This window comes from Rhinopithecus roxellana, chromosome 10, assembly GCF_007565055.1.
Source record: "Rhinopithecus roxellana isolate Shanxi Qingling chromosome 10, ASM756505v1, whole genome shotgun sequence".
Taxonomy (NCBI): Eukaryota; Metazoa; Chordata; class Mammalia; order Primates; family Cercopithecidae; genus Rhinopithecus; species Rhinopithecus roxellana.
Genome location: NC_044558.1, coordinates 60827786 through 60948871, shown reverse-complemented (window position 1 = coordinate 60948871; position 121086 = coordinate 60827786). Strand labels below are relative to the sequence as shown.

The 121086-nt window shown below is 42.5% G+C and overlaps 1 protein-coding gene, 1 non-coding gene and 1 pseudogene across 5 annotated transcripts; 1 reads left to right on the top strand and 2 right to left on the bottom strand.

Moving 5' to 3' along the window:
* Window positions 1–3240: 3240 nt before the first annotated feature.
* On the bottom strand, window positions 3241–106451 carry LIMA1 (LIM domain and actin binding 1). 3 transcript variants are annotated; one of them, XM_030939414.1, is made up of 11 exons: window positions 106302–106451; window positions 72176–72317; window positions 53675–53720; window positions 44743–45207; window positions 33253–33337; window positions 31604–31752; window positions 27811–27918; window positions 22371–22428; window positions 19526–19638; window positions 9170–9303; window positions 3241–5523 (listed from the first exon to the last, which is right to left on the bottom strand). In XM_030939414.1, the coding sequence occupies exons 2-11, from the start codon at window positions 72292–72294 to the stop codon at window positions 4518–4520; spliced, it is 2283 nt and encodes a 760-aa protein (XP_030795274.1). In that variant the 5' UTR covers window positions 72295–72317; window positions 106302–106451; the 3' UTR covers window positions 3241–4517. The 3 variants fall into 3 exon arrangements, with proteins under 3 accessions (XP_030795274.1, XP_010383651.2, XP_030795275.1); XM_010385349.2 differs by having other exon boundaries at window positions 19526–19635; XM_030939415.1 differs by lacking the exon at window positions 53675–53720 and having other exon boundaries at window positions 106302–106416.
* On the bottom strand, window positions 80685–80792 carry LOC115900125. The gene has a single exon (XR_004059805.1). It is a non-coding gene; the product is annotated as a U6 spliceosomal RNA (small nuclear RNA).
* A 10837-nt stretch (window positions 106452–117288) lies between the features above and the next one.
* Window positions 117289–117617, top strand: LOC104679689 (annotated as a pseudogene). Its single transcript, XR_750357.2, has one exon. The product of XR_750357.2 is annotated as a small EDRK-rich factor 2 pseudogene (transcript).
* The last annotated feature ends 3469 nt before the right edge of the window (window positions 117618–121086 follow it).

Below are 121086 nucleotides of genomic sequence, written 5' to 3'. Positions count from 1 at the left end.
AGCTCAGATATTAGCTTGTCCTATCTCGCACAAGGAGAGTTTCTTTAAGTTCCTGGACCCCATCCAGAGAGATTCTGCTTTCAGGAGTTTGGGGGTAGGATCTATGAATTTGCATTTCCCATTTCTAACAAACTCGTAGGTGATGCCACTGCTGCTGTTCTGTGAACCACTGCCTGAAGCTACTTCCATCCAAACCCAGCAATAGCTTCATGGTAACTACACTATATTAAGATGCAGTTTTAAAGGGCTGGGCACCGTGGCTCATGCCTGTAATCCCAGCATTTTGGGAGGCTGAGGCAGGCAGATCACCTGAGGTCAGGAGTTCAAGACCAGCCTGGCCAACATGGCAAAAACTCACCTGTACAAAAATACAAAAATTAGCTGGGTATGGTGGCAGGTGCCTGTAGTCTCAGCTACTCGGGAGGCTAAGGCAGGAAAATCACCTGAACCCAAGAGACGGAGGTTGCAGTGACCCGAGATTGTGGCACTGCTCTCCAGCCTGGACAACAAATGGAGACTCCATCTCAAAAAATAAATAAATAAATAAATAAATAAATAAATAATAATAAATTAATATATATTAAAAGGAAGTAATAAAATAAACCCAGCCCCATGGAATTTTCAATCCGCATCTCAAGGAATAGAGGACATACTAACTTAGCATGCAGGAACCACCCGTACACAATGATCTTGGTCTGACACCCTATTCATGATTTTTTTTTTTTTTTTTTTTTGAGCTGGAGTCTTGCTCTGTCACCCAGGCTGGAGTGCAGTGGCGCAATCTCGGCTCACTGTAACCTCCGCCTCCTGGGTTCAAGCAATTCTCCTGCCTCAACCTCCCAAGTAGCTGGGATTACAGGTGCACGCCACTACATCCAGCTAATTTTGTATTTTTAGTAGAGATGGGGTTTCGCCATGTTGGCCAGGCTGGTCTCCAACTCCTGACCTCAGGTGATCCGCCCGCCTCGGCCTTGCAAAGTGCTGGGATTACAGGCATGAGCCACTGTGCCTGGCCCCTATTCATGATTCTATCCCCAGAAAAATGAGCATGTACCAATTCCCAGTCTCTTGGCTGTTGGGAAACATTGCTAATGATATATTTAATGCAAAGCAAATTTGCTTTCACCTTGGCCAAGAGTAATCCAGCAAGTCACTGGAACCAAGCTGGCCTTGTAGCCGTCATGAGCAGAGCCTCCTTAACCATCTCAAGTCCCAAGCTAGCCCCTTCTTCTGCCTTACCAACAGAAAAGCTCTCATCACCCTATAGTCACTAGTGATATACCAGGTCCAAACAAGGTAGCCTTCATTTAGAGAGCTAAAAGAACAAATGATTAATGCTTTTTCTGTTTGGCTGCTTTTTTCTAAGAATGTTTGGTGTTATCTGGTCATTCTTTTGACTAAGACATCCTTTCTTTATATTGACTCTGGAGCTATTCCTTGTTCCTACTCTGTGTACTCATGATATGTCTGTATCTTAGCCCTTGAAAGGCATAGAAAAGTTTTTTTTAGATGGAGTCTCACTCTGTTGCCCAGGCTGGAATGCAGTGGTGCAATCTCGGCTCACTGCAGCCTCCATGTCCTGGGTTCAAGCGATTCTCCTGCCTCAGCCTCCTGAGTACCTGGGACCACAGGCACGTACCATCATGCCCAGCTAATTTTTGTATTTTTAGTAGAGATGGGATTTCACCATGCTGGCCAGGCTGGTCTTGAACTCCTGACCTTGTGATCCACCTGCCTTGGCCTCCCAAAGTGCTGGGAGCCACCACACCCGGCCAAAAAGAGTTCTTCTGAGGGTAATGTCAGTCCCCAAGTGGTGGCACACTCAACTGATATCCACAGGTACTTAGACTTTTTTGTATAAAGTCAGTGCATAATGTGAGTATCATGTGGATGGATTAGAGTAAAATGCAAGTCACAGAAGTTCAAGCCAGGATTGGATATTTTATATCAGCAGGAGCTTTTGGATTAATTGTTCAATGATCATGGATTTTTTTTTTTTGAGATGGAATTTAGCTCTTGTTGCCCAGGCTGGAGTGCAATGCTGTGATCTCGGCTCACCGCAACCTCCCCCTCCTGGGTTCAAGCGATTCTCCTGCCTCAGCCTCCAGAGTAGCTTGGATTACAGGCATGTGCCACCACACCTGGCTAATTTTGCGTTTTTAGTAGAGATGGGTTTTCTCCATGTTGGCCAGGCTGGTCTCCAACTCCTGACCTCAGGTGATCCTCACGCCTCGGCCTGGCAAAGTGCTGGGATTACAGGCATGAGGCACTGCGCCTGGTCTGAACATGGATCTTTAAATGACTTGGTGGGGGCAAGAGCAGAAAGCAGTATTCTACCAACCACTCAGAAAACCAGGCAAGACTCTAGAAAACACAGGGATCCTGGAAAATGTAACAGATGACTCAAAAAGCATGCCTTACTCTCCAAGGAAATCCACATTTCAACCCTACCAATTAAAGAAAAAAGCCTTAACAATTGGGGCAGTTGCCTCTACAGGCAAGGATATCAATCAGTCAAAAATGCATCTGCCCACTTGGTGTGAACATCGATTTTAAACAAAGCGGGGGAAAGAAAAGCAACAGACACAATGGCTTACTCCTGTAATCCCAGCACTTTGGAAAGCAGAGGTGGGTGGTTCACAAGGTCAGGAATTTGAGACCAGTCTGGCCAACATGGTGAAACCCCGAGTCTACTGAAAATACAAGCATTAGCCAGGTGTGGTGGCAGGCGTCTGTAATCCCAGCTACTCGGGAGGTCTGAGGCAGGAGAATCACTTGAACTGGGGAGGTGGAGGTTGCAGTGAGCCAAGATCACGCCACTGCACTCCAGCCTGGGCGACAGAGCAAGACTATGTCTCAAAAAAAAAAAAACAAGTCCATTTTCAGCAGAGACATTTGGAAATCCATTCAGCATGCTAGGCATAATTGTAAGGTGAATTATTCAATGTTGAATGCTATAAACAATAAAAACCACCACTGGATTTCAAATTGGTAAAATAGCTCATTTTGAATGCACACATTAATTCTCTTGCCAAGTTGTCTGCAATTTTCCAGAAAAATTTGTCTTCCTTTAGGGAGGACTGAAATCCAAAATCAGCCCAACACTACCATCTAGTGGTGAGATGTATTGATGACGCTTCTCTTCAACTAAAAAAAGTAGTACCATTTTTTTCTTCCCAAACTGAGATCCTGAGAGACAGTAATAATGTAAAAAAAAAATGGAAGAGAAACATTGAAAAGTTCAAATTTTCATTAAAATCTTTATTGAATAAAAATGTTTCAGACTAAGCATGACTAAGAAAGCACAATGTTTTACATCTCTAAAAAATATTAAAGCTAAATCTCTAATAAATGCAGTACAAAGAAAAGCCTACAGCTTAAAACACCTCTCCCTCCCATCCATACATTTGGAATATCAATTGTGTACAACAAATGTACTCAAGTTTATAACTTCCCCAAACCTTAAGACTAGAAAATCATCCCAAGAAAAAGGCCTATAGTTGGTTTAATTTCACCCTGGGAATACTGTCTGTGATAAAAATCAATATATTTCAGAGCTAATAAGTATTTAAAAATTAGTATGTCAAAAAAAAGGACATCATAAGGGAAATACAGGGCTTAGAGGTCTGAGCTCAAATGGTGTAAGGCAGTTCTTTCTTATTCCTCCTTTAAACTCTTCACTTTGCTCTAACATGGAACATGGGGGACAGTGATCCCAAAGGTATTACTAAAATATTGCAGCTTTCAGTAAATTATGAGAAGCACAGATACAATCAGAAAAGAAAGCAATCATTTGGAGTACAGTAAATTCATTGGCAGATACAAAAGCTTATTTGGGAGATAGATCTCTCCAAGCACCAAAGAAAGTAGGTTGGTTTTTCAATTGCCTCAAAAAGTGCTCGGTTGTATTATACCTCAGGACGTCGAGTTCACGATATAGTTTAGAGAGTAGGACATAAAGTAGTAAATTCCTTATATATATCACAGCAAGAAAATTAATCTAAAAAAATTTAAAGACTAAATAAACTCTTAACAGGTAAATCCTAAAAAATTAAATTGTTATTCATTTAAAAATATACAAACTGTGCCCTTTATACTAAAGTGCATTCAGTCGTAATGTTTAGGCCCTTAAATTCCTTCTGTATATTCTCTAATTCTAAAATAGTGTGTAACAATATACTACTGATCATCTATCTACTTTAATATTGCCTTTTGGGAATATAGTAGAATCTGGGCTATTATGAGGTGGAATATTTCCCCAATTCTAAGCCTTACAGCACTTATGCATATCATCACTGCTAAAATGAAGAATTTAAGTAAAGCTATCTCTAGCATTTAGAATGTGTTTTTTTTTTTTTTTTTTTCTTTTGGTTTTAAGAAGGAATTCTTTTCCAAAGTTACTTCCAAGTAAATTACATTTCATGCTGGGATACCTGCTTATGTGCATCACACTTTGACAAAGGGCAGTGGCTCACTAACACTAACGTGAATTTAAGGCCCAGCATCATTGCAATTTGTCACTCTTCATCCTCATCCTCATCATAATACCGATTTCTCTTTATCTGTTCCTCCACAGAGAGCTCTTTGACCACTTCTCCCTCCCAGAGTTCCACATCCTGGGATTTCTGACTCTGAGTAGTGAATTCTTCAGCAAAGGTGTCATCTACAAAACTGGACCAATTTGGAGACTTGGGTTCTTGTGGAGATTGTTGTTTGAGGAAGCTGTTATCATCTTCATCAAAGTTTGCACCATTTTCTACAAGATTCTCATTCTCCAACTCCAGACTATGACCTTCCTTACTTCTCTTCCCTGTCTCTCCTTTAGATTCCTTGTTTTGCCAGGTTGTTTTTCCCACACTCCCATTCTTCTTAGAAGCCTTGGCATTTTCCACTTGTTTCCTTTCTGCAACTATTCCGCCCACAAACTCTTCACTCTGCTCTGACATGCTCCAGCCTTTCCTGATAGGTGGGGACAAAGTTTTTGGGCTCTTGACAGAGGTGCTTTGAAATGAAGCTGCTACAGTGAATGGGCGGCTTCTTTCCTTCAGTGAAGAAGATCGTCTTAGCTTCTTCAGATCCAGATCGACATCCTCAGGAACTTCAGGCTTGCTGATTTCATCTTCAGGAGGCCATTTGGGCTTTGACACTTTGATCCCTTCCTCCAAGGCACTTCCTGAACTTCCAAGTTCAGTGGGGGGTGGCCAGGCGATCCTCAGCTTCTTGGTTTCAGCTGGCTTGTCTTCCTTCTCCTGCTGAGAGGCCGCCTTGGCTTCCATACTTGCAGCGAGGACACCCACCCTAGCAATAGGGGCATCTTCTACCCCTGGGCTGTGAGAGGTCTCCCTTGCATTTGCAAGCTGGGCTGGTCTCTCCAAAATCTCTTCGTTTTCATTTTTGCTTGCCCATAGATCCTTGTGTGGTCTGTGCCCAAAGCCTTCATCATAGTTGCCCTTAGATTTAAAGAGTTGATTGAAGTGAGGCTTACAATAGATTCTTCCGTGTAAAGATGCATATGTTCCTAGACTGTCATTAAAAGAAAAAAAGCATAAAGTTAGCAAATCTTCATACTCTCACTTATACCAGGAGGCTAAAATCTGGCAATTCCAGTATTTTCAGAAGATGCTAAGTAAGAAAAAGATCTTTAAAAGCACTTTAGTGACCAGGAATTCCTTACCCCATTTTAGCACATTTGTTTTCTTATCATAACACAAAGCATGGATTGGGCACGGTGTCTCATGCCTGTAATCCCAGCACTTTGACAAGCAAAGGGTGAGAGGATCGCTTGAACCCAGGAGTTTGAGACCAGCCTGGCCAACACAGTGAGAACTCACCTCTACAAAAAAATTAAAAAATAAGCTGGGCGTGGTGGCATGTGCCTGTAGTCCCAGCTACTTGGGAAGCTGAAGTGGGAGAATCACTTGAACCCGGGAGGCAGAGGTTGCAGTGAGCTGAGACTGTACCACTGTGACAGAGTGAGACTGTGTTAAAAAAAAAAAAAAAAAAAAAGAAGAAGAAGAAAAAGAAACAACAATAATAGAAACTTTAATTCTGAGCCTTGAGAGGAATGTGGCTATGCAAGCTGGGTCACACAGCATGTAGCTGCGACTCTGTCTTTTCACTATAAATAATAAAGACCAAAGGGTACCAGAGATAAGACCCCCTCCGATCACTATCCCTCCTTTACAGAGTGATAATCTTCCTTAGAATGTAGCACTCTGTAACCAATCAAATCACTGTGGTATATGCACTGGTCTTATATGAAAAATGTCACAATCTTTGCTAAAATTTCTACGTAAGTGAAACTTCAACTTTCTCCACTTTGGAATGCTGACCCCATTCATTTGGAGTCAGTGTTTCTGGGTAGCCATCATCAAGCTTTTGTGTTTGAATTAACTCTATTCTTAATGGTGTATATACACATAAGTTTATCTTTTTTTTTTTTTTTTTTGAGAGAATCTTGATTTGTCGCCCAGGCTGGAGTGCAGTGTCACAATCTCGGCTCACTGTAACCTCTGCCTCCCAAGTTCAAGCAATTCTCCTGCCTCAGCCTCCCAAGTAGCTGGGATTACAGGAGTGCGCCACCACGCCTAGCTAATTTTTGTATTGTTTTGTTTTGTTTTATTTTGTTTGAGTCTTGCTCTGTCGCCAGGCTGGAGTGCAGTGGCATGATCTCAGCTCACTGCAACCTCCACCTCCTGGGTTCAAGTGATTCTCCTGCCTCAGCCTCCCGAGTAGCTGGGACTACAGGCGTGGGCCACCATGCACAGCTAATTTTTGTATTTTTAGTAGAGATAGGGTTTCACCATGTTGGCCAGGATGGTCTCGATCTCTTGACCCTTGATCTGCCCTCCTTGGCTTCCCAAAGTGCGGGGATTACAGGCATGAGCCACCACGCCTGGTCATTTTTGTATTTTTTAATAGAGATGGGGTTTCACCATGTTGGCCAGGCTGGTCTTGAACTCCTGGGCTCAAGTGATCTTCTGGCCTTGACCTCCAAGCGTGCTGGGATTACAGGCGTGAACCACTGCACCCAGCCTTTTTTTTTTTTTTTTTGAGTTTAGGTCTTGCTCTGTCACCCAGGCTGGAGTGCAATGGTATGATCATAGCTCACTGCAGCCTTGACCTCCAGGGCTGAAGTGATCCTCCAGCCTCAGTCTCAGCCTCCCGAAATTTTTCATAGAGATGGGGTCTCCGGCCACGTGTGGTCCCAGCACTTTGGGAGGCTGAGGTGGGTGGGTCACTGGAGGTCAGCAGTTCGAGACCAGCCTGACCAACATGGTGGTCTCTACTAAGAAATACAAAAATTGGCCAGGCACGGTGGCTCACGCCTGTAATCTCAGCACTTTGGGAGGCTGAGGGGGGTGGATTACCTGAGGTCAGGAGTTCAAGACCAGCGTGGCTAACATGGTGAAACCTCATCTCTATGAAAAGTACAAAAATTAGCCAGGCGAGGTGGCGCACGCCTGTAGTCCCAACCACTCAGGAGGCTGAGGCAGGAGAATCACTTTAACCTGGGAGGTGGAGGTTGCAGTGAGCTGAGATCATGCCACTGCACTCCAGCCTGGGCGACAGAGCAAGACTCCATCTCTGGGAAAAAAAAAAAAATTAGCTGGGTGTGGTGGTGTATACCTGTAATGCCAGATACTCAGGAGACTGAGGCATGATAATCACCTGAACCTGGGAGACAGAGGTTGCAGTGAGCCAGGATCACGCCACTGCACTCCAGCCTGGGCAACAGAGTGAGACTCTATCTCAAAAAGAAAAACCAGATGGGGTCTCTCTATGTTACCCAGGCTAGTCCTGAACTCCTGGCCTCAAGTGATTCTCCTACCTGGGCACTCCCAAAGTGCTAGGATTATAGGTGTGAGCCACCACATCTAGATATAAGCTGTGATTAATAGAAGAACAGTGAGGAGTTGACAGGAGGTAGTTTTTCCCTAATGTCAGCCCTAGACAAGCCTTTAGGAGATTTGGTGTCTCTTGCAGGATGATAAATTTTATCCTTTTAAAGTTTTTTCCCTTAAATTAAGAACCGTTCTGAAGAGTGACAAATTTTAAAGGGGGTATAAAATGGCAGCATTTCCACAAAAGAAATAAGGTGCTTTAGGCCAGATGCCGTGGCTCACACCTATAATCCCAGCACTTTGGGAGGTCGAGGCAGGTGGATCTGCAGGTCAGGAGATTGAGACCGTCCTGGCTAACATGGTGAAACCTCGTCTCTACTAAAAATACAAAAAATTAGCTGGGCATGGTGGCACGTGCCTGTAGTCCCATACTCAGGAGACTGAGGCAGGAGAATCGCTTGAACCCAGGAGGCGGAGATTGCAATGAGCTGAGATGGCTCCACGGCACTCCAGCCTGGGCAACAGGGCGAGACTCCACCTCAACAACAACAAAAAAAGGTGCTTTGGAGAAAAAATTAAGAGTGGGCAGAAAAAGAACTAGTGAGTGGAAGTTACTGAGGTACACTTTGGCTCCATGTTTGGAGAAGCTGTCTAGCTAGAGCTATCTAATAGCTAGAAATGTCATGCAGATGCCAAAACATCTTTCAAGAGCATTTTAGGAGGGATTGCTTGGGAAGGAAAGCTGGAAAAAGTGACATCTTGGTTAATTCCTTCTGTAAGACTCTGTGATTAAAATGAGTTAATTTGGAATGTTTCCCCAATTTGTCACATTTATATTTGCACTTTGAGTTACTTGGAAGAAATGATATGTAGCAACTATTTTCTCGGAAATAAAGTGAGGCAACATAGAGAAAAAGACATGCTCTCCAGGGGTCATTATTATTGCCATTATTATCATTTATACAGTGGTTAAGACAAGTAAGGGCTTAAGCAAGTAACCTCTTGAGATTTCTTAACTTTGTGATTCTATGATACCAAGGGAAAACATTCTATTAAATTAGGTCACTGGGGGTTTTACCTGCAACTCATATTATTTAAACTTCGGTTCTAACATGTAAATTAACATATCAATATACCAAGAAGTTCCAAATACCATCATTATTTGGTATGAAAGACTTGTCACTAAATGATGCTTTTTACTTTATTCAAGAGCCTTCAACAGAACATCATTAGCACAGTAGCTTTTTAGCACCAGTGCTCTAAAAGCCAAAGACTCCCTTAAGAGTTCCAGTTACAGAGAAACAACTTGTTTTGGGCTGGCTTACCTGAGTTTGTTGTTGCAATAGGAGCAACGGAAGCAGCTGATGTGAAACACCTGCTGGTTGGCCAAGAGACGCTCCATTGGATAGACTGTCTTCTGACATTCCACGCAGGTCTCTCTTGCAGGTGCCTGAAACTTCTAGGAAAAGGAAAAAGACAACTTTAGCATGGGCAGCGATGAGTTAGCACTATCTTGAGATGGGCCCTAGAATTTACTTTGTCTAAGGGCTCTCTTAGCTGGTCAGTCAATTCTTATGGAGCACTAAACCTGCTACCATTCTATCAGCTGACTCTTTAAAGCCAAGAGGCTCTCTTGATATTCCCTTCCCAAACTGTCTGGCTGCTCTAAATGCAGCAGCCACCAAAGATAGATGGAGCTAGGTCTGGATTGCAAAGAAAGGCTTAGACAAGTCATGACCCACATAAAAAAATGTTAGGAGCAGGGGATTGGGGAAGGGACAGGGAAGGGATGGGGGAGGGGCAGGGATTAGGAGAAAATGTTATCACACACAGAAGAAAGAAGTTTGATTCAAGTGCCAAGTAAACACAAGACAGATTCTAAAGGGGATAAATTTCAAGGAGAGGAAGAACATTTGACTTTGGGAATAAGGAAAGACATTTCAGTAAAGTCCCTTTTATTCTCCTCTGCTTATAATCTTGATTTGTTCAATCAACTAGACATAATATTTTTAAACAAGTCAAAACTGACACACAAGTGGAACAATTTATAAGAGACACAAACTATTTTATTAGGACACCAGAAGGAAGCATAACCCATTAAAGCTATAGGTTTTATAATACTTCTAAAAACCAATGGAGAGAAAAATGGAAGCAATGGGAAATGCACTGGTTAATGTATTAATGACAGGGAGTTCATGGACTGTTTGTAAAGTTGGAACAAACATGGGCACAGTGGTTCTACCTGACAAACTCAGTCCTAAAGAATATAAAACAGTTGGTATTCTAGCACTGGTAAAAGCCAGAACTCCAAAAATATTATAAGCTTTTACACGATAAGAAATACTTACATTGGCTGGGCACGGTGGCTCATGCCTGTAATCCCAGCACTTTAGGAAGCTGAGGCGGGCAGATCACAAGGTCAGGAGTTCGAGACCAGCCTGGCCAACATGGTGAAACCCCGTCTCCAGTAAAAATACAAAAATTAGCCAGGCATGGTGGTGCGCTCCTGTAATCCCAGCTACTCGGGAGGCTGAGGCAAGAGAATGGCATGAACCCGGGAGGTGGAGCTTGCAGAGAGCCGAGATTGCACCACTGCATTCCAGCCTGGGTGACAGAGCAACTCCGTCTCAAAAAAAAAAAGGAATAGTTACATGGCTACTTAGGGGTGGGGAGGAGGTGAGAATACAAAGTCCCTAGGTGTATGGGAGTTAACCCTTGACTTGTCCAACACAAACACCTCAACCAGTAGATGCAGGAGGCAGCTTAGGTGGCCAGGAAGCTTTCATAGGCAATTAGGAGGTGCTTTTGCTGCCGCGATCAGCCTGGATTCACCAGAAAATACATGATGGTAAGTAATGCAAATTAATCCCAAGGCCCAGGACCTGGATAGTTAAGCCTAAAATGAACCAGGTTATGGGCAAGATAGAATTTTGAGTAAAAAAAACCCAAAACAGGCTGGGTGCAGTGTCTCACACCCATAATCCCACACTTTGGGAGGCTGAGATGGGCAGATCACGAGGTCAGGATTTCAAGACCAGCCTGGCCAACATATTGAAACCCCGTCTCTACTAAAAATACAAAAATTAGCCGGGCATGGTGGCATGTGCCTGTAGTCCCAGCTACTCGGGAGGCTGAGGCAGGAGAATCGCTTGAACCTGGGAGGTGGAAGTTGCAGTGAGCTGAGATTGAGCTACTGCACTCCAGCTTGGGCAACAGAGTGAGACTTCGTCTCAAAACAAAAAAAAACCCCAAAAGAGGCCCATAAAAATTCAGACTGCTGGTTCACTTGCCACATGATTCACTAGGAGGTAAAGCAAAAAATAAAAATGGTTTTCCAAGTAGATATGGGCAGGAAATGAGAGCAGAAAATGTGCATAAAATGAAAATAAATCTATAAAAGGAAGTTTAATAAAATTAGTGGTAGACTCCCAAGTAGTGCCCAAGGGATTTCAGAAGGAAGGAACAAAGCTGAGCGGAAATGGCTAGTTACCAGGACTCTGCTTCATTCTAGGGGCAGTGTCCTAAAAAGAAACATCTAAAGAATCAAAAGACCACAGGTTACAAACTAGTTTATCAAGCATAAGGGAGGTGTTGAAATATGACTAAATGTTATTGTAATGAATGTTGTTGCAAGTAATTAACACATTTTAGTATCTGGAGCTCTGAATTCTTTTTTTCTTATATGGACATTGCTAAATGGAGATATCTTTGCAGGGTTTTAATGAAGTTTTCTCTAAAAGGACTAGGTCTTTGTCTAGGTAGGAGATAAACTGGCCAGGTGCGGTGGCCCACGCCTGTAATCCCAGCACTTTGGGAGGCCAAGGCAGGTGGATCACTTGAGGTCAGGAGTTCCAGACTAGCCTGGCCAACATGGTGAAACCCTGTCTCTACAGAAAATGCAAACATTAGCTGGGTGTGGTGGCAGGCGCCTGTAATCCCAGCTACTCGAGAGGCTGAGGCACAAGAATTACTTGAACCCAGGAAGCGGAGGTTGCAAAGAGCTGAGATCTCACCACTGCCCTCCAGCCTTGGAGACAGGGCAAGACTTTGTCTCAAAAACAACAACAAAAGGAGAGATGTTAAAAAGCAGAATAGGCCGGGCGCGGTGGCTCAGGCCTGTAATCCCAGCACTTTGGGAGGCCAAGGTGGGTGGATCACAAAGTCAAGAGATCGAGACCATCCTGGACAACATAGTGAAACCCCATCTCTACTAAAAAATACAAAAATTAGCTGGGCATGGTGGCATGGGCCTATAGTCCCAGCTACTCGGGAGGCTGAGGCTGGAGAATCACTTGAACCTGGGAGGCACAGGTTGCAGTGAGCCGAGATTGTGCCACTACACTCCAGCCTGGCGACACAGTGAGACTCCATCTCAAAAAAAAAAAAAAAAAAAAAAAAGCAGAATAAATTTTTGGTGTAATAGTATAATGGAAGCTATTGGAGAGAGCCTGTGCAAATCATAACTCACATAATGTAAAAGTAGGACAAATGTATTTATCAGATTAAAAGTCATTTTCAGTTGCAGAAAGGGAATTCTGCTTTTTTTTTTTTTTTTTTTTTTTTGAGACAGACTCTCGCTCTGTCACCCAGACTGGAGTGCAGTGGTGCAATCTCGGCTCACTGCAAGCTCTGCCTCCTGGGTTCAAGCGATTCTCCTGCCTCAGCCTCCTGAGTAGCTGGGATTACAGGCGTGCGCCACCACACCCGGCTATTTTTTGTATTTTTAGTAGAGATGGGGTTTCACCATGTTGGCCAGGCTGGTCTTGAACGCCTGACCTCAGGTGGTCCTCCCACCTCGGCCTCCCAAAGTGCTGGGATTACAGGCATGAGCCACTGTGCCCAGCCTGGAATTCTGTATTTTTAACACTTGAAATAGATGTAGGAGAGTAAGTGCTCATTCTGGTCAGTAGACACAGCAGGAGACAGACACTTTACATGGGATAAGAGTAGATGGATACTGTTCCGCTAAAGGGGAATGGAAGGACGCAGAGCATGCCTCCACCACAAATACACGAAGGGGAGGCACACACTGTGGGACGGGGAAGCAGCCCAGGGAACAGAAGGAAAGGAGAACCTGTGAGAAAGCTGAAAGTTGAGCTCACATTAGGAGGAAAGTGGAAGGCAGGAGCAGAAATTAGGTACCGGGAGCAGGAGGCAGAAGCTGGAAGAGACAAACAGGAACCTTTAATGAATACACAGCATTTGGCGTGCCCTGGAGAGCTTTACTGCAGCTGAGCTGAAACTCAGAGACTCAGATCCAAGAATAAGACCACATTTTTCTTTTTTTCCTTTTTAAGTAACTCTGCTAATCATGGCAAAATCAGCCTCACTCGTATCTACCTGAGGCTGGAACATATCCCAGCTCAGGAGAGCGAGCTTTTATGAGTCTTCACCCACACAAGGAATGTCTCATTAACAATTCTTTAGTGTCTTACTACCTCCCACACCTGACCCACATCGGCTGTCTCTTTAATAGAGCCTTCACCCACATGGAGCGAAAAGTCTGTCTTCCTCCTTAACATCAAGTTAATAGATTGCTAGCTCACATAATTGACTAACCTCAAGCTTCTAACTAGCCAGACCTATCAGAGTCCCATTATTCCTATTCATTTCTCACGTCAACCCTTTTCAATATTATTTAAGGTTTACGCAGCAGCTGCTGCCTAAGGGCCCCTTCTAGTTTCATAAAGACAAGAGGGTCCCGACATGGTAAAATGCCAACTCACAGCAGCTCCGGCTGTGCCTCCCCTTTATTTTCTCTGTCCTGGGCTCTCAGCCACTTTTCTGTAATTGCCCCCATGTCTATTCAGACAACAGGAAGCATAGTCAGTGCCCAAAAATCTCTACCATTATCACAGGCCTGGCATACATCCTGCCCATGCCTTCATGGCATGCTCAGACTTGGCACAGCCATGTTTAAAACACTGCCAATATGACAATGTTAGACATTTTTTATCTTCACAATATATTTTTTCAGTTAGTAAGAGATTTTTTTTCATTCCCCTTCTCCCACCTTTTGCCCCTACCAACTAGAAAGTTAAACACCAGGTGTCTTATCAAAGTTCACATAGTCAGTATCAGAATTAGAATTAAAACTGTAAGAGAATAGCCTGTTGCATGGCAAGAGTGATGCCATCTTGGAGTGAAACCACCATGCTAACTGGTGGTTTGACTCCTGCATACCAAGGTGTTCTGCAGCAAAGTTTTTAAACAATGCCTGTAGCATAGATTATCCCTCATAAAAGAAATAGTGCCCAGAGCATAGACAACCCCTCATAAAGATGCTTATCCAATCGCTCCAGTGATAAGTTTTGTGAGAAAGTCAAGCGTGACCAGCTGCACATGTTTTATCCTAAAACCTTGCTATATAAAGGATATTTTCTGGAGAGCTGGTTCAGGGATCCACTGTCTCATGGCCTCCTAAACATCACTTCTGTTCATAAGCTCCTATTAAATGTTCCTTTCTGAGAAACTGGATTTGTCAGCCTCTTCCTTTGGCTTCTCAGCTCCCTCAGCCTTTGTGGGTAGGTCTGCATAGAGCTGCTCACTGCACAAACTCAGAACTCCTGACTCACAAACCAAGAGAGCATTTTCTAAATTGTCCTGGAATGTTAAATTTCCACAACCAAGGGAAACTCTTTGGGGAGGAGAGCAGATGCTAACCCAAATGAAATTAATCCTGCTACAGCAATTTGAACAAACTATGGTCTTCCCTTTGTTTCAAATAAAAAATATGCAGATAATATCTTCAGGATATTCTAGAATGAATGAGGTAATCTATAAATAATTGATGTTCATAAATACTGTCTTTCCCATTTGAGGGATATTATAGACTCTCTGTTGATTACCATCCACTTAAAGATATTTTTCTAACAAATTTGCATGGCTTCATTTACATTCTTTTACCCTCTTGTCTCATATATTTTTTAGTCTAATAAAGGCCCCAGTTGTGGTGTGTGTGGGAGGGAGGGGGGAGCAGCTGACAACAGACATTGATGTTAACTAGCCTTTACACATAGTGAAAGAAGATGAAAATTCTGTATTGATGTCAAGCCTCTATTCCTCAGAATACCACAAAATGCCTTTCATTCCTTCCAATTTGTGTAAAATATCTGGGTAATGAAACTGAAATTCTTCACCACACAGCAATGGTTGGACCAGCTGTGCAGCCTTAACCCTTCCTCTGGTTTTCCGTAAAACTCTTTGTGAAAGCATTTTGGGGAATGTTCATATCTTAAATAGAGTGCTCTCCACAGAGAAGAAAGGACAGTCCTCTGAAAAGGCAGTAATAGTGAGTAAGTGAGAAAAGATTCTAGATGCTCTTCTAGCATAATTTTGACAGCTTTGCAAACCAGCATAAAACCTCCCACTGTGTCTCCAGGGGGAGGAACAGCTGGCACGACACTGAGAGGGGCAGTGCAGTGTGTGCCGCCCTCTCACACAGACTGCCATGTTCTCTCTCAACACCCATCAGCAGAATGCTGTGAGGAGGCCTGGGACTTGGTTGTCCCGGGCATACTGAGGGCAGACGGTTGTTCCCTAGGGCCAGTCACATCTTGCCTCTTCCTCCTCTATCCTCTCCTCTGGGAACATTTAGGGGATGATTTCTTTCAAATGGGAGGACATAAAGCCTAAGAGATCTCTGAGTCTCTTGAAGTAGAAAGGGCCTGATGCTTCTCACAGGGTCCACTAAGCTCTGCTCTCAGAATAACACCCTTTTTGAGAATGAACCTGTAACTTCATTGGTACCAAGTCTTACCAACTAAGCTCTGTGGCCAGTGTTCAAAGTGTACAGAATCCTTAAAGACCTCCATCATTTTTTACTTTATTGAGCTAAAATATGAAATGAATTGAGTCTGTACCTTAGATGTCCTCTTTTCAATAACAGGCACTAAGAAACAGTTTTTTCCAGGATGTGTGGGATCCAAAAATCTATTCTGAGTGAACAAGTTTATTCTTAGCTGTATGTAATTTCCCAAAGTGGAGAAACAACTTCTGTTCATAGTCTGCAGCCATGAGACCAGTTCTGCCAGCAGGTCTTCCTATAAACATTTACTAAAGTATCTATATATTTGCCTGCAGACTGTAAAGGGGAACTCTGAGGAAGAGCAAATAAATTGCCCTTAAATAACAGTGGAGATGTAACTGGGTTCTACCAGGCTCTGTACACTATGATCATCTGAGCTCTGGACCACAGGCAAACAGCCAGGCCCGTTTACTCTGGTCCTTACACAATGCTCAAAACCCGAGGTATGTGTCTATGCAGGCAGGGCCGTCTGCATTCTACTGCTGAGTGACCAGTGCCAAAGGAGTAGGCATGGGTCTGAGGCAGACACAGAGACAGTTTTACCTCCGTTTCCTCTCCCTGGTGCCAAAGGAGACCTAAGTGAGGTGTGCCCCTTCACACACCACTCGTCCGCTCAGACCATGAAACTTGAGTGGGGTGGGATCCCTATCCTGGACAAGGAAGTCTGGCCAAGCAGTCAAAGGAGGGATGCGAGACTGCATTGAGAATTCACATAGTCACAAGAACAGATTCTGGTTCTTAAATTTCCCCAGGTCCTGAGTTATACAGAATCCATCACCAAGTTAGATTTGCTAGCCGTTCTTGATCCCCAGCCATGACCTGAGCACTCACATCTAGGCAGCATTGCTGTCAGAGAGGAAAGTAACCCTGTGGGGTCTGCTACTTTGTGAGACTCCAGATTCTGACAGAGAAAGTGCTGATGGCAGCATCAGCCAACCTTCAAGGCCAGAACACAGCCATGTGGAGCACATGTGCAGATTCAGTCACCATGATCCTGCCCATTCTTCTTGGACTTGCTTTCTCTTTCTGCTTTCTTTACCTTTTGTTCCTTTTCAATAAACCTTATTCTTCTCATAAATCTCTGCCTCCTTTAAAATTTTCATGTTTATCTTTTTCACCTTGCTCACCTTTTAAATCCACCCTTTAAATCCTGGGTTCTCCCCTTTCCTCCTTTTGTTCCAAACCCTCCCTGATGTCCCCTCCTCTTTATGGTTTGTGTGCAGTAAGACTTTCAGCTGTGGACCAATCATGCTCACAGTCAGAGGTAGAAGCACGGCAGATATGAGCATGAGTTGGGAGCAGCACATACCACCTTACAACTCATTCTATTTATTGAGTTTCAAATGTTAAAACTTCTGAAACACAACCCTGCTACTTAAGAGAGCACTAGAGGAGAAAGACACTAAAGAAGAGTGGGTAATTCAAGTGAGTGAAGTAGCCCATCATTAGCAAGCTAGTCAATTAAAACAAGTCAGCTAACAAACCTAAAATAAGTTTTGACATTTTTAATAAACATTTTTGGCTTATTTTTATGGGAATATGTTTGCCCATAGAAGAGGAAAAGACAATTTTCAAAACTTGGGTAGTAAAAGCAGATCATAGATTGAGGAGCGTAGCTCTGTCACCCAGGCTGGAGTGCAGTGGCGTGATCTCGGCTCACTGCAATCTCAACCTCCTGGGTTCAAGCGATTCTCCTGCCTCAGCCTCCTGAGTAGCTAGGATTACAGGTGCCTGCCACCAGGCTCAGCTAATTTTTGTATTCTTAGTAGAGACGGGCTTTGGCTTTCACCATGTTGGCCAGGCTGGTCCCAAACTCTTGACCTCATGATCCACCCACGTGGGCCTCCCAAGGTGCTGAGGTTATAGGCATGAGCCACCGCGCCCGGCCCATTCAATTCTTTTTTTTTTTGGAGATGGAATCGCACTCTGTCACCCAGGCTGGAGAGCAGTGGTGCAATCTTGGCTCACTGCAACCTCTGCTTCCCGGGTTCAAGCGATTATCCTGCCTCAGCCTCCTGAGTAGCTGGGACTACAGGCACGCACTACTGTGCCCAGTTAATTTTTTTATTTTTAGAGACAGGGTTTCACCATGTTGGCCAGGGTGGTCTCGGACTCCTGACCTCCTGATCTGCCCGCCTCAGCCTCCCAAAGTGCTGGGATTATAGCTGTGAGTCACTGCACCCGGCCTCAATTCTTAATATCTAATATTATACCCTTAGTATAAGTGTTGCTTGAATGTCTTTTTTTGTTTTTTTGTATTTTTAGTAGAGACGGGGTTTTTCCATGTTGTTCAGGCTGGTCTTGAACTCCTGACCTCAGGTGATCCGCCCGCCTCAGCCTCCCAAAGTGCTGGGATTACAGGCGTGAGCCACCACACGTGGCCTCATTTTTTTTTTTTTTTTTTTTTACAGAAAATTGGCTGGCCAGCCCCCATTCCAGTGGACACATTCTTTTGTTAAAAATGTTAATGACATTGTTTAAACACCAGGTCCTTAAAAAAAAAAGTAGGAACAACAGGGCCAGGTGGGTTTGGTGGCTCATGCCTGTAATCCCAGCATTTTGGGAGGCCAAGGTGGGGGATTACTTGAGGCCAAAAGTTCAAAACCAGCTTGGGCAACATAGTGAGACCCCCATCCCCATACAAATGTAAAAAATATATTAGCTGGGTGTAGTGGCATGCGCCTATAGTCCCAGCTACTCGGGAGGATGGCTTGAGCTCAGGAGATGGAGGCTGCAGTAAGCTGTGATCACACCACTAGACTCCAGCCTGGGTGACAAAGTGACACCCTGTCTCAAAAAAAAAAAAAAAAAAAAAGCTAACCACTAATCAGGTTAAGGTCAAGCTCTGCAGATCAGGAAGCCACTATCTTTAAGGTGAAATTGCACATCTCGTCAAATGTGCTGATTTTAGTTGAACAGATTTTTCCTGGCTGGGCAGTGGCTCATGCCTATAATCCCATCCCAGCACTTTGGGAGGCCAAGGCAGGCAGATCACCCAAGCTCTGGAGTTTGAGACCAGCCTGGGAAACATGGAAAAACCACATCTCTTAAAAAAAAAAAAAACGGCAAGGCAAGGTGGCATGTGTCTATAGTTCTAGCTACTCAGGAGGCTGAGACAGGAGGATTGCATGAGCCTGGGAAGTCAAGGCTGCAGTGAGCCATGATCACACCACCATACTCCAGCCTGAGCAACAGAGCAAGACCCTGTCTCAACAAAACAAAACAAAAACAAAAACAAACAAATGGCCAGGTGTGGTGGTTCACACCTGTAATCCCAGCACTTTGGGAGGCTAAGACAGGCGGATCACAAGGTCAGGAGTTCGAGACCAGCCTGGCCAACATGGTGAAATCCTGTCTCTACCAAAAAAATGCAAAAAAATTAGCCGGGCATGGTGGCGCATGCCTGTAATCCCAGCTACTTGGGAGGCTGAGACAGGAGAACTGCTTGAACCTGGTGGGCGGAGGTTGCAGTGAGCCGAGATCATGCCACTGCACTACAGTCTGGGTGACAGAGCAAGACTCTGTCTCAAAAAAAAAAAAAAAAAAAAAAAAAAAGGTAGTAATAACAAACAAAAACAAAAATATTAAAAAATCACATTATTTTGTTTAACTTCAGGTTTTCTTAAAACTTTCATGAGTTTTCCAGATTTCAAACTGAGAGTTATTAGTGAGCCTTCTCGCTTCTGGGCCAAAGACCTGAGCAGAGGCAGCAAGATTTCCAGGGAAAGTGACTGGCTTCAGTGTGCTCTTCTGTGGCATTATCATCCCCAGGAAAGCAAAACCAGGTTATAATCAACATCATCATCATAAAAGGTACAATTAGCTCTACCAGTAGACCAATGTCCAAAGGCTCAGAGAGAAATTGCCATCATACCTTTATTGCTTTGGGAGGAGAACTTTCAGAAAGACTGGAGGCTCTGGCATCTGGACTTAGTGGCTTGGGATGGACAGGCTGTTCAATCTCACTCTTAACCTGGGAGTCACCTGCTTGAGTTACAAAAGGAAGACATTTTACAGTATCTCATGGGATGTCTTAGAAAGCGTTCTGAAAAGCAAAGTTTGGGCACTTCCATTAATGACAGATCCTTCCAACACCAGGAAAAACACTGCTTTTCTGTTGAAGAATATTCGAACACTAACAACTATGGCTCAGGTTTTCTCTGGTCCTGTCAGAAATCAGGTTCTCAGTGAGGAGGCTTTCTTACCCTCTGCCACATGTAGCAGAAATCCAAACCACTCTGTATAAAGAACTTTCTTCCTTGTACCACTTGTCATTTTTAAAGGTCATTTATAGACTTGGATGTCTTTTTGGTCATTAACATTCCTAATAACTTCTTCTGAAGTGTTTCAACTGAAGTTGGAAAAAAGGGGAAATGTGAGGGCAGAAATTTTGCACCGTGTGAGTGAGTGTGTGTGTGTGCATTTGTATATGCATGTAACCTGACACTGTTTTTGGTCAGTTCTATAGCAGATATCCATGGATGAAGATTATGGAAAAGGGCTCCATGAAGTTTTTTTCATAATCATTGAAGTTCCAACTGCATGAGTTACTTTCCTGCCAAAGTGAAGAGGTGAGTCAACAAAGTACTAAAATATTAAGGTTTATTTTTCAAACAAATGTTTCATAAACCTAGTCAAAACTCAGAAACATTTCTAGTCCAAGAAAAATGATTGCAAAAAAAGAATGTTTCTGGATTCAAGCAGAAGGAGTTTTTCTCCGAAATTTTAAGATAGGATTTACTAGAGATCTGTTTAATTCATAATTCTATTTTAGTTGTGGGGTTTTCAGTGTCCACTAAACTAATTAGCCTGGGGAGACGCTAGAAATCCACATATATATATTTTTCTTTTTTGTCTTGTGACCTACAAGAAATTCATATATATATGATACATATATATATATATATATATATATATTTTTTTTTTTTTTTTTTTTTTTTTTCCAGACAGAGTCTCCCTCTGTCACCCAGGCTGGAGTGCAGTGGCATGATCTTGGCTCACTGCAACCTCTGCCTCCTGGGCTCAAGTGATGCTCCTGCCTCAGCCTCCCTAATAGCTGGGACCACAGATGCACGCCACTACGCCCAGCTAAGTTTTGGTACTTTTGGTAGAGACAGGGCTTCACCATGTTGCCATGGTGTCCAACTCCTGAGCTCAAGCAAACCGCCTGCCTCAGCCTCCCAAAGATTACAGGCATGAGCCATGGCGCCAGGAAACATATATATATAATAATTATTATTATTTTTAGATGGATTTTCACTCTGTTGCCCAGGCTGGAGTGCAGTGGCATGATCTTGGCTCACTGCAGCCTCTGCCTCCTGGGTTCAAGCAATTCTCTTGCCTCAGCCTCCTGAGTAGCTGGGACTACAGGCACCCACTACCACACCCAGCTAACTTTTTGTGTTTTTAATAGAGATGGGGTTTTACCATGTTGACCAGGCTGGACTTGAACTCCTGACCTCAGGTGATCTGCCCGCCTCGGCCTCCCAAAGTGCTGGGATTACAGGTGTGAGCCACCGTGCTGGGCCAGCAACATATATATATATATATATATATATATTTTTTTTTTTTTGTTTGTTTGTTTGTTTTGAGGCGGAGTCTTGCTCTGCAGCCCAGGCTGGAGTGCAATGGTGTGATCTCGGCTCACTGCAACCTCCACCTCCTGGATTTAAGCAATTCTCCTGCCTCAGTCTTCTGAGTAGCCGGGATTACAGGCGCCTACCACCATGCCTGGCTAATTTTTGTATGTTTAGTAGAGCCAGGGTTTCACCATATTGGCCAGGCTTGTCTTGAATTCCTGACCTCAAGTGATCCACCCACCTAGGCCTCCCAAAGTGCTGGAATTATAGGTGTAAGCCACTGCACCTGGCCCAGCAACATATATTTTTAAATTGGCTGGGCACAGTGGCTCACGCCCGTAATCTCAACACTTTGAGAGGCTGCAGTGGGAGGGTTGCTTGAGGCCAGGAGTTGGAGACCAGAATGGGCAACACAGTGGGAGGGTTGCTTGAGCCCAGGAGTTTGAGGCAGCAGGGAGCTATGATCACACCACTGCACTCCAGCCTGGGCAACAGAACGAGACCCTGTCTCTAAAAAACGAAAATAAAAAGTTATACTGAAAATCAGAATCAAAAATGGACATAGTCAAGTAAAAAAACAAAACAAAACAAAAAACATTTTTGTCTTTGGGAAAAGGGAGGCTTAAAATGACTCCAAAATAGGATGAAAGGTGACAAAATTCACTGTCAGCAGGAAAATCCCTAGAACCTGGCTAGGAGGTTGACTATAATATACCTTTAGATAAACAGGGAAAAAAATATATCTTTAACAGATTATTCAAATACTTATTCACTAAAGAATAGGTATTTATGGATAACATTATAAATGAATAAAATCTGTACTGGCCAAACTTCTGTTAAAATGAAACTTCAAAATCAGTTTATACAGCTTTAACTCTGAAAGGGTTTGGTACAAAAAGTAGGATAAATTCAATGAGAGAAGCATTACAAGTATTCAGTTTGTCCCCAGTTAACTATATTTAATTGAATTTAACTTCTCTCTAAGCCATGAAGTGTGTAAAGGATATTCAAGCATCAGCCCTCAAATGCAAGTAGAGGATTTAGTATGTTCTCAGCAGTGACAGTAATGGGAACACTCCTGAACCAAATACAGATGGAAAACAAGGACCTCATCTTCCAGATCTAAGAAAGAATGCTTACGGAAGTCATCTTCAGCGGGGGTGGAACGGACTGCCAGGCTATTCTCAGTTGCAGAAATCTACAAAAAAAAAAAAAAGGTGTGGGGTGGATTAAGAGTCATATTAAAAATAAAAGAGCAAACTGCTGTTAATACCATAAAAACCTGCTGACTCCAGTCAGTCACTGGCTGCCTGGGGGAAATAGCGGGCACCAGAACAGCTGAGCATTTAAACAAGAGGCAGCAAAATGTCTTTTATGAGGATATTAACATGCCTCTCAATTACAGAGTAACCCGAGAAACAGACTGCACTCAACTGCCAAAAGTGTGCATCATCTTCCTTTATAAAACAACTTCTAAACCATATTTTTCCGCTCTCAAAAAACAAAGCAAAACAAAGCCCTCTATCAAGGAAAGCAAAGCTCCTCACCATATAACCATAACTCACTCCAAGGAAAGGTAGAATATTTACATTTAGGAACTATTCTTATTTTTTAATTTTCCTAATTTTTATTTCCCAACCAACTACATCCTGCTGAAACGAATTTGCCCATATAGAAGACCTTTTGATAGTTATAAAACAATTTACCTAAAACTAACCTCAGTATTATCTTCGAGGACAGTTTCCCTTTTAATCCCAGTCTCAAAATGGCAATGTTTAACAGGATGGCAGATCTTACGTATAGGTGTATATATCATTTTCCCAAAAGCCATCAAATTTAAATAAAAGAATTCTCTACTAGAGCTCTCTCTCCTTTCTACTGGCCCCCACGACTTCCTGGTATCTTACTTCACATCCAAAATCATGAAGAGTCAACAGGTGACCCAATGTGCACTCTTCACATAATTTCCTTTTATTCAGATGCCATGGATTTTATGGGCAAGGCTGAGTGTTTTTATCAGGATGTCTGACAAACTGAATAGATTTACAATGAAGATTAAGTTGCTGGCTGACTGCACCTGAATTTCAGCATGGTCATTTTTTCTGCTACTCTCTTCATTACAGGAATTCTGACATGGTATAAAATAAACCGGTATAATTACAGCCAGCACTGATCGGGTGTTTACTATGTGCCAGGTATTCAACTGACCGCCTTACAAATGTGCTATTTTATCTAATGATATGAAATAAATTTTCTGAAAGTTGGGCATGCCTACAAAAAGCTCTTCAGTTCTTGAGAATTAGTAGGTACCTCCATCCCAGGATGTTCTTCTCTCACTTCTAATTTGGTCACCTTGAACCCGTGAGGTAAACTCTGCTTTTTTTTTTTTTTTTTTTTTTTTTTTTTTTTTTTTTTTAATGGAGTCTTGCTCTGTTGCAAGGCTGGAATCCAATGGTGCAATCTCAGCTCACTGCAACCTCTGCCTCCTGGGTTCAAGTGATTCTCCTGCCTCAGTCTCCCGAGTAGCTGGGATTACAGGTGCCCATCACCACATCTGGCTAATTTTTGTATTTTTAGTAGAGTAGGGTTTCACTATGTTGGCCAGGATGGTCTTAGACTCCTGACCTCAGGTGATCTGCCCACCTTGAGTTCCCAAAGTGCTAGGATTACAGGCGTGAGCCACCTTGCCAGGCAAATGTCCTTTTTTTTTTTAACAAGCCAAAGTTCAAATAACACTTAGGTATTGGTTAACAAAAGCTAGGCAAACAGCCAAAAGGATAGCTAAGGGTCTGAAAAATATTGCGAATTTTAAGGCAGCTGAGGGTTTGTAAACCTACAGCATGTGCTTGAAGAATATGTATTGTCTTTACCTCCTTTCTTCCCCACCCACTTCATGATTCACAATTGCACTAATGTCCTTTTAGGCTATAATTAAAATGTTCTAATCTTCCAGTTCAGTTCAGAGTTCCAGTTTCAAATCAGCATGAAGACAATGAAGAAGGAAACATGAATTTAGATACAGGGACAATTCAAGCATTATTTCCCAAATGACTGTTTCCAAAACTACTGCTCCTGGGATAAAGATGGGGATATTTCAACACTGGGAATATTTTTCTCTAAAAATTTCTGTTTTTTTTTATGTATATAAGAAAAACTTCAAAAATATTTAGTCAGTTATTCTTAAGAAATAATCTCCCATTTAAAACATGAGAAAACAGACAGTTTAACAAGATAATTAACTTAATACATGGCATGTGCCTCATGGCCTAATGCCTGAGTCCACTGTTGCAAGGATATATGCAATTTATGGGAGACTATAGGATCAGGTAACACATGGCTGCCAAGTATTTTGTCTTGTTATTCCAACATACATTTGTGATGTTTTTATAAAATACACTAATTTATTCTAATATATATATTTTTTCTGTTCTGGTCTTTGAATCAAATGTTGTAGCCATCAGTCTGAGACCATTTTTCTGTGGGTCTGCTTTGATTCAAGTGTGTAGTATATCTCATGAGTTCCTGTTAGTATTCTGACAATATACCATCCTACTTTGTAAAGTCTGTTGTAGTCAAATAAGTTTGAGACAGGGCGCAGTGGTTCACGTCTGTACTTCCAGCACTTTGGGAGGCTGAGGCTGGGGGGATCGCTTGAAGCCGGAAGTTTGAGACCATTCTGAGAATTATAGTGAAACCCTGTCTCTACAAAAAATAAAGATAAAAATATAGGCGTGGTGGCGCACATCTATAGTCCCAGCCACTTGGGAGGCTGAGGCAGGAAGATTACTTGAGCCCAGGAGTTGGAGGCTACAGTGAGCTATGATCACACTACTGCACTCCAGCCTGGGTGACAGAGCAAGACCTCGTCTCTAAAAAAATTTTAAAAATACAAATTCCAACTAAGCTTGAGAACTGTTGGTCTTAACCCATTTTAATGATCTCCCTATCTTTTGGAAGAATGGAGTCAAGAGTGTCAATATGTGTAACAGAAGCAATGGCTTTTCTCCTAAGATTAAATCACTGTAATAGATTTGAAAACCCTTTCTCCTCATCTAACATTTGATTATCATATTGACTGAAAGATTAAAAGGACTGGGCAATGGGCAATGGTAGAGAACATGATAATTCCCCTGACATAAATATTGTTACTTATTTCAATTAAGCCATTCATCTAATGATAAATACGTAACACACAAATGTGATTTGCTTAAAATCTTTTAGTGACTTTCCCCTGCTGCACTACATCCAAACCCTTAAGGGTGGCATATAAAGATTTTCCAGGCCTTACCCTAGCCCTCTCCTTCCGCCTATCTCTCACCGCAGCCTATGAGTACCTCACGCTCCAGCCAAGCCATCAAACCTGTAATTCTGGCCAGGCACGGTGGATCACAGCTATAATCCCAGCACGTTGGGAAGCTGAGGCGGGCGGATCACGTGACGTCAGGAGTTCAAGACCAGCCTGGCCAACATGACTCTACCATCTCTACTAAAAATACAAAAATTAGTCAGACGTGGTGGTGCGCACACGTAATCCCAGTTACTCGGGAGGCTGAGGCAGGAGAATCGCTTGAACCTGGGAGGCAGAGGTTGTAGTGAGCCGAGATCACGCCACTGCACTCCAGCCTGGGTGACAGAGCGAGACTCCATCTCCAAACAAACAAACAAACAATCCCTGTAATTCCTCAGTAAGCCGTCATCTCTGGTTTTCAAATCTCTGTTGTATCTGTCCGGAATATCCTTCTATTTCTAACTCAACCTTCCCCTCACTCACTTGGCCTACTTCCACACATTCTTCAAGACTCAGCTCAGACATCACCTTCTTGAGGAAGTCAGGTTAAATGTCTTCACTCTGAGCTTCTGTGGTCCTGTATAACCCTCTCACAGCCTCACAGCACCTATCATACATTTTTATGATAGCTGACCTCTTATTAATCTCTCCTCTACAGGCTGGTCTTGAACTCCTGACCGCACGTGATCCACCCACCTCAGCTTCCCAAAGTGCTGGGATTATAGCCATGAGCGACCGTGCCCGGCCAGAATTACAGGTTTGCTGGCTTGGCTAGAGCATGAGGTACACATAGGCTGCGGTGAGAGATAGGCAGAAGGAGAGAGTTAGCGTTGCACATAAAGACCACATGGAATGATTTGTCAATAAGTTTTTAAGCTTATTATTTCCTATGCTTACTTAGCATAGTGACTGCCTTTAATAATAATATGAGTGAAAGAGTAAGATTTTCTTGTACAAAATGTGTTAAATGTTTACTTAAATTAAGAATATATGAGTATCTGAAGATAATCTCTAATCAAACATATTTTTATTTTTGTAAATTATTTTTCCCAGGAGCATGGAATCAAGTTGCCCTGACTCTATGCTTTCCCAAATAGATTTTTTTTTTTTTGAGATGGAGTTTTGCTCTTGTTGCTTAGGCTAGAGTGCAAGGGCACGACCTCAGTCCACTGCAACCTCCGCCTCCCGGGTTCAAGCGATTCAACTGTCTCAGCCTCCGAGTAGCTGGGATTACAGGCATGCACCACCATGCCTGGCTAATTTTTTGTATTTTTAGCAGAGATGGGGTTTCTCATATTGGTCAGACTTGTCTCACACTCCCAACCTCAGGTGATCCGCCTGCCTTGGCCTCCCAAAGTGCTGGGATTACAGGCGTGAGCCACCACACTCGGCCCAAATTGATTTTTTTTTTTTTTTTTTTGAGACGGAGTCTCGCTCTGTCGCCCAGGCTGGAATGCAGTGGCCGGATCTCAGCTCACTGCAAGCTCTGCCTCCCGGGTTCACACCATTCTCCTGCCTCAGCCTCCTGAGTAGCTGGGACTACAGGCGCCCGCCACCTCGCCCGGCTAGGTTTTTGTATTTTTTTAGTAGAGACGGGGTTTCACCGTGTTAGCCAGGATGGTCTCGATCTCCTGACCTCGTGATCCACCCGTCTCGGCCTCCCAGAGTGCTGGGATTACAGGCTTGAGCCACCGCGCCCGGCCCCAAATAGATTTTTATTTTATGTATTTATTTATCTTTGAGACAGAGTCTTGCTCTGTCACCCGGGCTGGAGTGCAGTGCACTCAGCTCACTGCAACCTTCACTTCCCGGGTTCAAGCGATTCTCCTGCCACAGTCTCCTGAGTAGCTGGGATTATGGGTGTGCACCCCTACACCTGGCTAATATTTATACTTTTAGTAGAGACAGGGTTTCACCATGTGGGCCAGGCTGGTCTTGAACTCCTGACCTCAGGTGATCCACCTGCCTCGGCCCCCCGAGTGCTGGGATTACAGGCGTGAGCCACTGTGCCCAGCCTCCAAATAGATTCTTTAAAATCACTTCAGTTCTTTGCCTTCTGAGCATCTGCTGAACAAAATAATTTTCCAATGAAGGTTCATTATTCGGTCAGCTATAAGTTGCAGAGCTCCTCAACTGAAATTATGTGACCTGCAAAAATGACAATCTGTCCTGGCAGCTGTTACCAAATTCCCAGACACTCTACAGCCTAGAGTTAGAATTGTTTCTAATTTCAAGCATCTAATTTAGAACACATGCTTTCTTGGCAACTGGACATCAGACTTTTCAACCTACCTTTTCCCCTTCCTGATGGGTGATGCAGACCTCAGGACCTGGGGGCACATTCTCCTTTTGCTCCATTTTATGAATTTTGATTTCACCACCACTGGCTTTCAACTCATTCTACAAAATAAAAATAACTGTAAAAAAAATTTTAAAGTCCCATCATTCTATTCTCTTCATAGCACATCTATTAGATAAACTCGGAATGTTAAAAAATTCTTCTAAGAAGCCTCAGGTCAAATCAACCCCCTAACTCTCACAAGCAAAACCCTAGTGAAATGACAAAAGCAGCTTTGTGGACACATACCTCAGAGTTAAATATCTGTATGCTAGTGTAAAACTGGATTGCTCATTAGAATACAGACATATCAACACAGGCACACAGAACACCCCAAGCATACAACATTCTTGTGATTCACTCTTCTAGCAGCAGAGCTTGTGGTAATGCAAAGCTTGTGAGTTTTATCAGAAAAGACCATTCTGGAGCAGGGGAAAGGAGATGCCAAGTGCCAATAATAGAAAATATACTGACCATACATATATAAATGCCCGGCCTGGAAAGAGAGACAGGGATGATGTATACATATAAAAACTGAAATTATATTTAATGATACCATAAAGCAACCTTTTTGGTGGGACTTTCAAAAACATGTTTTTCACATACTATTCATATATTGTACTAAAGACATAATTTATTTTACTTCTTATAACAGAGCCTCAACATTAAAAAGCATGCATTTTATTGTCATAAGGAATAAGCAAATTGCATTTTTTTCCTTGCAAGGACACTGGGGCGAATATTATAATTAACTCCATCTATTATATCTAAAATCAACATAGAGCCTGGGCGCAGTGGCTCACGCCTGTAATTCCAGCACTTTGGGAGGCTGAGGCGGGTGGATCGCCTGAAGTCAGGAGTTCAAGATCAGCCTGGCCAACATGGTGAAACCCCACCGCTACTAAAAATACAAAAAATTAGCCGGGTGTGGTGGCACATGTCTGTAATCCCAGCTACTCAGGAGGCTGAGGCAGGAGAATCGCTTGAATCCGGGAGGCAGAGGTTGCAGTGAGCCGAGATCATGCCACTGCACTCCAGCCTGGGGAACAAGAGCCAAACTCCATCTCAAAATAAAAAAATAAAATAAAATAAAATCAACATAGAGGTCAATGACTATAGACATTTCCTACCATTGATCTGTTAATATGTAGTAATCTAGTACTTTTCTGTTCTCTGTGACTCTTTAGGCATGGGAGGAAACAATTTATGGCCACAGGGCCAATGAAAGGAATGTGAGTATGACTTAGTCACCTAGGGACGGTATTCCAGATTACTGTCCACAGCTCTGGAGGTGCAGCTGTGAGGAGAAGCTGGCAACTAGCACTGTAGAACATTATATAGCCCAACAACTCATTCCTGACCCCGTCTGGAAGCCCCACCTCCAGAACTGCTGCCAGAGAGTATATATGTGCCTTGTTACAACCATATTCTGCTAAGGGTCCTGGGAAATTCTTTGGGGATGAAACAAAATGTAGTTTTTACAAGAATTTCTGAAGACTTTTCAACTCTTAAAATCTCCAGAGCAGGAGAACTGTAATGCAGAAATGGTGAGGAATTAAAAAAAAAAAAAGAAAAGAAAAAAGTTACTCAACAGGTTTCCCCACATAGGGAGTCACCTGGTGGGAATGTTTGCAGCAGGAGGGCACTGAGAAGCAGTACAATCTGGTAACAAGAGGAAGTTCAGCTTCACAGATCCCAATTTGCTGTATCTCCCGACCTGCCTTCTAAGAGAAGTCTAAATTTGCTCACTTTTCACATTCACAGTGCTTATCAGCCTGTGATACTGCACTTTGCTAATTGACTTATACACATCATCTCTTCTTAAAACATAAAGTTGTTAAAATTACAGTTAAAAAACCAAGATGAAATTACTCATTGCCCAGAGAATTAGTCCACCAAATACTATTAGAGAATGTATACTTAATAATGTGGGGAACAGAAGACTTAACTCGCAGAACACACATTATGGTTTCCAACATGCGCCACATTTCAGTCTGCCTAGGAACAAATACAATTCAATACTGTTCTTTTGATTTTGTTAGACAATTAGGACATCAAGAGATTAATGGTTTGTAATTTGAAATCTTAGAACAAATGCTTGAAGGATACAAAAATATGTGTGTGTGTATTTGTATTGATGTGTGTGTGTGTGTATATATATATATATATATATATGAATAAATGGCATTTAAAAGGTAATGTCTGTTTTCTTTTTTTGAAATAGAGTCTCACCCTGTCACCCAGGCTGGAGTGCAGTGGTGTGATCTCAGCTCACTGTAACCTCCATCTCCTGGGTTCAAGTGATTCTCCTGCCTCTGCCTCCCTAGTAGCTGGGATTACAGGTGTGTCCCACCACACCTGGCTAATTTTTTTTCTTTTTGTATTTTTAGTAGAGACGGGTTTTCACCATGTTGGCCAGGCTGGTTCTGAACTACTGACCTCAAATGATCCACCTGCCTCACACTCCCAAAGTTTGGGATTACGGTGTGAGCTGGTGCGCCTGGCTAAAAGGTAACTTCAATTAAGCAGTTCTGTAGTGTCAGCTTACCCGTTAAGCACAGGACAACTTAAAGGGGAAGGACCCTCCATAGTATTTTGAATATCAAAAATTTTTTTTTTTTTTTGGAGATGGAGTCTTGCTCTGTCGCCCAGGCTGGAGTGTAGAGGCGCAATCTCGGCTCACTGCAACATCTGCCTCCTGGGTTCCAGTGATTCTCCTGCCTCAGCCTACCAAGTAGCTGGGATTACAGGCGCCTGCCACCACACCTGGCTAATTTTTGTATTTTCAGTAGAGACGGGGTTTCGCCATGTTAGCCAAGCTGGTCTCGAACTCCTGACCTCAGGCAATCTGCCCGCCTCAGCCTCCCAAAGTGCCGGGATTACAGGCGTGAGCCACCACACCCAGCTGAATATCAAAATTTTCATGCTTACTGAGCACGTCACCTTCTTGCGATTTCTCCCCTTTTCTTATCTACTATTCTACTTCTTCAGGAAAACAGTACATCATAAGGATTAAAGATTAAGTAAATGATCTACTATATGACCCCTTCATATGAAATTTCCAAAATAGGCAGACACATAAAGACAGGAGGTAGATCAGCGGTTGTCAGGGATGAGAGCGGGGGAGCTGGGAGTGACTACACAGGTATGAGGTTTCTTTTCAGGGTGATAGAAAACTTCTGGAATTAAACAGTGATAATGGTTGTACAACGTGAATATGCTAAAAATCACAAAACTGTATACTTTAAAATGGTGATTTTATATTACGTGAGTTATATCTCAGTAAAAAATTACAAAAAAACCCTCATTAATGAACACAGCTGATATTTCTCTCTAGTCTTCTTCTTTCTTTCCTCAAAAACCAAAATAAGCTCTCCAGTCTTCTTCCTTCTTCCCTCAACAACCAAGATAAAATAAGAGTTCTATTGAAACTAACAAACTACTACTTCTTTAACAACAACACAAACATTAAGTAGAAGAGCCAGGGAAACTCTCAATGATACTGACTGGTAACATCACAAAAAAAGTGAGTGGGGTGGGAACGAGGACTAAGAAAGCAAAGTCAAGATTAGACCACGGTAAGACCTGCAAATCCAGTGAGGGTAGGGTTCATGTGAACAGAGAACAGCTAGGGGACCAGGGCTCAGATGTAAGGGTCTGGTGACATTTCCTAATTCCAATACTCAGTGACCATCTGCTGGATGACAGAATGAATGAATGAATGAATGAATGATGCAGAACACATACTGTATAGTTGGTTGAGCTGCTTTGTTTGGAGACAGCTGCCTGGTACTTGGCCATTCGATCCTTTATAGAGGTTTCTGAGAGGCGTGGAAGTTCCAGTTTTCGCCTACTCTCATTTTTCTCCGAGTTGAATGTAGAAGATGACAATTGACCTAGAAGCATCCAAATAACATGTTTTATTTTATTTCTCAGATGGGGTCTCACTCTGTCACCGTGGCTGAAGTGCAGTGGCACGATCATAGCTCACTGCAGCCTCGAACTCCTGGGCTCAAGATATCCTCCCATCTCAGCCTCCCAAAGTGCTGGAATTACAGGTGTAAACCATTGTGACTGGCCAATGTGTTTCATTAGAAGATAAAAGTGATTCAAATAATTTCAAAATTCTAAATTTTGGGTTATTGTTATGTAATGGCCAATTTCTTCCATTAAAAGCACGAAGAAAATCAGGAATATAATTGTCATTTACAAAGTAATATTCACTCTTTCTTGGCATTAAAAGAACCTTACCATAATTGAACATTGCATATTTTATTTATTTTTTGAGACAGAGTCTCACTCTGTCACCCAGGCTAGAGAAAAGGACAGTGGCAAGATCATAGCTCACTGCAGCTTTGAAGTCTTGGGTTCAAAGGATCCAGCCATCTCAGTTTCCCAAGTAGCAGTGACTTCAAGCATGCACCACCACGCTGGGCTTTTTTTTTTTTTTCTCTGTAGAGATAGGTCTCACTATGTTGCCCAGGCTGGTCTCAAACTCCCGGGTTTAAGTGGTCCTCCTGTCTCACCCTCCCTAAGTGCTGAGATTACAGGTCTGAGCCACCACGCTGGGGCCTGTATTTTAAAATTCTGGTTAATTTAACATGAAAAAGAAGAGATCTCAATGCCTTTTAATTTGCATTTCTTTGATTACTAGGTAGCTGATGCTTTTCCTGTTTTCACTTTTTATTTTTATTTTTATTTTTTTTTTCCTGTTTTCACTAATTTTTTCTTTTGTGAAGTGCCTGTAAGTCCCCTTTAAAACGTAATTCCACTCTCAAAGTGTTATGTTATCACTGGTAATATAGGGTAACCAAACCTGATATGGGACACAGCCCTCAAATCCCAGATGACTAGAGCCAAAACTGATCGTAGCACTTTACTTATAGCTCCTCAAAGTACCTTTTGGTTACCATAGGTTATCACTAACAAGGGTGGATTAAAAATAGAAAAAAAGAGGCCGGGCACAATGGCTCAAGCCTGTAATCCCAGCACTTTGGGAGGCCGAGGCAGGTGGATCATGAGGTCAGGAGATCGAGACCATCCTGGCTAACACAGTGAAACCCTGTCTAGACTAAAAATACGGGTGCCTGTAGTCCCAGCTACTTGGGAGGCCGAGATAGGAGAATGGCGTGAACCGGGAGGCAGAGCTTGCAGTGAGCTGAGATCGTGCCACTGCACTCTAGCCTGGGAGACAGAGTGAGACTCCATCTCAAAACAACAACAAAAAAGCTATTTAACAAGAGCAATGAGATTTGAGAATGGCTTGCATCTAATAGGCAGACTTTCTTTTAATTTGTGTCACTCTTCCTTTAAAAGCATTGGCTTCGAGTCCAAAAGATGTTGCTACTAGTGAGTACTTCCTATAAGACCTCATACACAAGGAACTCTCTGCTTACCTGGGCCTATTTCCAGGTCATCTAGAGAATAGCTGTTTTCAGAGACCTTCCTTCCACTTGCACTTCGGCTTTGGGCCCGGAGAATCTGGAAAACGAAACCCAACGATAAGTTTTGCAGAAATGATGGGAAATCTTGATGCAAGGTTCAACTTGCAAACCTTCTTTATAAATAAAATCCAGATTTGACTTTTTTTTTTTTTTTGAGACGGAGTCTCGCTCTGTCGCCCAGGCTGGTACAGTGGCACGATCTCGGCTCACTGCAAGCTCCACCTCCTGGGTTCACACCATTCTCCTGCCTCAGCCTCCCAAGTAGCTGGGACCACAGGTGCCCACCACCACGCCCGGCTATTTTTTTGTATTTTTAGTAGAAATGGGGTTTCACCGTATTAGCCAGGATGGTCTCAATCTCCTGACCTCGTGATCCACCCGTCTCAGCCTCCCAAAGTGCTGGGAACAGGCATGAGCCACCGCGCCCGGCCCAGATTTGATTTTATATTTTTATATTTCATAGAATTTTAAACAAAATTACAAATATCAAGCACTACATATTCACAGGTGCCCAGGGAAAAATAAGTAACTCTATGTAGGTAATATTCTCTGCTAAAGATCACTTCCTAACCAGCAAGCTTTGTAACACTTATTGGAGGGGAATCCTCACATACCAGATGACAATGACATGCCTTCCAAATTGCCAAGTGCTGATGCAGAATCTGCTGTTTCCTTTCTCTATCTTGTGTTATTTCTGCTATTGCTGCCTTGGTTCATGTCTTCATCATCTTTCCCCTAGACTATTGCATTATACCTCTTTAATGGTTCTTCATTATCTTCCAATCCAGTCTCTATGATGCTGCCATTATCCCCAATAATACAAAGTAATTATCCAAAAATATAAATCTATTTTACTCTCCTTTTCAAAATTCTTTCAGAATTCCCACTCACTCCTGAAATCAAATCCAAAGTGCTTAGTAAGTCACAGAAGTCCTGTTCTAGATCTGGTCCCTACCAAGTCAGCCTCCTTTGTCCTTCTGTTGCCTTGCAAATGCCTGTTCCTTCAAAGACTCAGTGTAAGCACTATGAAGTCTGAGTACCTTGCCAACATAAATTTAGGTAATCTTTCCTCTGTTCCCAAGGTACCTGGTCAAACTGTTGGGTGACTGTCCCTCTACTGCACTGTAAGCTCACTGAGGGCAGAGACCATATCTTTCTCTCCATATATTTCCAAGACTTACAGAAAAGTGGATGACACAGATTTTTTTTTTTTTTTTTTTTTTGGAGACACAGTCTCACTGTCACCCAGGCTGGAGTGTAGTGATGCGATCTTGGCTCACTGCAGCCTCCGTCTCCCAGGTTCAAGAGATTCTCCTGCCTCAGCCTCCTGAGTAGCTGGGATTACAGGCACTTGCCACCACACTCGGCTAACTTTTATATATTTAGTAGAGACAGGGTTTCACTATGTTGACCAGGCTGACCTCAGGTGATCTGCCCACCTCAGCCTCCCAAAGTGCTGTGATTACGAGCTTGAGCCACTGGGCTTGGCTGACACATATTTTTTTAATAAAGTATTTTGTGATTCCATTAAATTACTACATTTATCTCTCTCATATCTAGGGTAGATCTTTCATGAAAGTTACAAATTATAATTTTTAAGACTGTAGAGTCAAAAATATTCCCAGACATAGTTCACAGGGAGAATGTCATGTTTATTCAGCTTATAATGAGTGCTTTACATCAGATCCTATTCTTCAAATCTCAATTTATTTCCAGATAACTTGAGGTTAAAAAAGATATCTGAAATCCAGTATGACAGGAGATAAGAATAAAACACTTAGCACCCTTTTGAGTTTAACATTAGTAAATAGTCACTAAATCTTTAAGTTCAATGGACTAATCAACTTTACTATAAAGTTTGAGAAAGTGAGGCTGGGCATGGTGGCTCACGCCTGTAAACTCAACATTTTGGGAGGCCAAGGGGGGGCAGATTGCTTCAGCTCAGGAATTTGAGACCAGCCTGGGCAACATGGTGAGAGCCTGTCTGTACTAAAAATGCAAAAAAATTAGCCAGGCGTGGTGACATGCACCTGTGGTCCCAGTTACTTGGGAGGCTGAAGTGGGAGGATTGCTTGAACCAGGGTGGGCAGAGGTTGCAGGGAGCAGAGATCGCTCCACTGCACTCCAGCCTGAGCAAGAGTGAGATTCTGTCTCAAAAAAAAAGTGAACTATCACTTTTACATATTTTTTATACCCCCTCCTTGGAGAGAGAAAACATGCCACATCAGAAATCAGAGCCAAGGATTTGTCTGTTTATCCACACCAATAAGAATAGTTTCTTTCAAATTCAGTATACATTTAATATCTCTCCCAAGGCCAGGCAAAGTGACTCAAGCTTGTAATCCTAGTACTTTGGGAGGCTGAGGCAGGTGGATCACTTGAGCCCAGGAGTTTGAGACCAACTTGGGCAACATGGCAAAACCTCATCTCTAGAAAAAAAATACAAAAGTTAGGCCAGGCACGGTGGCTCATACCTGTAATCCCAGCACTTTGGGAGGCTGAGGCAGAAGGACCACGAGGTCAGGAGTTTGAGACCAGCGTGACCGACATGGTGAAACCCCATCTCTACTAAAAATACAAAAAAATTAGCTGGGCGTGGTGGCCCACACCTGTAATCCCAGCTACTCAGGAGGCTGAGGCAGGAGAATCGCTTGAACCCAGGAGGCAGAGGTTGCAGTGAGCCAAGATCAGGCCACTGCACTCTAGCCTGGGTGACAGAGCAAGACTCCGTCTCAAAAAAAAAAAAAAAAAAAAACCAAAAGTTAGCTGGGCGTTATGGCAGGTGCCTGTAGTCCCAGCTACTCAGAAGGCTGCAGTGGGAAAACTGCTTGAGCCTGGGAGGCGGATGTTGCAGTGAGTCAAGATCATGCCACTGCATTCCAGCCTGGGCAACAGAGTGTGTGTGTGTATAATTTGTCTCCTTGCTGGGTGTGGTGGTTCATGCCTGTAATCCCAGCACTTCGGGAGGCTGAGCCAGGAGGGTCCTTTGGGCCTAGGAGTTCAAGACTAGCCTGGGCAACATAGGAAGACCCTATCTCTACAAAAAAGAATACAGTGAGCTGTGACCACACCACTGCATTCCAGCTTGGGTGACGAGTAAGACCCTGTCTCAAAAAGTAATAATAATAATTTATATCCAGTCAGCTTTGCAATTTACATTATTGATTTAAGTCTTTTTTTTTTTTTTTTGAGACGGAGTCTCGCGCCCAGACTGCAGTGCAGTGGCCGGATCTCAGCTCACTGCAAGCTCCGCCTCCCGGGTTCACGCCATTCTCCTGCCTCAGCCTCCCGAGTAGCTGGGACTACAGGCGCCCGCCAAATCGCCCGGCTAGTTTTTTGTATTTTTTAGTAGAGACGGGGTTTCACCGTGTTAGCCAGGATGGTCTCTATCTCCTGACCTCATGATCCGCCCGTCTCGGCCTCCCAAAGTGCTGGGATTACAGGCTTGAGCCACCGTGCCCGGCCTAAGTCTATTTTTTCTTTTCTTTTTTTTTTTTGAGACAGTGTCTCGCACTGTTGCCCAGGCTGGAGTGCAGTGGCCGGATCTCAGCTCACGCAAGCTCCACCTACCGGGTTTACGCCATTCTCTTGCCTCAGCCTCCCGAGTAGCTGGGACTACAGGCGCCTGACGCCTTGCCCGGCTAGTTTTTGGTATTTTTTAGTAGAGACGGGGTTTCACCGGGTTAGCCAGGATGGTCTCGATCTCTTGAGCTTGTGATCCGCCCGTCTCGGCCTCCCAAAGTGCTGGGATTACAGGCTTGAGCCACCGCGCCCGGCCGTAAAATGGGTTTTCATGATATTGCAGGTGAAGCACAGCATTACTTTCAATATATTTCACCTCCAAACCACTTGAACATTAAGAATAACAAGGCTGGGCTGGGCATGGTGGCTCATGCCTGTAATCCTAGCACTCTGGGAGGCCGAGGCAGGTGGATTACCTGAGGTCAGGAGTTCAAGACCAACCTGGTCAACCTGGTGAAACCCCATCTCTACTAAAAATACAAAAAATTAGCCAGGCGTGGTGATGGACGCCTGTAATCCCAGCTACTTGGGAGGCTGAGGTAGGAGAATCGCTGGGACCTGAGAGGAAGAGGTTGCGGTGAGCCGAGATTGTGTCATTGCACTCAAGCCTGGGCAACAAGAGTGCAACTCTGTCTCAAAAAAAAAAAAAAAAAAGAACAACAAGGCTGGGCGTGGTAGCTCACGCCTGTAACTCCAGCACTTTGGGAGGCAGAGGCAGGAGGGTTGCTTGAGGCCAGGAGTTTGAGACCAGCCTGGGCAACATGGTAAGACCCTGTCCCTGCTTAAAAAAAAAAAAAAAAAAAAAAAATTAGCCAGGCATAGTGGTGATGCCTGTAATCCCAGCTACTCTGGAGGCTGGGATGATTGGTTGACTCCAGGAAGTCGAGGCTGTAGTGACCTATGATTGTGCCACGGCACTCCAGCCTGGATGATATAACAAGGCCCTGTCTCAAAAACAAGCAAACAAACAAACACACAAAAAATGATCTCAAATGCATTTAAGATGAGTTTTATGATCCACATTTTCCAAGTGGTAATCTGAGGTACAGGAAGAAGGAGGGGTTTCCTCCACTATTTCTCAAGGAAGTAAAGGAACACAAAACACACACACACACACACACACACACACACACACACACACAAATTCTGATACCAAAATACTGTTCTGTAACAGACTTTTATCACATTTTAGCTCTTTTTACTCAGACACTTTAGGGAGTCTTAATCATTCTAATATCAAGGAAAGAGAATAGACAAGACACTTTTAAGACTTTCTGGAATTTCCTGAGGCCTAGCCTCACCCCACCCTGAAGTCCTCCTTCCTGTCAGCTGACAATAACTCCTGTTAGTATGAACATCCCTTAAATATTCTCTGTGAATCCATAAATCAAACGCACCAAGATGTACTACTAAGAGAATAAAAGTTTGGGGCTTTTAGACAGTAATCTGCAGAATTTTTTTCTGTATTTTTTAAAAAAGAAATAAAGTTAGGTTCTAAATAAGTAACAAAGCAGGATTTCCTGTCTTTTCTACACCTGTTTTCAGAAAAAATTATCTTTAAAAGCTGATTCTCAACACTTTAACTTACTGAGAGTCCCTACCTCAGTCACTTCCTTCAACCTTTCAACTTCAGCTTCCTTTGGATGCTGTCATCTCACCAAAGTCAAGGGCAGAGGAAGGTTGGCTTTTAGGCAAAAATGGAACTTTGCTGAACTATGCATGGGGAACAGGGCATAGAAAAAACATAGTCTTGCTTCCTTAAAGTACTGAGAGAAAAATTTCTTTCTTCAGGGACTCTCTTAGAGAGTTAATGTAAGTAAAATAATACACATGAAAAGAGCTTTTATCTCCAGATGGTAGGATTTCTCTACATTTTTTGTATTCCCAAGCATTCTACAAATACTATGTGTTAGTCTTACAATTAGGGAAAGAAAAAAAAAAAAGGAAGGATAACAAGTCATATCTATTTAAGTAGACAAAAATGGTAAAACCAAATGCTAATAACGCTTTGGGGAATGTGTCCTTATATTGTACTAGTGATGTTATAATCTTGAGAACAAGCTGAAAATATATAAGAATAAACAATAAATCATACCTTTTGATGTAAGAACAATGTTTAATGAATTATATCCAATTTTATTTATTTTTATTTTTTGAGACAAAGTCTCACTCTGTCGCCCAGGATGGAATGCAGTGGTGTGATCTCAGTTCACTGCAACCTCTGCCTCCCAGGTTCAAGCAATTCTCTTGCCTCAGCCTCCTGAGTAGCTGGGATTTCAGGTGCATGTCACCATGCCAGGCTAATTTTTGTATTTTTAGTAGAAATGGGTTTTTGCCATGTTGGCCAGGCTGGTCTCGAACTCCTGACCTCAAGTGCTGGGATTACAAGTGTGCCTTGTGCCTTGGCTCCTGAAGTGCTGGGATTACAAGTGTGAGCCGCCACCCAGGCCCCAAACTCTTCTAACTCTACAGCTTTCATTCATATCTCTTGCATTCCAATGTATTTCTTCTGTTCACTGTCCTGATGCTTTTCAATTAGTTAAGCATAAAATGTGGGAAGACAGAGTTAATTAAAGTCTTTGAGAACATAGCTGTTTTCATGTTTTCAATTTTTCCCAGTGTCCTTAGATTTCAAATATATGTAGGGCCCATTGTTTCTATCCAATAAATAGTTATTATAATATCCATGAAGATAATGTTAAATGGTAGAAGGGGTACTACCCAATTTCAATCCTGTTCTGATATTAATTAGCCACATGCCATGGGGCATATTGATTAACTTCTCTGACCTCATCTGATCGCATCTATAAAATTGGGATTGTAAAGTTCTAACTGACTGAGGGCAGTGAGCTGGATTAAATTAACTTCTTAAACTCTCTTAAGGTTCTAGGATCTATATGTCAACAATTTTGACAGTGATTTCTCACTCACTGAAACTCATTGATGAGTTAGAATGAGTTAGAAGGCTGGAGGAAATGACTCTTAAATATATTCATTCTGGTAGAGAATAAGTGAGAAATAGGCTTTAATCAATTTTCATTATTTGGAAGGCAGTTATGCTTACCACTATACCACCAATGCCACCTTCCTTTTATTAAATAAATACTATGAACTAAGTTATTGACCACTAGGGTATAAAAACATTCTTACTTTTCTTTTTGAATTTATAAAAATAAGTTATTTTTTATTTTTGCCTTATCTAGTAGCAAACATAAAACTATCCTGACTTAAAAAGCCAACATTGTTCTTTCTCCTATTTTTATCTTGGATCACAAGTTCATATACAGTCAAGCAAGTGCCCCAAAGAAAAACCCCAGAATTGAAAACAGGTGTATTCCCTTCAGAAAAATCAAAGCTAGAATGTTTAGCTATTAAAGTGTTTCCCCTGAGACTGAGATCAAGTGACTTCACTGCAGTGGCTCAAGAGTGGCTGACTCCCTCCTTCCAAATCAGCCCATCATAGAACACCTATTGCTAAACAGCAAAAGCCAGAGGCTTAGACTGGATCCCTCATAACTGGAGACTTCAAAGTGTTCAGAACTTCAAGCCTGGGCTATGACGTAAAATCTTTTTTTTTTTATGTAAGTACAATTGCGATTTTATTTTTCTCCAGAGGCTAGTTTTTCTTCAGTCCTTAAGAACTCTGCTCCTTATTTGGGCTTTGGTGGCAGTCATGGGGCAGCACCCATAGGTCTACATTGGTCCTTGCGGGGGCTTCATGACCTTGATTCCTGACTACTGTGCTGTGAATGGCACAACTCATACAGTAATGCAGCTTCATATCTAGCCCGGGAAGTATACAGGTGTCCAGGATGCTCACTTCAGAAACATCGCTGACTGTTACAGCCTCTACGTTTCAAATGATGAATTTCTTAATAGTCTTGCCATTGGGCACACAATGGGCACAGTTCATGCAGCAAATAGGCTGCAGTGAATAGCATACACCTGGTTGCAGCCCTCTTTGGCATGACCACTGTTTCTTCTTTGTCATCTTGGAGGTGCAGGCCCAAGAAAGATGAAGCAATGAAGTAAAAATCTTAATTTGAGGGTGACTAAATGAGTGCTTCAAGATCATTTACCTCAAATCCACATTCTGCAAGACAGTTCAAGAAAAAAGGCAAAGTAGCCATCTACCTCAAGGCTATGGGCTCCACAATACTTAGCACAGTTGTCTCCAAGTGTAAACACTTCCCATGGCGTGCTTCTTCCCTGTCTCCCAGGTTAGGCACAATGATGCCAAGGCGCCTGTCACTGACACTCTCATCCTTTAAGAATTTCAGGCTGGGTGTGGTGGCTCACGCCTGTAATCTCACCAGCTTAGGAGGCCAAGGCAGGAGGATCACTTGAGCCCAGGAGTTTAAAATAGTCTGGGCAACACAGTGAAACCCTGTCTCCATAAAAAATTTTTAAAATGAGCTGAGAGTGGTGGTGCACACCTGTGGCCCCAACTATTTGGGAGGCTGAGGCAGGGGAGTCAAGGCTGCAGTGAGCCATAACTGTACCACTGCAATCCTCCAACCTGGGCAAGAGTTAAGACCTATCTCCATAAAAAAAAAAAAAAAAAAAAAGCATTTCAAACAATAACAGCAGTTTAATTCTTCCTTTGGCACCTAGGTAAAACTGGTCTTTCTCTACAAAGTCTACTAGTGTTCTGGTCTCCTTTCAAAAGTATAAACACACTGAAATTAAAACATGAAATATTAAGAATAAAAGATTCAAAAAGTAGCAATTGGGGGGTGAGTATTCCAAAGTTTGAGTATAAGATTGGCTATGAGACTATACAGATAGGTTGAGCTCAGACTATAGAATACCTGACAGAACTGTTAAAAATAATCTAGACTGAGGCTGGGCATGGTGGTTCATGCCTGTAATCCCAGCACTTTGGGAGGCCGAGGCAGGCAGATCACCTGAGGTCAGGAGTTTGAGACAAGCCTGACCAATATGATGAAACTCCGTCTCTACTAAACATAGAAAAATTAGCTGGGCGTGGTGGTGGGCGCCTGTAATCCCAGCTATTTGGGAGGCTGAAGCAGGAGAATTACTTGAACTTGGGAGGTGGAGGTTGCAGTGAGCCGAGATCATGCCAGTGCACACCAGGCTGAGTAACAGAGAGAGACTCTGTCTCAGAAATAAATAAATAAATAAAATCTAGACTGCTTTCAGTATGGACAATGATGCTTATTTAGAAACAGCAATAAAACCAAGGGTGGCTGTGTTTTCCACTCCCTTAGCAGTCCATTAAGTGACAAATCAGGAACTTAAAACTGGCACAAAAAAGCAATGAAACCTAGAAGCCCAGGTGAATCTTATGTCTCTTCTATCTTCTTCTTCTGTTTTTTTTTTTTTTTTTTGTGGCGGAGTCCCGCTCTGTCGCCCGGACTGGAGTGCAGTGGCCAGATCTCAGCTCACTGCAAGCTCCGCCTCCTGGGTTTATGCCATTCTTCTGCCTCAGCCTCCCGAGTAGCTGGGACTACAGGCGCCCGCCACCTCGCCCGGCTAGTTTTTGTATTTTTAGTAGAGACGGGGTTTCTACTAGCCATCTACTAGCCAGGATGGTCTAGATCTCCTGACCTCGTGATCCGCCCGTCTCGGTCTTCTTGTTTTTAAGGGACAGGGATCTTACTGTGTTGCCCAGGCTGGAGTGCAGTGGTGATCATGGCTCACTGCAACCTCAAACTCTCATGCTCAAGCAATCTTCCGCCTCAGCCTCCTAAGCAGCTGGGACTATCGGTGCACACCACCACATCCGGCTAATTTTAAATTTTTAGTAGAGACGAGATCTGGCTATATTGCCCAGGCTGGTCTCAAATTCCTTGGCACAAGCAATCCTCCTGCCTTGGGCCTCCCTAAATTCTGGGATTACAGATGTAAGCCACTGTGCCCAGGCTCTTCCATCTTCCTATAGCTTTAGCAATCAATCTGGTTGTCCAGTGCTATCAGCCATCTAGTAGGATCTCTATTTTTATTTTCATATATTTTTTGAGACAGAGTCTCACTCTGTTGCCCAGGCTGAAGTGCAGTGGCATGATCTTGGCTCACTGCATCCTCCACCTCCCAGGTTCAAGTCATTCTCCTGCCTCAGCCTCCCAAGTAGCTGGGACTACCGGCACATGCCACCACGTCTGGCTAACTTTTGTATTTTTAGTGGAGATGGGATTTCACCATGTTGGCCAGACCGGTCTCGAACTCCTGGACACAAGTGATCCCCCAACCTCTGCCTCCCAAAATGCTGGGATTACAGGCATGAGCCACCACGCCTGGCCTAGTAGGATCTTATATGGAAAGTTTTTCTCCTCTCCAAGCAGGCTTAGAAAGAGAGGCTTGTTCTGACCCATATCTCACTAGATATTTATGAGAAAAAGTGTCTCACCATATCCTTACACATAATCAGCATTTTTGTCTGCTACAGTCCCAGTCATTTCCTACCTTTGGCCAGTTTCAACATGCAAGCAGCCTTTTGCACTGAATCTACATTGTGTGTGTACTGGCATGACATCAGCTGTCCTGTTCCTAGCAGGGTCTGGGAGGAGGAGACTTACAATGGTGCTTTGAGTCACAACAAAGCCCCTTCCTCTCTATTTAGGATTTCTGACATTTTTTCCTTCCACTTAAAATTCTTCTTCTATTTAAATAAAAAAAAATTAAATTAAAACCATAAAGGGGAAAGAAGGAGTTGGCAGGACTAAAGGTCTAAAAACTTGAGAGGGAAGAGAGTTAAGAAAAGTTATAAAACTGCTTTGTGGTTACATCTCTTGCCAACTGGTTTCACTGTTAAAGTAGAGCTAAAGCTCATGCACAGAAAAGTGTTCTAGCTTTACAAATCGTCAAAAACTCGTACAACTTCAAACATGACCCCCAAACATTCAAGAACTTTCATAATTCTAAGCAGAAAAGAACTGACATTGCAAGTTACGGGAAGGGATTGACAATATTACACCTAACATAACTGAAGACTACGGGATGAGTTATTTTTTATCTCAGAAAGAATGCTTCATATTATTATATGACTTTCCAAACATAGGGATTTGGGCCAAATATTTAGCTTAAAAAAATCCAGCTTTCCCATCTAGGTGGAATCTAGAGTAGGGATGGCTTTGCTCCCCATCAGGTCTGTTTATTTCATTATAACGACTGTTGTAACGAACCATCCCCATGTACAAAGCCAGATATATAGGAAAGTATGAGAAAACTGGAAAAATTTACCAGCTTCGTGGCCTCTGGATTGTTATAAATCACCAGCATATGTAACTCATTTTCTAGTTAAGTAATTCCCTCTGGGGACGAGCTCTGCAATCCACATGAAGGATCAAATTTCATTAGCAGTTGTAGGAAAACGCAACCCCGTGTATTTGCAAGTCAAAACTCCCGAAAGCTATAGCTAGTCTGGCTATCTTCATTGATTTTGCCTGAGAGAGGATTTCAGCTGACAGAAAACATTTGTTGGAAGGCACAGATGAGGAAGTTGAGAAGAAGAGAAGGGATTCAGCTAGCAGAGACAAGTAAGCCTCAGTCTTAATGTTAAACTCTGGCCTTAACACTCAGTCTGCAGCTGTGTCCAAGCAGAGAGCTATTCGGCAGTAATTCCACCCCCAGAGCTACAAATGATAAAGAACGCAGGACGACAATTTAAAAGGGCAAGTGTACAAAAACACATAATCCAATCGGTATTAAACGCTCTTCATTTCTAGATACCAATTTGAATCTCAGTGTGAACTTGATTTAACATGAAATTGGGTCAGAGATTCACAAATCTTAGCATCTATGTAAATAATTCATTTGAGACATATTAACTTATCTAACTGGAATCAAAAGACATACTGACCACATATTCGCCTCTACTCAAAATGGCTAGATTGGAAAAACAGCTCTGTTTAGTACTTGAATTGGCTTTCTCAAGTTTCAAACCCGCCCAATTCTTACCTTCGTTTGAGTTGGTTCACCTTTCTCAAACATCATCTTAAGCCTGTTCAGCGGAATATTATATTTCTCTATTTTGCCTGAAGCTTCTGTGTTTTCACTGATTTCTGATTTTTCTACTTCATGCCTGGATTCTCCTAGACAATTTTCCATTTTTTTACTTTCTGTTGATTGGTCTTTAAGATCCTCACTGTCCTTGATGTGGGGATATCGACCCTGAACGAGGGCTTCAGGAGGTGACCTGAATCTAGATCTGGGGTGGATTTGTTCCTCTTGGTCAGCTTCGGCTCCAGAAGCAGCGTGGCTTGTCGCTTCAGGAGGAGGATGGTCCGCTCTGTGCCTAATCTCAGTGCTGCTGTTCCGTAGAGAGTCTGTGTGAGACTCTGCTCCCAGCCCTGGGTTCTCCCACTTCTTCTTTAACACAGTCAGGGTCCCCCTTCTAAAGTGCTGGGAGAGATTTTCGGTGTTCTAGAAGAACAAGAAGTAGGTGCCAGTTATAACTTGCCTGTTGAAACATTCAAACATGTTGTTCTTTGTAAAATGAAAGTTAAAACTCCAAGCTGCTCCTGGTCCACTGCTGTTTCAGACAGCTGTGAACAGTTACAGCCCTGCCACATGGAGAAAGCATCCACCCGGGAGAGGGAGAGGGAAAGGGAGAGGGGAAGAGAGAAAAAGTCAGGAGCTGAAGCAGGAAGTGATAAAACAGGATGGCCTTATAAGGACAAAATGAGAAGAAAGGCAAGCCCAGCTCTAATGATAGTTACATGAGAGACAAGAGATTTTTACCCAAAGATTAATGGGGAAAAAAACAAGAAAGAAAAAGCAAAATACAAGTGCTTGAAACGCTGTAACTACACATTAGCAAAGTTCATCATTACCTGCCATAAAATAACATGGTAAATTCTGCTGGTTTTTTCTTTTAAATAAGACAAAAATATAGGATAGCTGAAACTATACAATACCATTAATTATGGATAGTGGCAGCAAGGATTGAAACTATTTGTAGAACCCTGGAGAAGTCCCCAGAGTTTTCCAAGTATTTGCATAAATATTTAGTTATATCTGACATAATTTACATGCATATGAACAGTCAAATTTTATTTTTACATAAGAATTTAATCTTTTTTTTTTTCCCCTGCTCTTCTCTACAAGTTTATCTGTATAAATTCTCAGTTATCGGTGCTGGGCACGGTGGCTCACGCCTGTAATTCCAGCACTTTGGGAGGCCAAGGCGGGCGGATCACGAGGTCAGGAGTTCGAGACCAGCCTGACCAACATGGTGAAATCCCCGTCTCTAAAAAAAAATACAAAAAAAACTGGCTGCAGTGGTGTGCGCCTGTAGTCCCAGTTACTCGGTAGGCTGAGGCGAGAGAATCGCTTGAATCTGGGAAGTGGAGGTTGCAGTGAGCTAAGGCTGTGCCACTATACTCCAGCCTGGGTGACAGAGTGAGACTCCATCCCCCAACCAAAAAAAAACCAAAAAAACAAAAACTCAGTTATCAAGAAATTCACTGTTTTACAGATCCTTTGGTTGTAAAATATGCAGGCTTCAAATGCAAATACCATCACCAATCACTCAGATGATCAAAGGACACATATTTACATATCTAAGAGAGTTCACTTTCACCAGGGCCAAACATGGAATTAATTTATACATATAAACAGACTGAAAACATCCTGGAAATTGTTACTGTTGTTCCACAATAGAGGAAACACGCTTGTCGAAAATTAAATGTCCCGGCTGGGCGCAGTGGCTCACGCCTGTAATCCCAGCACTTTGGGAGGCTGAGGCAGGTGGATCACCTGAGGTCAGGAGTTCGAGACCAGCCTGGCCAACATGGCGAAACCGTGTCTCTACTAAAAATACAAAAATTAGCCGGGCGTGGTGGCAGGCACCTGTAGTCCCAGCTACTTGGGAGGCTGAGGCAGGAGAATCACTTGAACCCGGGAGGCAGAGGTTGCAGTGAGCCCAAATTGCTCCACTGTACTCCAGCCTGGGTGACAGAGTGAGACTATCTCAAAAAAAAAGAAAAAAGAAAAAAAAAAAAGAAAATTAAATGTCCCGTACTTTTAAAGGACTGTACTCCTAAGTAAATTGAACAGCACCACCTTCCCAACAAACCGCAAACTCCAATACCTTCTCTCCTGTGGTCTGTTACTCACCAGTCTTTCAGCGAAGAAAGAAAGGATAAACAACCTAGGAATTAAACAGGATTAGCAGCTATTTTGGGAATGAAGTCTCTCACCCTATTACTCTTCTGAATATACCCTGAGAGCCACTTCATCAAGTAGCAACAAGGCTTGAAAAAAAATTGTAGAACAACTGCTTGATTCTAGTGTTTACATTTTAGTTTACAAAAATGATCCATTGGGGGAAGAATGTATGGATCAGACATATAAGAAGCTTAAAAAGTTTTCTTGCTGGAAAAGAAAGAATTACAAAACAGGCTCCAGAAGCTGGTTCTACCCTAACTGCCAGCAGCACTCTTGACTCTATAAGGTCTCGTGCCACACAATGGATGAGTCATCTAGGTCTCTGACTTCACCTGCCCTTACTGTAACCACACAGGAGCCCTGACAATCAAAGTGGCACTTTGCCTTGGTAACTGGACACTGTTTTTTTCTCAGATATATATCATGTGATCAAAGTATACTTATTGACATGAAAAGATGCTCATAGGATACTTTTGAATGAAGAAAGCAAATTATAAGACAGCATGATACCATTTTATTTTAATTTTTTTAGAGACAGGGTCTCGCTTTGTCACCCAGGCTGAAATGCAGCGGCATAATCATAGCTCACTGCAGCTGTTTGACTTCCTGGGCTCAACTGATCCTCCCACCTCAGCCTCCTGAGTAGTTAGGACTACAGGTGTATGTCAGCATGCCTGGCTATATATATATATATATATATATATATATGTAGCCAAAAAAAAAAATATATATATATATATATATTTTTTGAGATGGAGTTTCACTCTTGTTGCACAGGCTGGAGTGCAATGGCATGATTTTGGCTCACTGCAACCTCTGCCTACCGGGTTAAAGCAATTCTCATGCCTCAGTCTCCCAAGTAGCTGGGATTACAGGCATGTACCACCATGCCTGGCTAACGCTGTATTTTTAGTAGAGATGGGGTTTCTCCATGTTGGCCAGGCTGGTCTCAAACTCCCAACCTCGGGTGATCTGCCCACCTCAGCCTCCCGAAGTGCTGGGATTACAGGCATGAGCCACTGTGCTCAGCCCCAACTGTCTCTTTACTATGTTCATAACATTATCTTATTTTTAATTTATTATTTTTCTCAATTACAAAAGTAATAACTTGTTGGGGGGAAAACTCTCAATCAATATAGAAATATGTACATGACATGAATAGATGTTATAATACATGCCATTTTCCCTACTTGACTCCCCACCTTTCCCAAACTAGATACCCACTCCTGACAGTTTATATGGTATATATGTTCTCATTCTTTTCTATTTTGTACACTATATGTATTTTTTTGTACAAAATCATACTGCACTTACTGTTCTACACTTTGCATTTAATCACTTAATGTGCTTTTGATGTATTTTCATGCCCATACATAAAATCTTCAATCTTTTTTTTTGAGACAGAGTCTCGCTCTGTCACCCAGGCTAGAGTGTAGTGGCACGATCTCGTTTCACTGCAACCTCTGCCTCCCAGGTTGCAGCAATTCTCTTACCTCAGCCTCTCAAGTAGCTGGACTTACAGGAATGTACTACCATGCCGGCTAATTTTTGTATTATTAGTAGAGACAGGGTTTCACCATGTTGGCCAGGCTGGTCCTGACCTCCCTCAGGTGATCTACCTGCCTTGGCCTCCCAAAGTGCTGGGATTACAGGTGTAAGCCGCCATGCCTGGCCAAAATCTTAACAACCATATAGTATATATACTCTATATGCAATTACCATTCCCCTACTGATTAATATCTGTATCGTTCAAAATTATTTGCCAGCTATTTAGATTACAATTCATATCTCATTACTACTTTAATTTACATTTATCTGATCATCAGTAAGGCTAAGTATTTTTTCACATAGTTACTTCTTTGTTATCTATTTTATTTATTTATTTATTTATTTTTGAGACAAGGTCTTGCTCTATTGCCCATGCTAGAGTGCAGTGGCATGATCACGGCTCACTGCAGCCTTGACCTCCTGGGCTTAAGCGATCCTCCCACCTCTGCCTCCCAAGTATCTGGGACCACAGGCCCATGCCACCATGTCCAGCTAAATTTTTAAAATTTTTACAGAGAGGGGTCTCACTATGTTGCCCAGGCTCAAACTCCCAGGCTCAAGTGATCCTCCCACCTCAGCCTCCCAAAGTGTGGGGATCACAGGTGTGAGCCACCATGCCCGTCCTCTTCTTTAAATACCTATTCACGTCTACTTACCTCAACTGCTAAATGCACTGGAGGCTTCTGCTTTATTTGATCTCACTATAGCATTTGACCACTCTCCCTTATAAAAATTGCTTCCAACTTTTCTGTGATACCCCTTTTTCTTAGATTTCTTCCCATTTTGAGATGCAAGAAGGGTGTAGAAAAAAACAATAATGAAAGAAAAGATTTCACTGGGCGCAGTGGCTCACGTCTGTAATCCCAGCACTTTGGGAGGCCGAGGTGGGCGGATCACGAAGTCAAGAGATCGAGACCATCCTGGCCAATATGGTGAAACCCTGTCTCTACTAAAGATACAAAAATTAGGTGGGCACGTTGGTGTGCGCCTGTAGTCCTAGCTACTTGGGAGGCTGAGGCAGGAGAATTGCTTGAACCCAGGAGGCGGAGGTTGCAGTGAGCCAAGATCATGCCACTGCCTTCCAGCCTGGCAAAAGAGCAAGACTCCATCTGAAAAAAAAAAAAGATTTATTCTCATTTATCTGGCCACTACTCAGTTTCATAATTTAGTTATTCTTTTTCTTTTCTTTCTTTCTTTCTTTTTTTTTTTTTTTTACAGGTTTCCCCTCCTCTGTCCTTCCCTTATATGGTGGGGTCCCTCAGCGTTTTTGTCTTAGGTCCTCTGTTTTGCTTACATTACATATTCTCTGCATATGATGTTATCCATCCTGATTTCACCCACCATATAGATTATAACATCAACAAATATATAGATAGATCTATATACTATGTATCTATATAGACAGAGTTATAGAACTTATCTCTAGACAGATATCTCTCCTTTTCTACCAATTCTACCTGGAAGTGCTAGAGGCATCCTAAACTCCTCCTTGATTAAGGCTGAAGTCTTCCCTTTCTTTTTTTCTTTCTTTCTTTTTTTTTTTTTTTTTTTGAGATGGAGTCTTGCTCTGTCACCCAGGCTGGAGTGCAGTAGTGCAATCTTGGCTCACCACAGCCTCTGCCTCCTGGGTTCAAGCGATTCTCCTGCCTCAGTCTCCCGAGTAGCTGGAATTACAGGTGTGCACTACCATGCCTGGCTAATTCTTGATTCTTATTTCTCTCTACCTTCAACATACATCCTGACCACTTCTCAATACCTATACTGCTACTACTCTAGTCCAAACCATAGTATACCTGGCCTAAATCATTATAATTGTCTCTTAATTGGTCTCCATGGTTCTGCCATTATTGTTCCTCTACATTCTCTTCCTTCTTTTTTTGTATTTTTAGTAGAGATGGGGTTTCACCATGTTGGCCAAGCTGGTCTTGAACTCCTGACCTCAGGTGATCCATCTGCCTCAGCCTCCCAAAGTGCCAGGATTACAGATGTGAGCCACTGCACCCGGCCTGAAGTCTTCCCTTTCTTCCCTTCACTCCTCATTCTCTAACCTGTTTCTTTTCTTGAATTCTCTATCTTGGTGAATGCGACAATCATCTTTTCATCTGTCAAGTAGGCCTGTTCTCTTATGCCTTCATGCTGTGCATGTGCTGCTTCCTCCGTCTAGAACACAAAGCCTCTGCCGCTCCCTGTCGCCTCTGCTTAGCTAATTCCTCTTGGTCCTTTAGGGTTGAGTCAGGCACTGCCTCTTCTGGGAAGCTTTCCTAGATGTGGCACAGTTCAGGTCCCTCCTAAATTCTCCCCCAGCCCATTCTATTTACTTGATATGGTACTTATCACACCTGGATTGTAATTCTATTTTCCAAATTCTAAACAGTCCCTTGGAGGCAGAGAATACATCTCATTCTTCTTGTGTCTTCAGGAGCTGGAACATAAGAGATGCTCCATGATGACTGTCTATACTCATGGGGTCAGCTTCTCTCATCCCACTCTCTTGAACCTAGTCCAATTCAGGCCTCTATTCCACCACTCCCAAACAATACGAGATGACCAGTGACCTTCATGTTGCCAAATCTGATGGTCAGTTCTCAGCTTATCTGTGTGTTTGATTCTGTTAACTCCCCTTCTAGAAACACTTTCTTCACTTGGCTTCTGGCACTTGTTTCCTCTGCGAGTTACTCCTTATATCTCCAACCTTTAAACGCCAAGGTGCCCCTGAGCTAAGTCATGAGACCACTTCTCTGTCTACACTCACTTCCTAGCTCATCTCATGCACCTCATAGCTTTAAGTACCACTGACACTTTGACACACGTCCATTTTATCCAGCAGCAGGCATCTCTTCCAATTCCAGATTTTTATATAGTATCCAAGTTCCTACTGACATTTCCATTTGGATGTCTTAATAAAACATGTTACAGTTTACATGTGCAAAACTGAGCTTCTACTATTTCTCCCTCTCTAAATCTGCTTTACTGTAGTCTTCCCTGTCTCAATTAACGGTATTTTAACTTAATTGTGTTTCAGCCGAAAACACTGTTGCTTTTCTTTTATTTATTTATTTTTTTATAATAGAGATGGGGTCTGCTATATTGCCCAGGCTGGTCTTGAATTCCTCACCTCAAGTGATCCTCCTGCCCTGACCTCCCAAAGTTCTGGGATTACAGACACAAGCCACTGTGGTAGAGCCACTGCTGCCATTCTTGATTCTTATTTCTCTCTACCTTCAACATACATCCTGACAACTTCTCAACACCTATACTGCTACTACTCTAGTCCAAACCATAGTATACCTGGACTAAATCATTATAATTGTCTCTTAATTGGTCTCCATGGTTCTGCTATTATTGTTCCTCTACATTCTCTTCCTTCTATTTTTTTACATTTAAAAAATAGAGAGACAGGGTCTCGCTAGTTTGCCCAGGCTAGTCTTGAACTCCTGGTCTCAAGCGATCCTCCCGCCTCGGCCTCTTGTGATCCTCCCACCTTGGCCTCCTAAAGTGCTGGGATTAGAGCCTTCTCTTCCTTCTTTTTAAAAATTTAAGTCAGACTACATCACTCCTTTGCATATAAACCCTCTCCAAAGGCCTCCTTGCATTCAGAGTTAAAAGCCCAGGTCTTTACAATGACACCATTTGACCTTTCTCTTTGTATTCCTCAAACACACCAAGACCGTTCTTGCCTGAGGACATTCGCACAAATGGTTCCTTTCTGCCTGACTCTTCTCCCTGGCTCATGTCCTCAAATCTCTGCTCAACCGTTTCCTCATCACAGGCCTTCATTGACCACCCTAGACTCTATCCTCCTTACCTGCGTCATGCTGTTCCACAGCACTAATCACTACTGACACAATTTCTTTTTTTAATTAAAAAAATTTTTTTTGAGACAGAGTCTCACTCTGTCACCCAGGCTGGAGTGCAGTGGCGCGATCTCGGCTTACTGCAATCTCTGCCTCTCGGGTTCAATTGATTCTCCTGCCTCAGCCTCCAGAGTAGCTGGGATTACAGGCATGCGCCACCACACTCAGTTAATTTTTGTATTTTTAGTAGAGACAAGGTTTCACCACCTTGGCCAGACTTGTCTCCCAACTCCTAACTTCAGGTGATCTGCCTGCCTCGGGCTCCCAAAGTGCTGGGATTATAGGCATGAGCCACCATGCCTGGCCATACTGACACAATTTCTTTATTGTCTGTCTTTTGCACTAGAATGTAAATTCCACAAGGGCTGGGATGTAGTCTGTGCTTGGCATGTAGTAGGTGCTCACTGAAAACTTGTTAAATGGATGAGAGTGAAGGGAAGGAAGAAAGAAAGGAGCAAGTGGTGGTGGGGGGTGGGGACAGACAGAGGCAAGAGGGAAGAAATCAGCAGTTGAGTAAAGTAATGGTAGTTTTTTCTTATAATGCACCAGAGGAGATCCATTTTTTTAATTACAGGAAAATCAAGTCAAGGACCTCAGCCGTAGAGAGAACAAATTTACAGGGACACATTATGCACTAGTTTAAATAGGTTAGGTACTGAAAACTGCCAGGAGGATGTTTTTGTAATGCCATCCAAATTAAGGAATTATTGCCCAAACATATGAGTTTTCTTCCTCACAAGATTAAATCAAGCAAAATTTCAAAAGACATGTATTGTTCAGCCTCACTGGAAATTAGCAAGCACGGAGACTAGAGAACGGGTAAAAGCAGAGAGTTTATTCTGGAGGTTTTTGTCTTTGATAGATCCTGCAGCTAGGAAACTTGCTGACTAGATTGGGTCAAGAAGTTTGCTTTAAACAAAAAACCCAGAAGATGAGAACAGCTGCACAGCTACTACCATTTAAATGCACAGATGTAGAAGTTCTGATTGTCTGATGCGGAAAAAAGGAAGACTACCTAGGAAACCCTGTGTTCTCATTTGAGAAGAAGCCATTTTACTAACCTCAGGCAAGCGCTTGGTCTCCTGTTCTTCACTCAACACAGGAAAGAAAAAGTGGTTCAAAAGGAGAAACGCAGTGAAAAAATAAGATTCCCTGCACCGAATCAAGCTGTGCTGAGCAAATGGCTCACAGATCACACCAGCTGGCACAAATGTCCACTCAGCTGACACAGAACCCAAGCCCCACAGAGGCTGCAGGTGGCTTGGCCACACAGTTCTGCTCAAGAAGTGCCATGTGCCCTGGAATTTCTGAATACTTACAGTTCTCTTCTTCTCCATGTTTGTTTCTTCAGCTGCTTTCTGGTACCTTCAGAGAAGCGGGGGAAAGAATGTCTCAAATTAAACTTATATTTTTACTCTTTCAATTTTTTATGTTTTTTTGAGATGAAGTCTCACTCTTGTTGCCCAGGCTGCCATGCAGTGGTGTGATCTCGGCTCACTGCAACTTCTACTTCCTGGGTTCAAGCGATTCTCCTGTCTCAGCCTCCAGAGCAGCTGGGATTACAGGCACCCACCACCATGCTCAGCTAATTTTTGTAGTTTTAGTAGAGATAGGGTTTTACCATGTTGGCCAGGCTGGTCTTGAACTCCTGACCTCAAGTGATCCACCCGCCTCGGCCTCCCAAAGTGTGTGCCCAGCTTTTTTTTTTTTTTTTGAGACGGAGTCTGGCTCTGTCGCCCAGGCTGGAGCGCAGTGGCCGGATCTCAGCTCACTGCAAACTCTACCTCCCAGGTTCACGCCATTCTCCTGCCTCAGCCTCCCGAGTAGCTGGGATTACAGGCGCCCGCCACCTCGCCCGGCTAGTTTTTTGTATTTTTTAGTAGAGATGGGGTTTCACCGTGTTAGCCAGCATGGTCTTGATCTCCTGACCTCGTGATCCACCCGTCTCGGCCTCCCAAAGTTCTGGGATTACAGGCTTGAGCCACCGCGCCCGGCCTTTTTTTTTTTTTTTTTTTTTTTTGAGACAGGGTCTCACTCTGTTGCTCAGGCTGGAATACAGTGGTACAACCATGGTTCCTCATAGTTCACTGCAGCCTTGACCTCCCGGGCTCAAGCGAACTTCCTGTCTCAGCCTCCTGAGTGGCTGGGACTATATAAATGCACACCACCACACCTGGTTTTTAAAAAATTTTTGTAGAGATGGGGTCTTGCCATGTTGCTAGGCTGGTCTCAAACTCCTGAGCTAAAGTGATCCTCATGCTTCGGCCTCCTAAAGTATTGAGATTACAGGCGTGAGCCATCACCCCAGCCACTTCCTTTTTTTCTTTCTTTTTTTTTTTTTTTGAGATGGGATTTCTCTTTGTCACCCAGGCTGAAGTTCAGTAGTTTGATCTTGTCGCACTGCAACCTCCACCTCCAGGGCTCAAGTGATCCCACCACCTCATCCTCCTGAGTAGCTGGGACCACAGGTGCACACCAACACATGGCTAATTTTTTGTATTTTTCGTAGAGACAGGGTTTCACCATGTTGACCAGGCCGGTCTCAAACTCCTAAGCTTAAGTGATCTGTTGGCCTTGGCCTCCCCAAATGCTGGGATTACAGGCATGAGCCACTAGGCCCAGCCCCAAAGCCACTTTCAATCTTTAAGAAAACCAGTTCTGGGCTGGGTGAAGTGGCTCACACCTGTAATCCCAGCACTTTGGGAGGCTGAGGCAAGTGGATCGCCTGAGGTTGGGAGTTTAAGACCAGCCTGGCCAGCATGGTGAAACCCCATCTCTACTAAAAATACAAAAATCAGCCAGGCATGGTGACGTACACCTGTAATCCCAGCTACCTGGGGGGCTGAAGCACGAGAATCGCTCAAACCCAGGAGGCGGAGGTTGCAGTGAGCTGAGATCACACCGTTACACTCTAGCCCAGGTGACAGAGCAAGACTCAAAACAAACAAGCAAGCAAACCCAAAAAAACAGTCTGCATACCTATTTCTGCCAGCAGTTGCTTTTAATCAACTCTATCAGAAGAAGCTGTAAATCAGAGCAGATCTCACTTCCTGCAGCTATTCCAGTCATCTGCTCTGATATAACAGCAAGATCCCAGTGGATAAAGTCAAATGCTGAAACAATTGCATAGAACAGAAAGTCCAGGCTTTAAGCCCCAGTTTTGCTGCTTATTAACTGTGATCTCTGGCAAGTGACTTAATCTCTCTAAGTCTCAGTTTCCTTATCTAGAAAGTAGTTACAATCTACTTTCAGGATTGCTGGGAAGATTAAATGTAATCACATGTGTAAAAACATTTTGAAATTAGTTAAGTCCATACAGCAATGCATTAATCCCAATATATACATTTCCCCTCCCATATTTATGCCTCTGATATTTTACAATTGTTCTAATCTTGAGAGATAGTCACATTGCCTGTACATGTTGAATTTAGTATAAGTTATTGATATTGTCATTTTAACTCAGTTAAAAGTATTTCATGGTACTACATAGTTTTGTTTTGTTTGAGGCGGACTTTCGCTCTTGTTGTCCAGCTAGAGTGCAATGGCACAATCTCGGCTCACTGCAATCTCTGCTTCCTGGGTTCAAGCATTCTCCTACCCCAGCCTGTCAAGTAGCTAAGATTACAGGCATGTACCACCATGCCTGGCTAATTTTTGTATTTTTTACTAAAGACAGGGTTTCACCATGTTGGCCAGGCTGGTCTCGAACTCCTGACCTCATGTGATCCACCTGCCTCAGCCTTCCAAAGTGCTGAGATTACAGGCTTGAGCCACTGCACTCAGCTATTATTATATGTTTTAAATGCCACTTTAAAATGTCTTTTAAAAGATTACATTATGCTTGGCATTTAAGGAAAAATTATTTTACATATGCACAAGAGTGATATGTGAGAAAAGTTTGTGATAAGCACTGATCAGTTTAATGAGCATTTTTTCTTAGAGATGCAAAAATAGTGGCACAGCCTATAGTTGATGACATCTTAGATTTCATAAATAATTATTTGTTATTACTTTTATCATTTTGTCATTTTTATTACTTGGATTGGAAGACCTCTGAGAAAAAAATTAAAGTCCTTTTCAAGGAGGAACAGGTTTTCTCCATTTAAAGGCTAAGTGGTCCGGAGATTTGTGCAGGTCCAAGCTGCACAAATCTCCAGACCACCCAGAACAACCTTTTTTTTTTGAGACAGAGTCTTGCTCTGTTACCCAGGCTGGAGTGCAGTGGTGTGATCTCAGCTCACTGCAACCTCTGCTTCCCGATTCAAGTGAGTCTCATCCCCCGGCCTCCCGAGTAGCTGAGATTACAGGCATGCCCTACCACACCTGGCTAATTTTTGCATTTTTAGTAGAGACAGGGTTTCACCATGTTGACCAGGCTTGTCTCGAACTTCTGGCCTCAAGAGATATGCCTGCCTTGGCCTCCCAAAGTGCTGGGATTACAGACATGAGTCACCACGCCTGGCCCCAGAACAACCTTAACCTGGCTTCCTCCAGGCCTCTGAGTCATGTACTGAAGTCAGCACCATCAAGTGGAGAATCACCATTGTATGCCTCTCCTTGGGCCTGCATTAGCAGATCTCAGTTAGCCCCACCCCAGAAAAGGGCCCTGTTCAAAGGGCACTGTCCTCTGCCTAAAGGCAGAATTTCAGAATTCACAAGGCGGCATTTGGAGTAGGAGGTAAGAGAAGAAGAAAAAAAGCAGCCTCAGGCCTGGTGCCATAGCTCACACAGTAAAACACTGTCTTTACAAAAAATACAAAAATTAGCTAAGTGTGGTGCACGCTTGTAGTCCCAGTGACTTGGGAGGCTGAGATAGGAGGATTCCTTGAGCCAGGGAGGTTGAGGCTGCAGTGAGCTACGATCACGCCACTGTACTCTAGCCTGAGGTACAGAATGAGACCCTGTCTCAAAAAAAAAAACAAAAAAATAAAACAAAACAAAAAAAAACAGCCTTGATCTCCAGGACTCAAGCAATCCTCCCACTTCAGCTTTGCAAGAAGCTGGGACTAAAGACATCTACCATCACACCTGACTAACTTAAAAAAATTTTTTTTAGTACATATAGGGTCGTGCTGTGTTGCCCAAGCTGAGCTGGTCTCAAACTTCTGAGCTCAAGTGATCCCCCGTCTCAGTCTCTCAAAGTGTTGAAATTATAGGCGTGAGCCACCATGCCCAGCCAAGAAAGAGTATTACATAAAGGGTCTTCCAATTCTATCACTTTTTTTTTTTTTTTGAAGAGTCCTGCTCAGTCCCCTAGGCTGGAGTATAGTGGCGTAATCTCGGCTCACTGCAACCTCTGTCTCCCGGGTTCGAGCGATCGAGTGATTCTCCTGAGTAGCTGGGATTACAGGTATGCGCTGCCATGCCCAGCTAATTTTTGTTTTTTTAGTAGAGATGGGTTTCACCAAGTTTGCCAGGCTGGTGTCGAACTCCTGACCTCAAGTGATCCACCAGCCCTGGCCTCCCAAAGTGCTGGGATTACAGGTGTGAGCCACCATGCCCAGCCCCCAATCCTATCACTGTCTAATTTTAAAGTCAGATATTAACAAGCATCTTGGTCACCATGTAGATATTGCTCTGCAATTGAGCAGAACTCTCTAATAGGGTAGGGTAAAAGGACTACCAAAAATTTCTGGCACTTCATTGACCATAACTAGGAAGAAAGTGGGATTAGAACTGCTATGATTCAATTGACAAGCTGAAAATATATTTGCAACTTATATTACAGACAAAAAATTAATTTCCCTAGAATATAAATAACTACTAATCAACAGAGAAATGACAACTGAATAAATAAAAAGGCAGATATAAACATACAGTTCACGGCCGGGTGCGGTGTCTCACGCCTGTAATCCCAGCACTTTGGGAGATGGAGGTGGGCAGATCATCTGAGGTCAGGAGTTGGAAACCAGCCCCGCCAACCTGGCAAAACCCTGTCTCTACTAAACATACAAAAATTAGCCGGGCGTGGTGGCAGGCACCTGAAATTCCAGCTACTAGAAAGATTGAGGCACAAGAATTGCCTGAACCCGGGAGATGGAGGATGCAGTGAGCCAAGATTGCACCACTGCACTCCAGCCTGGGTGACAGAGCCACACTCCGTCTCAAAAAAACAAAAACAAAAACATACAGTTCACAAAAAGAACGTCTCATGGTCTTAAACAGAAAAGATGTTCAACCTCAAAATGCAAATTCAAACAATGCTAAGAACATTTTACCTATCAAATAGGAAAATATTTTTTTTTCTTTTTTTTTTTTTTGAGATGGAGTCTCACTCTGTCGCCCAGGCTGGAGTGTAGTGGCGCGATCTCGGCTTACTGCAACCTCCGCCTCCCGGGTTCAAGTGATTCTCCTGCCTCAGCCTCCCAAGTAGCTGGGATTACAGGTATGCACCACCACACCCAGCTAATTTTTTTATATTTTTAGTAGAGATGAGGTTTCACCATGTTGGCCAGACTGGTCTCCAACTCCTGACCTCAGGTGATCCGCCTGCCTCAGCCTCCCAAAGTGCTGGGATTACAGGCATGAGCCACTGCATCCGGCGAGAAAAGAGTTTCTTAAAAAGCTAATATGCAGGGGGTTCCCTTTCTCAGCTTGGAGTCCTTCTCCCTCTGTCTCTGTATGGGGAAGCTTCTTTTTCCTTCTTTCTTGCCTAATAAACACTCTCTGCTCCTTAAAACCACACACACACACACGCATGCACGCACATACACACGTGTGTGCATACACACAATGCACACAGCAAATATGCAGTTGGGTTGGGTAGCTCATGCCTGTAATCCCAGCGCTTTGGGAATTGGAGGTGATAGGACTGCTTGAGGTGAGGAGTTTGAGGTTGCAGTGAGCTGTGACTATGCCACCGAACTTCTGTTTAAAACAAACAAATAAACAAAAAAGGCTAATATGGGACATTGGTGAGGGTATGGGGAAACAGGTTCTGTCTTACATTGTTGGTGGGAAGGTAAATTGGTAAAACCTTTATAGAAGGCATTTTGTCTATGACTTCTTTAATATTTGCCAAAATTATAAAAGCACAAATGTTATAATTTACCAATTCTTTCTGCTACCAGAATTTATCCTATAGATACACTAAAAAAATTTTTCATTTTAGATTTTTTTTTTTTTTTTTTTTTGAGACGGAGTCTCACTCTGTCGCGCGGACTGGAGTGCAGTGGCCAGATCTCAGCTCACTGCAAGCTCCGCCTCCCGGGTTTTACGCCATTCTCCTGCCTCAGCCTCCAGACTAGCTGGGACTACAGGCGCCCGCCACCTCGCCCGGCTAGTTTTTTGTATTTTTTAGTAGAGACGGGGTTTCACCATGTTAGCCAGGATGGTCTCGATCTCCTGACCTCGTGATCCACCCGTCTCGGCCTCCCAAAGTGCTGGGATTACAGGCTTGAGCCACCGTGCCCGACCATATTAGATTATTTATCATAGCATTAAATATAACAGCAAAAGACTGAGAACAACCTGAATGTCCATTAGCAGAGGAGTGGTAAATTACAATGTATATGTATAATGAAAGGGAAGGTGGTAGTGATCGTACAATAATATGAATGTACTTAATGCCACTGAACCGTATTCTTAAAAGTGGTTGGCCAGGTGCAGTGGCTCATGCCTATAATCCCAGCACTTTGGGAGGCCAAGGCGGGTGGATCTCCTGAGGTCGAGAGTTCAAGACCAGCCTGGCCAACATGGTGAAACCCTGTCTCTACTAAAAATATAAAGATTAGTTGGGCATGGTGGCTCATGCCTGTCGTCCCAGCTACTCGAGAGGCTGAGGCATGAGAATCCTTTGAACCCGGGAGGTAGAGGCTGCAGTAAGCTGAGATCACACCACCGCACTCCAGCCTGGGCAACAGAGTGAGACTCGGTCTCAAAAAAAAAAAAAAAAGAAAGTGGTTAAAATGGTAAATTTTATGTTATATACTGTGTATTTTACCACAGTTAAAACAAAACAGTATGGTACCAGCATAAACACAGATATATAGACCAATGGAACAGAACACACAGCCCAGAAATAAACCGTTACATGTATGGTCAAATAATTTTTTGACAAGGGTGCCAAGACCATCCAGTGGGGAAAGGAAAATCTTTTCAACAAATGGTGCCGGGAAAACCGGATAGCCACAGGCAAAAAAATGAAATTGGACTACCATATACAAAAATTAAGTCAAATGGATCAAAGACCTAACTATAAAAGCTAAAACTATAAAACTCTTGGTTGAAACATAGGGAAAAAGTCTCATGACATTGGATTTGGCAATGATTTTTTGAAATTTATTTTTTGTTGTTTTTCTTTCTTATTTTTGTTTTTCTTATTTATCTTATTTTAATTTTTTATTATCTTTTGATCATCTCATCATTATAAGATTTGGTAATGCCTCATTGGAATACAACACCAAAAGCACAGGCACAAAAGAAAAAATAAACTAGACTTCAACAAAATTAAAAACTTTTCTGAGGGTTGGCGCAGTGGCTCATGCCTGTAATTTCAGCACTTTGGAGGACAAGGTGGGCGGATCATGTGAGGTCAGGAGTTCAAAACCAGCCTGGCCAACATGATGAAACCTTGTCGCTACTAAAAACACAAAAATTAGCCGGGTGTGGTGGTGGGCATCTGTAATCCCAGTTACTCGGGAGGCTGAGGCTGCTGAATCATTTGAACCCGGGAGGCGGAGGTTGCAGTGAGCCGAGATTGTGCCACTAAACTCCAGCCTTGGCAACAGGGCAAGACTGTGTCTCAAAAAAACAAAACAAAACAAAACAAACAAAAACAAAAAAACTTTTGCGCATCAAAGAACACTATCAACAGGCTGAGTGCAGTGGCTCATGACTGTAATCCCAGCACTTTGAGAGGCCGAGGTGGGTGGATCACTTGAGGTCAGGAGTTCAAGACCAGCCTGGCCAACATGGTGAAACCCTGTCTCTACTAAAAATACAAAAATTAGCTGGACGTGGTGGTGGGCACCTGTAACTCCAGCTACTGAGGAGGCTGAGGCAGGAGAATCGCTTGAACCTGGGAGGCAGAGGTTGCAGTGAGCCAAGATTGCACCACTGCCCTCCAGCCTGGGCGACAGAGTGAGTCTCTGTCTCATGAAGAAAAAAAAAAGAACATTATCAACAAAGTAAAAATGTCCCATGGAGTGGGAGAAAATATTTGCAACTCATATTTGAGTTTTAAAGTAACAAAAATGAGATAATGTAATACATACTATTCTGCTTCTCCCTTTCTCCATTTCAGAGAGAAATTCAGAGAAGCTGACATTTTAATTCAAGAAATACTTATTGCTGTCTACTATGTTCCAAGCACTAGAGAAAAAGTAATGAAAGAAATAACCAAAACAGACATAATATCTGCTCTCAGATGCTTACAGTTTAGACACTAAAAACAGAAGCACACAAATATACATACATACACATACACACACACACAGTGGTAAGTCCTTTGGAAAAAAAAGAACAGGGTATTATTAAATAACAAAGGAACACAATTGAGAAAGGAAGAGGGAATCAAGGAAAGCCTACTTATATCAATTAGCCTGATTTGATAATTCCACAATGTATTCATGTATTAAAACATCACATTGGCCAGATGTGGTAGTTCATGCCTGTAATCCCAGCACTTTGGGAAGCTGAGGCAAGTGGATCAATTGAGGCCAGGAGTTCAAGACTGGCCTGGGCAACCTGGAGGAACCCTGTATTAAAAACACAAAAATTAGCCACAGGCACATTGGTGTGCACCTGTAGTTTCGGCTACTCGGGAGACTGAGGCGGGAGGATCGCTTGAACCTGGGTAGTGGAAGTTGCAGTGAGCCAAGATAGCGTCACTGTACTCCAGCCTGGGTGATAAAGCAAGACTCTGTCTCAAAAAACAAACAAAAAACCATCGCATTGGACCCCATAAATATGTAAAATTATGATTTGTCAGTTAAAAACAAATGGACAAGTACGATGGCTCAAGCCTGTGATCCCAGCACTTTGGGAGGCCAAGGCAGGCCAATCGCTTGAGCCCGGGAGTTTGAGAACAGCCTGGGCAACGTGGCGAGACCCCATCTCTACAAAAAAAAAAAAAACAAATTAGCAGGGCTTGGTGGCATGCGCCTGTAGTCCCAGTTACTTAGGGGGCTGAGGTGGGAGGATCACCTGAGCCCAGGAATTTGAGGATGCAATGACCCCTGATGGTGCCACTGCACTCCAGCCTGGGCAACAGAGTGAAACTCTATCTCAAAATAAAATAAAATAAAATAAAATAAAATAAAATAATTTTTAAAAGGAGCGCCTCGCTGAAATGTGTAGGCTGTAGGCTGAGACGTGAAGTTTGACCAGATGAAGTTAGCCAGACAAAAAGAAGGGTGGAAAGCATTCCAGGAACAGAAAAACACCATGTGCAAAGGCCTCAAGGCAAGAAAGTGTCTCAAGTGTATAGGGTACACAAAGAACTCCAGTGTGGCAGAAGCTCGCTGAGAGGCAAAAGGGCAGGCGATGAGGCGGGAAGCAGGGGTGAGCCATGCAGGTCATGCTGAGGACTTTGAATTTAATGGTAGGATGGTCACTGATTCGTGTTTTTAAAAGAGTGCTCTGGAGTGTGGAGAATGGACTGGAAGGGGCTGAGAATGGAGGTGGCATTAATGAGAGATAATGCTGGCTGGGCTGCAGAGATAATGGCGCTAGAGATAAAGACAAGTGAATAGATTTGAGATACATTTCGAAGAAGAATCAGTAGGGTGGTAATGAGACGGGGAAGAGAGAATGATTCCTAGGTTTCTGGCAGCTGAGTCAATGGAAGTAATGCTTCCTGGGACGCGGAATTGTGAAGGAAGAGCAAATTTGGAAACGGGGAAGAGCAAGAGTTCAATGTTAGCCATGTTAACGAAAACATCCATTTGGTGGGAGCAGTGATGAGATGCATGTGTCCAGAGCTCAGAAGAAAGCTCTGAGCTAGTTGTACGCATTCAGGACTTATGTGCCCACGGATTGTATTAAAGCCACAGGAGTAGATGACATCTGCAAAGAGTGTGTAGTGTGAGAAGATGCCTGGAACTCAGTCCTGGAGACTAACATTTCATCAGTCGGAACAGATAAGAGAGACTGACAAGGAAGAGACAGAGAGGGAGGAGGAAAATGATGAGACTTCCAGAGAAGCCAAGAGAAGCAAAAATGTGGGAGGGAAAAAGTGGTGAGAGTTCATGTAAGATAAAGACCAAGAAACATCCCTTTGATTTAGCAACACAGAAGTGTTTGGTAATCTTGGCAATCCTTTTTCATTATAATTAATTCACCCATATTCCTTTAACGGGCATTTGGATTGTTTCCAGTTTTTCACCATTGCAAATAATGCTTTGGTGAATGTCCTTGTACGTATATTTTTCCCACTTGTACTTATATATCTGTCTAAGAGATTCCTTAAAAGTGAGAATTCAGGGATACAGTGGATTGTAGCTATTATAAAAAGGAACTTAGAACTGGCCTTGAACTTGCGTTTCCACACCTCTTGGATAATCATCTACAGTATATTACAGCAATAATACAATATATGAAAACTAGAACCAATTGGCAGACAGGTTTATATTTAGCCAACTGTTCTCCAAGGCAAGGTATTTACATTGTGGTTAGTTGAGTAAATAAGCTCAGAGGTTCCCTTCCCTTTAGTGTCTAACAGAAACATAGATTTAAAAAAAAAATCAAAATACTTCTCATCTTTGGCCCTGTCCTTTTAGCATGGAGGCATCTGTGAGACCAGGTGTATACACCAAAGGCTGTCTTCAATCCTGTTCTCAAACCCCTACTCAAATATCCCCACCTTTTATTTGTAATGAAGTTCCTGCTAAATAGTAGGTAACAGGGAGAAAGGCTCTACACCACCACTTTCTTCCAAGTTCAATCCTTGGTACTTTTATATTTTGTACTCTTAGATTGCCACAAGACTGAGGCTCAATACTTCTGAATTCAGTGTTCAGGCCTCAGACTTTTCTCAGAGGCCCTTACAGCAACTAGCATTCTTCTGACACAAAATGTGAAGGACACAAAATGGTGGCACCATTTTGAAGATTCAAATTTGAGAAAATAAAACACTTGCAATAAAATTTCTGTAATTAAAATCTCGTTCCTCTTTCCTTCCCAGATTTTTCTTTTGAGACAGAGTCTTGCTCTGTCGCCCAGGCTGGAGTACAGTGGCACGATCTTGGCTCACTGCAAACTCTGCCTCCCAGGTTCACGCCATTCTCCTTCCTCAGTAGCTGGGACTACAGGCACCCGCCATCACGCCCGGCTAATTTTTTCTATTTTTTTTTTTTTTTCTGAGACGGAGTCTCGCTCTGTCGCCCAGGCTGGAGTGCAGTGGCCGGATCTCAGCTCACTGCAAGCTCCGCCTCCCGGGTTCACGCCATTCTCCTGCCTCAGCCTCCCGAGTAGCTGGGACTACCGGCGCCCGCCATCTCGCCCGGCTAGTTTTTTGTATTTTAGTAGAGACGGGGTTTCACCGTGTTAGCCAGGATGGTCTCGATCTCCTGACCTCGTGATCCGCCCGTCTCGGCCTCCCAAAGTGCTGGGATTACAGGCTTGAGCCACCGCGCCCGGCCTTAATTTTTTCTATTTTTTAGTAGAGACAGGGTTTCACCATGTTAGCCAGGATGGTCTTGATCTCCTGACCTCGTGATCCGCCTGCCTTGGCCTCCCAAAGTGCTGGGGATTACAGGCGTGAGCCACCCCGTCCGGCCCACATAAGGAATTTGATCTCTCAACTGCTCACTAATGCTCAGCTGTGGGGCAGGCAGCTGATGGAAGATGCTAAAATTATCTGGGGAGTAATAACAGTGTCTCAAATTTTTCTGAGGCCAGAAAACAGAGTTCCTGAGCCATGACTCTTGCTTGTATGCCCTCAAATAGAGCAAAGGGAATGCTGAGCCAAAGAGGGAAAACGGAAACTCCCAAGGTTTGGGCAATGTATTTTCTTCTGGAAAAATTTCACCACTAAAATGTTACAGAGAAGCGAAAGAAGAGGAAGTTAACCAGGCCAACTTGAAGGTCAACTTTTTTCTTATTGAAGGAAGAATAGTCACAAAAAACTAAATATGAACGCTCTTTTTTTTTAAGATAGGTTCTCACTCTGTCACCCAAGCTGGAGGGCAGTGGTGCAATCACAGTTCACTGCGTCCTTGAGCTTCTGGACTCAAGTGATCCTCTCAACCCAGCCTCCTCCTCTTTCATGGAACTAGGAATGGGTGAAGTTATAACAAAAACAGGAGCAGCTGTGATAAGGTAGAGGCATGCTGGCAGGGGGTGAGCTTAGGGTTCTTCGTGCTGTGTTCATCAGTTCTACCATCTTGGTGTGTGACCTTCAGTCACAATTGTTAATCCTCAAGCTCCTAATCTGTCAGAGTGGGGCAAATGCTAGCCAGATCAGTGGTTTCAAGCTCTGCTAGCTGCAGAACCCTCTCTTCAAATGCTGTCTTATGTAGAACCTAACCTTTACAAGGGATCAAAGCAGGATTGCTGGAATGGAAAATCTAAAGGGCTGGGCCTGGGATCTGGGCCTGGGCTTAGCCCTTAGGGTGTTCCAATTGTTGGAGAACTGGCCCTGAGATTCCTCTGAAGACCACAATTAAGATAGTTTAAAAACTACCAGGCTAGATTCTCTTTAATTCCAAAAATGTATGAGTCAAACAAATTCCACCCAAAGAGTCAACTGTTATCAAATGAAGGATTATATTATGCTGAAGTCAGTGGTGAGTGAAACCAAAGCTAGCTATTCAAATGGACGTATCAATAGGAACTACTTACCTCAAATGTAATGACTGTTATAGAGGCTTAGTCAGAAAAATAAGTCTACAGCTACAAAGGACCATGGGACACAAGCTCTGATGCTAGAAAAAGTACTCTTCTATACATATAAACATAAAAAGCACTGTTAGCAATTAGAAAGTAAAGCTGACTAGGCCGGGCGCGGTGGCTCAAGCCTGTAATCCCAGCACTTTGGGAGGCCGAGGCGGGCGGATCACGAGGTCAGGAGATCGAGACCATCCTGGCTAACACGGTGAAACCCTGTCTCTACTAAAAAATACAAAAAAACTAGCCGTGCGAGGTGGCGGCGCCTGTAGTCCCAGCTACTGGGAGGCTGAGGCAGGAGAATGGCGTGAACCCGGGAGATGGAGCTCGCAGTGAGCTGAGATCGCGCCACTCACTCCAGCCTGGGTGACAGAGCGAGACTCCGTCTCAAAAAAAAAAAAAAAAAAAAAAAAAAGAAAGTAAAGCTGACTTATCTACAAACATCAGCCAGATTAAGCTTCCTCCAAACATCACTTTCATATTAATCTCTGATCAGAGACCTCCTAAGTTTTCCTACTGTTTTTAGCTAGGCTTGTATAGGACTTACTATTTGCAAACCCCATAATATAAAGCCACTAGGTGTTGGAAACAGACATTAGTATATGCTTTGTGGAAAACAGTCCTGTAGTCTACAGCCATACCACCCTGAACGCGCCTGATCTCAACTGATCTTGGAAAATAGTCCTGCAGTCGTCTTTGGGAAGCTACAGTGAGTGAACCTTAAAAACCTTAAGTAATATTAGCAACGTGTTTCCACTGAGTATAAAACCTAGAACAGAAATCCAGGCTGATTTCCTGGTTTTCACTCCCATCAGTATAAACCACCACCTGTCCTACTTCTATGTCTTTACCTCCTGTTGCTCCCCTTCCTCTGGAATGTCTCCAGCATTCTCCAAGCCTACCAAATGACTCTATTCATCTTTCCAAACCAGTTCCATATGTTAAGCACATCAGAAGAAAAATATGTAACAGGAACAAACTCAAATATTAACTTGAACAGGTTACTTCCTTTGCCTCAATTTTCTCAACTATAAAAGAGGGGTAAAGCCCCTTCCTCATATAGTTTTTGTTAGGATTTGAAATAGTATATATTTTATATATTTCTTTTCTTTTTTTTTTTTTTTTTCCTGACACAGAGTCTCACTCGGTTGCCCAGGCTGGAGTGCAGTGGCGTGATCTTGGCTCACCACAACCTCTGCCTCCCAGGCTCCAGTGATTCTTCCACCTCAGCCTCCCAAGTAGCTGGGATTACAGCTGCACACCACCACCGCCCAGCTAAATTTTTGTATTTTTTTGTATTATTATATTTTGAGACAGAGTCTCGCTCTGTAGCCCAGGCTGGAGTACAGTGGTATGATCTTGGCTCACTGCTACCTCTGCCTCCCGGGTCCCGGTTAAGCAATTCTCCTGCCTCAGCCTCCCAAGTAGCTGGAATTACAGGCACGGGCCACCATTCCCAGCTAATTTTTGTATTTTTTAGTAGAGACAGGGTTTCACCATGTTGGCCAGGCTGGTCTTGAACTCCTGACCTCGTGATCTGTCCACCTCAGCCTCCCAAAGTGCTGGGATTACAGGCATGAGCCAGTGCGCCTGGCCAAAATAGTATGTGTTTCTGTCAAGGGTCTAGCATGGTGCCTGGCACACTGATTCTAATTAACGGGTTCAGGATTGACAGTTTTGCAATCCTTTCAGTTTCTCCTTCATGGAGAAAAGACAGTGAACCTAGTATACCATGAGAAGGAACTGTGAGATCCCTCTGCATTTTCTCTCTGCAAGATTAAGAAGGCCCTAAAAGTTGGAAGCCTTTTCCAACTTCTTAACTCTCCTTGGTGCTACTATAAGACCCAAATCCTAATGAAAACTGGCTGGGCTGGACAATGACAGAATAGGGTGGTGAGAAAGGCACTGGGGAAGAGGTGAGAGCCTCACTGAAGTGACTGAGTTGGGCAAGGAAGAAAGTGAGGCCAGGAAGGGGACTGACATCCAGTGCTGGGTGTCCTGGTGAAGTCAAAACACAGGGTCACTGGGAATAAGAGTTAAACAAGTGGAAAAATAGGAGGCTCCAATCAAACAGTAGGTTCTCCAAATGCACCATTTCAGAGAAGGATTCTGAGTGATGATAGGTTGAGACTGGAGGCAGAGGCATGGGAGACAATATGCAGGTTACAGAAACGGGGAAGATAAAGAAATTATGAGTCCAGGTCAGGTGCAGTGGTTCACACCTGTAATCCCAGCACTTTGGGAGGCTGAGGCAGGAGGATCGCTTGAATCCAGGAGTTTGAGACCAGCCTGAGCAACATAGTGAGACACTGTCTTTACAAAAAATAAAAAATTAGATGGGCATGGTGGTGCATGCCCGTGGTCCTAGCTACTTGGGAGGCTGAGGCAGGAGGACTGCTTGAGCCTGGGAGGTCGAGTCTGCAGTGAACCATAATTGTGCCACTACACTCTAGCCTGGGTGACAGAGTAAGACCCAGTCACGGAAAAAAAAAAAAAAAGAGAGAAAGAAGAAAGAAAAGAAATTATGAGTCCAAAGTATCAGGCAGGTCACTGATGTGGACCCAATGATTCTTCAATGAGGACACCATTGGCACCAATGGCCCAGGGGGACATTTAGACATGTGTTAGAATCTTGTTGGGTTTTCTCCCCTATCACTTTTTTTTTTTTTTCTTTTTTGGTTGTCACAATGTCATGGGTTCATTTAGAGGAGGGCATCATGATGAATATCCTGCATGGGGAAGATCTGCCTCACCCCAAATGCTATAGCACCCTCAATGAGAAACACTAAAAAAAAAAAAATGTTAGAAGCCAGCATCCCCTGGAGGCTAGCACGCCACTGCAATGAAGGGGAGGATAAGAGTGCAGTATAGTTAGATGTGAGCCTGAAAGCACATGTCTCGAACTTCAGAAGCAGGCACGAGAAACAATGAATGGGAAACAGTATGGAGATATAAGAGAGTAGCAACCCTGGCCCCCAAAATATTTCAGGGAAGCATGTGCAGAAAGGGCAGGCAGCCAGGCCGGGTGCAGTGGCTCATGCCTGTAATCCCTAGCACTTTGGGAGGTCGAGGTAGGCGGATCATGATGTCAGGAGTTCAAGACCAGCCTGACCAATATGATGAAATCCCATCTCTACTAAAAGTACAAATATTAGTCGGGCGTGGTGATGTGCGCCTGTAATCCCAGCTACTCGGGAGGCTGAGGCAGGAGAATCGCTTGAACCCAGGAGGCAGAGGCTGCAGTGAGCTGAGATCGCATGACTGTACTCCAGTCTGGGCGACAGAGCGAGACTCCATCTCAAAAAAAAAAAAACAGAAAGAGCAGGCAGCCACTGCTCAAACACAGAATGCATGTCATGCATGTCAAGGGAAAGCCAAGTTTAGTTAAAGACAGGTGGGGCTAAAGAGGGTGAAAAGGGTAAGAATGTGGAGAAGTTTCTCTGCAGAACAGGGAGTTTCCAAGTCCCATTAATCACATCTCAACACTGTCTGATATCCTTCTCTTTCCCTCTATCCCTGTTCCCCCTTGACCCCCAACAGCTTTCACTTGGGTTCCCAAGAGAGCCTCATAAATTGTCTCCACATTACCAATCTCTCATCTTTCTAACATAGCTTTACACTCTTGCCAGAAGCCTCCTTCTAAAATACCAGTCTGATCGTGTCACTCTCCCCACATGAAAACCAATTGTGTTCACTGTTTTTTTTTTTTTTTTTTTTTTTGAGACCGAGTCTCGCTCTGTCGCCCAGGCTGGAGTGCAGTGGCCGGATCTCAGCTCACTGCAAGCTCCGCCTCCCGGGTTCACGCCATTCTCCCGCCTTAGCCTCCCGAGTAGCTGGGACTACAGGCGCCCGCCACCTCGCCCGGCTAGTTTTTTGTATTTTTTAGTAGAGACGGGGTTTCACTGGGTTAGCCAGGATGGTCTCGATCTCCTGACCTCGTGATCCGCCCGTCTCGGCCTCCCAAAGTGCTGGGATTACAGGCTTGAGCCACCGCGCCCGGCCTGGTTTTCTTACTAAATCCTAACCTTAGCAGAGCATCCGAGGTCTTCCATCTGGCCCTAAATGAATTATACCAGTTCCTTCTCCCTTTTGTATTTCTCCATGCCAGACTGCTTGCTTTCCTATTCCCTTTATCATGTTCAGCTTCCATAATCCTTTGCTTCAATCTCCTTAGACTTGACTCATTCCGCTTCATGTTCAAGTTCACTGCTTTGACTCCACAAGTCCATCTCTTCCACTACCAGGGCTTCTTAAACTTCCCTGAAGGTAAAAATTACCTAGGATACTTGTTAAAAACATAATTTCCTGGACTCTATCCACATATACCGAATCAGAATACAGGATGATTTTAAAACATGTCCAGGCCAGGCACAGTGGTGCGTGTCTATAGTCCCAGCTACTCAGAAGGCAGGGGCAGGAGGATCGCTTGAGCCCAGGAGTTTAAGGGTGCAGTGAGCCGTGGCCACACCACTGCACTCCAGCCTGGGTGACAGAGTGAAACCCCGTCTCAACATTTTTTTTTTAATTAAAAAAATTTAAAATGTCCAAAATTCTGACACTCCTCCTATCACAGAAGGTGGAGTCAAATTGCCCTCCTCCAAAATGAGTCAGCTTTAGTGACTCACTTCTAATGAAGCGAATGTGGTGAAAGTGATACTGTATGACTTCCGAGGCTAGGTCATAAAAGGCAACACAACTTTGAACTCCCTCTTTTGTTCCCTCCTTCCCTCTGTCTCTGGATGCTTGCCCTGGGAACTGAGCCAGCAAGCCAAACAGCCACATGGAATGGCCATGTGTAGGTATTCCTACCATGGCCCCAGCTGAGATCCCACATGACAGCATCAACCGCCTGACTTGTGAGCCAGCCAGCCTTTTGATGATTATGGCTCCCACCCTTTGGGTCACCCTGGCTGATGCTGAGTACAGCAGAGATCCTGCCCAAACTGGAGATTCAAAAGCAAAATAAATTCTGTAATTATTATTATTATTATTATTTTTTAAGACAGAGTCTTGCTCTGTCGCCCAGGCTGTAGCGCAGTGGCACAATTTCAGCTTACTGCAACTGCCGCCTCCTGGGTTCAAGCGATTCTCCTGCCTCAGCCTCCTGAGTAGCTGGGACTACGGTACAGGCATGTGCCACCACACCTGATTAATTTTTGTATTTTTAGTAGAGACAGGGTTTCACCATGTTGGCCAGGCTGATCTTGAACTCCTGACCTCAAGTGATTCACCTGCCTCGGCCTCCCAAAGTGCTGGGATTACAGGCTTGAGCCACCGCGCCCGGCCGGATGTGTTCTAACAAAGTTTTATTTACTAATCAGCAGTCACTGGGCTATAGTATGCCTGTGTAGGTTGCACTTTTCAGCAGAACTTTGTGCAATGATGAAATGTTTCTGTGATGTTCAATACGACAGTCATCAGCAACAAGTAGTTACTGAGCACTTGAAAAGTGATAAATGCAGCTGGTAAACATTTAAAACTAAATTTTCAATGTTATTTAATTGTAATAAACTGAAATAGCCACCTATATAGTGGCTACCACATTGGAAAGTGCAGGTATAGAGAGTGCTTAACACACCCTTCAACCAAATCGAAACTTGCCTCAAAACTCATCTCAACCAGAAAGCCTTCCTGATGAGCTCCTGTCCATGATGCTCTCTCTATCTCTTATTCTGTACCTAATCCTCACTCCTATTCATTTTAGACTTGCTGATATTTTGCTTTATAATTATTTCATAATTATCTTTTTAAAAATAATTTTTTGTGTCTATAACTGCTTCTTCCACAAACTAAACAAAAATTCAAAGACATAGAATGTATCTTCTGATTATTACCCTCCTCCTCCTTCTGCACAGTGCCTCATATAGTGTTTAAAATCCAGGAGGCGCCCAATAAAACTATTTTACATAATGTATTTCTTTCACCAATTTCCCTGACAGGTGGCAATGTGTGCCCCAGACAGATGGTCCTTTTGGACCAGGATCAGCACTTACTTGGAGAATATTTCCACAATAGCCGATGACTTGTTCTTGTTGACAAGAGAAAGTTCTTTGGCCGTTACCCTCAATGACAGTGAGGTCCATTGCCGTCTATTAAATGGAGTTGATTCCATCTTGTCTACAGACACTGAAATACCTATGCAATAAAGAAAGTCAGAACATTAGACACAGAAGAGGATTCTCCAGCATCCAAGGATTGACAGTGGTGTGGTAGAATCCTAAACTTGCAGACCACACTCCTTCACTGTTCTCCCCTAAACTGTGTAACCTTGGTCAAATGATCCAATATCTTTGGGTTGTGGTTTCTTATAAAAGGAGGCCACACCAGATGACCTTTAAGGTCCCTTCCAGTTCCATTTTATGACTGACCCCACTGTGCAAACATCAGTTGGCCTTTCCCTGAACTGAAGTCTGTTCCAAAGTCATATTTGGAGTGAAATGTTCCCCTCTTCTGAATTACATCCCAGGGGAGGTACAATCAGCATTTCAGTAGAGCCAGGTCCAAATTAGTTTCTACCTACATCCAAGTTTCTTTTGGCTGCCCTTTCTCCCCAAGCTCTGCAGCAATGGCCACTCAGTGCCAGGGAGAGAGCTGGGGGCGCAGAGTGGTATAACAGGAAGAGCAGGGCTTTAAGGTGAGACAGACTGGGGAAATCCTAACTTTGTTACCTTGAACATATTATGTAATATTTTCCATTTCACTTTCTTCAGCTAAAAAATGAGGATAATATTTATCTTTAGGAGGTTCTGATATAGATGTAAGGAGATAATATATTTAAAATACTAGATATGTTACAGTAGTATTAAAAGCATTTTAAATATAATTATCATTGACTTTTGTTATAATTCTCATTTTAAAGTCTTTATCAAGGGGAAGTATAATGTACTTTAAGTTCAGGAGACAAACCCTCTTTTCTAACATCCCTTTCAGCCAAAGAATACATAAAGTCATATCCTTGATATCACCTAGTCCCTACCCATTAATCTGGATCGTTTGGTTATTTTGCCCCACTAATTACCAAAGGAAAGGAGTTCCAACCTTTGTCCAGAAGAGGTGAGATTAGAAATGAGTCAACAGTTTCCTTATTTGAAGAGTGAAAAACACAGATTAAAGTACCACTTTGTTTCTGATCCAGGAGTCTTGAAAACTAAAAAATAATAATAATAAAGTACTGCTAATTCACAGCTTACCAGAAGTAAAAGAAAAATAAAGTACTACTTACAGCTCTTGACAACCGAAGAGCATAACTGATCTGGTAGAATGTATGGTTCATCAGGTACTGCTTTCAATAACCTTGACAACCGTAGAACACAGAGGGTATTTAAATCCAGCAACTCAAGCTGCCACTTCACATTAAAAGTCCTGGGTCAGGCTGGGCGTGGTGGCTCACACCTGTAATCCCAACACTTTGGGAGGCCGAGGTGCTGGATCACTTGAGGTCAGGAGTTTAGGACCAGCCTGACCAACATGGTGAAACCGTCTCCACTGAAAACACAAAATTAGCTGGGAGTGGTGGCGCATGCCTGTAATCCCAGCAACTTGGGAGGCTGAAGCAGGAAAATTGCTTGAGGCGGAGGTTGCAGTGAGCCAAGATCACACTATTGCACTCCAGCCCAGGCAACAAGGGTGAAACTCCATTAAAAAAAAAAAAAAAAAAGGTCCTGGGTCAGGCATGATGGTTCACCTGCAATCCCAGCACTTTGGGAGGATAGCTTGAGGCCAGGAGCTTGAGACCAGCCTGGGTAATATAGCAAGACCCCCTCTTCTCTACAAAAAATTAAAAATTAGCTGGGTGTAGTGGCACACACCTGTAGTCTAGTTACTAGGCCCAGGAGTTGGAGGCTACAATGAGCTATGAATGGCACCACTGGACTCCAGCCTGGGTGACAGACCAAGAAGTTCTCCCCCACCAAAGGGAAAAAAAAAAAAAAGAGTCCTGTGATGCAGAATACTACTGTTCCGCACGTAATATTTGTTCTTCCAATGAAATCCTTGTCTGAAAGTAATACTAGTTTTGTTAATGTTTTAATCCTCATGTTAGAAGGCATAGTATGCCCTTTAATGGTAAGGAGCTCTGGGTTAGAGACAGATAAGTCTAAGTGGGAACGTTGGCCTCATCACTTAATAAAAAGTTTCCCTAAAACTTGGATTTCTCATCCATAATAATAGCACTTACTTCATAGTATTCTCACGAAAAATAAATAAGATAAAGAAGAAAAGATCCTGATACAGAATAAGTAAGCAATAAATGTTACTGTTTAGTATTTTAACTGTTTTCTTCCTGGACAAAATAATCATTAAGTCTACACATGTACTTTGCAATAAACTGGAAAGTACCAAAGAATACATGACACCTATTTGTCTATCTGGTATTTAACTGGCAGACTCACCAAACAATGCCAGCCCCTTCTCTAAGATAAAAAAGACACAGGAGCAACAAATATTTCAGCTAAACTTAACTATACAAAACTATCATAGTTTTTTTGAACTCTGTAAGGCAAGTTAAGGAAATGCTGATGAATGCTTTAAGATATTATTTGGTAGAAATATACTACCAATATAGGTGTGGGTATAAATACTGTCAGTTCTTTCATAAAGATCAACTCTGGATCAAACGGAAAAAAAAATATACAAGATACGTTTGCAGGCCGGGCACAGTGGCTCACAACTGTGATCCCAGCACTTTGGGAGGCCGAGGCAGACAGATCACTTGAGGTCAGGGGTCAGAGACCAGCCTGACCAACATGGTGAAACCCCGACTCTACTAAAAACACAAAAGTTAGCCAGGTGTGGTGGTACACCCCTGTAATCCCAACTACTTGGGAGGCTGAGGCAGGAGAATCACTTGAACCCTGGAGGCAGAGGATGCAGTGAGCTGAGATCGTGCCACTGCCCTCCAGCCTGGGTGACAGAGTGAGTGAGACTCCATCTCAAAAAAAAAAAAGAAAAAAAAGGTATGTTTGTAAAAAAGGAAACGGATTTATTATTTGAGAGACCAAGCATGATACAGAAAAAAAAAAAAGGTTAACTCCCAAGTCTAAGTCTATGGTTTTGATTACTCCCAGCCAGAAAGTTAAGGAAAGTCAGAACATCTATTTTGGTATACAGCTAGGAGAAGCACACCTTACACTCAGGGAATGAGATGACTCTCACCCTGACCATACTTGTCTTCACAGAAGCATAATGTTATTTCTCAGCAATGTGATTAGTACCTATGAAACAGATAAAGGTAAGAATCAATACATGACTTTTGATAGACTCTGGTACCAGGTTATTGAATAACTACTTCCTATGAGATGTAGGGAGAGGTCCCTGCCTGAATGGTGTGCATAATCTACTGTGCTTGTTGACATATACACAAACATTTATAGTACAAGACAGACTGTGGTTAGAGGCTACTCATGGTCTAAGAATACAATACCTGATTTTCTGGCTTTGTGAGAGGGAAAGGAAAAGACATCAGATGACTTGGGACTTACAGAATGGGCAGAATTTCATCAAAGTGAAGGCAGGAGGAGGAAAGGAGGAGGAAGGAGGAGAATAGCATTAGCACCTTTGGGGAGTCAGTTAAACTCCAAGTGCAAGAGAAGTTGAAGATAGACAAGACTTGACTGGGCGTGGTGGCTCACGCCTGTAATCCCAGCACTTTGGGAGGCTGAGGCAGGTGGATCACCTGAGGTCAGGAGTTCGAGACCAGCCTGCCCAAGATGGCGAAACCCCGTCTCTACTAGAAATACAAAAAATTAAGGCCGGGCGCGGTGGCTCAAGCCTGTAATCCCAGCACTTTGGGAGGCCGAGACGGGCGGATCACGAGGTCAGGAGATCGAGACCATCCTGGCTAACACGGTGAAACCCCGTCTCTACTAAAAAAAATACAAAAAACTAGCCGGGCGAGGTGGCGGGCGCCTGTAGTCCCAGCTACTCTGGAGGCTGAGGCAGGAGAATGGCGTGAACCCGGGAGGTGGAGCTTGCAGTGAGCTGAGATCCGGCCACTGCACTCCAGCCTGGGAGACAGAGCGAGACTCCGTCTCAAAAAAAAAAAAAAAAAAAAATTAGCTGGGTGTGGTGGCACGTGCCTGTAATCCCAGCTACTTGGAAGGCTGAGGCAAGAGACTCGTTTGAACCCGGGAGGCGGAGGTTGCAGTGAGCCGAGATTGTGCCACTGCACTCCAGCCTGGGAGACAAGAGCAAGACTCTGTCTCAAAAAAAAGACACAATGGGGTCTGACTGGGAAGAAAAACATGCTAAGGAGTTTGGGTCATATTCCAATAGCAGGAAGAATTCACTCGTGAGTGATCGGAGATGAGGTCTAATCTTAATATGCTATTTACTTAGCACATGCACGGCTTTTATAAAAAAAAAAATTTCTGAGTCTCAATATCCACACCTGTAAGATAAGATCTCTGTAGTGGATTAACCACAGTCTCTCTGGTGGAACACATAAAGTTTCTGAAAAAGCATGTAACATGACTATCATATTTTAAAATATTATTCAGCAGTGGTGTGCAACTTGCTAAAAGGAAAAAAGACTGGAGTCTAAATTACTAGTCAAGAAGATCCTAAAACTGAGAGGTAATCAAGGTTTAAATTCATGAATTAAATTAGGGTAGGTGGAAATGGGAAAGTAGGAAGAGAGAAACTGACAGTTCTTAGAATAAAATGAACTTAGGGTAAAAGAGAATCAAAGCTGGCATCATCAAACCTGAATGACTGGAAGGCTGTTGATTCCATTAACAGACAGTAAATATAGAAAGAAGAGGGAAAATGATGAGTGTTGATTTACACATGTTGAGATATACATGTCAGCAAGAGAAATCCAAGTGATATACAACAGGAAACTATAAATTCAAAGCTAAAGTTAGAAATTCAACTCTTGGAATTTTTAGGAAGATTTTAAGACACTTACTTTATGCGAAGCATATATCTCAATCCTCATAATCATTCTACAGGATTGGTTTTATTGTCTTATATTTATGATGATGAAATTGAGATCAGACATATTAACTTTACAAAGATCACTTAGCTATAAAGTAGCAGAGCTGGGATTCAAATGCATATTCTGTTTGATTCCAAAGTCCATTTTCTTTCAACTACAATTAATGAAGAATGATTAAAACCATCACTTTTAGCTAATGCAGAAAACCAGGTAGAAAAATCCCTGAACCACCTATCTGAAAACCCATACAAATTATGTTTCAGTAAGAGAATAGTGGTGAGTATCTTCCCAGAGTGGTGAATATCAGAGATAATCATTCCTGCTTTCAGGGAAACTTAAAAGTTATCCTGGGCCCACTTGGAATACCCTCCATTGTAGGTAAGTATCTGGCTTTCATAGGCCTGCATTAAAGGTGTGGTATTGGGGCCGGGCGCGGTGGCTCATGCCTGTAATCCTAGCACTTTGGGAGGCTGAGGCAGGAGGATCACCTGAGGTCAGGAGTTCAGGACCCAGTCTGGCCAAGGTAGTGAAATCCTGTCTTTACCAAACATACAAAAAAGTAGCCAGGCATGGTGGCAGGCAACTGTAATCCCAGCTACTTGGGAGGCTGAGGCAGGACAATTGCTTGAACCAGGAAGCAGAGGTTGCAGTGAGTCAAGACAGTGCCATTGCACTCCAGCGTAGGCGACAGAGCGAGACTCCGTCTCAAAAAAAAAAAAAAAAAAAAAAAGAAAGGTATATTATCTCTCCCCACCTACCCAGTCTCTCTGAGTTCCATTTTCAGACTTTTAGACTCCAAAACACATTCTCTTCAGTCACATGCATTCTATTACCACATGAACTGTGAAGGAAGAACTGCTGGATTGGAAGACAGTTGGCTGCAAGAGTTAAAGGAAACATATAACAAAAATAAACAGATTTTTAGCTTCAGAGACTAGAAGGATTGTCGCATGACAAATAAATGGTATACATAGAAAGGGGAACTGTTTGCTGAGAAGGAAGATGCCTTCAGTTTCAGATACAAATGGTAGATTTTTTTCATCAACAAAGTAGCTCAGAAATCAAGTAACCAAATCCCCATTTTTACAGTGAGGAAACCGAGACACATAAAGGTTCAATCATTTTCCCAAAGTCACCAGGTGGTTAGTATTAGAGCTAGAATTCTAACTCCCAGGATCAATGTTCTTTTATCAAACCAGGTAGCTTGAGATGGGCCACTAAACTGTCCTAGGGTGAGCTGTGGCTTGGAGATAAAGATCTCTCTAACAAAGGTCCTTGAAAAGTTGAAGAGTGACTCACTGGGAAATCTGCCCCAGGTATCTGCTTCCTCAAGCTATTGCTTAGGGTGAGGCCAGTAACTGCTCCAGGAAACCTATTCTAATAAATTCATTTACAGACTCTCCTGACCAAGGGAACTGTCTCTCAGAAACCAGGCTTGGACAAAAACAGCTGGGCGCGGCAGCTCACGCCTGTAATCCCAGCACTTTGGGAGGCTTAGGTGGGTGGATCACTTAAGTTCAGGAGTTTGAGGCCAGCCTGGCCAACATGGTAAAATCTTGTCTCTACCAAAAATACAAAAATTAGCCAGGCGTGGTGGTGCGTGCCTGTAATTCCAGCTACTCGGGAGGGTGAGGCAGAAGAATTTCTCGAACCCCGGAGGCAGAGGTTGCAGTGAGCCAAGATTGTGTCACTGCACTCCAGCTTGGGCAACAGCACAAGACTCTGTCTCAAAACCAAAAAAAAAAAAAAAAAAAACACCGAACCAAACCAAAAAATAAATTGCAGAGCTGGCCCTGCAACCAGCCCTCCCCAAGCCACTAATAAAATCCTGTTCTTATATATCTGATCTCAGTGGCCTCTCTTTTTTATCTCCTGAGATGGTTACTTATTCAAGAAGTATGGCTTCCTGAACATAGCCTCAGAAAATTAGAATAAAGTAAAAACTACAAACTCACTTATGAAGAAAAAATGGGCCAGGTGTAGTGGCTCATGCCTGTAATCCCAGCACTTTGGGAGGCCGAGGCAGGCAGATCACATGAGCTCAGGAGTTTGAGACCAGCCTGAGCAACATGGTGAAACTCTGTCTCTACAAAAAAAATACAGCAAACTATCTGGGCATGGTGGTGTGTCTGTAGTCCCAGCTACTCAGGAGGCTGAGGTGGGAGGATCACTTGAGCCCTGGAGATTAAGGTTGCAGTGAGCTGTGACCACACCACTGTACTCTACCTGGACTATAGAGCCAGACCCTGTCAAAAAAAAAAAGACACACACAAAAAAAAAAAAAAAAGAAAAAGAAACAAAAAGAAAAGAAAAGGAAAGAAAAGAGAAGAGAAGAGAAGAAAAAGGCCAGGTGTGGTGGCTCACGCCTGTAATCCCAGCACTTTGGGAGGCCGAAGCAGGCGGATCACGAGGTCAGGAGATAGAGACCATCCCGGCTAACACGGTGAAACCCCGTCTCTACTAAAAATACAAAAAATTAGTCGGGCTTGGTGGCAGGCACGTGTAGTCTCAGCTACTTGGGAGGCTGAGGCAGAAGAATGGCGTGAACCCGGGAGGCGGAGCTTGCAGTGAGCCAAGACTGCCCCACTGCACTCCAGCCTGGGCGACTGAGCGAGACTCCGTCTCAAAAAAAGAAAAGAAAAACATTATTTTTAAGAAATAGATTGTAATCCCAGCACTTTGGGAGGCCGAGGCGGGCGGATCACAAGGTCAGGAGGTCGAGACCATCCTGGCTAACACAGTGAAACCCCGTCTCCACTTAAAAAATACAAAAACTTAGCCGGGCGAGATGGCGGGCGCCTGTAGTCCCAGCTACTCGGGAGGCTGAGGCAGGAGAATGGCGTAAACCCGGGAGGCGGAGCTTGCAGTGAGCTGAGATCCGGCCACTGCACTCCAGCCTGGGCGACAGAGTGAGACTCCGTCTCAAAAAAAAAAAAAAAAAAAAAAAAAAAAAAAAAGAAATAGATTGTAGAGTTTTAAAGTTTTTCTGCCAACAACTCTTCCCAATTTGAATGTCATCAGGTAAAAAGGAGCAATTAAAAGAAAAAAAAAAAAAACAACCTAAAATACTTCAAGTTGCAAAGGGGAATTTTAAATAAAAGTAACATGAAATATGTTGCTACATAATGTTTTTTTCAGAAAATTACATTTATTTCTAAGTTTATATTTCTGTACAAAAATAGTGACTAAATTCACATTCTTGAACATTTTTTGGAAGTTAATAGTTATTTATTTATTTTTAGACGGAGTCTCGCTCTGTCACCAGGCTGGAGTGCAGTGGCGTGATCTCGGCTCACTGCAACCTCCGCCTCCCAGGTTCAAGCAATTCTCCTGCCTCAGCCTCCTGGGTAGCTGGGATTACAGGCACGTGCCACCACTCGGCTAATTTTTTTTTGTATTTTTAGTAGAGATGGGGTTTCACCATGTTGGTCAGACTGGTCTTCAACTTCTGACCTTGTGATCTGCCCGCCTCAGCCTTCCAAAGTGCTGGCATTACAGGCGTGAGCCACCGCGCCTGGCTGGAAGTTAATAGTTCTTTAACTTTTTTTTTTTTTAACGTTATTTTTTTAAACATGGACTGCTTCACAAATTTGTGTGTTAACCTCACACAGGGACCATGCTAATCTTCTCTGTATCATTTCAACTTCAGTATATGTATGACTGAGTGAGCACTCACCTTTTATTTTGAAACAATTTCATACATAAGACTTGCAAAAATAGTACAAGAGTTCCCATATACATTTCACCTAGCTTTATCTTATATTACTATACTACAGTTAGCAAAACTAAGAAATGAGCACTGGTACAATACTATTAACTATAGACTTTATTGAATTTCCACCAGTTTTTTCATTAACGTCTTGTTTCTGTTTCAGGATCATACACTGCATTTAGTTGTCGTGTCTTCCTAAGTCTCCCCCAATCTATGACAGTTACTCTGCTTTTCCTTGTCTTTCATGAGCTTGATATTGTTGAAACTATTGGTCAGATATTATGTAGAATGTTCCTCAATTTGGGTTTCTTGGTTCTCCAATAAAATAGAATCAAGACTCCTTGGAGAAGTGGTTGATTCCAGAGCTGGGGAAGGGCAAATACAAGATCAGCCTGGAAAATCTTGCAATACTCAAAAAACAAAAAGTTTTTTTGAAAAACATGATGTTTTCTCGGATTAGATTGAGATTATAAATGTTTGAAAAGAATAATCCAGAGCTGATGTGCCCTTCACAGTGCATCATATCAAAGGGTACATGATGTTGATGTGATGTCTTATTACTCATGACATTAGCCTTGATCACATGGTTAACGTGGTATATCAGTTTCTCCTCTGTAAAGTTATTATTTGTTTTCCCTTTGTAATTCATAAATATTGTGAGGGAGAACTTTGACTCTGCTTCTCCTTAAACTTTTTCCCATTAATTTTAGCACTCATGGGTGGGTCCTGCTTATGGCAATTATTACTGGTATTCTAATGGTGATTTTCTGTTACTCTCATCCTTTCTGCATTGATTAATTGAAATTCTTCTATAAGGAAGATTTGTTCTCCCTCATTTATTCAACCATTTACTTATTATTATTTTTATTATAATAGAGATGAAGTCTCCCTATGTTGTCCAGGCTGGTCTCAAATTCCTGAGCTCAGATGATGTTGAAGGCGGAAAGAGTGAGGGTCGTGATCAACTCAGTATACCACTGGAGGCTATATGAGTAAACAGCAAACTGTTCTCATGAATGCAGAATGTTAGCAAACTGACAAACTGCATCTGCCACCCAGAAGGAATGCTGAGGGCAGTCACCACGGCAGTGTTTCTTGTGATTAGGCATAATTGATGCCTGTTAACAGTAATATAAACCTGTGATCAATTAAGCAGTTGACCAATCATTACCTCCTCCTCCCTGCTCTTTCTACAAATAAATACGAAGGGCTGTAGAAGCTCAGTGGGCTGCCTTTGCTCACTAGAAACAGGGAACTCTCTTTTTCTTCCTCTGGCCCCTTCCTTAAAAATAGTTACTTTTGTTTTAAGTTTTCATTTCTGCTTAGTTCAGTCTCATAATGACGGTCTCAAGTAGTAACAGTAGTAACTGTCATAGCGATGATCTCAAGTAGTAACCTTGGCAGTATGCCACAAGATGATCTTCCTGCTTCGGCCACCCCAAAGTGCTAGGATTACAGGCACGAGCCACCACGTCCAGCCCAACCATTTATTTATACCAGTATGGTTTCATAGATAGTTATTTTATTCCCTGTGTTATAATCCAACACTATCCTTATTTTGTTGCTCAAATTGTTCCAGCTCTGGCCATTTGGAGTTTTTCAGCTTGGCTCCTGTGTTCTCTCAACTTGCCCTGTTTTTTGTTTGTTTTGTTTTTAGCACGTCCTTACTTTCTAGCACTACAAGATGTTCCAGGCTCATCTTGTATTTACCATGCCTCAGCTCTGGAATCAACTACTTCCCCAAGGAGCCCTGTTTTCTTTTATGGGAGAAGTTAACATCTGGACACTACTAGTTATGCTCATTGCCACTGAGATGTCACTGCTTCCAGGCTCTCTTAGTGGACAAAACCAAGAATTATATGTGTGTATACTGACCCATGTATACACACTTTGTGTGTGTGTGTGTGTGACAGAATCCACTGTCACCCAGGCTGGACTGCAGTGGTGCAATCACTGCTCACTGCAACCCACCTCCTGAGCACAAATTATCCTCCCACCTCAGCCTGCCGAGTAGCTTGGACTAGACACATGCCACCACGCCTGGCTAATATTTTAAACTTTTTTGTAGAGACAGAGTCTCACCATATTGTCCAGGCTTGTGTCAAACTCCTGGGCCCAAGTGATCCTCACACCTCAGCCTCCCAAAGTGCTGGGATTATAGGTGTGAGCCACTGCACTTGGCCTATACGCACACATTTCTTTGTTTAGCTCTATATCTATCTATACTTTTTTTTTTTTTTCCTGAGGCGGAGTCTCACTCTGTCGCCAGGCTGGAGTGCAGTGGTACGATCTCGGCTCACTGCAACCTCCACCTCCCGGGTTCAAGCGATTCTCCTGCCTCAGCCTTCTGAGTAGCTGGGACTACAGGCATGCACCACCACACCCGACTAATTTTTGTATTTTTAGTACAGACAAGGTTTCACCATGTTGGCCAGGATGGTCTCAATCTCTTGACCTCGTTGTCTACCCACCTCAGCCTCCCAAAGTGCTGGGATTACAGGTATGAGTCACCGTGCCTGGCCCTATACATATTTTATAAACTATAAATTCATCCTGACACTTCTGACTCCAATCCAGCATCACAAGGTTCAGTCTAGTATTCCCTCTTGGCTTATTTGTAACTTCTTTCTCTGATAGTAAAAAGCCTAACCCCACAGAACTTTGATTTCTGAAAAGAGATCTAGAATCTCTAAAATTACGCAATAACCAGCTTCTCCTCCCATGATACACCATATATTTTTTTCACTCCATTTAAATGTTATCCCCTACTCAACCTATTCACCTTAAAAGACTCAAGTGAAAGACCACACATAGCCCTTTTCCAAACTGCCCTAGCCCTATTCCTAATCAGCATAAGTCACTTCCCCTGCCTTATAATAATTTTATAATTCCTACTCAATAGCAAGATACTTGAAGTCAGAGGACAGATCTACTTTGTCTTTTACTCTTCTGACATCTAGTATTTAATACATTGCTTTCTAAATAGAAAGAACTCTATAAATATGCCTTCCATAAAATTACACATAGCTTTAAATTTTATCTGAAACACAATTAATACAGAAACTGAATGCTTATCCTGGAGTCCCAAGACTAGTGATGAGAAAGCATATATTTTTCAGAACTGTGAATTACCCAGTAATTTTAGCTTATTCAAACTCTCATATAAACTCACAATATAAAAAACTGGAATCACTAAACAACATCAAATATTATACATAAAAAGTTCACTACTCTATTATTCAGAAACATGAAGATAGACAAGTCTGCAGGCATGTTAGAATAATCACTGCTACTGTTCTTGGAAGAGCTTCAGGTATGTGTAGAAACATGAATCTAGACAATAGGACAATTGTAACATTGACCAAATTCCCAGGGGTCAACAAGAATGTAAATGTTTACATCAGGACAGACTCACTTCAATAATAGTTAATCTTTTTATCTCCTTTTAAGGATATTTTGTGCCTTCAAAAACACTAAGACTCAGAGCAAGAGCAACACAAATGAGGTTGTGTAATTGAGAAGCAATTCCAGTTTTTTCTTGTCTTGCAGAATCCTCTTTTCCTACCTCCACTCTTACTCCCAGCAATCTATAAAGGGTCAGTTTCCCATCTGTGAGTGAGCTCACTTACGCTCAACTCATCAAAAGTCACTTATTCCACATGATTCCCAAAGCTGGATCCTAAGGCCTAACTTTCCTGACTTCCACTCCTAGAGTTTATTTATTTTTTTAATTTTTTATTTGTTTTAGACGGAGTTTCACTCTTGTTGCCCAGACTGGAGTGCAATGGCGCAATCTTGGCTCACTGCAACCTCCACCTCCCGGGTTCAAGTGATTCTCCTGCCTCAGCCTCCTGAGTAGCTGGGATTACAGGTGCTCACCACCTGTAATGAGTTTTTGTATTTTTAGTGGAGATGAGGTTTCACCATGTTGGCCAGGCTGGTCTCGAACTCCTGACCTCTAGTGAGCCACCTGCTTTGGCCTCCCAAAGTGCTGGGATTACAGGCATGAGCCACCGTGCCCAGCCCAGTCCTAGAATTTCTACTCCATGCGGGATAGTTTCATATGTCCGATATGCAACATAACATAACCCGAATCATATGTATTATCCTTTCTTAACCTCTACTCCTCAAATTAAGTTCATTTAATTACAAATCATTTTTCCCCAAAGAATTGGTAAATGAATTTTTGCTTACTTCAAATAACACAAAACATAGTATAACAAAATGTAAATGAAGTTTGAAGTTAAAAAGAGAACTTACAGGCTCTCACTGGGCCTCTAATTGTGGTGACATGTGCAAATTTCTTTACTTCTCTGAGGCATATACCATCACCTACCTTAGCTAGTCAAAAATTCTATATAAAATCCCTACACAGGGACACATAGTGGAAAGAAAATAGCAAGAGGCTAAGAGGATGGGGCATGGATTAGAATCTAGCTGTTGAGATCTCCCACCACTAACTAGCTGAGTGATCTTGGGCAAGTTGTTAAACTGAGTTTCCTCATCTATAAATTGAGGATAAAAGAAACTACTTCATTGCGGAAAGAATTAAACAAGTTCTTAAGTGTCAAGTATGTACAACTCTACCTAGCACCCAATAAGAGCTTAAGAAGTCATTTATTTACTTATTTACATATCAATAAATGCTATTTTAGCCCTTTCCTTGCTTTGTCTTTTGCCTTTCTGACATCTAGTATATTGCTTTCTAAACAGAAGGAACTCTATAAATACATCTTGAATAAAATTGGACAAAGCTTTGCACATATGGACTTTGCACAAGCTTTTCCTCATATCTGTTTTTTTTTTTTTTTTTTGAGACGGAGTCTCGCTCTGTCGCCCAGGCTGGAGTGCAGTGGCCGGATCTCAGCTCACTGCAAGCTCCGCCTCCCGGGTTTAGGCCATTCTCCTGCCTCAGCCTCCCGAGTAGCTGGGACTACAGGCGCCCGCCACCACGCCCGGCTAGTTTTTTGTATTTTTTTTTTTTGAGACGGAGTCTTGCTCTGTCGCCCAGGCTTGAGTGCAGTGGCCGGATCTCAGCTCACGGCAAGCTCCGCCTCCCGGGTTTACGCCATTCTCCTGCCTCAGCCTCCCGAGTAGCTGGGACTACAGGCGCCAGCCACCTCGCCCGGCTAGCTTTTTTTGTATGTTTTAGTAGAGACGGGGTTTCACCGTGTTAGCCAGGATGGTCTCAAACTCCTGACCTCGTGATCCGCCCGTCTCGGCCTCCCAAAGTGCTGGGATTACAGGCTTGAGCCACCGCGCCCGGCCTCCTCACATCTTTAGGTAGGCTCAAGTTATCTCTTGATACAAGCCATTCTCTGAGCACACTACTACCCTCTGTCTGAAAATGCTTGAGCCTCCCTGGCCTTCTGCTATAGGTCCCAGCTTGGGGGACACTTTGTTCCAGATACCTTCCCTGACCCCTCAAGCTTGGGCTAAAAGGTTCCTTGTAAGTTCTCAAAGTATTAGACCTATCCCTACCTGATCAGATTGTTAATTTTTTTTTTCTGAGACAAAGTCTCACTCTTGTCTCCCAGGCTGGAGTGCAGTGGTGTGATCATAATTATTGCAGCCTCGAACTCCTGGGCTCAAGCAATCCTTCAAGCTCAACCTCCCAAAGTGTTGGGATTACAGGTGTGAGCCACTGTGCCTGTCCCACACTGTAATTTTTAAAAATCACACTGTATTTTAACTCCCAGAACAGTGCCTGACACATGGTGGGCACTCAAGTATTTGTTAATGAAGAGAGGGATCCCAGGGATCTGAAATAATTTTTGGATTCAGCTATTTTTAGAGACTAGTGTTTTTGGGGAAAAGAAATCAAACAATAGAGTAGGTTGTATATGTTTATTCCAAAATAAATCTTTCCAAGGTATGGGAAACCAGTGGAGATAGCCATCAAAAAAATGGTCTCCAGTATTCTACTAAGGTAGAATAAAACTGAACCCCATCAATATTGTTTTAGTTAACTCCCTCTACTGAGATAATTTAGGTGTTTTCTTATAAATGCTAATGAATAACTATTTGGCTCTACAGGTAACAAAATCAAATAGTAATTTTAGAAACCAAAAGGAAGATGAGAAATAAAGGGGGAAAAACACTAAATTCAGTTGGTTACAAATTTGAGCGTACATAGAATCACTTAGGAAACGTGTATACAATACTGATTTTCAGGTCCCATCCCATGATTCTGATTCATTAGGTCTGGAGAAAGGCTCAAAAAACCCACATTTTAATAAGTACCTCGAAGTAACTCTAGTGTCAGAGGTTCCCTCATCAAATGCTGGAAAACACTGAATTAAAGGGTTTAAGGCAGGACACAGTGGCTCATGCCTGTAATCTTAGCACTTTGGGAGGCTGAGGAGAGAGGACTGCTTGAGGCCAGAAGTTCCAGACCAGCCTAGGCAACATGGCAAGACCTGTTCTCTGTCAAAAAATAAAATAAAGTAAAATAAAATAAAATAAAAATTAGCTGGGTATGGTGGTGCATGCCTGTGATCCTAGCTACTTGGCTGAAACAGGAGGATTACTTGAGCCCAGGAGGTCGAGGCTGCAGTGAGCCATGATCACACCATTGTACTCCAGCCTGGGCAAGAGAGCAAGATTCTGACTCAAAAATAAATAAGTAAAGGGTTTAAGACCTACATGTATTCTAAGAAAAATGGAAAGACAACAACAGAAAATATTTTTATATTGCCCACTTCAATTTTATGTTGCCATTCAAATTTGACAGTGTAAGGAAAATGGCTGCTCTTTAAAAGTACACAGAAGTTCGGACAAAAATGAATCTGAGACACTGTACTGATTAATTCAATCTGCCTAATTTGATGCCCATCATCTAGGTTCACCTAGTACTTCTCTGTCCAGATGGCACAAAATCATTGTATTAAAGCAATGACTCATGATAATAAAATTGAGTTATTCTCATTCTTTTTTTTCTCTAGCCAGGTTTGTTGCTGAATTTAAAATGCTGCTTGAGAAAGATAAGAAGGTTAAAAAATAAAAAATCTTTTATTTTTATCTACTGAATAAGAGGTCAAGTATAATATGAATTGCCCAAAGTTAAAGTAGGCAGCCAACAGGCTTGTGCTCTCATCTTGAATCTGCCACTAATTAGTGGTATGACCATGAACAAGCCACTTCTCTGGGTCTTTCTTTCTTCCTGTGCAAAATGAAGGGGTTAAAATAGCCTAGTGCTTTTCTAGCTGCAGGTCACAATTAGTGAGTTGTGAAAGCAACTTTAGCGATCAGAACCAACGTGTTTGTTTTGATGAAAAAGAACAGAATGCAACTGAAAATGTTAAAGTGCATCAGACATAGTACAGGTAGATTTTTTTTTGAAGTTTTTGTTTCAGTTATTTGTATGTGTATAAACTGAATAGGAACGTAAAATATTTCTTATTGTGGGGTATAGTAAAAATATAGTTTGACAAGTGTCAGCATGGATGTGGAGAAACTGGAACCGTTATACACTGCTAGTAGAAACGTAAAATGGTGCAGCCACTTTGGAAAACAGTCTGGTGGTTCCTCAAAACATTAAACACAGAGTTACCATGGGATCCAGCAATTCCATTCCTATGTGTGTGTATATACATACTCAAGAGAAATGACAACACATGTCCACACAGAAACTTGTACACAAATGTTCGTCAACTGATGAAAGGATGAACAAAATGTGGTATACTGATACAAGGGAATATTATTCGGTTATAAAGAGTAATGTAGTACTGACACATGCTACAACATGGATGAACCTTGAAAATATTAAGCTAAGTGACAGGAGCCAGTCACGAAAGACCATTTACTGTATGATTCCATTTATATGAAAGGTCCAGAACAGGCAAATCTATAGAGACAGAAAGAGAATTAGTGGTTGCCTGGGACTGGCAGTAGGAAGACAAGGAACTGACTGCTGATGGGTATGAGTTTTCTCTGGAAGGTGATAAAATGTTGTAAAATTGATTATGGTGATGGCTGCACAACTGTGTGACCATATTAAAACCACTGAACTGCACACTTTAGGTGAATTGTATGGTATATAAATAATTTTTCAATAAAACTTTATAATTTTTAAATGATGGCTTGAAAGTCATTAGACTAGATGACAGATGATCACTGAGGTCCCTGAGAATTCTCATGCGGCCCCCCACAGGGCTCACCTTGCCCACCCTTACCCCATGACTCTCTGGAGGCAGGGCAGTAGAATGGAAACACCAGCTGGTTCCAATTCCCATTCCAGTGCTTACCAGATGCATGGCAACCTCTCTGTACTTTACTTTCCTTCTATGCAAAAGGAAAATGATAAATCTGCCTTACAGGGTTGTTTTAAACTAAAGGAGACAGTAAATGTAAAACAGTGCCCGGCACATTGCTTGAGGTCAGAGGCAAATCTTGTCAGTCTTCGCATGCTTCAGAGTCTAAGCCACATTCAATAAACATTATTCTAAAGGTTCAGTTAATAGAACTCATGGGTTTAGCTTATTTTATGTGTCATATTGACTTAAGAAGGTTTATGTCAATAAGGCCGTGATTAAAAATAATTCATGGCCAGGCACAGTGGCTCACACCTGTTAATCCCAACACTTTGGGAGGCTGAGGTGGGAGGATCACTTGAGCCCAGAGTTCAAAATCAGCCTGGGCATGATGGTAAGACTCCACCTCTATAAAAAATTTTAATAATTAGCCAGGTGTGGTGGTGGGTGCCTGTGGTTCCAGCTACTTGACGGGCTGAAGTGGGAAGATTGCCTGAGCCCAGGAGATGGAGGCTGCAGTGAGCTGTGATGGTGCTACTGCATTCCAGCCTGGGCAGCAGAGTGAGAGCAGTCTCAAAATAAAAAAAAAAAAAAGTTACATTTGCTTCAGCTGTTTGACTTTTTAGCTTGAAAGTTGCTCTCATTATTTAAAACATTGCTGGTCATGGCGGTGGCTCATGCCTGTAATCCCAGCACTTTGGGAGGCCAAGGCGGGTGGATCACCTGAGGTCAGGAGTTCGAGACCAGTCTGACTAACATGGAGAAACCCCATCTCTACTAAAAATATAAAATTAGCTGGGTGTGGTGGCGCATGCCAGTAATCCTAGCTACTTGGGAGGCTGAGGCAGGAAAATCGCTTGAACTGGGAAGGAAGAGGTTGCAGTGAGCCAAGATCATGCCATTGCACTCCAGCCTGGGCAATAAGAACAAAATTCCGTCTCAAAAAAAAAAAAAAAAATTTTTGCTCATCACTATATAATGGAAGTGGTAACATTAGTTGAAGAGAAATTGTTTCTTTAAAATATCAACATTTTTATTTCATAATTATTGGAAAAACTACCCATTTTTTAAATGTTTTGAGCACTTTGACCAATTATTTACTGTAGTTTTTATTCAAAAGTCAAATTAAACACAAATCACTTTTTTCACATAAATATAACTTAGTGAATTATAAAAAGGATAAGTCCAAATACATGCTGGCCTTTGTAAGGTTCTTGTACAATGCAAGTTTTTAAAATCTTTAATTAGGTCAGGTGCTTTTCAAAAAAAAACTTCAGTAGCCATGGTGGAATCCACGAACATCCTTCCCATCTCCACACAGCACCATCCTTCCTTACCCTCCTCCTTCCCGTTGGGAACCTTCTTCCGCAGGTCTCAACAAGCCCACTGAACCAGAGCTGCCACTTCCTTCACTGTCTAGGCTCCTTGGTCAGTGACTGGTCAAAGATGGGCCTGCTCCATATAAACAATTATATGGAAATACACAATGTAAGAAGAAGTCCCTGCCAGCTCTTGTCTGCCCTTCCCCCAAACCAATTCTACTTCTCAAAGGTAACCTCTGTCAAAGTCTGGAGTATAAACTTTCTGATATTACCTATACAATAATAATAATTGCCACCAGATAGCACTATGTGTCAGTCACTGTACTAAGCACTCTACATATGTTATCTCAGTTTACCCTTGCAACAAGTCATGAGGTAGGTACCATCACAATGCCTATTTTACAGATGAGAAAACTGAGGCACGGAGAAATTGACACACAACACGCGTAAATACAAACATGTTTTAGAAATACGATGGTTTCATGTTAATGTGCTGTTCAGCAATTATTTCTTTCCTCTTGGACATCTTCCCATCTCGAGGCATACAGATCTATCTCAACCTTTCAGAACCTCATAATATTTCATTCTGTAATAGTTGAAAACCTATTTAACAAGGCCCCTGGGGATGAACATGTAGGTTACTTTTGCTTCTTCATTGTTAGGAATAAGAATGCAACGTACATGCTTGTACTACTGCCTACCTGGGGTGGGATGCATCTACGGCATAAATTCCTAGAAGGAGCATTTCTAGTTTAAAAGGCCTATGCATTAAACTTTTAAACAGATATTCTCAGATTTCCCTCAAAAAAGTCACATCCATTTATATTTGAATCTTTCTCCACATTCTTATCAGTAATAAGCATTATTTTTATTTTTTCCAATCTGATAGAAGATGTGTGAAAATGGTACATTATTGTTTCAGTTTTCACTCCTTTAATCATGAGTGAGGTTGAACATATTTTCAAATATGTGTTGGCCGCTCAATACATTTACTTTTTTTTATTCTGAGACAGAATCTCACTCTGTCACCTAGGCTGGAATGCAGTGGTGTGATCTCGGCTCACTGCAGCCTCTGCCTCCTGGGTTCCAGTGATTCTCCTCCCTTAGCTTCCTGAATAGCTGGGATTACAGATGTGCGCCACCACGCCCAGCTAATTTTTGTATTTTTTTTAGAGAGAGGGTTTTACCATGTTGGCCAGGTTGGTCTCGAACTCCTGACCTCAGATGATCCGCCTGCCTCAGCCTCCCAAAGTTCTGGGATGATTACAGGTGTGAAAATCACTGTGCCCCCCAGCCACATTTACTTTTTTTTTTTTTTTTTTTTTTTTGAGATGGAGTCTCGCTCTGTCGCCAGGCTGGAGTGCAGTGGTACAATTTTGGCTCACTGCAACCTCCGCTTCCTGGGTTCAAGCAATTCTCCTGCTTCAGCCTCCTGAGTAGTTGGGATTACAGGTATCATGCCCAGCTCCTTTTTGTATTTTTAGTAGAGATAGGGTTTCACCATGTTGGCCAGGATGGTCTTGATCTCTTGACCTTGTGATCTGCCTGCCTCGGCCTCCCAAAGTGCTGGGATTACAGCAGGAGCCACCACACCCAGCCCGCCTATTTTTTCTTTTGTGAAGAACAAGGTCTCAGTATGTTGCCCAGGCTGGCCTCAAACTCCTGGCCTCAAGCTATCTCTCACCTCTGCCTCCCTAACTGCTGGGGTTACAGGTGTAAGCCACCGTGCTCGGCCATATTTATTTTTTTAAACGTCATTTATAAATTGTTTATTATCTCTACAACTTAATTACTTTTTTTAAAATTACACAAGGACTTTCTGAATATTATGTGTAACTCCTTGTACAATTGGATTTGCCTCTCACAACAGCTGTCCTTTCCTGGTGTCTGATTCTTATCCAGATCTCATTAATATTCTTTCCAAACAAAAATGCTGCTTGACTATACAGACGAGAGCCTCATTTCTGTGGAGTTCCTTTTTGCAGGACACCCACCCCTGACTGCTCATTAATATTCTAAGCAGAGCACAGCCTTGTAAAAAGCCTGACTGACACTGACAGCCCAGGCATTGAGAGAGGATCACTGCTGTTACCCTCCACCACCCAGTCTAGTGCTTTCAGATAAGGGTGGCACTCTGAGTATCAGGATCACCTGTGGAATCTGAACCTCTCATATGGAGTCCAAACACATTAATTTTTGCAGACCCAGACCCTAACTGCTCACCATCTAGACAGATAATGTCAGAATCAGGTACAAGTTTGAACCCCTTGAGCATAAGCCTGAGGATTGGTTATTGAGTACTAGCCATATGCCAGGTGCTTTACATGTTATCTCATTCCATTTGATCTTATTCGCTTAATTCTTACACTGTCATGAAGGTGTTATTATTATTATTATTGTAAGAGACATGGTCTTGCTATGTTGCCCAGGCTGGTCTCAAACTCCTGGGCTCAAGCAATCCTCCCACCTCGGCCTCCCGAAGTGCTGGGATTATAGGCATGAGCCACCACACCTGGCCAGCAAATATTTATTATTCTTCGTTTACAGAGGAAGAAATTAAGGCTCTAGAAAAGTTCACATAGCTAATAACTGATAGAACTAGGATTTGAAACAATCCCACAGACCGTAATGTCCATGTTCTAATGACATATTACAAACCACATCTTCCCGGTATTTAGGGGCTCTCTGGACCAGTCTTATCCTTTAAGAGCCTTGAAACTAGGATTATTAAAGGCTGGGCCAGATGCTCCAGCCTGTTCCACATCTATGCCAACTCTGCCCAAGGCTCCTTTGGGCTCAGGTCTACATATTGAGTCTACTACACACTTACTAGGTAACATGAGGAAAATTACTCTAAGCCTTAGTTTCATCATCATTAAAATGTTCTCTTAGTACACTGCTAAAATAAGTACTTAATAAATAATGATAGCAGTGGTGGTAATAAAGATACCTAACATTGGCCGGGCATGGTGGCTCACGCCTGTAATCTCAGCACTTTGGGAGGCCGAGGCGGGCGGATCACGAGGTCATGAGATCAAGACCATCCTGGCTAACATGGTGAAACCCCGTCTCTACTAAAAATAAAAAAAATTAGCCGGGCTTGGTGGTGGGTGCCTGTAGTCCCAGCTACTCAGGAGGCTGAGGCAGGAGAATGGCGTGAACCCGGGAGGCGGAGCTTGCACTGAGCCGAGATCGCGTCACTGCACTCCAGCCTGGGCGACTGAGTGAGACTCCGTCTCAAAAAAAAAAAAAAAACAAAAAAAAGATACCTAACATTTATTGACCATTTACCACATGTCAGATACTGTCTTAATTGTTTTGCATATATAACTTATTTAATCTCCATAGTAACACACTCAGAAGTATTACTGTCTCACTTTATGGAGGTGTATTACTGAATAATATTCAGTTGAAGAAACTGAGGCCCAAAGAAATTAAATAAATGTTAGCTCTTTTCATGTTTTAGGAGGCTGGCTTGGAAACAAAATGATCTCCAGCATGGAAAATAAACCAGAAAAGCAGTTCTAGTGTACATGATTATTTCAGGGTCAGCTTATTTCTGTTAAATCACTGATAAAAAGAGAATATCTCTAATGTAATCTCTGAGAAACTGATAGTTACTACCAGGAACACCAGATCTGATCAAAGACCTGACACCATTTCTCTGCACCATAAAGTCTAAATCTGTAAAAGTTGTATCTCTTAAGGATAAAATTTTAGGGCTGGGCGCGGTGGCTCATGCCTGTAATCCTAGCACTCTGGGAGGCCGAGGCGGGAGGATCACCTGAGATCATGAGTTCCAGACTAGCCTGACTGACATGGAGAAACCCCGTCTCTACTAAAAATACAAAATATTAGCTGGATGTGGTGGCGCATGTCTATAATCCCAACTACTCAGGAGGCTGAAGCAGGAGAATTGCTTGAACCTGGGAGGCAGAGGTTGCAGTGAACCGAGATCACACCATTGCACTGCAGCCTGGGCAACAAGAGCAAAACTCCGTCAAAAAAAAAAAAAAAAAAAAGGAAAGATAAAATTTTAGGCATTATCAACACATCAACACCTCTGTTAGTACTCTTAAATTGGGCCAGGCACCGTGGCTCACACCTGTAATCCCAGCACTTTGGGAGGCCAAGAAGGATAGACTGCTTGAGTTCAGGAGTTTGAGACCAGCCTGGGAAAAATGGCAAAATCCCATCTCTACAAAAAATACAAAAAAAAAAAAAAAAAAGTTAGCCAGGTGTGGTGGCTTGTGCCTATAATCCCAGCTACTCAGAAGGCTGAGGTGGGAGGATTGCTTCAGCCTTGGAGGTGGAGGTTGCAGCAAACCAAGATCACACCACTATGCTCCAGCCTGGGCAACAGAAGGAGACCCTATCTCAAAAAAATAAATAAAGAAAGAAAGAACTCTATGTTGAAGAGACTATAACTATAATCTTCCCATAGGGCTTCTATTACCTTATTCATTCATGTGAATATCTTAATCTTGTGCTCATGAATCCCAGATTAGTTTTTTACATAATTGTGGTAATCTTCATATATCTTATTTAGACAGGTAAAAGAGTAATCCCAGTTACAGTCTTTAAAAACTGACTTTGGGCCAGGTGCAGTGGCTCACACCTGTAATCCCAGCACTTTGGGAGGCCAAGGTGGGAGGATCGTTTGAGCCCAGGAATATGAGGCTGCAGTCACTGCACTCCAGCCTCGGTTACAGAGCAAGACTCCACCTTGAAAAACAAAAACAACTGACTTTGGTCTAAAATTTGTAGATCATGAACAACCACCCAAGAACTTTCCTAATCTTCTTTTTTCCCCCTTTAAATTAAAAAATTACCAGATGAAATCCAAGTCTAACTCCACCTCTCTCCCAATTAATAAAATTTGTTATTTGTTCATTTGGTTCCTTCCTGCCCCGTCCCAGCTGATCATTAACTTATTCTAAGGTCAAACATAATCCAACGAAGTGAGGTGTTCTTTTTTTTTTTTTTTTTTCCCCCAGTAGTTTTTTTCCACACATAGTAAGAAAAATCTCTTTTGGTAAGTAGAAAAACTTCAAATTTAAGGTAAAGAGTAGAGAAAAACATAGCTAATTAGAAAAATAACATGGAAATTTACAATTGACCAAGACCATTACAACAAAGCACAGACTTTCTCTGAACAGCATATTTCTCCTTTAACCTTTGTACCTTTTCATACTTTAACATCAGATGCACTGAATACCAGTGCCTGGAACATGTAGGGGCTCAATAAATATCTGTCATATGAATGAAAAACTGTCACACTAGTACTCAGTTGCCACACATCTCAACAAAGGCCCACCTACATAATTGAATATCTGCCTAGAAACTACATGCTCACAAGTCTTGCCAATTACATGCTTAATTAAGGCAAAGTTGTTAATTAAGGAGTCTTTACAATCTCAAAGCAAAAGAAACATATACGCTTATTTTAGGAAGGCTCCTTCTGTTAAAGATATAACCTTCTTATAGTAGCCCTTTGTCCTTAATAATTAATCAAGTTTTCTCTAAATACAGGGCTTCTTAGTTTCACTTCTGGCCATTTCCAGTAAGGGCCTGGCTTCCATTCTCATCTGAAATTTTAGATGATATGCTTTTTTTCAGGACTTACTCAATCTGAATAGTCAGTTCAGATCAGTTTAACCAATCCCTTCAAGCAGGAGAATTAAAATGGGTTTACTGAAAAGTGACTCTTCTCTAGGCAAATTCTTTAATTCTTCCTTTTTTTAAAAATCTGAGAAGCTACCACATAACAATGCCTTAATCAAGGACAAGTATCACTGAGGCTAGTCACATGAAGCTGTACCAAATCACACAGCCACACAAGTGATAAAATTTGGCTACTTATCTGGACCAATGCTAGGCATCTTATTAAGAACTGGTTATAAACCTTTTTATAAGACAGAGTCTTACTCTGTCTCCCAGGCTAATTTTTGTAATTTTAGTAGAGACAGGGTTTTGCCATGTTAGCCAGGCTGGTCTTGAACTCCTGACCTCAAGTGATCCGCCCACCTTGGCCTCCTAAAGTGCTGGGATTACAGGCGTGAGCCACCGCACCTGGCCTGGTTATAAACATATTAATGTTACTGTTTCAATTGAATTTTAATGTTTAGCTTCTAAAAGCTACATCCAATTCGGGACTATAGAAAACAGTTACTGAGAGGCATTTGCTGGGTAGTGGTCTTTCAGTCGGCATGGGAAAGATCATCAGTGTCTCTGGGTCTCAATTTCTTCATCTCAAAAACAGATATTGATTCACACAGGATGGTTATGAGGACTAAATGAAAGGATAAAAGCAAAAGTACTTTGAAAAGTATCAGCTACTATACAAAGCATTATTTTTAATAAAACTTCAAGCCAGTATTAAGAAAAAAAATGGAATTAAAAAAGACTAACCAATGAAGAGAAATAGAAACTAGAACTAATTTGTTTTAATGTCTGGTTCAACTAGATGTTAATAAGAAACTTTTTGTTTAAAGCTGTTGCTGAAAATCTTTCTAATCAGTACACTGTACTATTTCAGAGCATGTGTTAATAGTAAGTATAATGAAAATCATTTCATCTTTTCTTGAAGATTCTAGATAGTTTCCTAATTTTTCTCCTAGAGAATGAAAACAGAAAAAAAAAACTTCTGGTTGTTTGTGGATTCCAGTAATTGGGTTTTAGTTTTGCCACACTGACTTTTAAAAATGTAATGGGAGTTGATAAACTAGTATAATCCAGAGTAACAACCTGGGAAGTAGATGGCTATAGTGGTAGTAAAATAGTGGCCTGGATCCTGGAAACACCTTGGAAAACTTGCACTCAGATGGAACTGAATCCTGGTTGTCACAGTATCCAAACTTTTGTCCTGCTACCTTCCAAACTCCTCAGAGACTGCTACCTGATTTGAACCCAGATGGACCGACATCAGCTATTGTCCAGTAAAAACAATGCAACACTTTGGATTGCAAACCAAAACAAGACTTGTCCAAATGAAAAGTCTATCTTCAAGGCTTATTCATTCATTCAACAAATATTAATTGAGCATTTACGAAGTCTTCGACAGTGTTCCAAGTGCTGAAGACGTAATGTTAAAAATGACAGACAAGGCCGGGCGTGGTGGCTCACGCCTGTAATCCCAGCACTTTGGGAAGCTGAGGTGGGCAGATCACTTGAGGCCAGGAGTTTGAGACCAGCCTGGCTAACATGGTGAAACCCTGTCTCTAATAATAATAATTAAAAAAAAAAATTAGCCAGGAGTGGTGGCGCATGCCTGTAGTCCCAGCTACTCCGGAGGCCTGAGGCATGAGAATCACTTGAACCCATGAGGTGGGGGTTGCAGTGAGCTGATATCACACCTTTGCACTCCAGCCTGGGACAGAATGAAACTGTGTCTCAAAATAACAAAATAAAATAAATGAGTTCTTAATTGCTTATATGTGCATAATGACTACAAAATGAAAAGGAAGGGAAAGGTTCTCATATCTACAAGGCTTATAATCTTACAAGAAAGCAATAACTTATAAATAGTGACAACATTAAGTAAGGTAAGAAATGAAGAAAAAATTAAGTGTTAAGTAAAGACTGGGGAGGGAGTCACTGATACAAGTAGAAGAAATTAGAAAAGGCTTTTTTTATTAAAAAAACTTTTTTAAAAGGTAGCATTTGATTTGGGCTCTTAAGGAAAAGGATTTCAACAGGAGTGTGGGGAAGGGGAGGAGCATGAGGCTGTGGGAACTGCATGAGCAAAGGCACAGAGGCAGGAAAGAACTGGGCAGGTCCAGGAAACAGAGAATTATTGTAGGGTCACAGTGCCAGGGTGGGTAGTGTTGTGGGAGATAAGCCTAAAAGAATAGGCTGTCAGAGTCGGGGTGTGGGTGTCTTGAAGAGCATGTCAGAAAGTTAGACTGAATTTACTTAGGCATTGTTTCCCCTTAAGTTTGTATATTAATCTCTTGAGATACTTGTTAAAACTTCAGGTTCCCAGGCCTATCCCTTAGACACACTGATGTGCAGGTCTAGGTGGGACCTGAGACTCTACCTTTTTAACCAACGCTAGGTAATTCTACCACAGGCCATTAGAGGAACCGTATTTTGAAAATCAGTGCGCTTTTTTTTAATGACAACTCCGAACTGCAAGGGAAAAACTAAAGCCAACTCTAAAGATTGCTCAAGGACTCTGGCAAAAAAAAAAAAAAGAGGGAATCTGAATTCGAAGACTGATTAAAGAGGCCTTATCACTCCTGGGGCAGAATCAACCTAACCTGGGGATTGATCTAAATATGGGTGGAGAAAAGTATTAAAGTGGTAAGGACAACCTCAAGCTTTCTTCTTAGTGAAACTGGGTATATGCAGATGCATGGCGCACAGGGACTATCCACATAGCCTAACAGGTAGCTGGAAATACAGATCAGGAGCTCAGATGTACAAAGGCATTAAACATACTGGTTTGGTACTCTAAAGTAAGTTCAATACAAATTAAAGAATTAAATATAAAGAGTAAAATGGTAAAAATCAGAAGGAAATGAAAGTGAGTATTTAACCAATCTCTGGATGGTGGAGGCCTTCTAAACATCACAGCACCAGAAGAAATCTCAAATTTAAAAATCCAGGCTGGGTGTGGTGGCTCACGCCTGTAATTGTAACACTTTGGAAGGCCGAGGTGAGCAGATTACCTGAGGTCAGGAGTTCAAGATCAGCCTGGCCAATATGGAGAAACCCTGTCTGTATACTAAAAATACAAAAATTAGCTGGGCATGGTGGCGTGTGCCTGTAATCCCAGCTACTTGGGAGGCTGAGGCATTAGAATCACTTGAACCCTGGAGGTGGAGGCTAGAGTGAGCCGAGATCGTGCCACTGCACTCCAGTCTGGGTGACAGAGTGACATCCTGTCTCCAAAAAAAAAAAAAAAACACTATAGATAAGTAATAATATACTACATACAAAATTAAAAGGCAAACTAACTGGTTAAATATTTGACCACAGGACAAAAAATTAATATTCTTAAAATACGAGAGTTTATACAAATCACAAAGAAAAACACTAAGAATGGTTCTGTATGAAGTAGAAGAAGCTGTTAAATAACTTGCCTTGGAGACGTATACCCTCTAGTCACAAAATGAGACATTTTTCACATACATTGTAGACAATGGAGTTTTGTGGCATAGATCAGCAGGGCTCCTATGATTTTATCTTACCAGTTTCCAAGTGTCAGTCTATGGGAAGGCCTAAAAAAATACCAATCTTCTTGACTTCTTTTTTTTTTCTTTCCTTCCCCCAACCCCCACAGCAAGAACCCCATTCAATTTTTTTTTATACTTCTATTTTCCTGAAAGTTAAAGAGCACAAACAAATTAAACTGTCCCCAAGCTTCCCCTGCTACTCTGGTGGAAACTGCCTTTACTGCATCCAGTCTTTCCTCAGGCTCTATATATCTAAAATGAGGTGAAAGGTTAGAGATGAGAAAGAAGGTAATTCCAGAATGCCTAGTGAACAGCAGTAGCTCCAAAGGCATCCATTCAGCACAGAGGTTGTCCAGTCTTGGGGATCAAAAGTCCAATCCTTTCATTTTACAGATGAGGCTCTGAGTCAATGAATGAATGACTTGTCCAAGATCACCTGATTGGCCGATGACAACATGAAGTTGGGAATCCTGACTCTCAAACAGCACCCTTTCCATTCTGCAGTACTGCTTCACTGATCACAAGCTCTGGCCCCTCAAAACAATGGGCAGTAATAACACCACAATTTCAACTTCTATATACTTTCCACTTTATCACTCCACTCACTCTATTTGGTCTAATAAACGCCTGTGCTTCCCCTACAAAACGCTCCAAATAAAAGAACACCAAACAAAAAAACCAACATAATTAAAATGTTAATGCCCAAATAAAAATGGGAATGGGATTAACCCAAACATACTTCACAGAAGAAACAGAAATGAATGTATGAAAAATGTTCTCTTGCCGGGCGCAGTGGCTCAAGCCTGTAATCCCAGCACTTTGGGAGGCCGAGACGGGCGGATCACGAGGTCAGGAGATCCAGACCATGCTGGCTAACACGGTGAAACCCCGTCTCTACTAAAAACTACAAAAAACTAGCCGGGCGAGATGGCGGGTGTCTGTAGTCCCAGCTACTCGGGAGGCTGAGGCAGGAGAATGGCGTAAACCCGGGAGGCGGAGCTTGCAGTGAGCTGAGATCTGGCCACTGCACTCCAGCCTGGGCGACAGAGCGAGACTCCGTCCCCCCACCCCCCAAAAAAAGAAAAATGTTCTCTCTCACTAGCAAAAAAATACAAATTAATTCACTTCTGCCTATCAAATTAGAAAAGATTAAAAAATAATACTTAGGCCGGGCGCAGTTATTCACGCTGTAAACCCAGCACTTTGGGAGGCCGAGGTGGGCGGATCTCCTGAGGTCAGGAGTTTGAGGTCAGCCTGATCAACATGGTGAAACCCTGTCTCTACTAAAGAATACAAAAATTAGCCAGGTGGGCTGGGCGCCGTGGCTCACGCCTGTAATCCCAGCACTTTGGGAGGCTGAGGCAGGCGGATCACGAGGTCAGGAGATGGAGATCATCCTGGCTAACTCGGTGAAACCCCCTCTCTACTAAAAACACAAAAAAATTAGCCGGGCGTGGTGGCGGGCGCCTGTAATCCCAGCTATGTGGGAGGCTGAGGCAGGAGAATCGCGTGAACCCGGGCGGCCGAGGTTGCAGTGAGCCAAGATGGCGCCACTGCACTCCAGACTGGGCAACAGAGCGAGACTCCATCTCAATAATAATAATATTAATAATAACAATAATATTCAATGTTACCAAGGCTGCACTAAGATGGGCACTCACAATCACTGCAGTTGAGAATGTTAATATTTAATAAATAATATTATTAAATATTATTTATATATAAATAATAAATAATATTATTAAATATTATTTATATATAAATAATAAATAATATTATTAAATAATATTAAATAGTTAATAATAATAAAGTCTAATCTTTACAAAAAGCAATTTGGGAGCAGGTTTAGTATTTTTTTTTTTTTTTTTTTTTGAGACGGAGTCTTGCTCTGTCACCCAGGCTGGAGTGCAGTGGCCAGATCTCAGCTCACTGCAAGCTCCGCCTCCCAGGTTCACGCCATTCTCCTGCCTCAGCCTCCCGAGTAGCTGGGACTACAGGCGCCGCCACCTCGCCCGGCTAGTTTTTTGTATTTTTAGTAGAGACGGGGTTTCACCGTGTTAGCCAGGGTGGTCTCGATCTCCTGACCTCGTGATCCGCCCGTCTCGGCCTCCCAAAGTGCTGGGATTACAGGCTTGAGCCACCGCGCCCGGCCAGGTTTAGTATTTTTAAGTTTTCACACCCCTTGACCTGGTAATTCAACTTCTGGGAATCTAATCTAAGGAAATAATGAGTGATTTGCACAAAGATTTACGCATAAATTTGTTCTCAATTTTTTTGCATTTAATGTAAAACCTAAACACAATTCAATTATGCAACCTCAATACAATAAATTATTAAATAGATTACAATGGAGATTAAATAACCATTAAAATGTTTTCAAAAAATTTTGATGCTATGAAAAATAATATAAACAAAATATCTACCGTAACAATACGAGTTCAATTACCTTTGCATTTGTGTGTGTGTGTGTGTGTGTGTGTGTGTGTGTGTATCAAAGAAAACAAAACCACTGAAATATATCAAATGGTAACTCTCTCTGGAACAGATTGTGGAACATGGGTTATTTTGTCTTCTTTACAATTTGTTTTTTCCACGTTTTCTTTTCTTTTTTTTTTTTTTTGAGATGGAATCTTGCTTTGTCACCCAGGCTGGAGTGCAGTGGTGTGAGCCTGGCTCTCTGTAACCTCTGCCTCTTGGGTTCAAGCGATTCTCTCGCCTCAGCCTCCTTAGTAGCTGGGACTACAGGCGTGTGCCACCTCACCCAGCTAATTTTTGTATTTTTAGTAGAGATGGGGTTTCATTATGTTGGCCAGGCTGGTCTTGAACTCCTGACCTCAAGTGATCCACCTGCCTCAGCCTCCCAAAGTGCTGGGATTACAGGCATGAGCCATCACACCAGCCTGTTTTTTCCACATTTTCTATAATAAACATATATAATTTTTATTTTACAATAATATAAATATCTATAATTTTTATTTTTAAATGTGTTGGTATATATGAAAATAAAATAAGAATTATATATACAATATGAAAAAAGTTTTTTAAAAAGATAAATTTTCAGGCCACTTACATGGAGGTGATAGTGGAAGTCATGGAAATAAATCAGATTACACAGGGAGAAAGTATAGTGAGAACAGGATGCTGAGCAGGGCTATGGCAAACCCGGCATTTCAGAGAAAGAAGACTGAGTTAACGGAGTATGGGAGTAAGTGGTTGGATTAGAAAATGCACAACCAGATAGTAGTCATGTCAAGAAAAGCAAATGAAAGGAAAAACTAGACAAGTTGTTCACTTGGTCAATTATTGCCAAGGGGTAAGGAAAAGGACAGGGAGAGGCCATTAGAGAGAAACCACTGGATACTATGCATGGACAGACAGCTTTCCTGTAGCGCTGAAAGCCAAATTTTTGCTCAGAAGCCAAATCTGAGCAAACGTTACCTGTTTAGTAAAACTGACTGTGAAAATAAGTAAGTCCTGGGGCATTAGCTTGAATTTCAGTTTATGGAAAAAGAAAAAAGATTGTGGAAATCTAAAACTAAGTAAAATGGATATTGGGACTAATTTATGGGTAATGAAACAAAAAATGGCAATACTCTGTGCAAGACAAAACATATTTGAAGGACGGTAAAGTTTTCCATATCACAAGCTCTGTTACAGAATAAATAAGGGGGAAAATAGATCCACACTTGCTATCAGAAGTACAAAAAAGTTGCATCTTTTTTTCCCCTAAAGATGAAAGTTCTTAGTTTCAGGGTAGTAGTATTAAGAAATTATTTAAAAGAAAATCAAAAGAATGTAAAATTTTCATGGTATCTTGTTAACTTCTTATAAGTGGACATGAAAGTCTCTAGAAAATTTTCATATATCAAAAAATCATCTGATATGTTGAATAATGGATTGCTTGTTAGGTCAAACTCCATCCTTTTTATGAAAAGAGGTCTTCAGTAGCACAATAATTTGAGTCTTGAGGACTCTGCACCCAGCTTCAGAATAAACTCATCAGTATGGTCCTACCAAGAGTATCATCCACCATAGAATATTAACTCCACAATCATTAAGTAGAAACTACTTCATTTACAACCACTGGTTTGTTAATAACCTGAAGAGGCTGTGTTAAGTAACCTCACCTGGAGATTACTGTATGCAATCTAAAATGAAGTACCTTAATTTTCTATCCAAAAAACATAGAGCGAAAGACAATAGCAAACTTAAAAAACAATTGCCTTTTCTAATGGAAATTATTGACTTAGGACTCAAGTTATACATTCTCCTATCTGCGGAAAGGGTACAATTCTAATTTAAAAGTCATCTATCTAGTAGTGTATAGAAATAACAATGCCTGAAACTAGTTTCACTGTCAATTTAAATAATAACAAATTCTTCCAATTCGTGGTTAGGTGGCCTATTATGCCAAAGATGTCTAATGAACTCCCACATTCTCAATATTCTTTTGTGTCTGTGTGTGTATGTCTTTGATAAATTTTTTTGGTACAGGGGCTCTAAGTTAATTGCAGTTAACTGGTGAAAAATACCAGAGAAAATATAAGAATTTGAAACCTGAAGAAACCGTAGTCAAAATTATACTTAAAAACATTCTTCCCCACCCACCTATCTACCCTGTCTTCCCCACCAAAGAAAAAAGAAAGAGAAAAACATTTTGAGGGCACCTTAGCAGGAAAAAGGATCACCTGTCACCAAGATGTGAATTGCTTTGGCTTCTGAAGCTTTCTCTTAGAATTATTAGGTTGAAATTTAGCCCCACCTTTAACCAGAGTCGGGAACAAAGCTTGAGTGTACCAAGTTAAAGAAAGTTATACAATGAGGTAATTTTTACAAAATGGCACTCCTTTGCTAATGTTGCCAATATACTGTTCTCTTCCCAGGGACTAACTGATAACACTTCCCAACCCAATACAGAACAGTGGAAACAGATTTAACTGTTTACTAAATGCCACATTAACAACAGGGTCTAATCCCATTTTCCATAGGCCATGGAGTTGGAGGAAAGCAGGGTAAGAAATATGAAAGTGATACAAATACATAGATTGAAGAGAATCACTCATTATTACTCAGAGGTTTTTGTTTTTTGAGGAAAAGCAGAAGAGAGAATTTAAAAACAAAACAAAGCACCTATATTCCCTATGCTCCTACAGTACCCTGGGCTGACCTCTAGTATAGAAATGATTTCACTAATACCATAAATTGTATGTGGATCTGTCTAACCCATTTGATTTTAAGTTCTTTCAGGGTAAAGACGTTTGGCACTTTGGATCCACAGTAGGATTCACATGAAAGGCACTCAATATTTTATCCAAAGAATGAAATAAGTCCCTAAACTAATGACTTAGTACATTATATGTTGTTCTATCAATGCAAAACAAGAAAACATAAATGAACACGCACTTTTTTTGGTCTTCTTTCACGCCAACTCTACAATTTTTTGAAGGTCTATCTAAAACGTGATCATCCTGCATCCAGGCTGTATCTCTACAGGAACTCAGAACATGTTTGTTGGGGGTCTGTTCTTTTGTGTCTACATCATACCTCAGAAGAAAGGATTGGTGTTATTTCATGGCTCCTGAAATATTTAGCATTTGTGAATAGTATTGCTAACTAAGCAGATAAAAGGTACTCTGTTAAACCATTTAAATCAAGAGCAAAAGAATACTTACTGCAAAAGAAAACTTCTCCCCAAAATGGGCATTGTCTTAAAAACTGATAACTCCCTAAGTACCTTTGACTAACCTGAAAAGTCAAGTCAATTGAACCATCTAGGATTAGGCAGATCTGGATGGATTAGACTTTTTTTTTTTTTTTTTTTTTTTTTTTTTTTTTTTTTTTGTGGAGACAAGGGTCTTGCTAAGTTGCCTTGGCTGGTCTCCAACACCTGGGCTCAAGTGATCCTCCCGCCTCAGTTTCCCAAAGTGTTGGGATTATAGGCGTGAGCCACTGCGCCCGGCCAAGGCAGACTTTTGAAGGCTGGAATTAGGTGCAAGACAACAGTAGTTCAAATATCTCTCACCAGGATCAGCTAAACCGTTCTTGCAAGCATCAATAAGGAGGCTAGGAAGGGTGCCAGATGGTTCGTTCCTAGCAGCTACAACTTCAAGCTTTGGTATATGTAGCCAGGGGTGTACAATTACCTTACATTAACATCTACATATGTCGGGGGCAAGTGCCAGCGATATATACACGATAGCGATTCGGGGATGACACATCGGCCGCAAGGACTGCTATATTCTCAACATTCCTCAAAAGGGTGTAAGTATCTTAAACAGAGTTCAGCTGGCATAATGGAAGGGGAGAAAAAATCGAAAAGAGAGGGAATGGCTGAAAACGAAGGAAAAAGAGCAGTTGAGTATTAGAGTATTTCCCTGGAAGGAGGGTATTTGGAGTTTTAATGAACTGCCACCTTCCTCCACCACACCAGAAAGTATACAGTTAGAATGGAGTGTTCTCGGTGGGAGAGGACGGGGTATTTGCAGCTCCCGCCCTTGGGCAGCAAAGGCTCAGCCCGACGTAAGCACTCCCCACCCCAGCGCAGGCCCCAGAAGTGAGGAAAGAACGGAGGATCAGCGTCCCTCGACCCCTTATCTCGAGGGGAAGGGACTCACACTCCTTGCACTCCCCCCGCCCCAGAAGTCGAAGGAGAAAGAGGGTGTGGAGAGAAGCCAGGGTCTTCGCGCACTCTCCGGTTGTAGAGACAGAAGGCCCTTACCTGGCTAAAAGCCGCCTTTCCTCTGCGCTGCTACCAGCCCTATCACAGGTCCCGGCGCTCTACCTAGCGCACCTGTCGCGACCAAGCTGCTACACCTACTGCTCCTGCGGCCCCGCCCCGGACCCCGCCCACCACCGCGGGGGCGCGCACGCCAGCCCGCCTCCCGTGCGGCCTCGGGCTGAGCGTGCGCGCCACCGGCGGCGTGCCCGGCGCTCGCGTCTGCTCCAGTCGCTCTGGCGGCGCAGGGCGTTGGCGATGGGAGAGGCTGGCTGCTATCCCTGGTCTCGTCTACCTCCGCACGCCTTTCTCTGAAGGAGACACGCACTTGCACGACAGGGGGTCTGTGCGGCTCTACTTTGGCCTTACCTCTTCTAACTCAAAGTTACCGCAGTTTGACTCTGGAGCCACTCAGGTTTTTCCTAAGCTCAACTGTAGGCCAGCTAGGTTCCTGGTGCTTTGGGGGTAAGTTCTGTGCAGGGAGGGTGTTTTAGAGGAGGCTGTGTGGTGTAGTGGAAAGAGCTGTACATTAATCCTGAAAATGGTTTGACAAGGGCGGATGACATCCAAGTTCTCCAACAGCTGTTTTTACTCCTCCACTCAGAATAGGAGCTGTGCTAATGGTTTGGAGACTGTCAGTTGGCCTAGCACTTGGCCATCCTGCCACCAAAATCTTGTCCCGGTTCCGTACCAACTGCATGATGCCTTTTGATAGTATCCTTCTTTCCTGTACCTCAAGCATAGTAGGGTTTCAGACCACAGGTTTTCTGAGGCTTTTCGGAATTCATGCAGCTTGATGCATATTAGTCAGGGCTGCTCGTAGGAAAACGCTTGTAATTACACTTCCTAAAGAAGTTGATGAAAATGTGTAAGGAGAAGAGAGATTTCCAACAGATGATTAATATGCCAGCCAGTTATTCCCTTCTTCCTTCAAATATCCAGCCTAGACTGATTTCTGGATAGGTATTGTAGAAATAAAAATTTCAGACAAAACAAACTTAGATTTTGAATCGGACAGCAGTCAAAACCAGAAGAGGCTCAGACACCCCTGCTCTAGCTGCCCAGGCATCAGACTTTTTAGGCTGAACACGAAAGTAAAGAAATTTAATTGGCTACAGCTAAGTGTTTGCCTTATTTGGATATGGTCACACGGGAGGTCCCTAATTATATAACCACTTGGCTGGTTGTCTGTTTGTGATTGGTTGAAACTCCATTCAGAATCAGGTACAAGGGGCCCAGCGCGGTGGCTCAAACCTGTAATCCCAGCACTTTGGGAGTCTGAGGCAGGCGGATCGCCTGCGGTTAGGAGTCCGAGACCAGCCTAGCCAACATGGTGAAACCCCGTCTCCACTAAAAACACAAAAATTAGCCAGACGTGGTGGCAAGTGCCTGTAATCCCAGCTACTCGGGAGGCTGAGGCACGAGAATCACTTGAATCCGGGAAGTGGAGATTGCAGTGAGTAGAGATCTTGCCACCGCACTCCAGCCTGGATGACAGAACGAGACTCCGTCTCAAAAAAAAAAAAAAAAAAGTACAAGGAATACCTCTAAATTTTGAGTTGCTTTCTGGGTACAAAAACAACTCCAGACTAATGGCCTGCTACTTATTTTGCATTAACAGTATCAAGTATCAAGACTCCAGCGAAAGTGGCAGGCAGCATGGGAATGTTAAAGAGCATACAATATCAATACAGGATAGTACTCCAGAAAATACGTTACCCTGCATGTGGCGTTCCCTCAGTAGATGTCTCCCCTCCCCCCAATATTTTTTTTAGCTCTGTGCTTTAGTGGATGCAAAAATTCCTTGCTTTCCCAAAGCCTCCCTTTGAAGATAGAGCTAGCATATATGCTACAGCTGGCTTTTGCCTGTTTGCAAGGTTGATTGGTAAATTTTCAGGGATTTTATGAGCCAGTTCATAAGCACAACCATTATTAGAAATCAAATTATATAAGCTACAATTAAATTATCTTAAAAATAAAAGTAATAAGCCAGGCGTGTTGAGTCACATTTGTAATCCCAGTGCTTTGGGAGGCCAAGGCAGGAAGATAGCTTGAGGCTAGAAGTTTGAGGTTGCAGTGAGCTATGATCCCACCACTGCACTCCAGCCTGGGCAACAGAGGGAGACCCTACTTCTAAAAAATAACTTTTTAAATAAAGGTAATAAATACTAAAAACTCATCACTTTGTGGTTTTTTTCTTCATTTTACTAATAATTCTGCTCTTGGGGTTATTTGTCCATTGTATCCGCATGTGGAAATACTACATATGTTGTATGCATGTCTTCCCAACTCCATTCAGAAATGTCACATTGGTAGAACGAAATGGGCTGTAATGGGAGTATTTACACCATGGAAGTTGGCAAATGCAACAAGTCAGGGCCTGATTTATTGTTTTGTTGATTTTTCTAGACCAAATGTTAGCAAACCTTTTGTGTAAACAGCCAAATAGTAAGTATTTTAGGCTTTGTGGGACTTATAGTCTCTGTCACAGATACTCAGCTCTCGCTGTAGTGCCACATGTGTCAAAGTAGCCACAGACAATACATAAAGAATGGGCATGGGCCAGGTGCAGTGGCTCATGCCTGTAATCCTGGCACTTTGGGAGTCCCAGGCAGGGATCACTTGAGGCCAGGAGCTAGAGACTAGCCTGGCCAACATGGCAAAACCCTGTCTTTACAAACAAATACAATAAATAGACAAAAAAGCCGGGTGTGGTGGTGTGTGCCTGTAGTCCCAGTTACCTGGGAGGGTGAGGTGGGAGGATGTCTTGAGCCCAGGAGTTGAAGGTTGTAATGAGCCGATATCACACCACTGCACTCCAGCCTGGTCGACAGAACAAGACCCTGTCTCAAACAAAAAACTCATAGACCTTTATCTAATAGTGAAGGGAACAATAGGGTTGAGAGGGAAAAATGGAGTAGATAGGGCAAATGTTTACATACATGATACAGTGCAACAAGAATAGCAGAACATATTGCAAAAAATTATATCAACATATTTAAGAACCTTGGAAGAGAATGGCAAATATGCACTATAATTGATGAAGCATCTACATATTGGAATGATTAATATGCCAGCCAGTTATTCCCTTCTTCCTTCAAATATCCAGCCTAGACTGATTTCTGGATAGGTATTGTAGAAATAAAAATTTCAGACAAAACAAACTTAGATTTTGAATCGGACAGCAGTCAAAACCAGAAGAGGCTCAGACACCCCTGCTCTAGCTGCCCAGGCATCAGACTTTTTAGGCTGAACACGAAAGTAAAGAAATTTAATTGGCTACAGCTAAGTGTTTGCCTTATTTGGATATGGTCACACGGGAGGTCCCTAATTATATAACCACTTGGCTGGTTGTCTGTTTGTGAAGACATATTGGAAGAAAATTACCTAGAGATTTATCTCCAGTACACAGTTGAATAAGCTGTATTGGTAAAGATATTTGTTGCTTTAAAAGAATTGGTGTCAGCTGGACACGGTGGCTCATGCCTGTAATCCCAGCACTTTGGGAGGCCGAGGTGGGTGGATCACGAGGTCAGAAGTTTGAGACCAGGCTTGCCAACATGGTGAAACCCCATCTCTAAAACTAAAAATACAAAAATTAGCTGGGCATGGTAGTGTGGGCCTGTAGTCCCAGCAACTTGGGAGGCTGAGGCAGGAGAATCACTTGAACTCTGGAGGCAGAGGTTGCAGTGAGCCAAGATCGCACCATTGCACTCCAGCCTGGGCAACAGAGTGAGACTCCATCTCCAAAAAAATAAAAAATAATTGGTGTCTGCCACCCACAGGTTATATTTCTACTACATTATTGTCTATTTTACTTTTTTTCTTTTGAGGCAGAGTCTCGCTCTGTCCCTCAGGCTGGAGTGCACTGGTACGATCTCGGCTCACTGCAACTTCCGCCCGCTGGGTTGAAAAGATTCTCCTGCCTCAGCCAAGTAGCTGGGATTACAGGCATGTGCCACCAAGCCCAGCCAATTTTTGTATTTTTAGTAGAGACAGGGTTTCACCATGTTGGCCAGGCCGGTCTCAAACTCTTGATCTCTAGTGATGCACCTGCCTTGGCCTCCCAAAGTGCTGGGATTACAGGTGTGAGCCACCGCACCCAGCCGATATTGTCTACTTTATATGTGGCTTCAGTAATGAATATTTGAAATTTAATAATGAATAGTTGAAAGTAAACTGCATTTTGTTGTAATGGTGCTTTTACGATAATGGGAAGGAAGACTGGAGTGGCTACAGATTTGTTAGAAAAATTTCCTAATGTCATCATTTGGCTCTGTTACCAATTATAATTCAGTATCTGAAATAATTCAATCATTTAAAAATATTCTGGATAGGCTGGGCACTGTGGCCGATGCCTGTAATTCCAGCACTTTGGAAGGCTGAGGCAGGCAGATCACTTGAGGTCAGGAATTCAAAACTGGCTTGGCTAAAATGGTGAAACCCTGTCTCTACTGAAAACACAAAAATTAACTGGGCGTGGTAGTGCACTCCAGCAGTCACAGCTACTTGGGAGGCTGAGGCAGGAGAATCACTTGAACCCAGGAGGTGGAAGTTGCAGTGGGCTGAGATCGCGCCACTGCGCCCCAGCCTGAGACAGAGTGAGACTCCGTCTCAAGAAAAAAAATAAGATTATGGATAAAATTTATTCTGTTTACCACCAACCTAAAAAAAGGAAACAGCTGGAAATCGTAGCTAAATAACTTGAAACTGACATTATTAAAATTGGCCAAGTACTTAGGTTGAGATGGGTGGACATGTACTTTACCAACCGCCAGTGCTACATGGCACACATATCCTACACTATAAATGCATTTTCCTCATTATTTTTATTCTGGCCTGGCAACAAGATAGCTAATATTAATTTCTTGCAATACCTTACTTTAATGATTGATATTCTTCAAGAATTTTCATTACTTTCAATTGCACTGCAGTTAAGATCAACTAACATTCAGAAAATTAAACAACTAATAGAATGCACTGCAGAAGCTTTGGAAAAATTAAAGATTGGCATTAGCATGAATCTCAAGTTGAAGATATGGTTAAGTCATCAGTTTAAAGTCATTCCATTTAATTTTTTTTTTTTTTTTTTTTTTTGGAGACAGGGTCTCACTCTGTTGCTCAGGTTGGAGTGCTGTGGCACAATCAGAGCTCACTATAACTTCAAACTCCTGAACTCAAGTGATTCTCCTGCCTCAGCCTTCAAGTAGCTGGGACAACAGGCACATGCCACTACATCTGGCTAATTTTTAAAAACCTTTGGTAGAGATGGGGTGTCACATGTTGCCCAGGCTGGTCTTGAACTCTTGACCTCAAGCGATCTTCTCATCTTGGACTCCCAAAGCACTGGGCTTACAGGCGTGAACTGCCACACCCAGTGAAAAATAGATTTAAACCTCTGCCTAAGAATGTATTACTAAAAAGTAATGAATATATGTCTTTTATTAGAAACATCATTTTAAGTTGTTTTGATTTGTTAAAATCATCTCCTTGAACTTATAAAGAATGACCTTCACTGTGGAAAATAATATCATTTAAGTGAAATTTTAAAACATGTATTTTGAATTTTTTTTTTTTTTGAGACGGAGTCTCGCTCTGTCACCCAGGCTGGAGTGCAGTGGCCGGATCTCAGCTCACTGCAAGCTCCGCCTCCCGGGTTCACGCCATTCTCCTGCCTCAGCCTCCCGAGTAGTTGGGACTACAGGTGCCCGCCACCTCACCTGGCTAGTTTTTTTGTATTTTTCAGTAGAGACGGGGTTTCACCGTGTTAGCCAGGATGGTCTCGATCTCCTGACCTCGTGATCCGCCCATCTCGGCCTCCCAAAGTGCTGGGATTATAGGCTTGAGCCACCGCGCCCGGCCCTTTTTTTTTTTTTTTTTTTTTTTTTTTTTTTTTTTTTTTTTCTTTTTGAGATGGAGTCTCGCTCTGTTGCCTAGGCTAGAGTGCAGTGGCGTGATCTTAACTCACAGCAACCTCCACCTCCCAGGTTCAAGCAATTTGCCTGCTTCAGCCTCCCAAGTAGCTGGGATTACAGGTGCCCGCCACCATGCCCAGCAAATTTTTGTATTTTTAGTAGAGACAGGGTTTCATCTTGTTGGTCAGTCTGGTCTCGAACTCTTGACCTCAAGTGATCTGCCTACCTCGGCCTCCCAAAGTGCTGGGATTACAGGTGTGAGCCACCATGCCCGGCCTTGAATTATTTTCAAGATTTTGCAAGTAATAATGTAGAATCAAACAAAGTTACAATCCCTGCAATTACACAAAAAGCTAAAAAGATAGCATTATTGCAATCAACAGTGCTAAAGCTGAAAGAAGTTTCATTTTAATAAGTTTGTATGAGGTTGAAAAATGGTAATGGATGAGGAATGGTAGTTTAATAGTAGATCACATGTCAGACTTAAGGACAAGAAATATATTGGAAAAAGATGAGCAGATTGAAAGCATCAAATGATGGTTGAATTGCCATCATAAACTGGCTGAGATAGAAGAGTTTGGAAAGATTACTGAAAGCTTGTGGAATCAACTGGCTGTGTGGAATTCACAAAAAGAGTATTTTGTACTTATTATTTGTAAACTGTAAGCTACACATGCTTTATATTAGTAACATTTTTATAGATTTATATAGATAGGTATAGATATGCACACATTATTTCCCTGGGGAGCTGGTTGTTTATTAGCACATCAATGAGTAGTATATATTTTTAGGGGTAATGTGAAGCTCAAACAAGAAATGTATGTAAAATACTTGGCATTGCTTACTACAGACTTGATAATAAATGTTAACTCTGTTCCCACTTTCCACCCTACCTGCTTTGTTCTTTCCTGGACAAGTTACTTAACCTTTCAACCATAGTTTCATAATGGGAATTGCAGGTTCAATCCTAATTGACTTTTGGGGATTCAATAAAATGGCATGTCTTACTTAGCTGACAAACTAGGAGCTTAAATTACTGTTCCTCCTTCTTCCTTTAGTATATAAAGGTATAATTCATTAAGCATTTGATAAAATGAAACTTCCACCATGTCCTTAGGAATAAACCAAAGAAAAATGTTCCAAAATTATTAATAGTTAATAATCCCATATATTAAGTTATTTATCTGAATCTTGTCTACTTACTGACAAACTTTTTTTTCATTTCAGTTTATAGTTATAGTTGACCAATCAGTTGTCTTTTTGTTAGCTAAACATTCTTTTTTTTATTTTGTTCTTATTCCTGGCAAGCTATGATGGATAGGTAAACATTATTTTTTTTTGAAACAGAGTCTCACTTTGTTATGCAGGCTGGAGTGCAGTGGCACAATCTCAGTTCAATGCAACCTCCGCCTCCGAGGTTCAAGCGATTCTCATGCCTCAGCCTCCCAAGTAGCTGGGATTACAGGTATGCACTACAATGCCTAGCTAATTTTTGTATTTTTTGTAAAGACAGGGTTTGGCCATTCGCAGTGGCTCACAGCTGTAATCCCAGCACTTTGGGAGACCAAGATGGGCAGATCACCTGAGGTCCGTAGTTTTTTTTTGTTTTGTTTTGTTTTTGAGATGGAGTCTCCCTCTGTCGCCCAGGCTGGAGTGCAGTGGCACAATCTTGGCTCACTGCAAGCTCCACCTTCCAGGTTCACACCATTCTTCTGCCTCAGCCTCCCGAGTAGCTGGGACTACAGGCGCCCGCCACCACGCCTGGCTAGTTTTTTGTAGTATTAGTAGAGACAGGGTCTCACCATGTTAACCAGGATGGTCTCGATCTCCTGACCTCGTGATCCGTCTGCCTCGGCCTCCCAAAGTGCTGGGATTACAGGCGTGAGCCACCGCGCCCGGTGAGGTCGGGAGTTTGAGACCAGCCTGATCAACATGGAGAAACCCCATCTCTACTAAAAATACAAAATTAGCCGGGCGTGGTGGCACATGCCTGTAATCCCAGCTACTCGGGAGGTTGAAACAGGAGAATCACTTGAATCTGGGAGGTGGAGGTTGAGGTGAGCCAAGATCACGCCATTGCACTCCAGCTTTGGCAACAGGAGCAAAACTCTGTCTCAAAAAAAAAAAAAAAGAAGACGGGGTTTCACCATGTTGGCCAGGCTGGTCTTGAACTCCTGACCTCAAGTGACTTGCCTGCCTCGGCCTCCCAAAGTTCTGTGATTACAGGCATGAGCCACCACACCTAGACTGTAAACATTCTTGAAAAAATATTGTTTACCTTAGATTATAAACTTGAGAATAAGATCTGTTTAACCATATTCTCTCTTCTGCTTACCTTCCATAGTTGGAAGAATTAAGTAAACCAAAGAGTACTATCCACTTCCAAATTATTTTTTACTGTTACCAAAATATGAACTTCTGGGGGGTTTTGTTTGTTTGTTTGTTTGTTTTGAGACAGGGTCTCACTCTGTTGCCCAGGCTGGAGTGCAATGGTGTGATCATGGCTCACTGTAGCCTCAACCTCTGAGCTCAAACAATCCTCCCACCTCAGCCTTCTGAGTAGCTGGGACAGGGTTTCACCACGTAGCCCAGGCTGGTCTCAAACTCTTGAGCTCAAGTGATCTACCTGGCGTGGCCTCCCAAAATGCTGGGATTACAGGTGTGAGCCACTGCACCCATGTGATCTCTCTTTTTTTTTTTTTTATGGCTGAATAGTACTCCATTGTGTACATGTACCACATGTTCTTTATCCATTCATCTGTTGATGGACACTTAGGTTGCTTCCAAATCCTGGCTATTGTGAATAATAGTGCTGCAATAAACATGAGAGTGCAGATATCTCTTTGACAAAGTGATTTCCTTTCTTTTGGGTATATACCTAGGAGTGGGATTGCTGGATTGTATGGTAGCTCTGTTTTTAGTTTTTTGAGGAACCTCCAAACTGTTCTCCGTTGTAGTTGTACTAATTTATCTTCCCAACAACAGCGTACGAGGGTTCCCTTTTCTCAGCATTTATTATTGCCTGTCCTTTGGATAAAAGCTATTTTAACTGGGTAAGATGATATCTCATTGTAGTTTTCATTTGCATTTCTCTGATGATCAGTGAATGATGTTGAGCACCTTTTCATAAACCTGTTTGCCATTTGTATGTCTTCTTTTGAGAAATGTCTGTTTGGATGTTTTGCCCATTTTTAATTGGGTTGTTAGATTCTTTTTTCCTATACAGTTGTTTGAGCTCCTTGTATAGCCTGAGAAAATATTTGCAGATATTTTTATCCTGTTCTGTGGGTTGTCTCCTCACTTTGTTCATGGTTTCCTTTGCTATGCAGAAGCTTTTTAACTTGATGTGATCCCATTTGTCCATTTTTGCTTTGGTTGCCTGTGCTTGTGAGGTATTACTCAATAAATCTTTGCCCACTTCAATGTCCTGGAGAGTTCTCCCAATGTTGTCTTTTAGTAGTTTCATAGTTTGAGGTCTTAGATGTAAGTCTTTAATCCATTTTTATTCGATTTTTGTATATGGTGAGAGGTAGGGGTTGTTTCATTTTTCTGCTTATTGGATATCCAGTTTTCCCACCACCATTTATTGAAGAGACTATCTTTTCCCCAATATGTGTTCTTGGCACCTTTGTTGAAAATGAGTTTACTATAGATATATAGATTTGTTTCTGGATCCTTTATTCTGTTCCATTGGTCTATGTGCCTGGTTTTATGCCAGTACCATGCTGTTTTGGTTACTATAGTTCTGTAGTATAATTCGAGGTCAGGTAATGTGATTCTTCCACTTTTTTTTTCTTTTTGCTCAGGATAACTTTGGCTATTCTGGGTCTTAAAATATAAATTTTAGAATTGCTTTTTCTGTTTTTATAAAGAATGTCATTGGTATTTTGATAGCATTGCATTGAGTCTGTAGATTGCTTTGGGTAGTATGGATATTTAAACAATATTGATTCTGCCAATCCATCAACATGGAATATATTTCCATTTTTTCATGTTATCTTCAATTTCTTGCCTCAGTGTTTTCATGATTTTCACTATAGAGCTCTTTTATTTCTTTAGTTAAGTTAATTCCTGGGTATTTTATTTTATTTGTAGCTATTGTAAATAGGATTACTTTCTTTTTCCTTCCTTCCTTCCTTCCTTCCTTCCTTCCTTCCTTCCTTCCTTTCTTTCTTTCTTTCTTTTTTTTTTTTTTTTTTTTTTTTTCCTGAGATGAAGTCTCGCTCTTGTCCCCAGGCTGCAGTGCAATGGCATGATCTTGGCTCACTGCAACCTTCGCCTCCCAGGTTTAAGTGATTCTTCTGCATCAGCCTCCTGAGTAGCTGGGATTACAAGAGTGCACCACCATGCCTGGCTAATTTTTGTATTTTTAGTAGAAACAGGGTTTCACCATGTTGGCCAGGCTGGAGTAAGTACAATTTTTAAATTCTGCTTCCTTTACTTCATACTTCTATAAGGAAAAGTCATTCATTTTTTAAATACAATAAATATTTATTGAGTACATACAAGATGCCAGGTACAGTGTGAAGCACTGAGGATTCACTGGAGAACAAGACAGTGATTCAGTGGGATGAATAATTAAATAGGTGGAATACTTTAGATAACTGTGTTATGGTAAGGGAAATACAGGAGGCTAGTAGCCCTTAGGAGGGGTACTTATCCCAGAGTTGGGAATCAAGGATGTCTTCGTAGTAGAGGAATTGATATCTAAATTGAATGGTAAACAGGTATTAGCAAGGCAGAGGTATTTATATGTGTGTGTGTGTTTGGTTGCCTCGCTGAAAAGTTAGATGGGGTAGGATCAACAGGGGAGAAAAAGCATTATAGGGCTATGTTTACCTTAAAAAATGGGAAAATACAGTATAGCTTAAGTCTAGGGTGTAGGAGGTAGTACTCATGGATGAAGGCGAAAAGCTAAGCAGGGACTAGATCTTATAAGACATTGGAAGACATGTTAAGGAGTTTGAATTGTATCCTAGGAGAACTGGGGACCTCTTAACCCTGTGCCTTAAAGCTAAAGACTACCTATATCAGAATCACCTAGAGGTCTGGTTAAAAATGCTCATTTCGGTCGGAGCCGCTGCCGTAGCCATGACGCGGTAACCAGCGTGAGCTCGCCCGCCAGAAGAATATGAAAAAGCAGAGCGACTCGGTTGAGGGAAAGCGCCGAGATGACGGGCTTTCTGCTGCCGCCCGCAAGCAGAGGGACTCGGAGATCATGCAGCAGAAGCAGAAAAAGGCAAACGAGAAGAAGGAGGAACCCAAGTAACTTTGTGGCTTCGTGTCCAACCCTCTTGCCCTTCGCCTGTGTGCCTGGAGCCAGTCCCACCACGCTCGCGTTTCCTCCTGTAGTGCTCACAGGTCCCAGCACCGATGGCATTCCCTTTGCCCTGAGTCTGCAGTGGGTCCCTTTTGTGCTTCCTTCCCCTCAGGTAGCCTCTCTCCCCCTGGGCCACTCCCGGGGGTGAGGGGGTTACCCCTTCCCAGTTTTTTTATTCCTGTGGGGCTCACCCCTAAGTATTAAAAGTAGCTTTGTAATTCAAAAAAAAAAAAAAAAAAAAATGCTCAATGCTCATTTCTATTTTCTGCCCCAGATCTAAAAATCAAAATCACTGGAGTGAAGTCCCCAACTCTATATTTTTAACAATACTCACAAGTAATTTCTTTCTTTCTTTCTTTCTTTTTTTGAGACAGAATTTTGATTGTCTTCCATGCTGGAGTGCAAAGGCTCTCAGCTCACTGCAACCTCCACCTCCCAGGTTCAAGTAATTCTCCTGCCTCAGCCTCCTGAGTAGCTGGGATTACAAGAGTGCGCCACCACGCCCGGCTAATTTTTGTATTTTTAGTAGAGACTGGGTTTTGCCATGTTGGCCAGGCTGGTCTGGAACTCCTGACCTCAGGTGATCCATCTGCCTCGGCCTCCCAAAGTGCAGGGATTACAGGCATGAGCCACCGTGCCCAGCCCCAGTTAATTTTTTTATTTTTGTAGAGATGGGATATCAGAATGTTGCCCAGGCTGTCTTGAATTTCTGGGCTCAAGTGATCCTGCCTGGCCTCCCAAGGCACTGAGATTATAGGCATGAGCCACCACGCTCAGCCAGTTCATCCCTTTTTTTTTTTTTTTTTTTTTTTTTTTGAGACGGAGTCTCGCTCTGTCACCCAAGCTGGAGTGCACTGGCCAGATCTCAGCTCACTGCAAGATCCGCCTCCTGGGTTCACGCCATTCTCCTGCCTCAGCCTCCCGAGTAGCTGGGACTACAGGCGCCCACTACCTCGCCCGGCTAGATTTTTGTATTTTTTAGTAGAGACGGGGTTTCACCGTGTTCGCCAGGATGGTCTCGATCTCCTGATCTTGTGATCCGCCCGTCTCGGCCTCCCAAAGTGCTGGGATTACAGGCTTGAGCCACCGCGCCCGGCCCATCCCTTTTTAATGCCAAATAATATATTCCATTATAGGTACATATCGCAATTTACCGATTCACCAGTTAATGGACATTTGTGTTGTTTCTAGTTTTATGCTATTTATTAATAAAGCTGCTGTGAACATTTACATAACAGTCTTCATATGGACGTGTGTTTTTATTTCTCTTGGATGAGCTAATACTGGAATCGGTAGTTCCTTTTACTCGTTTTTGTATTTTTGTAGAGACGGGTTTCACCGGGTTAGCCAGGATGGTCTCGATCTCCTGACCTCGTGATCCGCCCGTCTCGGCCTCCCAAAGTGCAGGGATTACAGGCTTGAGCCACCGCGCCCGGCCAACACACACATTTTTTTTGAGATGGAGTGTCGCTCTTGTTGCCCAGGCTGGAGTGCAATGGCGCGATCTCGGCTCACTGCAACCTCCGCCTCTACAGTTCAAGTGATTCTACTGCCTCAGCCTCTCAAGTAGCTGGGATTACAGGAATGCGCCACCATGCCCCACTGATTTTGTGTTTTTAGTAGAGACGGGGTTTTCCACGTTGGTCAGGCTGGTCTTAAACTCCCAACCTCAGGTGATCTACCTGCCTTGGCCTCCCAAAGTGCTGGGGTTACAGGCATGAGCCATCGCACCCTGCCCAAATGAATGGTTTCTAATGCAATTTCCTGATTCTTTTTTTTTTTCTCCTTTAACTACCCATAATATAGTTTTGGAATGTATACTTTTTGATTTATATTTATTGAAAAATATTATTTCTAAAAATGTTTTCATGATAGCTGAATCCACGAGAACAAGGGTCAGCAAATTATTTCTGTAATGGGCCAGTTGTTAAGTATTTTAGACTCTTATGGCCACATACAGTGTCTGTACACCCCCTACTATTCCTTTTTTTTTTTTTTTTTTGAGTCAGAGTCTTGCTCTGTTGCCCAGGCTGCAGTAGCACCATCTTGGCTCACTGCAAGCTCTGCCTCCTGGGTTCATGCCATTCTCCTGCCTCAGCCTCCCGAGTAACTGGGACTACAGGCGCCCGCCACCACGCCCGGCTAATTTTTTGGTGTTTTTTAGTAGAGACGGGGTTTCACGGTGTTAGCAAGGACAGTCTCGATCTCCTGACCTCATGATCCGTCCACCTTGGCCTCACCAAAATGCTGAGATTACAGATGTGAGCCACGGTGTCTGGCCTCTTCTTTTCTTTTTCTACTCTTCTACCTTCTCTTTTCAGTTTACAATCCTTTAAAAGCATAAAATCTATTTTAGCTTGTGGGCCACACAAAATAGGTCATGGGCCAGACTGACTCACAAGCTACAGGTTGCCAAACCCTGTACTAGAACATATGCTCTGAGTTCTGTAGATTTTGTTGAAATGAGCTCAGCCAACATTAAATCATTAATTGCTTAATGTAACCTGATAATGCCGATTAAATATTACTGTCGCCATTTTAGAAATTGGAAAATTGAAACAAAGAGAGGTTAGATGACTTACCTAAGACTATACTCTGTAGGAGACAACAGACTTGTTACTCTATTATGTCATATGTGTTTTAAATTGGCCCTTAAATATACAATTTTATATTTATTTATTTTTTAAATGAGACTGTGCTCTGTCACCCAGGCTGGAGTGCTATGGCACAATCATGCCCCACTGCAGCCTCAACATGCTGGGCTCAAGCAATCCTCCCCCTTCAGACTCCCGAGTAGCTGGGACTCCGGTGATGCACCACCATGCTTCAAAATATTCTATCTTGGTAAAGAAACTGGGAAAAGTAGAGTGAAAATAACTAAAAGTTTTAGTTATTGTAGTTATCAAAAACATCGTCAACATTTTCCAGATCCTAACATTAAAAGACCACCACAGAGCTAGGTCTATCGGGTAAGAAGACTATGTGGAACACTGAACCATATTAAAGAATGTTGGCAGCCGGGCACGGTGGCTCACACCTGTAATCCCAGCACTTTGGGAGGCCGAGGTGGTCAGATCACCCGAGGTCAGAAGTCTGAAACCAGCCTGGCCAACATGGTGAAACTCTGTCTCTACTAAAAATACAAAAAGTAGCCAGGCATGGTAGCATGTGCCTGTAATCCCAGCTATTCAAAAGGTTGAGGCAGGAGAATCACTTGAACCTGGTAGGTAGAGGCTGTAGTGAGCCAAGATTGAGCCTTTGCATTCCAGCCTGGGCAACAAGAGTGAAGAAAGAAGAAAGAAAGAAAGAAAAAAAAAGAGAGAGAGAGAGAGAGATAAGGGGAGAAAGGAGGGAGGAGAGGAAAGCATAGGAGGGTTCTCCTAATCGGTTTCCTTCTTCCCCTTCTCTTCTCCTTCCTCTTCCTTCCTTCCTTCCTGCCTTCCCTTCCTCCTTCCTTCCCTTCCTTCCTCCCCTCCCTCCTCCCTTCCTTCTTCCTTCCTTCCCTTCCTTCCTCCTTCCTTCCTTCCTTCCCTCTCCTTCCTTCCTTCTCCCT

Coding starts and splice junctions, on each gene's coding strand:
- LIMA1 (XM_030939414.1), bottom strand. CDS start 72,294: ATGGAATCAACTCCATTTAATAGACGGCAATGGACCTCACTGTCATTG. Junction 33,338..44,742: donor GTGAACCAACTCAAACGAAG/GTAAGAATTGGG, acceptor TTCGTTTTCCAG/ATTCTCCGGGCCCAAAGCCG. Junction 31,753..33,252: donor TGACCTGGAAATAGGCCCAG/GTAAGCAGAGAG, acceptor GGATGCTTCTAG/GTCAATTGTCATCTTCTACA.